The 144179-nt window shown below is 44.7% G+C and overlaps 2 protein-coding genes across 3 annotated transcripts in view; both read right to left on the bottom strand.

The window, feature by feature from the left end:
• Window positions 1–19954, bottom strand: part of LOC142254324 (cathepsin W-like) — a 43501-nt gene extending 23547 nt beyond the window's left edge. Inside the window, exons 1-7 of the mRNA XM_075325369.1 lie at window positions 19883–19954; window positions 19705–19759; window positions 17652–17765; window positions 11682–11824; window positions 9844–9937; window positions 5550–5630; window positions 96–212 (exon numbers count right to left, since the gene is read on the bottom strand). Of these exons, the coding sequence (XP_075181484.1) occupies window positions 96–212; window positions 5550–5630; window positions 9844–9937; window positions 11682–11824; window positions 17652–17765; window positions 19705–19759; window positions 19883–19954 (676 nt within the window). The remainder of the gene's footprint in view (window positions 1–95; window positions 213–5549; window positions 5631–9843; window positions 9938–11681; window positions 11825–17651; window positions 17766–19704; window positions 19760–19882) is intronic.
• Window positions 19955–49713: 29759 nt separating this feature from the next.
• LOC142254494 (cathepsin W-like) lies at window positions 49714–119730 on the bottom strand. 2 transcript variants are annotated; one of them, XM_075325578.1, is made up of 11 exons: window positions 119603–119729; window positions 119385–119439; window positions 111636–111749; window positions 101470–101612; window positions 94808–94901; window positions 91675–91755; window positions 90166–90282; window positions 88792–88856; window positions 85770–85854; window positions 63652–63710; window positions 49716–50241 (listed from the first exon to the last, which is right to left on the bottom strand). In XM_075325578.1, exons 1-11 carry the CDS (start codon window positions 119672–119674, stop codon window positions 50134–50136), a joined length of 993 nt encoding a protein of 330 aa, XP_075181693.1. In that variant the 5' UTR covers window positions 119675–119729; the 3' UTR covers window positions 49716–50133. The 2 variants fall into 2 exon arrangements, with proteins under 2 accessions (XP_075181694.1, XP_075181693.1); XM_075325579.1 differs by lacking the exons at window positions 85770–85854; window positions 88792–88856 and having other exon boundaries at window positions 49714–50241; window positions 119603–119730.
• Window positions 119731–144179: the final 24449 nt, after the last annotated feature.

The following is a 144179-nucleotide window of genomic DNA, read 5'->3' as shown; positions in this document are numbered from 1 at the left end:
TATAGAACTTTTTTTGCGGAAATATCAGTAGCATTTCTGTTCAATAAAAGCTTTCACTACACAAAAAATAAATGTCTAAGTATTAGAATTCTTACCTTGTTCATTTTTAGGGAGCATTACGAAGTCACTTATGGAAGTTTTTAGAGAGCTAGTGTTCCTACATCTCCGCGTTACCCCTACGTATTCATATTGTCTTTCATTTACCAATCCCTCTGTAGAGGAAATAAGAGAAAAGTAATTTTGATTCTTATTAATGTCATTTATATCTATAATATAATGCTGAGTGCGTCCTTCTATCTGAAGCCGGGATCAAACCGTTTAATTGGCTACGGGGCCCAATTTTTTTTTTTTTTTAAAAAAGGTTAGCCACTGCAGAAGTAACTGGGGCCTCATTTATGAGAATTGCCTCACAGTAAGATCGTTCTGGTTGCCTATAGCCAATGCAGAAGTAACTGGGGCCTCATTTGTGAGAATTGCCTCACATTAAGATCATTCTGGTTGCCTATAGCCACTGCAGAAGTAACTGGGGCCTCATTTATGAGAATTGCCTCACAGTAAGATCGTTCTGGTTGCCTGTAGCCAGTGCAGAAGTAACTGGGGCCTCATTTATGAGAATTGCTTCACAGTAAGATCGTTCTGGTTGCCTATAGCCACTGCAGAAGTAACTGGGTCCTCATTTATGAGAATGGCCTCACAGTAACATCATTCTGGTTACCTATAGCCACTGCAGAAGTAACTGGGGCCTCATTTATGAGAATTGCCTCACAGTAACATCATTCTGGTTACCTATAGCCACTGCAGAAGTAACTGGGGCCTCATTTATGAGAATTGCCTCACAGTAAGATCGCTCTGGTTGCCTATAGCCACTGCAGAAGTAACTGGGGCCTCATTTATGAGAATTGCCTCACAGTAACATCATTCTGGTTGCCTATAGCCACTGCAGAAGTAACTGGGGCCTCATTTATGAGAATTGCCTCACAGTAAAATCATTCTGGTTGCCTATAGCCACTGCAGAAGTAACTGGGGCCTCATTTATGAGAATTGCCTCACAGTAAGATCATTCTGGTTGCCTATAGCCACTGCAGAAGTAACTGGGGCCTCATTTATGAGAATTGCCTCACAGTAAGATCATTCTGGTTTCCTATAGTCACTGCAGAAGTAACTGGGGCCTCATTTATGAGAATTGCCTCACAGTAAGATCATTCTGGTTGCCTATAGCCACTGCAGAAGTAACTGGGGCCTCATTTATGAGAATTGCCTCACAGTAACATCATTCTGGTTGCCTATAGCCACTGCAGAAGTAACTGGGGCCTCATTTATGAGAATTGCCTCACAGTAAAATCATTCTGGTTGCCTATAGCCACTGCAGAAGTAACTGGGGCCTCATTTATGAGAATTGCCTCACAGTAAGATCATTCTGGTTGCCTATAGCCACTGCAGAAGTAACTGGGGCCTCATTTATGAGAATTGCCTCACAGTAAGATCATTCTGGTTTCCTATAGTCACTGCAGAAGTAACTGGGGCCTCATTTATGAGAATTGCCTCACAGTAAGATCATTCTGGTTGCCTATAGCCACTGCAGAAGTAACTGGGGCCTCATTTATGAGAATTGCCTCACAGTAAGATCATTCTGGTTACCTATAGCCACTGCAGAAGTAACTGGGGCCTCATTTGTGAGAATTGCCTCACAGTAAGATCATTCTGGTTGCCTATAGCCACTGCAGAAGTAACTGGGGCCTCATTTGTGAGAATTGCCTCACAGTAAGATCATTCTGGTTGCCTATAGCCACTGCAGAAGTAACTGGGGCCTCGTTTGTGAGAATTGCCTCACAGTAAGATCATTCTGGTTGCCTATAGCCACTGCAGAAGTAACTGGGGCCTCATTTATGAGAATTGCCTCACAGTAAGATCATTCTGGTTGCCTATAGCCACTGCAGAAGTAACTGGGGCCTCATTTATGAGAATTGCCTCACAGTAAGATCATTCTGGTTACCTATAGCCACTGCAGAAGTAACTGGGGCCTCATTTGTGAGAATTGCCTCACAGTAAGATCATTCTGGTTATCTATAGCCACTGCAGAAGTAACTGGGGCCTCATTTGTGAGAATTGCCTCACAGTAAGATCATTCTGGTTGCCTATAGCCACTGCAGAAGTAACTGGGGCCTCATTTATGAGAATTGCCTCACAGTAAGATCATTCTGGTTGCCTATAGCCACTGCAGAAGTAACTGGGGCCTCATTTATGAGAATTGCCTCACAGTAAGATCATTCTGGTTGCCTATAGCCACTGCAGAAGTAACTGGGGCCTCATTTGTGAGAATTGCCTCACAGTAAGATCATTCTGGCTGCCTATAGCCACTGCAGAAGTAACTGGGGCCTCATTTATGAGAATTGCCTCACAGTAAGATCATTCTGGTTGCCTATAGCCACTGCAGAAGTAACTGGGGCCTCATTTATGAGAATTGCCTCGCAGTAAGATCATTCTGGTTGCCTATAGCCACTGCAGAAGTAACTGGGGCCTCATTTATGAGAATTGCCTCACAGTAAGATCATTCTGGTTGCCTATAGCCACTGCAGAAGTAACTGGGGCCTCATTTATGAGAATTGCCTCACAGTAAGATCATTCTGGTTGCCTATAGCCACTGCAGAAGTAACTGGGGCCTCATTTGTGAGAATTGCCTCACAGTAAGATCGCTCTGGTTGCCTATAGCTACTGCAGAAGTAACTGGGGCCTCATTTATGAGACTTGCCTCACAGTAAGATCGTTCTAGTTGCCTATAGCCACTGCAGAAGAAACTGGGGCCTTGTCTCTGAGACTTGCCTCACAGTAAGATCATTCTGGTTGCCTATAGCCACTGTAGATGTAACTGGGGCCTCATGTATGAGAATTGCCTCATAGTAAGGCCCTGTGCGCACTAGAAAAAGATTTTTTCTCAAGAAAGTTCTTAAGTGAAAGATTAGCGCACCTGCGTTCAAAAAACGCACCAATAACGCATGCGTTTTTTTACACATTTTTGGTGCGTTTTTTCCGCAGGTTGGTCCCTGCGTTATTTTACCATTATCTATGGCAAAAAACAGCTGCCTGCAGAAAAGAAGTGACATGCGCATTCTTTTTCTCAAGAAATTCTGCAGAATGAATTTTCTTGAAGAAAAAAAAAAAACGCAGTGTGCTCACAGCTATTTTTTTTTCCATAGGTTTTGCTGGGGAATGTCTGCAGAAAAATGTCTCAAGAAATTTCTGCAGCAAAAACGTGGGTAAAAACACAGTGTGCGCACAGGGCCTAAGATCGTTCTGGTTGCTTATAACCACTGCAGAAGGAACTGGGGCCTCATTTATGAGAAATGCCTCACAGTAAGATCGTTCTGGTTGCCTATAGCCAGTGCAGAAGTAACTGGGGCCTCATTTATGAGAATGGCCTCACAGTAAGATCGTTCTGGTTGCCTATAGCCACTGCAGAAGTAACTGGGGCCTCATTTATGAGAATTGCCTCATAGTAAGATCGTTCTGGTTGCCTATAGCCACTGCAGAAGTAACTGGGGCCTCATTTATGAGAATGGCCTCACAGTAAGATCGTTCTGGTTGCCTATAGCCAGTGCAGAAGTAACTGGGGCCTCATTTATGAGAATGGCCTCACAGTAAGATCGTTCTGGTTGCCTATAGCCAGTGCAGAAGTAACTGGGGCCTCATTTATGAGAATGGCCTCACAGTAAGATCGTTCTGGTTGCCTATAGCCAGTGCAGAAGTAACTGGGGCCTCATTTATGAGAATTGCCTCATAGTAAGATCGTTCTGGTTACCTATAGCCAGTGCAGTAGTAACTGGGGCCTCATTTATGAGAATGGCCTCACAGTAAGATCGTTCTGGTTGCCTGTAGCCACTGCAGAAGTAACTGGGGCCTCATTTATGAGAATGGCCTCACAGTAAGATCGTTCTGGTTGTCTGTAGCCACTGCAGAAGTAACTGGGGCCTCATTTATGAGAATGGCCTCACAGTAAGATCGTTCTGGTTGCCTATAGCCACTGCAAAAGTAACTGGGGCCTCATTTATGAGAATGGCCTCACAGTAAGATCGTTCTGGTTGCCTATAGCCAGTGCAGAAGTAACTGGGGCCTCATTTATGAGAATGGCCTCACAGTAAGATCGTTCTGGTTGCCTATAGCCAGTGCAGAAGTAACTGGGGCCTCATTTATGAGAATGGCCTCACAGTAAGATCGGTCTGGTTGCGAATAACTTTTAGTATTGAAGCTTCTGAGGTAAAGTGAAAGCTGGGCTCTGATTGGTTGCTATGGACAACTAGACCCTTACCAAGCGTAACCAATAATCTGTCTATATTAATATAATGCTGAATGCGTCCTTCTGTCCAAAGCCTTGATGGCCGGCTCGTGCGCAGTGCTATGTTCACGTTATAGTTGAATCATTGAATAAAATGAGGCCTGAGTCAGCGCGTTCGCATACCGCGAACTCCGGCGCCATTTTATTGAGGAAACTATCTGTGTGAATATCAGCAGTCTCCAGTTTGTTTCAGATGATATTCGCAGAGACAGTGTCTTCTAGAAAATGGTTCTGTAGATCGCGGCATGTGAACACGCACTAACTCCAGCCTCATTTTATTGAATGATTCAACTATGATGTGAACATAACACTGGCCATAGATGAAGTTGTGTGAGGGCTTGTTTTTTTTTTTGCACACCGAACGCGTTTATTACAACTGTTAACATGATCTACTCACTGCTTAACATAGTCCCTCCACTGTATAAGCCTGGAGTCCAACACCTTTACCATAATGTAAAAATTTATTAACCAAGGTAACATGAATAATTCATTAGAAAAGTAAAATCTGTGGTAAAATTGATCCTTAAGGGTGCTTTACACGCTGCAACATCGCTAACGATATATCATCGGGATCACGTTGTTAGTGACGCACATCCGGCGCCGTTAGCGACATTGCAGTGTGTGACGTCAAGGAGCGACGATCAACGATCGCAAAAGCGTAAAAAAAATCGTTGAACGTTGACACGTCACTCCTTTTCATAATATCTTTGGTGGTGCATGCCGCTGGTTGTTAGTCGCTCCTGAGGCACCACACATCGCTATGTGTGACACCGCAGGAACGACAAACATGTCCTTACCTGCGTCCACCGGCAATGAGGAAGGAAGGAAGGTGGGCGGCATGTTCCGGCCGCTCATCTCCTCCCCTCCTCTTCTATTGGCCGGCCGTTTTGTGACGCCGCTGTGACGTCACTATGACGCCGAACGCACCTCCCCATTGAAGGAGGGATTGTTCGGCGGTCACAGCGACGTCGCTGAAAAGGTATGTGCATGTGACGGTGCCGTAGTGATAATGTTCGCTACGGCAGCGATCACCAAATGTCGCACGAACGACGGGGGCGGGTGCTATCGCACACGACATCGCAAGCTATCGCTAGCGATGTCGCAGCGTGTAAAGCACCCTTTAGACCAAGCCATGTAAACTGTTACTGGCAGTTGAGATGATATATTATCCTATGTGATACATTTTGCATTTCTGTACAATAAATATATTCTATCTTACTTTGCATCATGACAGTTATATAAGCGTCCCAAGGATATCCTCCTCTACAGCCGGCCTCACAAGGACCACAATCCAGAACCTCTGGAAGAAAAAAATTAGGTGATACAATATAAAATTACAGGTACGGTACATTTAGGATTAGAATATGTTATGAAGAAGAGTCTTACTTAAGACAATTAAAAACTTTTTTTTCTCATTTACAATTAAGAATGGGCTCTTTTATGGCACGGCATGCATATAAAGTGTAACTCCAATTGTTTTGATTGGGAACTGATTACTAAAAGGAGCAGAATGGAGTCTATTTCGGTTCAGCCCTTCTGCTTCATTTGGTCAATCAATGGGGGTTTTGGCGCTCCCTGAGGAAGTTTATACATGAAACGTACGTTGGGACGGTAGGATCGGACGGACCTTCCATTATTGTATGTTTACATCTCTATAGTGCTCCTTGCTGCACTACCCTTGTTCAATCCATGTCAGGTGTCTTACTGAACTACAATCGCCTTTTTCTTTGCACCTTATGCCAGGATTATTGCATTAATTATGCCTAGACTCATTAAAGCACTCTGTACTTTTTATACTCTGTGCTGGGTTTATTGCATCAGATATACCTTGATTCATTAAATATATATAACTTATAGCACTTTGCACTTTTTTTTACTTTATGCTGGGCTTGTTGCAGTAGTCACATTTTTTATTAACGGTATATAATAAATAACACTTTGCACTTTCTGCCGGGCTTGTTGCATTAGTCACGACTTGGTTAATTAATTATATATGGTAAACGGCACTTTGCATTGTCCATTGTGATCGTTGTGGCAGCCTTGTCTAATCCTCAGTTATACCTGCTGGCCCTCTGTAATTGAGTTTTGTATGATTCTCCTGCAACGTTTTTGTCTAATTGACCTGCACTGTGAGGGACTTGTGCAATATATAGCAACTATCACCCATATCAGTGCAATAGAATATAATTTTGATATATAATACCCTTTAAACATCTGCTTTTTTGATTCTTGGGGATATTTGGGTGTTATTATTCAACTTATAATAATAATAATGTATATAACTTAAAATAATATTCCAATCTAGAATATACATATTTTTGCACTTGGCACTTTCTGTATTTTGGGATAATTTTTAGATTGGTTTGGTGCATTATATTATATTTTGTCATTGTGCATTGATCTGTCCGATCCTCTATACCTCTTTTACCACATTTTAATTGTTCTATTACATTTTAAAATTTTATGGATATATGTATCATATCATATATTCTCATCTGTAATTTTGTATAATATAGACCATATACTTTTTGTCGGTGTTGTTGTATATCTCTTTTATAGACGTTTTGAGCAGTTTTATAAATGTGCAGTTCTACTAATATATATCTAGATAATGAAAAAATTTGGCCACACTTCACGAGATCAAATAAGTTGATTTATTTCTCCTACAGAAATCATGCAATGCTTCAGTTCTACATTTACAGGTACTTTGCACGTTGCGACATCGCTACTGCAATGTTGTCGGGGTCAAATCGAAAGTGACGTACATCCAGCGCCGGTAACGACGTCGCAACATGTAAAGCCTAGGGGAGAAGATGAACGAGCGTGAAACAGTCAAAAATCGGTGATCTGTGTCATGTCGTTCATTTTCATAATGTCGGTGCGTCCGCAGGTACGATGTTGTTTGTCGCTCCTGCGGCTAAACATCTCTTTACCTGCGTCCCGCCGGCAATGCGGAAGGGAGAAGGTGGGCAGGATGTTATGTCCCGCTCATCTTCGCCCCTCCGCTTCTATTAGCTGGACGATTAGTGACGTCGCGGTGACGTCGCTGTGACGCCGAACGCACCTCCCCCTTGAAGGAGGGATTCTTCGGCAGTCACAGCGACGTCGCCGAGCAGGTATGTGCGTGTGAAGCTGCTGTAGCGATAATGTCCGCTACGGCAGCCATCACAATATATCGCATGTGCGACGGGGCGGGTACTATCGCGCTCGGCATCGCTAGCATCAGCTAGCAATATCGCAGCGTGCAAAGTACCCCTTAATCTTTTCTTGAAAAAGGTTCCATGTGGAACTATGGTGAAATGTTGCATAACTTCTTTGGGAGAACAAGTCGCCTATTTGATTTCTTGAAGTACTACCAATTTTTTACACATATAATGGAAAGGCAATGCCCCCATTATGTTTTAGTAATAGAAGCATGTTTATTGAAAGAAAAAAATATTTTGGGAATGTTGTGGGTTTTTATGTGACCATTGGGGGGTACTTGTGATTTATTGCTGGAATTTTATTGACTTTTTTTTTTTTATGGCAGCAATGGGTAAGCATTAGAGATGAGCGAACCCGAGGTTCTGTGTTCGTACTCTACACAGATTTGGTGGCATGGTGGCTCAGTGGTTAGCACTGCACGGTGGCTCAGTGGTTAGCACTGCAGTCTTGCAGCGCTGGGGTCCTGGGTTCAATTCCCTCCAAGGAGTTTGTATGTTCTCCCCGTGTTTGTGTGGGTTTCCTCCAGATTCTCCGGTTTCCTCCCATACTCCAAAAACATACTGATAGGGAATTTAGATTGTGAGCCCCAATGGGGACAGCATTGCCAATGTATGTAAAGCGCTGTGGAATTAACAGCGCTATATAAATGAATAAATATAAATAATAAGAGTTCAGGTACTTTACCGTCACGCTGCTCTACTGGAAAAAACTGACACAAGGTGCAGTAAGCAGAGTATCCACTAGAGGGCACAAACACAATAAAGAATTCAGCTAGCCGAGTCAAGCCAGGAAGTCAATAGGAAACCAGAGGGAGAAGCAAAAGCATTGTCAGATACAAGCCAAAGGTCATAACCAGGAGTAACACAGAAGTCAGGTACAAATAAAGCAAGGTCAGACACTGGGAAATCAAACACAAAGAAACGGGGCAGGGAGGTCAGGAGAGGCTAGGTAAAAAAGCGGTCCAGGAGAAACAAGACAGGAGAGACGGGACAGGACTGGGAAGTCAGAGGCAGACAGGCAGAATGGGAAGGGGCACAGGTCAGGACAGTAGCTGCAATATGGGATCGATCAGGGAACACTCACAGAAGCCAGGCTCACGTGCTGCAGAGCAGAACTATTACTGGCAAGGCAGGTGCAGTGCCAGGATATAGCAGCCTGACCTACAGAATGAGGCAAAAAGCAATTTGCATGACTTGAAATCCAGAGATGGGATACCAGCCACGGCTCAGCCTGGCATGGATCATGACATTTACATATGCAAACCACTCTGGTAAATACAATGTTTTGATCACCTCTTATTGTATTTTATTGCAATTTTGTGGTTGCCCCAAAATGTCATTCTGGCGGTTTTAATTTTGTTTTTTTTGCTACATTATTTACCGTTTGGATTAATCCATTTTTATATTTATTTTTATACTTTTATTGATTGGAAATTAGTGAAAACAGCGGTACCAAATATGTGTATTTTTTGGTTTTCAGTGGGGAAAAAGGGGTGTTATTTGTACTTTTAATTTTTTATTTTTTTTATATTGTTAATTTTTTTTTTAAAACTTTTTACTGCATTTACTAGTCCCCTTAGGCACTTAAGCGGGCTTTACACAATGCGATATCGGTCCCAATATTGCTAGTGTGGGTACCCGCCCCCATCTGTTGCGCGACATGGGCAAATCGCTGCCCGTGGTGCACAACATCGCCCAGACTCGTCACACATACCTGCCCGGCGACGTCGCTGTGACCGGCGAACCGCCTCCTTTCTAAGGGGGTGGTCAGTGCGGCGTCACAGCGCGGCCGCCCAATAGCAGAGGAGGGGCGGAGCTGAGCGGGACGTAACATCCCGCCCACCTCCTTCCTTCCGCATAGCGGCTGGGAGGCAGGTAAGGAGAGCTTCCTCGTTCCTGCGGTGTCACACGGAGCGATGTGTGCTGCCGCAGGAACGAGGAACAACCTCGTTTCTGCTGCAGTAACGATTTTTGAGAATGGACCCCCATGTCACCGATGAGCGATTTTGCAAGTTTTTGCAACGATGCAAAATCGCTCATCGGTGTCACACGCAGCAACATCGCTAATGCGGCCGGATGTGCGTCACCAATTCCGTGACCCCAACGAGTTCGCATTAGCAATGTCGTAGCGTGTAAAGCCCCCTTGAGACTTGAACAGTGGACCCAGAACTAACTGAACGCTGACTTTTTGTAGCAAAAGGCCAAGGAAATTAATAGTAAGGATAAATATGAGAGAACTGACCCCAAAATTGATAGGGTTTATTTAACACAAATTCAGAAACATTGTGACAAGAAAGGACAGAAACTTACGCTGAACTGATAAATTTACTGGTTTTCCAAGGATTCCCCACTGTGCCTCAATATTTCCAAAAGCTGCAAAAGCCCAACAGGAGCCACATATGCTCTAGAGAATGAATTTTAAAAATATAAGTTATATGTAACATGCTTTAATAACATATAATCATAATAATATAATATATTACCAAATGTTAACGATGTCCCACCTAAAACCCTTTCAATGATGTATAGGTGGATTGGGGAAATACATCTTTGTACTGTGTTAGCCAGAAGATAGAAAAATAGTAAAATTTGAGAGTCCTCACTGATTTTTAATGGCTAACTGAAAAGATGATAAATAGCAAGCTTTCAAGACTACTCAGGTTTAGTGATGGGCGGACGTAGGCTGCAATAGTCCAGATCTGCGCCGGTTCAAAAGAACCCAAGCACCGACCACAATCCCAGAGTTTTCAGAGAACTCCGGATAACTAATTTTGTACAGCCACCTGGGTAATAAAATCAAGTAAAAAAATCAAATAAAAAAAAAAGAAAATAAGAATAAAGCAAGCACCTTATACTTAGCAGTGTATTTACCTCAGGAGAAGTTACTCAGTTCATTGAGGTTACCTGAGGTCAGGTGACCTGCGATCATAGGTGGAGGACCGTGGAACCTCCAGCTGTAACTGTAAATAAACGGAGTGTCCTGTGGCTCATGCTTTGCCTGAAGCTCACAACGGGTGGTCATATTCTATGCCCGCACGCTGTCACTTCAGATGTAGCAGAGTTGGAATCGTCTTGGGACCTTGTGTTCATTATGTCAGACCTCTGTGTTTTTAGGGTTAATAAAGGGGTGAAAGACGGTGTGTTTTTTTGTATTTTATTTCAAATAAAGGATTTTTTCGGTGTTTGTGTTTATTTCTTTCTACTTACAGATTAGTAATGGGGGTCTCATAGACGCCTCCCATTACTAATCTACGGCTTAGTGGCAGCTGTGAGCTGACATTAATTCCTTATTACCCCGATTGCCACTGCACAAGGGCAATTGGAATGAGCCAGGTAAAGTTCTGGGATTGTTGCATCTAATGCGCGCGACAATCTTGGGCTGCCGCAGGCTGCTATTTTTAGGCTGGGGAGGCCAATAAACATTGGTCTCCCAAGCCTGAGAATACCAGCTCCCAGCTGTTGGCTTTATCATGGCTGGGTATAGAAAAAAAATGCATGGGGTTCCTCTTATTTTGATACACAGTCACGATAAGCACACAGTTGAGTCATAATATGGGGGGACCCTACATCAATTTTTGTTATTTATTTTTACATCATGATGGGAACACACACATTGCCTCTGATTTGAAAGCAGTCAGCTACACTGACACACAGGGTGGGGGCGCGTCTGACTGCAACTAATTAGAGACATGGGAACTGCCGCTGGGCAGGGGAAGCAGTGCATATGCATGGGGGGTAATGAGCAACCCTGGAAGTAGCATTAGAGCCACATGGGAGACTCAGTAAGTATAACGCGCTTGTCCCAATCCCTCTATCCCTTCTACCACCATTTTAAAGAGCTGGATTCTGGTCCCAATAGACTTATATGGGGACCGGCATCTGGCCAGATCAATTCCAAGCCCAAACCAAGGGAGGGGGTTTGTAAAAGCTTATACCCCAATATAGTATGGAAACAAATGCCCAGAACACAAGACACAAGTGGATGTAAACCGCACTAGGAAGACAGAATCTGAATTTCCCGTGGACAACTATCCTTTTAATCAAATTTTTTACTAATATTAAATTAGTGTTGATAAGTATTAATAGATTAGGAATTATGGAATTGCGTTATCATTATTAATAGCATATTGATAGTGTTTGTCTCTTACCTGATTTTTGGCTTTTGAAATGACTCCTGCTTTGCGCCAGTCACAAGATTCATGGACCGGTTTAGCGTCTACCTTTAGTTGCTTCACATTATTTGAAGGAAGGGCATCAACATAAGGCAAAGTATTTCTTGTGAATTCTTCATCTAAACACACAAGGATAATTTAAGTAAAAAGAGGGGTGTCTCAAGTCTTGAAAAAGTCTGGGCGAAATTTCAATGATGCTACAGGGTCATGTAAGATGACTAGCAGTTGTTTCCTAATGGGAATCTATCACTAGGTTTCTATCGCCTCATCTGTGAGCAGCATGATGTAGAGACCCTGATTCGAGCGATGTGTCACTTACTGGGCTGGTTATTGCAGTTTTAATAAAATTACAGTTTTATCAGCAGGAGATTATCATTACAGGACTAGTAAACCTGCTGCCATATTTGTGAGCTCAGTATAACCATGTAGTCCACCAATGATTGGAAGCTTTCTGCCTATGCACAATGTATACAGAGATTATAACTACAGGACTTAGTTTCTTGTGTCAGATAGTCCTCCTATGTATAACCCTAGCACTGATTGACTGCTTTCTGCCTATGCACAGTGTACATAAAGCTGCCAATCAGTGGTGTGGGCGGGGTTATACAGAGAACTGGTAGATCTGCAGAAGAGAAAGCAGTGGAATCAGGGTTTCTGCCACTCATGCTAAACCCAGATGAACCTGGTGACAAATTTACTAAAAGGAGAAAGACAAACGTGATTGTGACTCGCCCACCCCAGGGCTATGGGACACCCGGTGCCGGGCCGGACTAGTCCGGGGGTCGTGAGTGGTGGCGGGGCCCGACTCCGTGACCCTGGCGGGAGTCAATTAATATGGCTTCAGTGGGGGTGATTGTTAAAGTTTATATTCGTGACGCCACCTGTGGTTTGCGGCTATTAAGCCGCCGCTGCTGTATGGGGCCTCCGGGGCTGATGTAATGGCAGCTTGGATGGTCCTGCTCCCCACAGGTGGAGCGGTGCCCTGGGGCAACTGTTGGTGCTTGTAAGTGTCGATGTAGTGATAGAAGTCTATGCAGTGATAGAAGTCTATGCAGTGAAATAACGGAGACAACACCAGGGGGTGCAGTTTCAAGATGTTTACTCACGATGGTTGTTTAACACGGCAGCTGTCCGGTTGCCCACTGGTGTGCTGGAATCCCCTGTCAGGGACCTCCGCTGATCCCGGGTAGTTCTGGGAATAAAAGCCGGTGCACCCTTCTATTGTGTTCCTTTCTTCAGCTGACTTCTAAGCCTTGCCTTTGCTGGATGAACCTGGCTTGGCCTCCACTACAGCCTCCGGGCCGGGGGCTTGCCTAGTGGGTATTCTACCCCCTTTCCAGAGGTTCTGCTGTGGGCTGTGGCCCGGGGCGCTTGCAACTACCCTGGGCCTCGGTTTTTACCTTTGTAATTGACTTCTCTTCCTCCAGTTTCTAGGGACCGTCCCCTGTATGCAGCTTGATCCCTCCACCTGATATTTCTGTGGAACAGGCCACTATCCTGAAAGCTGTCTGTGGCCCTGGAATCCCCTCTGTTCTGCTTGGTGTCACCTGGGCCTAGCCGGGCCCCAGAGTCTTCACCAGGAAGCATCACTTTCTCCTTCTTGCTCCCAACTGACTAGAGCACTTCTCCTTTCAGCTCTCTCTTTCTCCTCACTTCTCTGCCTCCCACAGACTGACTCCTTCTCTTCAACTCCAAACTCTCTCTTCTCACTTCTCTGCCTCCCGCAGACTGACTCCTTCTGCACTTCACTCTCTCTGCAGACTGACTACACTTGACCTTCCTGTAACTACTCTACACTCTGCTGGCTCCTCCCACCTCCCCAGTTGCTAAGCTCTACCCTTTGGAAGCAGGGATGGGTCTTACGGCCCCTCCCAGCATGCAGCATGGGAGGGTAGCTACCACTGTCCCTGGTCCCTGTGTGTGCCTAACAATGGGTGTAGTGTAGATTTGCCTGTGGACCGGCGTTTACTCCTTTCCTTACCCAGGATGGGACATCACACCTCTGGCTGGGGTGCAATGTTTCTGTGGCGACGGAAGCCTCAGGGGCGCCACAATTGCATGTTACTGGGCTGTACGGAAGTGGTCAAATTACTGCATTTTTCGATTTATAAGACACATTGGATTACAAGATGCACCCCAACTTCAGAGCACAAAAAGGTGGAAAGAAAATGGGGTCCGGTGTATAATCCGGTAGTGTCTTACCGGAGGGGGCAGCAGCAGTGGTGGAGCAGAGTCACAGGAGGCAGGGGTGATGGGTGTCTCAGAAACTGACGGCTGTGCTGGGGCTGCGGCGGCAGCTGGGGCAGCGGTGCTTGGGCAGCTGTGCTGGGGCTTGGGCAGCTGTGCTGGAGTTAAGGCAGCAGCAGCTGTGCTGGAGTTAAGGCAGCAGCAGCTGGAGCAGCTGTGCTGGGGCTTGGACGGTGGCAGGTGGTGAGGGCTTCAAAGAAATGGCCCCTGGAGTCAGCGCAGATTGTGCTCTCGGCTCAAACGGCATGCCGAGATCTCATCTGCCCAAGCGCCACACTGGGCGCTATTTTCCTGAAGTCTGCTGATGGGAGATCAGTGGGCTGGAGGCGGCGCGTGTGCAGATGAGATCTTGAGCCGAGAGCTCCATCTGCACACGTGCTGACTCCAGGCCGCATAATTTGAAGTCCTCACCACCAGCCGAAACAGACCCAGCACCCGCCGCAGCAGCACCAGCCGCCAAGGATCCCGCACAGCTGCCGCAGCACGAGCCCAGCCACCGCGACCCCTGCATGGCCGCCGCAGCACTCCCCCGGCCTCCTGCGACCCCACTACCGGTAAGCTATATTCAGATAATAAGACGAACCCCTCACTTTCCTCCCAAATTTTTGGGAGGAAAAGTGCATCTTATAATCCAAAAAATAAGGTAAGTCTTTTCCTCAGACATCGCTTCCTGCTCTGCAACTTTTAATTCTAAGACGTACTGTATTTGGAACAAAAACTAATTACAATTTCCTGGAAAGGAGTAAAGAATTGTAAGTATTATTAGTATTCTGTGCAGATTACCTACAGAGAGCGGTCAGAGCAGGAAGTCTACACAGTGCAGCGTAACCAAATAGCGATATCAAGAAAAGGTTTTTGAAAAGTACTAAAAGGTTCATACAAGTTTGATTCTGTGGCGCCCCTGAAACCATCAGGGAGCTGCAAGGTACTGCATCCCCACCAGGATGCAGGGCCTACCCCCAGGGACTCAGAAGACCAGTGCAGGTAACAACAAAAACATTCCAGTTAATCCCTGTTTTTCCTCAAATTCCCCATGGACTGGTACCAGGCTAGGGTTGAACCTAATGGATGGCCACTTAGAGGTGGAGCCGATCCAGTCCATTATATGACCAGGTGGGAGGGGCAGACAGTAAACAGTCAGAGAGGGAGAGAGTGAGTTGGTGATGGAGGGAATGAGTGGAAGCATTGACAGGAGTGTGACAGTGACCTGAGGGCCCAGGAGGTTGGTTGCTGGTGGAGTAGAGTGGAGTACTCCCGGAACCACAGCACCAACGGGGTACAGAATCCTACGTCAGGCAAATGCTCTAGGCAGCCCTGATAAAATCTGCACAGTAAGGGGACCATCAAGAACCTCACTGATTTGAAGTTCGGGACATAGTAGCAACGGGAGAACCGGGGACCAGGACCAGAGACTCCAACCCCACAGGGTTCATACTACCGTCCTACAAACTACCGTTGAGAGACTACCAGGAGGGGACCCCCAGCTGCTCCAAGCCACGGGGACCCACCAACCAAAGACACGTGCAGGGGAAAGAAGCCACCAGGTCACTAAACCGGCACTGGGACTAAGGGGACCAGCGGTCAAGACCAGCCTTCCTCGTTGACCAGTTTCCATCTGACTGTGAGTAAAGGAACCAGTTACACTGCAACCCCTTGTATCCTCTGGGGCCTAGCCCTGCTTGCGGAGGGCCCAACATCCAGGCTGCCACCAACACCAGCCCCAGTAGCGAGAACTGCAGCGGTGGCTCCATCCACATAGCTGCAAACCACAAGTGCCATTCCGTTATAAACTTTAATTTAAATTCCCCTGTAAATATTCCCATTTTTAAAAAGCGTCCCCAGGGCAGGGAACCGGGCAACGGCCACCAAGTTACATCTCCCCAGCAATACACTGCCCGGGACCATTCCCAATACAAAAATAGTCAAAGTAAAAATACAACACCTTTAAACATATTTGGTGCCGCTGTAATCATACCAACTGGAAAAAAATAAGTTGCCGTTAGTGATGGGCGAATAGTAACTATTCATGTTTGGACAATGCTTACCAAATACCAAGTACTATTCTAGTATTCGCCACAGCAAGAAAAATGCTCTTTTTTTTCTCAGTAACTTGCATTAGGTTTGTTATTCGTGACGAATACCGGATAGTATATAGTACTTTGGGATTCGTTACGAATAATCCGAACACGAATAGTTACTATTCGCCCGTCAGTAGCTGCCATGTCAGATTTACTGCACAATGAATGGCATAAAACCAAAAAATCAATTGTGGAATTGTATTTCTTTTCTCACAATCTACACCCTATAGGGAACTTTTTTCCTCATTTGTTAGTACATAATGTTGTAAAATGGCTGGTATTCTAAAGTATAACCCATCCTTCAATAAAGCAAGCCTTAGTTCTGTGTCGATGGAAAAGTTATAACTTTTGAAAGCGGAAGAGATAAAAACGAAAATTCTCCTGGTCGGAAAGGAGTTAAAGGTCCAATATACACCCAGATCCACGTGCAGTTCTGGGTGCATATTGCTAATCCCTGCCTAACTGTCCCTGTATACACTAGCATAGATAAAGAGATCTTTACAAATGTATTTCTAAAAATCCTTTATGATATGCTAATGAGCGCAGGGACTAGTCGCAAGGGCGTGACTTTCCCTGACTAGTCCACCCTCTTAGCATGTTAGTACACCCCTGTGGGTGTGCTAACATGCTATGCAATGCCCATTGCCCAGCATCATCGGCGGTGATATGCGTACCTGAGTCCGTTATCACAGCATCAGACGCCAAGTTTAGGCTTAGTGCGCATGGTCAGAAGTCCCGGCACTTTCAGTCATACGCACTATGTATGGATCCTCTCTGAATCCAGAAAATGTACACCTGGCTTCATAGTGTGCATGACCGGAAGTGTCGGACTTCTGATCATGTCTACTGAGTCAACCCGAGGTCTGATGCGGTGACAACGGACACAGGTATGCACATCACCACGGATGACAATGGGCATTGAATATCATGTTAGCACGCCCCTGTGGGCGTGCTAACATGCTAAGAGGGCGGACTAGTTGGGTGATATAACACTCTTACGACTAATCCCTGCACTCATTAGCATATCATAAAGGATCTTTAGAAATACTTTTTCTATAGATCCCTTTATCTATGCTAGTGTATACAGGGACAGTTAGGCAGGGATTAGTAATATGCACTCAGAACTGCTCGTGGTTCTGGGTGCATATAAGGCTATGTGCGCACGTTGCGTAAATACATGCAGTTACGCTGCGCTTTGTAGCGCAGCGTAACTGCATGCGTCCTGCGTCCCCTGCACAGTCTATGGAGATTGTGCAGGGGCCGTGCGCACGTGGCGTTTTAGAGCGCAGCGCTTCGGCTACTGCATAAAAAGAAGTGACATGTCACTTCTTCCGTGCGCTTTGCCGGCAGCTCCTGCTCTGTCTATGGGAGGAGCTGCAGGCAGAGCGCATGGAATCGGCTTCACTACGGACATTTCTGCAGCGATTTAAAGCGCACATGTGCTCTTCAGATCGCTGCAGAAATTTCTGCAGTGAACTGTACGCAACGTGCGCACATAGCCTTACACCTGACAGGTTCCCTTTAAAAAGGTGTTTCAGGGAAAGAAATTTTTAATATATAAATCCTAAATGTCCTTCCCTTAAATACACTGATAAAGTTTAATTTAAAAAATGTGACTCACCTGTAAGGTCACTGAACTTGGTGACCCCATATTTTGCTGTTCCTCGTTCCTCTCTCTGTAGGCGACGGGCAGTGTTTAAATTTGAGGTGAAAACAGACAATCGATATTGATATTCTGCGGAGATAAAACATAACATACAGGTAGGCTAAGTTCACATTTACAGTATGCTCATTAATCAGCAGAGAGAGAGAGATGGTGACAATGGACAGATCCGTCGCTGTCCGTTTTTTTCTACGCAAACAAAAAATGTTAATGTGGACGTCATCTCCGTCCGACGGACAAACATTTTTCGACGGATCCGTCGAACGACGGATGAAACGTGAGGCCATCCATCCCTAATACAAGTCAATGGGAAAAAAAACGGATCCAGCGCTGGATCCATTTTTTTTCAAAATGCGATGGATTGTGACTGATGGCAAAAAACAGATGTGTGAAAGGAGCCTAAGCCTTACATGATTTTATACTGACAAAGGTTCACTACAACTTTTTTTGCCCTTGCAGATTTGGTGCAGAAATATATATGCAGCATGTCCAATTCACTGAAAACACGTAAAAAGCAATTTTTTTTCTACCAGGAGATGCAGATTTGGTGCAGAAATTTTTGCAACCAAATACTCAGCATGTGCACATAGCCTTAGGGCGGCTTTGCACGTTGCGACATCGCACGTGCGATGTCGGCGGGGACAAATCGAAAGTGACGCACATCCGGCGTCACTTTCGACATCGTACTGTGTAAATGCTAGATGATACGATGAACGAGCGCAAAAACGTCGTTATCGTATCATCGTTGCATTCACCGACATTTCCATAATGCCGGTGCCGCAACAGGTACGATGTTGTTCCTCGTTCCTGCAGCAGCACACATCGCTGTGTATGAAGCCGCAGGAGCGAGGAACATCTCCTTACCTGCCGCCGGCGGCTATGCAGAAGGAAGGAGGTGGGCGGGATGTTTACATCCTGCTCATCTCCGCCCCTCCGCCGCTATTGGCCGCCTGCCGTGTGACGTCGCTATGACGCCACACGACCCGCCCCCTTAGGAAAGAGGCGGGTCGCCGGCCAGAGCGACAGTCGCAGGGCAGGTGAGTGCATGTGAAGCTGGCGTAGCGATAATTTTCGCTACGCCAGCTATCACACGATATCGTACCTGCGACGGGGGCGGAGACTATCGCGTGCGACATCGCAGCATCGGCTTGCGATGTCGCAACGTGCAAAGCCTGCCTTAGGCTATGTGCCCACGGGAGTTTGTACCTGAGGATATATCCGCAGGTACGGCCGCAGGTTTCCCGCAGTTGCTCCTCGGAATCCGCAGCTATTTTTAGCTGCGGTAGTACAGCAAAATAGCTGCGGAAAACCTGTGGACATTCATGCGGATTACCTGCGGAAGTCCCGGCCCTATCTCCATAGTGGAGAGCCGGAATTTCCGCGTGCGGCTGCGGGACATCCGCAGCATATTCCACAGTCGCATGTATCCGCAGCATGGACACAGCACTCCACATGTCCCATAGGATAACATTGGCAGTGTCTGTACATGCTGAAACCTGCGGATTTTCCGCAGATAAATCTGCAGGTTTAATCTCACGTGGGCACATAGCCTTACATCTTTCTTGCAATCTTTTGCTACCAGTGTCTAAAGCCGGTTTTAAACCTAATTTTTCGCAGTGCAAGTACTACCCACAATGCATGGATTTGCTGGGTCAGTTTGGGTCAGGACACCATGGCGGGTCTGTATATTGCAGTCCATTCTTTGGATATATGAAACTGACCTAACCAATACTATGCAGCTTATAGGACCAACATGATGCTGTTTTCAATAAATGATGATATACCATTATCAGACATTCTTGGCCATTTAGCATAACATTACCATTGGTGTAAACATTTGTTAATGAGCATAAAAAGCGACATGAACCTTCACATTTTTGCATTGTGGTAACTATGAAAACGGAAAGACCTATCTCTATTTTCTATCTAGCCCAAAAACACTTAAAAACTCACATAAGTGAAAAACAAAGCATAAAACACAACAAATTTTGGTAACATGATGCATTCTTACCTTCCGGACTCTTGTAAACCTTGTTATATCTTTTGATAAACGTCTCAAACTCTTCCTGGTAAAAAAAAAAAAGATTTAGAAGAAATGTATTCGATGTATAGATTCTAGATAATAAAGATGGAAAAGCTGCTATTTAATAGGAGAAAGTCTGAAGAAATATTTGTAAAGAAGCAATCACCAGTTCAGCATTCCCTAAGACGGCGGGTATGAAAACACACAAAGGTGCGAGAAGTGAGAATGTAAGATACATCACAAAGAATTGGATGTCAACTGTAATGATTGCTGAAATGTAGCAAGTAAAAGAGAAACCTGCATAAAACAGAATTTATATGTGGGAAGGAAACCACAACTATGAAAAAATGACTTGTTAAAGGGTCATTATTAGGTGGAAACTAAAAAAGTTTGAAATTAGAAATACAAAAATAGCAAATAATTCTTAGAAATTAGATGATTTGCTGATTCACGGCAGGTGGAGATGGGTGGGCACCATCCTTGATGGGCTTCTTCCTGAACGTCTCTGCTTGTTTAAACTAAGAGAAGTTACTTTGCCCTGACTGAAAATGCTTTCGACCACACCTTGCTTATAGAAATGAGCGAACCCGAGGTTCTGTGTTCGTACCAAACACAGGCAAATTTGCACAAACACCCATTGTTAGGCACATACCGGGACCGGAGATAGTCTCAGTTACCCCCGTGCTGTAGTCAGGGGGCCGTAAGACCCATCTCTTCTCCCATAGGGTGGGGCCTAGCAATAGGGAAGGTGGGAGGAGCCGACTGAGGGTAGAGCAGATATAGGAAGGTCAAGTCAGGGAGTTTCAGTTTACCTCAGAGAAGGAAGGCATGTGAAGAAGTCTGCGCGAGGCAGAGGAGGTTGATACCTCAGGAAAGTAAAGCTTCCTGGTGGAGACCCTGGGGCCCAGCTAGGCCCAGGTGACACCAAAAGGACAGAAAGGATTCCAGGGCCACAGACGGCTTTCAAGCTTGTGGCCTGTTCCACTGAGTCCATCGGGTGGAGGGATCAGGCTGCATACAGGGAACGGTCCCTAGAAACTGGAGGAAGAGAAGTTATTTCCAAAAGTGAACACCGAGGCCCAGGGTGGTTGCAAGCGCCCAGGGCCACATCCCACTGTAGAACCCCTGGGAAGAGGGCAGAGTTCCATCCAGGCAAGCCCTCTTGTCCAGAACCTAAGGTGGAGGCCAAGACAGGTTTAACCAGAAAAGTCAAGGCTTTGAAGACGGCCGAGGGAGGAGACACAATAGAAGGGTGCACCGGCATTTACCCCCAGATCTACCCGGGATCGGCGGAGGTCCCTGACAGAGGATTCCGGCACACCAGTGGGCGACCAGTTCGCGACAGCAGGAACCAGTGAGTTAAACCTTGAAACTGCACTCCCTGGTGTTGCCTCCATTATTTCGCCTGCACTGCACCATCTACAACATCACCATAGACTTTAATAAGCACCAACGGTTGCTCTGGGGTACCGATCCACCTGTGGGGAGCAGGACCATCCAAGCTGCCATTCCACCAGCCCCGGAGGCCCCATACAGCAGCGGCGGCTTAATAGCCGCAAACCACAGGTGGCGTCACGAATATAAACTTAGTTGACTCCCGCCAGGGTCACGGAGTCGGGCCCCACCACCACTGACTACCCCCTGGACTAGTCCAGCCCGGCATCAGGTGTCCCAGAGCCCTGGGGTGGGCGAGTCAGAATCATATTATCAATTTATCCAGTTACCACCTTTCCAATATTGAAATGCGAGTTTTGGGCTATGGGCTCTCCTTTTTTCCAACAACTAGATTTGACCCTTTCACCTGGGTAAAAGACATTGAATTGTTTCTAAGAAAATTAAAATGTAAAAAATTCTTTGCACATAACGATGAGGCTGAATGTGCCCGTTTGGGCATTCCATCTGATATGTTGGAAGATGTCCGATTACTATCCAGCCTGGTTGATGTCAGGGGGGAAACCTGGGAATAGGGCCTTTCACTAATCTTAAACCCAAAAATAAGAAAATGCCACCCAATCTGGACTTTAGTGGTCTTGACATTTTTTCCAAGTTGGTGGCTAATGATCTCCGGGCCATTCAACCCAAACTGAGATCAGTTAAATCTAATCTAACCCTGAAAGAATGGGAGGCACTCACCAATCTCAAAAAGAATACACAGATCACTATTAAACCATCTGACAAAGGTGGTAATATAGTGATCATGGACACCAGGGACTAGCCGGTTATGTGTAAAAGAATTTTAGCAGACAGGGCGACCTATGAGATACTCCCCGGGGACCCCACTTCGAAATATCTAGGAGAGCTGCAGGTTCTCTTAAACAAGGCATTAGAATCCAGAGTAATTTCAAACAAAGAGTTTGACTTCTTATATCAGAGCTTTCCTGTCTCTGCAACCTTCTACGCTATCCTAAAGATCCACAAGGGACTGCACCCACTTAGGGGCCATCCCATTGTTTCGGGGATTGATGCTATTGCTCAGAATTCCAGTATTTACCTAGACACGGTTCTACGTCCCTTCGTTACTAGCTTACCCTCCTACCTTAGAGACACGAGTGTCTTATTTCCAAATTGGATGGCATTACCTTGGATCCTGGCACAATTCTTGCATCAATAGACGTGGAACAACTATATAGCAGTATCCCCCACGATAGGGGCTTGGAGGCAGTCCATTTCTATCTTTCTAGACGAAGAAATCAATGTCCTGCACATAGCAAATGTTGTGGGTAACCTGCTGCGTTTCATATTGAAGCATAATTATTTCCTTTTTGACGGTAAAGTCTACCACCAGCTCAGGGGCACGGCAATGGGGAGCCCTTGTGCCCCCACATACGCCAATATGTTCCTGGGCTGGTGGGAGGATACCCATGTCTTTGTGGACGAGGATGTCATCTTTTCCCCACATATACAATTTTGGGGGCGCTATATTGATGACATCCTCATCCTCTGGACAGGAGGTGAATCCCTTTTTGTACGATTCCTGGAGAGATTAAATTCTAACAACATCAGTCTTAAATTTACCTTCGAGGTAGGCAGGGACAGCCTGTCCTTTCTTGATTTGAAAATTTCCAAGGAACACACTTTTAGGGGTTCACTCCTGTGACCTAGAACCATTATTTTCTTTCAGGCAAGTGTGGGATTCATCATAATACACTCTTCCCAGATTGAAACGACCTGAAAAGGCAGTATTTTTTCTCTACAGGTATATATTTATCGTCCAGGGAACTGTTGTTTTTTCCACAGGTGGTTGATAGCTCCTGTTTTTCCTCTTTGCAGGGCCGCCCCTGAAGTATAGTGCTTATTATAACACCTCACCTATTAAGGTGAAAGGAGAATCTCTTTGAAAGCTTTTTCTTTGCAGGTATATACTTCCTACCTAGGACATTTAGTCTTTATGTATATAAAAAATGGCATATGAGTAGACTTCTCCTTACCTTCCATGCAGGATTTTCTGCGGTGGGAATTTGTCCCAGAATAGGATGTGAGCTCCTGTGGTCCTCCCGCTATTAAGGGTAGTTATTCTAATTTTTTTGAAGAGGGTTTTGTCCTCCATGGTTATGCTGAAAGATATCCTTTACCCTACAGGCTCCACTTCATTTGTTTGGAAATACCATCTAATCAAGGCATATGACTGAGTTCTGCCCTTCTTATCTAAGTAAGGCTCAGGCTTCCTCTTCTCTCTTATTATGATTATTCGTATATTGATAGTATCTAAAAAAAATCCCCTTTTTTTTCTTGTGTATCTTTGTCTTCACTTAGAGACTTGTATCTATATCTTGAATATTGCGAAATTAGAGGAATTAAACAGCATATCCTGCTTTCTGTACCAAAACAGCCCTTACATCCGTCGGATTACCGGTTGTACTGATATTAATCATTTCTAAGTAAGTCAGTGCTCCCTCATAGGAGAGGCCAAGGTGGGCTATGATATTCGAATTTTCTGTATTGAGCAACACGTTTGTCTTCCTTACAGGTGTCTTCTGCAAAATACCCCTGATGATCCCCCTTTCATTGCGTTAGGAGGGGGGGGAAACGCGTCGGGAGAGCCTTGGGTGCCGGCCTGTGTATGGTGGGCCCATTGGCTCCATCCTAACAACCAATCTTTTGCTCTCTGACTGGAGATTGTGGTCCAGTTAGGAACCAATATTTAATGCTACTATCGTCTTGTATATGTGGTTCGTCTAACACTACTGCACCTGGGTCTTGGTGGTGGACATATGTTAGTGAATAATAGGGGCAGTGAGAGCCAGCCACCTGGAGCGGGGGGTGTCCAAAAAAGTATGACACCCTCCGTTGTTAGGAAGGGCAACTTGAGGATTTAACTCAGCATCTATAACCTTCCTCCAACAATAAGTCTACCGCTCAATTCCCTCACGGTTTCCTATTTTTCATCTTAACATTCACCAACACTGTCGTAATTGTCCTAATTGTTGTTCTGGAAGACACATGGTGTCTGTATTTTTTAAATTGAATTGTTAAAGTATTATTATTTTTTAGAGGTATTGTTTTGGTGGTATTTTCTTTGTATCATACCTCAATCTCTTATTGGTCGTGGTTTTTCAAAATTATGTTCTTGTGATGAGAATCTCTGCCTCTTTTCATGCATCCAATTATTTTACTTGCCTCAGCAGCAGTTGCTTGAAACTGGTCACTAAAGTTGAGTTTGCCATCCACCCATAGGTCCAAGCCTTTTTTACTGCCAGTTTTACCCAATGTTTTCCCTTTTAGTCAATAACTGTACATTTTGTTTTCTTGGCCCAAGTGCATGAGCTTACATTTATCTACATTAAACTTCAATTGCTTCCTGTGATGAGTGAGCACACTTGCCACTGATCAATATTTGATCAAGCATCGGAGTGCTCGAGAAGTTCAATGAACGAGTATCGCTGGTGCTTGAGTCCCCGTCCCGCAAGTTTGCAGCTGTTAGACCGCTAATAAACATTGAAGCTTTGAGGATCCGAAGTCCACCAATTCTAACTTAGTCCACAAATGGTAACCTGAAATACATAAAAGGAGAGAAATAAAAACAAGAGACAGTTCCTCATTCACAAATTTATTATTAAAAAAAAATTCGCAGCTATGACGTCCATCGATTCTGTAGTGCAGTAGTGAAGCCTCGTTCTGAGAATGATGCTTCATAGGTCAGTCCCGCTCAGGCTGCAGTCTGTGATACACGATGACTGTGACGAGCGGTGATGACATCACTAACGTTACCTCCCATCACCATTCCAGTCGGGTCACACAGAGTGCAGCACAAGACCCGTGTTTTCCGACAATTGATCACGTTGGTAACTAAGTGATATCACTACTCAAACATTTAGGGTCTTGCCCTGCCCTAGGGTGACCTGGCAAGAGCAGTGATGAGCAGTAACTTTACTGATGTCATCACCGCTCATCACAGTCCCCGAGTATTACAGAACTCAGCCTGACCGGGAGTGACCTATGAAGCGGCATTCTGAGAACAAAGCTCCATAGGTTGTACTACAGAATCGGAGAACGTCATGGGAACACCATGGACTACGTTGGAGCTGCAGGAATCTTTTTTTAATAATAAATTTGGTGAATGAGACACTTGTTTTTTATTTTTTTATCTCTCTCTTTTTATGTCTTTCAGGTTCCCATTTGTAGACTACGTTGGATTCAGTGGACTTCCTTGAGCTGTATGGCTTTTTTTTTTTATACATTGGTGATCCAGAGCAAGAATCGAGTAGTGTTTTTTTTTTTTTTTTTTTAAAAACAAAATAATTTTATGTGTGTTCTATTATCTTTATACTTACTGGGTTAGTAATGGGGGTGTCTAATACATGCCTCTCCAGTACTAACACCAGGGCTTGATACCGGCTGACATTACACAGCTGACATAAACCCCATAAACCACTACTCGATTGCCCCTGCTCCAAGGCAGTCGGGAAAAGCCAGGTAAATCGCTAGAACTGGTGCAACTTATGTGATGCACCACTTCTGGGATGGCTGTGGGCTAGTATTTTTTGGCTGGAAAGGGGCCAATAATTATGGACCTTCTCAGCCTAATAATATCCACTCACAGTTCTCTGCTTTACCTTGGCTGGTTGACAAAAATAAGGGGGGGCACCATATCATTTTTTTTAGATTATTTATTTCGTTAAACAAGGTTAAAACAACCTTTAGTATCCTGTATGTGCACTAAAGGGTATTTTTAACCTTGTTTACTCTAATAAATGATTTGCAAAAACAGTGTTGGGTCTCCCATACTTTTGATAACCAGCAAAAGTAAAGTAGACAGCTATGGGCTGATATTAGGCTGGGAAGGTCCGTGGATATTAGCCCCTTCCCAGCCTAAAAATACCAGCCCGCAGCCATCCCAGAATTGGTGCATCCATTAGATGTGCCTGTTCTGGCACTTTGCCTGGCTATTCCTGATTGCCCTAGTGGGGAGGCAATTGGGGTAATAATTTTTGGGGTTGATGTCAGCTGTGTTTATGAGAGCTGGCATGAAGCACAGGGGTTAGTATTAGAGAGGTGTCTATCAGACACCCCTATTACTAACCCAGTAAGTGAAAAGAGAAAAAAAAAGACACACACAAGTTTATTTGAATAAAGACTCCCCCACACTATCCCTTGTTCACCAATGTATTATCAAAAATGTTCCCACTATGCTAAGTCATAGTCCACGCTCCTGGAATGCAGCTTAGGTGACTGTGAGCAGCAGTACAGTACAGCTATTTACAGAAGCCGGGTGACAACAGCTTTCATCAGAGCCTCCAAGTCTCGCTGAGCACAGCATTGAGCCAGTGGCTCTGATGAGAGTTGTCATCACTACCCAGCACCTGTGAATAGCTGTACTTTACTGCTATTCACAGTTGCCGGAACTACAATCTAGGATTTTGGACGAACACTCAGAAGCTTTGTGAGCACATTTTTGATAATGAGTTTGTGAACGAGTTATAGTGTGTAGGAGTTTTTATTCAAATCCACTATTTTTGTATGTGTGATTTTTTTTTTCTTTTCACTTACTGAATTAGTAAAGGGGGTGTCTGATATACACCTCTTTAATGCTGGTTGTAGTTATGCTACATTGGCCTGGTGGCTGACCATTAGAGTTGAGCGCGGTTCGAGGTTCGCCAATTTCATGTTCGAGTGATTTTGGGGGGTGTTCTAGATCAAACTAGAACTCGAGCTTTTTGCTAAAAGTTCGGCAGCTCGAGTTACGTTCGAGAATGGTTCGGTCAGCAAGAAGGTTAGCTAGTTACTAGCTGGCTTTTCACTGTAATAGTGTGAGTCACTCTGTGATTCACACTATTATCAAATTTCAGCGTATAGTGTGCGGGGGGACGGGGTTTAGATCTGTGGTGCTGAGAGAATGCTGATCGCCATTTTTTTTTTTCCTAAGCGCGCGTGCAGTGGGGCGGGCCAGCATGTCAGCCAATCCCAGACACACACACGGCTAAGTGGACTTTTTGCCAGACAAGCAAGGGCATGTGTCATAGGCTGTGAATGTCACATGTCCTTGCATTATAAATACGGCCATTTTCCCTCACGGCGCCATATCTGCCTTCTGCGTCTGGGTGACAGTCACCGCTGACGCAGCTCCTGTCGCCGCTCCTGCTGTGTACGCAGCGCTGTACAGCTTAGGGACAGAAGTTCATTTCAGCCCTTTTCAGGGCTAATTTTCTGGGGCTCAGAGCCATAGCTGTCAGGCAGGTCCGTGGAAACGCTGTATACAGCTTTAGATAGCGTCTGTAAACCTAAGCTCAGGGAATTCCTTGCTGCATTTCATCCTTACGAGGGATAGAAAGTGAGGCTTCCTTTCCTCTACACTGACCCACAACCCGGCCACTTTACCCTCCTGCCCTTTTTTGCAAAGCCATTTTAATAGCAAACAGTGCTGTTAGTTAGTGCCATCCAAAAAGTGGCTGCTGTACTCCATTAGTGTCCCACTTGTGCCAAGCAAGTCCCACCACCTCTGCATTCTACCCTCCTGCCCTTTTTTGCAAAGCCATTTTAATAGCAAACAGTGCTGCCAGTTAGTGCCATCCAAAAAGTGGCTGCTGTACTCCATTAGTGTCCCACTTGTGCCAAACAAGTGTCACCACCTCTGCATTCTACCCTCCTGCACATTTTTACTACGCTATTTTAATAGCAAAGAGTGCTGTCAGTTGTAGGGCCATAGTTGCATTGTCAGGGATAGTCAGCGTTGTTTCTTCAGCTATCAATAAAGCTAGACCACCTCTGCAATCTACACAACCTCTCAATTTTTGCTACCACATTTTAAGTGGCCAATCTTGTCGCTAACAAAATGAGTGTCAAAAGGACAGATGCTGGTGGAAAGGGGAACAGGCGTGTTGGAAAAGGAAAAAAGTTTTGTGTCCGTGGGGAAGGTGGGAAAGCTACATTAACATCTGCTGAAGATAGGCCATCTTCCAGCAAAAGTAAGATGTGTTGTGAATGTCAGTTATGCTTTGGCTGCTGGGAGGCTCCCTCTTGTGGCCAGAAATGGTTTGGACATAGACCAGACGTGTTGAGCAATGGGCGTTTCCATTGCTAACTCTCTGCTTATTTAAATCCTGGTCTGATAGCAGGCTATGCCGGATGTCAGTTGTTCCTTGTTCACCAGCCTGCTTCATCCTGCTCCATACCACATCTACCCCAGATAAGTGCTTTGCTCTTTATTTGTTGTTTGGTTCTTTTACTCTTATCTGAGTTTGTCATTTGCTGTGGTTGTTTTCAGTTTATTTGCATGCAGGGATCTTCCCTCTCGGTTGCTTAGCTGGGAAACTCCCTGCAGTTATGTTTGGAGTATTGCTCCTATAAGTCCATGTGTTTATGGCTTTTTGAATTTGTAATAATTCCTGTTTTCTGCTCATTGGTATGACAAGAGCGCCTGGTATAGGACGGAGTGCAGATCGTGCGATCTGAGGGCCTTTTTGTACTATCAGGAATTTGGAATTTTGTAGGGTTTTTCTCTGGCCACCATCAGCCGCTTTCCTGTCCTTTCCTATTTTAGTCAGTGGGGGCCTCACCTTTGCTAATCCTATCATCTATCTGTGTATTGTGTTTTCCTATTATATCACCGCAGTCTTTGAATGTGGGGGGGCTTGCTATTCTTTATCTATTTTCTGAGGCAGAAAGTTATTCATCTTTCCTTCCTTTTAGGATAGCTAGTTCTCCGGCTGGGTTCGCGGTGCATAGGATGTTAGTTCACCCCTCGGCTACTTCTAGTTGTGATGGTTAGTAAGGGGATGGTGGCCAGATTAGTTGCCAATGCTCTTGTCACCTTTTACCAATGATTTATGGTGGTCTTCCATGGTTCCGGATCATAACAGTACATCCGGCCCACAAATTTAAAGGGTACTCTTAAGAAGGAAAAAAAACAAACAAAAAAAAAAGGTCTGCTGAAATTTTTTTTTTTTGGTGTTTTTCCTCTTCTTCTTTGGGTTCCGTGGAAGATTTCTTTTTTCTAGCATGGATGAATTGGGTGAGCGTGTTGCTTATCTTGATGCTAAGATTCGTTATATTGAGTCTTATCTTGCACAGACTCCCCTTGCAGAGCCTAAGATTCCCGTTCCTGAATTTTTTTCGGGAGATAGGTCGAGATTTTTGAGCTTCAAAAATAATTGTAAATTATTTTTTGACCTGCGCCCTAAGTCCTCAGGGAATCCCGTACAGAAGGTTAAGATTGTCATCTCCCTTCTGCGTGGTAACCCTCAGGACTGGGCCTTCTCTTTAGTGTCTGATGATCCGATTCTCCATGATGTGGACTCCTTTTTTCAGACCTTGGAATTATTATATGACGAACCCAATATTGTGGACCAAGCAGAAAAGGTCTTGTTGTCCTTAACTCAAGGTTTGGATTCTGCAGAAACGTTTTGTCAGAAATTTCGAAAGTGGGTGGTCCTTACAAAATGGAATGATGATGCGCTTGCGGCTCTTTTTCGGAAGTGTATTGCTGATACTGTGAAGGATGTAATGGTAGGATTTCCCGTCCCTTCTGGTCTTGATACCTCTATGACCTTGGCCATTCAGATTGATAGGCGGTTACGTGAGCGCAGGAAGATACCTGCTGGTTTTGTGCCTGTGGAACAGCCTTTGGAGCCTATGGGGTGTGATAGGGTCCTTTCTAATGCTAGTCGGCAGGGGTTCAGACGGAAGAATAGACTGTGCTTCTATTGTGGAGACGCTTCTTATAATATCTCTGTCTGCCTTAAACGTGAAAGGAGATTGGCTACTTCTGTTACTGTGGATTTGGTGGTAAACAGAATGTAGCAGATTTGGGGGTGTTGAGGAGGACCTTTACATCAAATACTTAATTAACCTCTTGACAAGTATGTCGATTTGCCTTACATAATTCAGGTTTCAGATCATATACATGACACAGATATAAAGATGACCACCATTTCCTGTTATCCACACCTTGCTTGGAATGCAAGGAATGTCCAGATGAAAGAAGACCCCTGGTCAAGCTAGAAGACATCACAGACCAAACCATCAGCATGGATGCACCAGATGACGTCCCTCCCATCATCATGGTTTCATCCACTGGAGTCAGACCTGCCCATCAACAGCAACACGGATCTCCCCATTCGCTAGCCCATGAACTGTCCCACTAAATGGGCATATCTGAACTTGTGTACGCCCCTAGCCTATATCAAGAGGATGCATGGGTCTCCTCAGTCTGTTTGGTGCCATTTCTACTGTGACCAAGAAAAGATTACATATCCGACTGTCTCGTGTGGATTCTTTTATGCATGCACTTGGCCCATATCAATTCGGCCAGGCAGTAGGCAACTAGTGATCTCTGGTTAAGAGTTCACCTTAACATTATTGGTGCCCAACGTGGGGCCATCAGACGTCGACACCCGAAAACCCTTGGAATCGGCAATTGGAACGGCAGGACGAGCCCCACACCTTGAGAAAGGAGATTGATCGCCTCCTAACATTATTTTGCACGGTAAGTCTGCTGATTTTTATAATCTGTAGTCTTCCCTGTGTATTCTCGGGGTGTGTGGCACTGATTGCCTGACTGTGTCCGGTTTTCAGGGTCTCTGTACACGGCAGACGGGTCTCACGGCTGCTGGCCATATTAATTGCGGAAGAACCATCACGTGTTCAGTTGCCTGCTGCCTGTTTGTCTCAAGGGGAGATTGACTGGTAGTTAAAAGAGCAAGTGGGTTTGTGAGCAGTCTCTGGAAACAAAAAGGATATTGTCTGTCACATGGTTTATGGTTGCATGTGATATGGTTTGTGTTTTTTGTAGTGCCAAGCTAGACTGAGTGCAGAGCTAGATGTAAGAGCCAAGCTCAGATTAAGTGCAGAGCCAGATGTAAGTGCCAAGATCAGCTAGACTTAAGTGCAGAGCCATATGTAAGGGCCCAGCTTTGGCTAGACTGAGTGCAGAGTCTTACGTTATACATAAATCTAACCTTTTTAAAAAGTGTTTTCCTGGAGTGAATTGGCTGGTATATACACCTTGTAGCCAGGGGTGACACCATTGGTGTCTTTGTGAATTGCAGAATGCAGAAATCAGGCAGGGACCACGTGACAGAGTAAGGAAGGATTTGGAAGTGTGTGCTGCAAACCCTAGGCTTTCTTTAGTGTTTTAGTTGTGAGTCATCTCCCCATCTCTTTGTCTGTTATTCTTATCTTGGTCTGCATAGAGAAAGATGGTTTGGTGTTGTTTATCTTGGGAGAGGATGGAAAAATTGATGAAGTTTTGTCGTATTGGCAGTAAGCCAAATTCAGATGGCAAATTAGACCCATGCACATTAGTTGCAGATCGTGAAGGGAAGAGTCATGTAAAAATGTAGAAAACTCATGAAATTGTGTGGGATGCCAGCAGGAGGAAGATTGCAGCCTTTAGAGTGGAAGCTTGTGTTAACAGAGAGAAAAGGTGTTTTGGAAGACAATGGATTGCTATCTGTGGCCTGTGCATGGGGAAGAGTTTCTGAAAGATTATATAGAGAGAACTGGGTAGAAGAAGTGAGGAAAAAGAAAGGCAGAGTTTTAAATTATGTGTATTACAAGAATATACCTTGTGAGCGACCACCTCCATATAATGCTGATGCTGTGGTATGGACCTGTTCTGGTTGTAGTTGTAGAAATTCGGATGGGAATAAATTTTGTTGTGGATGTGGTGACTCTAGGCCGCAAAATGGTGGACAAAAGCCATGTGCTGAATCTGGTGTCAGCCATCTTGGAGGAGGAACATGTGCTACTTCCAATGTCGGCCATCTTGGAGGAGGAACATGTGCTACTTCCAATGTCGGCCATCTTGGAGGAGGAACATGTGCTACTTCCAATGTCGGCCATCTTGGAGGAGGAACATGTGCTACTTCCAATGTCGGCCATCTTGGAGGAGGAACATGTGCTACTTCCAATGTCGGCCATCTTGGAGGAGGAACATGTGCTACTTCCAGTGTCGGCCATCTTGGAGGAGGAACATGTGCTACTTCCAGTGTCGGCCATCTTGGAGGAGGAGCAGGTGCCACTTCCAGTGTCAGCCATTTTGTTGAAGACAAATGTGCTCGACCCGGTGGTAGCCATTTTGTTGAAGACAAATGTGCTCGACCCGGTGGTAGGCATTTTGTTGAAGACAAATGTGCTCGACCCGGTGGTAGCCATTTTGTTGAAGACAAATGTGCTCGACCCGGTGGTAGCCATTTTGTTGAAGACAAATGTGCTCTCCCTGGTGGTAGCCATTTTGTTGGAGACAAATGTGCTGTCCCCAGTGGCACCCACCCAGATTCCCTCTACCCCGTAATGACCATTAATGGTCAGTACTACATCCCTCTGGGAAGTGAACAGACATTACCCACATTTCCTGTCACAACGATTTCCAGTGAAGCATCAACCCTTTCCCCCACCACTTACGCTGTGAATCCAGCTATCCTCCCACCTGGATCATCCCCAGCACCAACACTTTCCACTGTCACTTCCGCTGCTAATTTAGCTGCACAACCACAGGAATCACTCTCAGCACCAACCCTTTCCACTGTCACCTTTGAGGTCAATCCAGACACACACTCACGTGAGCCACTCCAAGCAGCAACCTTTCCTCCCAACACTTCTGATGCAACAGCACTCTCACGCTCACGCAGTCTCTCTAATACTACTCCCGGCGCCTCGAGGGTCCTTTCACAACCAAGTGCACATCTATATGGGACGGTAGCCACTGTATCAGAGGAAGGCACAATTTGGGAAGGGAACACTAATACCACAGGGAGCATAGGGGGAAGGGAATACTGGCAACCAGTTCTTGAAAAAGAAATTCCAGAGGGACCTTTATTGGTGGTGGGTAAAGGTGACATAACAACAATGGAGACAGACGCTATTGTCAATGCTGCAAATTCTCATTTAAAACACAATGGAGGTATAGCTAGAGCTATAGTGGAGGCAGGAGGGGCGACTATTCAAGCTGACAGTCGAGTCATTGTTGAGTCACGTGGGCAGATAGCTATTGGGGACATAGCAGTGACTAAACCTGGCAGTCTTCCCTGTAGATTGATTATACACGCTGTGATATCTAATTTTGACCCCATGCATCCAGACGTTAGTACACAACAACTTCGCACAGCAATAACTCGCATTCTAGAATATGCGAATACTAGTCAGCAGATTGAGACCCTGACAATCCCCGCTATTGGTTCTGGCATTTTTGGATATCCCATTCATGCATGCGCAAGAGAGATAGTAGGCGTTATAATGAACAAATGCAGCCCCCCAAACATTTGCTGTCTCTCTGAAATCAGGTTGATTAGTAATGAACACCGGATAGTAAAAGCTCTCCAGACTGCCTGCCTCACCTGGACTCCACCTCATGATATAGGAACTGTTCAGTCGTAAACTCTCCTTCCAGGCTTACCACCTCCTCCTGCTCCTCTCATACAAGTGTCAATGCCCACATCCCCGCTGCCACCTCCAATCCCACCGCTGGTGCCATTACCAATAACAGGAAATCTCACGTCTGGGGAGCCCACCCTCTATGTCAAGTTTACACCACAGCAAGCTGCTACTTTATTGACCCAGCTTCCAGATCCAGAAAAGCAGCCGATGCCTTTCTACAGAAGTATGCTTCAAATCCAGAGGAATTACTCTGCAACGTGGCAAGATCTTATTTCCCTGGCAAATCTGAAAGCGGGCGATGTATATTGGCCTGTTATGGAAACTGCATTCAATGATGCCACACTTGTCAGTGACACCACGTGGGACTCCGGTGTTGAGTTCTGCCAACAACTTAAAACATGGGCCTCAGATAAGATGGCTGATCAATCAACATCTTTCAAGGATGTTACACAAGACTCAGGAGAATCCGTGGAAAGATATCATGCTCGTTTAACTCAAATGTTTAGTGACCTCGGTTTCAGTAACCAAATCAAGGTTCAACGGACACTGCTCGTCTCCTCATTTGTTGAAGGCCTTCGAGAAGTCCTGAAGAAGCAATTTCAACTAATCAGACCTGAGTATGCTACATTGGATCCTAAGGATGTCTTAACAATAGCTAAAGGATTCAAGAAGGCACTTCCTGAAAAATCTACAACAGCCTCAAGCAAGAAGACCCATATCCTATGGACTAACGTACGAGATCAAGACCAGTTATCTCCAGCACCACATAACAAAGATGCCTGCTTCAATTGTGGCAATACCGGACATTATAGACGAAACTGTAAGGCACCTCCTCAAGGACGCAGATTCAGGAACCACAATGAAGATAATCGAAGATTCAACTATTTTCATCGCAATGATCAATATTATGACCGTCCATCACAAGCTCAGACTCATGCTAACCATACCGCTGCTCTGATGCATCTAAGTAACCGATAGGACAGGGGCAAGCCCGTGTCCACTACTTTGGCTTCTGCGTCTGGTCCAATAGCCAAAGTAACCATCAACGTTCAAGGCAAACCCTTACCGTTCCTTGTGGATACAGGTGCAGCCAGAAGTGTTATCAGACTACAGGACCTGCCTTTTCCCGACCTGATATCCTCTGAAGCTGTGACATGCGTGGGAGTAGATGGCAAGCCTACTTCTAACAAGCTCACCCGAGAAGTACAGGTTGGACCATACGAAGATGTATTTATGCGCCTAGTGGTGTCCCCCACTTGTCCCACTAACCTTCTGGGAGCAGACCTTCTCCAAAGATTGAGAGCGACTATCAACTATTCATCTAATGGTCTTACCATCACCATTACTGATCCGCTCGATCCGAGTGAAGAGTGTCAACTTCAGGCAGCATCGTTGCTTATGATGATGGACGAAGTCGTTAATGCTGCCTCGGGTATTCCACCAGAAGTGATGTCGCAAGTCCCATCTACTCTATGGTCCACTGGTCCTGAAGATATTGGACGTCTTGCTGTACCTCCGGTACGGGCCATTCTTAAACCTGGAGCTCAACTCCCCAGGGTGCCTCAGTACCCACTCAAATCTGCCCAGGAAGAGTCTTTAGGCACTCAAATTAAGACTCTCCTGGATAACGGGGCATTAGTCAAGTGTACTTCTCTCTGTAATACGCCTTTGTTCCCAGTCAAGAAGAGGACATTGAAGGGAGAAGCCCCAAAGTACCGTATGGTTCAAGATCTCCGGGCTGTTAACGCAGCAACTGTATTGGAAAGTCCCATTGTGCCCAATCCACATACATTGCTGTCTCAGATACCATCGGATGCTACACGTTTCACTGTCATCGATCTAGCCAATGCTTTCTTCAGCGTACCATTGCATCCAGAAGATTGGTACCTGTTTGCCTTCACTTACCAAGGATCACAATACACCTGGACGGTCTTGCCACAAGGAGCACAGAATTCACCAAGTCATTTTTCTCAAGCCCTTGCCTCTTGTCTGCAGCCTTGGAGAGAGATGAACCATCAGGTTGTTCTCCTTCAGTATGTGGATGATCTTCTATTGTGTTGTCCTGATCAAGCAGCAGCTGAAAAATCAAGTCTCAGTCTTCTACTTCACCTCGCACAGCAGAACTGCAAAGTGTCCCTCAACAAAGTTCAATGGTGTCAACCCAGAGTCGTGTTTCTAGGACACTGTCTCTCTCCAGGGTTAAAACATCTTACAAGTGAAAGAAAGGACGCAATTGAGACAGTTCCTCTACCAAAAGGAACTAAGCAGCTACAAGCTTTCTTGGGACTTATCACCTACTGCCGGCAGTGGATTCCAGACGCCTCCAAGTTGATGCAACCATTGTATGATGACCTCAAGATGTCTGCTTTCCCACTAAAACCAGAGTCTGTGGAAGCTTTCTATGCTCTTAAACAAGCCATACAATCTGCACCAGCCCTTGGAATCCCGAATTATCAGCTGCCTTTCTACCTGTTTATCAGTGAAGTAGCAGGACATGCCTCCGGAGTCCTAGCCCAGAAACATGGGGGAAAAACAAGACCCATCGGTTATTACTCTGCCCGTCTGGACTCTGTGTCTCAAGCTTCACCAACTTGCCTTAGAGCCGTACATGCTGCACATATGCTCCTGGACAAAACTTCAGACATCATCTTAGGACATCCAGTGCTCTTGATGGCTCCACACGATCTCAAAGCTATACTTGACCAGACTCAACCTAAACATCTGTCACTACAGCGTCATATGAGACTCCAATGTTCCCTTCTAATTCCGGATAATGTCACTCTTGTCCGCTGTACCGTCCTTAACCCGTCCACACTGCTTCCTCTTTCCAGGGGGGATGTAGATGATGACAGTCATGCTCCAGGAGAAGAGGCCTATACGTACTCAGATGATCATGACTGTCTACAACAGATGCAGCAAGAAGCAGCCTCAAAGAAAATTGTGTCCGAAGACCCACTCCCGCACGCTGACCTGACGTTTTTTACCGATGGTTCCAGATTTGCAGATGAAACAGGAAGGTTCCATACAGGATATGCCGTGGTTACATATGACCAGGTTATCTCAGCAGGATCCCTACCACCACACATGTCTGCACAAGAAGCGGAACTTAAGGCTTTGACGCTGGCCTGTCAAGAAGCGGCAGAGAAGGTGGCCAATATCTACACGGATTCAAGATATGCTTTCGGAGTGGCTCATGACTTTGGCAGTATCTGTGCAGCCAGAGGATACCTAACGTCCAGTGGAAATCCTGTAAAACATGCTGCTGCCATAAAAGAACTTGTGGCTGCTGTGGACCTACCTTCAGAGGTTGCAGTGATCAAGATTAAAGCTCACGGGAAATTAAATTCTCCAGAGGCGAGGGGAAACTTCTTTGCTGACAAAATAGCGAAAACGTATGCTGTGCACCCACCTGGGAAAGAAAAAGCAGTGGTGTACGTGTCTCAAGATCCTGAAGAGGGACTCCAGAGCTCTCCTATGAAGTTTATTCATCTACACCAAGACAAGGCACCTTATGATGAGAAAAAGCATTGGCAAGAAACAGGAGCAAAAAAGGATGAAGATGGAGTTTGGAGGAAGAACAAAAAGATCTGTCTACCCCGCAACCTATACCCCTCGGTGACAGAATGGGCACACGGTGTCACCCATAGAGGCAAGAACCAGATGAATGACTTGATTTGGAAGACGTATCTGGCACCGGGGATCTCTACTGTCACCCAAAACTATTGCAAGTCCTGCCTTGTGTGTGCAAAATGCAATCCAGCACCACCCCAGAAAGTTACTCAAAAACATTTGGCCAAACCACTCTATCCTTTCCAAATAATTCAAATTGATCATATTCAAATGCCAAAAGTAGGGAAGTATGAGTATGTACTGGTAGTGACTGACATGTTCTCAGGATGGCCCGAAGCCTATCCGGTAACCAATATGACTGCCAGGGTGACTGTTAAGAGACTGATAACTGAGTTAGTATGCAGATATGGGGTCCCAGAGGTAATTGAGAGTGACCAAGGACCTGCATTCACGGCAGTATTGACGAAGGAGCTATGGACGTTTGTAGGAGCGGATTTGGGTCTACATACCCCATATCACCCTCAGAGCAGTGGAAAAGTAGAAAGACTTAATGGTACCTTGAAAAACAAAATCCTGAAAGCTAGTCAGGAGGTCAAACTTCCCTGGACAGACATTTTGCCTATTGCCTTATATTCAGTCAGAAACACTCCAAGGGGTCCCACTAAACTCACACCATACGAGATTCTTTTTGGGGGGCCTCCAAGGCTGGGTCAATACTTCCCACAACAGCTAGCTTTAGGAAGTGATACTCTTGTGAATTATGTTGTTGCCCTTGCTAAAGAATTGTCAATAACACATGCACGAGTTTTATAATCCATTCCAGATCCAGATTCTAGTGAAGGTGTCCATAGTTTCCAACCTGGTGACTACGTGCTGGTAAAGAAGTTCACCAGAAAGACATCCCTGGAACCGAGATTTGAAGGTCCCTACCAAGTGCTCCTGACTACTCCCACTTCTGTCAAACTTGAAGGAAGGCCAACGTGGATACACGCCTCCCACTGCAAGACGTTCACGCCTCCATCAGAGCCTTCTGCATAATGCCGCATATCTTTTACCTTATGTGTTACACAGTTCTACACTCCTTTGTAGGAGCACAACAGGCCGCGATCACCCAAGCAGGGGGGGTGATTACGTTCTGGTATAACACCACTACACATGTTGCTTCTTTTAAATTCGATTATTGTGATGTAGTACAGTGTGACACTCAATGGGCTTCCTCACCTTCCTCAATGAGTCAACCAGCACAATTAAGATCAGGACAACAATATATATGTGTTACAAGTGATGGTTGGGGACAAACATGTGGTTCATGGAGGGCAGTCGGGTGGAACACTGGTGAAGATTGGGGGTATAGACCGAAGACAGCCCTAAATAAACTAGACTCCCATGGCAAACCTCTACTCAACAGGATGACACTCTCCCGTACAAAAGTCATCAAGCCCTGTGATACCATTGGCCAATGTAATCCACTAGTCCTTAACCTGGAGAACCCTCAACCTGGCTATAATGGCACCTATCTACTGGGCACATATGTATATGGTGGGTGTGCTAGTTGTGCCCATCTAGGGGTGTTCAGATTAGCGGACATAAGAGAAATGTCGACAATAGATAGAAACACACACTCAAACTCCCTAATGTTCCGTATTCAAAAACTTAATAAAATGATGGCCATTGCAAACCCCACATTTGAAGATATCCTTGCCGTTGAAACAGGGTACACTGAGACCAACTTATGGTTGAAGGGGATGAAATATACCGCCAATCAATATAATAAGTCTAATTGCTTTGTCTGTGCAGGGGCGAGACCCCACCTAGGATCTGTCCCTCTAGATCTCCCCCCAGATGTGGAAAAATGTTTCCTGAGTCTGTTCACTAACAAATCCCTTAGTGAATTAAATTGTGAAAACTGGAAAAAGAAGTACCCCATAGTCACATACACACCTAACCCAGGTCAAGGCATCACCATATATCCAGGAAAATACATCTGTTATACTAGAACTGAGGGGAACACATTTGTGGGTAATTTCACAGAGGGATATTGCAGCAGATATAGTAATGCCACCAGAGAGGACCTGGTCAACCAGACCCAGTCCATTTCTGATGTGTTCTGGATATGTGGGGACATGAAGATCAGAACTCATTTAGAAGGTGAATGGATGGGGGAATGCACACTAGCCAAAGCCATAATGGCCTTCTACATAGCAGCAGAAGGAGAGGAAGCCCTAACCTCAGAAGAGCTACACAGAACAAAAAGAGAGACAAATCCCGAACCCAAAGGCAGTTTTGACCCCCATGTTTATATTGATGCTATAGGAGTCCCAAGGGGGGTACCAGAAGAATTTAAAGCCAGGGATCAAGTCAAAGCAGGTTTTGAGTCATTCATACTACCTCTAGTGACCATAAATAAAAACGTAGACTGGATCAATTACATCTATTATAACCAACAAAGATTTGTCAATTTCACTAGAGAAGCTCTTCAAGGTTTGGCAGATCAGCTAGGCCCCACATCAATAATGGCCTTTCAAAACAGGATGGCCCTTGACATGATACTGGCAGAGAAAGGAGGTGTTTGTAAAATGGTGAAGTCCGCGTGTTGTACCTACATTCCAGATAATACAGGTCCCACCGGGAAGGTTACGGTAGCCATAAAAAAGCTAGCTTCTCTACAAAAAGAATTAAAAAGGAATTCAGGTGTAGAGGATCCCTGGGACCAATACTTTTCATGGATGAAGGGATGGCAGAGATGGCTGGCTCAGATAGGCATAGTGATCCTTGTTGTCTTAATTGTTGTAGCTATTGTTGTTTGTTGTGTTTTTCCCTGTATAAGGAAGATGATCGAGAAAGGAGTAGAAGCGTAAGCCCCCACTTTCCTAGCTCAGGAGGTCGGCTATTCTGCAGATATAGAGCAGCTAGGCCCCCTTCAGTCTTTCACAGTCCCCAGCTAGGCAGTCAGAGTAGGGCGAGTACATCAGGCTCCAATCGAAGTCTGTACCAATGGGGGCAAAGGCTTAGCATTGCTCGTATAGCGGGCAGCAAAAAGAAAAGAGTTGCAGCCAGGTATTGGAGACTGATGGGTTAGCAGTAGGGTCAGAAGGTTAATAAAGTATTTAGGGGGGACTGTTGAGGAGGACCTTTACATCAAATACTTAATTAACCTCTTGACAAGTATGTTGATTTGCCTTACATAATTCAGGTTTCAGATCATATACATGACACAGATATAAAGATGACCACCATTTCCTTTTATCCACACCTTGCTTGGAATGCAAGGAATGTCCAGATGAAAGAAGACCCCTGGTCAAGCTAGAAGACATCACAGACCAAACCATCAGCATGGATCCACCAGATGACGTCCCTCCCATCGTCATGGTTTCATCCACTGGAGTCAGACCTGCCCATCAACAGCAACACGGATCTCCCCATTCGCTAGCCCATGAACTGTCCCACTAAATGGGCATATCTGAACCTGTGTACGCCCCTAGCCTATATCAAGAGGATGCATGGGTCTCCTCAGTCTGTTTGGTGCCATTTCTACTGTGACCAAGAAAAGATTACATATCCGACTGTGTCTGGTGTGGATTCTTTTATGCATGCACTTGGCCCATATCAATTCGGCCAGGCAGTAGGCAACTAGTGATCTCTGGTTAAGAGTTCACCTTAACAGGGGCAAGTAGTGGATAAATTGTTTCAGTCCCAAGAAACTGCCCAAAAGTTTGCCAACCGGCGTCGGACTGTTGGTCCCCGGTTTAAAGTGGGGGACATGGTGTGGTTGTCCTCTAAAAATATTCCTATGAGAGTTCCATCTCCTAAATTTAAGCCCAGATTTATTGGACCTTATAAGATTTCAGAGATTATCAACCCTGTATCTTTCCGTTTGACTCTACCTATGTCATTTAAGATTCACAATGTCTTCCATAAGTCCTTGTTGAAGAAACATGTGGAGCCGACGGTTCCTACAGCAGCGCCTCCTGACCCTGTTTTGGTACAAGCGGATCTGGAGTATGAGGTTGAAAAAATTCTGGATTCCCGTTGCAGTAGGCGTCAGCTTCAGTACCTTGTGAAATGGAAGGGTTATGGGCAGGAGGATAACTCTTGGGTTGTGGCTTCTGACATTCATGCGGACAGGTTGGTTCGCGCCTTCCATCATGCTCATCCCGAGCGATCCGGTGGCGTTGGTGAGGGTTCGGTGACCCCTCCTCAAGGGGGGGTACTGTTGTGAATGTCAGTTATGCTTTGGCTGCTGGGAGGCTCCCTCTTGTGGCCAGGAATGGTTTGGACATAGACCAGGTGTGTTGAGCAATGGGCGTTTCCATTGCTAACTCTCTGCTTATTTAAATCCTGGTCTGATAGCAGGCTATGCCGGATGTCAGTTGTTCCTTGTTCACCAGCCTGCTTCATCCTGCTCCATACCACATCTACCCCAGATAAGTGCTTTGCTCTTTATTTGTTGTTTGGTTCTTTTACTCTTATCTGAGTTTGTCATTTGCTGTGGTTGTTTTCAGTTTATTTGCATGCAGGGATCTTCCCTCTCGGTTGCTTAGCTGGGAAACTCCCTGCAGTTATGTTTGGAGTATTGCTCCTATAAGTCCATGTGTTTGTGGCTTTTTGAATTTGTAATAATTCCTGTTTTCTGCTCATTGGTATGACAAGAGCGCCTGGTATAGGACGGAGTGCAGATCGTGCAATCTGAGGGCCTTTTTGTACTATCAGGAATTTGGAATTTTGTAGGGTTTTTCTCTGGCCACCATCAGCCGCTTTCCTGTCCTTTCCTATTTTAGTCAGTGGGGGCCTCACCTTTGCTAATCCTATCATCTATCTGTGTATTGTGTTTTCCTATTATATCACCGCAGTCTTTGAATGTGGGGGGGCTTGCTATTCTTTATCTATTTTCTGAGGCAGAAAGTTATTCATCTTTCCTTCCTTTTAGGATAGCTAGTTCTCCGGCTGGGTTCGGGGTGCATAGGATGTTAGTTCGCCCCTCGGCTACTTCTAGTTGTGATGGTTAGTAAGGGGATGGCGACCAGATTAGTTGCCAGTGCTCTTGTCACCTTTTACCAATGATTTATGGTGGTCTTCCATGGTTCCGGATCATAACAAAGATGTCTACTACTTTCCGTGGACAATCTGATGTGCTCCCTTTTTTACGGAACAAAACAACTGGAACAAAGGTAGATGATGCACAAAAAAAGCACATGCTTGAATGGATCTCAAGTGCTACAAGAAGTGGCCTCTCCTCCACCCCAACTTCTAAATCCAAAAAACAACAGTCCTCTGAGTTGTCATCCCAATCGCACTTGCTTTCTCCCAGCTCTCAAGTCTCCACCCGCCCTGCAGAGTATGATGTAACAGAGATGGCTGAGTCTGCAGAGCTGTTCAGTCACACTATAGCCTGGGAATCAGAGGTCTGCTCCCAAGCTACAGTGAGTACAGACCAGGAAATGGTCTGCAGTGATGCCCAGAAGCTTTGTGACTCAGATTCAGGCCCTGATGACTAAGTTTATGAGCATAATGTAGACCCTTATTCACAAACTGTAACACCTGTTGGTGGAGACAATGAGGAGCATACTGATGACGATGAGACGCAGATACCAGATTGTGATGACAACTTAAATATTCGGTCAGGGCAGGAAGAGGCTAGGTCTGAGGGCGAGGGGAGTGCAAACACAATGCTTGATGATGAAGTTCTAGATCCCACCTACTGTCAACCAACAGTCAGGCACTCGAGGTCAGCAGAGGCAGTGGAAGAGGATGCAACTGACGACGAAGTTACCTTGCGCCTTCCTGGACAGAGGAGGAGTAATGGTAGCACGTCTACAACTGCATCTTCAGCCACCACTCTGCCTCTGAGCACCAGTCGGGGTGGCTCAGCAGGTCGCATGTCCTCTAAGCCTTGCCTAGCCTGGTCCTTTTATGACCTTGCAAAGGATCGCCCAAATCATGTGATCTGTAAAATTTGTCGGGAATCTGTAAGTAGAGGCAAAAACCTCAGCAGTTTGACAACTTCTTCTATGAATCGTCACATGAATAGCTATCATAAGTCCCAGTGGGAAGCTCACTGTGCTGCAATGCGGCCTAGCGTAGCGGGCCAACCACCGCCTGCCCCTTCCAGTGCATCCGCGCGCTCTTCATCTTCTATGACTGTGGGGACAGCTGCCACATCTGTTCTTCCACGCAGACCTTCCACCTCTTTAACCACAACAGGCAGTTTGCTTGTCAGGTCGTCAGTTAGTTTGGAAAGGGAAACAAGGACGGGTGTACAGCTCTCTCAGACATCGATAGCACCAACTTTGGATGAAGGCAACATCATGTCTCCGCCTGCACTTTCTTCACAAACCTGCATTTTTCCAGGGACACACTACTCGCCACCGTCTCCACACAGCAGCCAGATCTCTGTCCCTCAGATGTGGACAAATAAAAGGCCATTTCCTGTGACCCATGACAAAGCTAAGAGGTTGACTTTATCCCTCTGTAAGCTCTTGGCTACCGAAATGCTGCCTTTCCGCCTGGTGGACACACAGAATTTTCGAGACCTTATGTCCGTTGCTGTGCCCCAGTACCAGATGCCCAGTCGCCACTACTTCTCTAAGAAAGGTGTGCCTGCGCTACACCAGCATTTCGCACACAACATCACCGCTTCCTTGAGAAACTCTGTGTGTGAACGGGTGCATTTCACCACCGATACTTGGACCAGTAAGCATGGACAGGGACGTTACATGTCGCTTACTGGGCACTGGGTAACTATGGTGATAGATGGAGACGGGTCTGCTGAACAAGTCTTGCCGTCCCCACGACTTGTGCGTCAATCCTCTGTTGAAGTTCCTCCACTGCTTCTGCCTCCTCAACCTCGTTTGGGTCCTCCACCTCCGCCCCAAGCCTGCCTGGTCAGGCCACCAGCATTGTAACTGCGCACAAGGAATCACGCACACCTCATTACTATTTTGGCAGCAGAGCGCAACGGCATCAGGCGGTCTTTAGCTTTAAATTTCTTGGAAATAAGAGTTACACAGCGGCTGAGTTGTGGGCAGGTCTGGAGACCGAGTTTGGTAAATGGTTTTCTCCACTCAACCGGCAGCCAGGTAAGGCTGTGTGCGACAATGCTGCAAACCTGGGTGCGGCCCTTCGCCTGGGCAAGGGGACACACGTGCCTTGTATGGCTCACGTGTTGAACCTTGTTGTCCAGCAATTTTTAACACACTATCCCGGCCTAGATGGCCTTCTGCACAGGGCACGAAAACTGTCTGCTCACTTCCGCTGTTCAAACGCCGCAGCTGACCGACTTGCATCTTTCCAGAAGTCTTTCGGCCTGCCAGTTCATCGCCTGAAATGCGATGTGCCGACACGCTGGAATTAGACTCTCCACATGTTACAGCGACTGTGGCAGCACCGCCGAGCACTGGTGCAATACGTCATGACGTATAGCCTGGGCCAACGAGATGCAGAGGTGGGGCAGATCACCCTGATGGAGTGGTCTCAGATCCAGGACCTATGCACCCTTCTGCACAGGTTAACATGGTGACGAATATGTTTAGCGCTGACAATGCCATTATCAGCATGACAATTCCAGTCATTTACATGCTGGAGCACACTCTAAACACTATTCGGAGTCAGGGGGTGGGACAACAGGAAGGGGAGGAAGTACAGGAGGATTCATATGCGCAAGGGATACCAACATCTACAAGGTCCAGATGTTCATCATCACCAAGGCGGCAGGCATGGGACGGTGAGTGAGAGGGATCAACAAGGGTGCATGGTAGCAGGCAAAATGTGGAGGAAGGTGCAGGAGAACATGAAGAAATGGAGGACAAACTGTCCATGGACATGGAACACTCAGCAGATGCCCGGTACAAGTCCAAATTTTGTGAAATAATTCCAGCCATAGAAAGGGACGCACGTATGCAGTGGTATCAGCAGAAGCTGTTACTTGATCTTAGCTCGGCTTTTCCACCAAACCCCAGTGGTGCACAGAGTGAATCTCCCAGTTGTAACTTGACAAACATGGGACTGTCTCGTCATCAACAGTCTAACCGTACCAACAGCACCGTATCTGGTGCTGGTAACAGCAATTTTATTGAATCGTTTCATAATTTTTTTAGACCCTCCTTTGCAAGGCCACAAGAGACAAGACGTCTGACACATAGTCAACGGCTGGAGAGGATGATACAGAAGTATCTCCAAATGAACATCGATGCCATGACTTTGCAACTGGAGCCTTGCTCATTTTGGGCTTCAAATCTTGAAAAATGGCCTGAGCTCTCCACTTACGCCTTGGAGATCTTGTCGTGTCCAGCTGCCAGCGTTGTCTCAGAACGTGTCTTCAGTGCTGCTGGGTGTGTGCTGACAGATAAGCGCACGTGTCTGTCCAGTGACAATGTGGACAGACTGACATTCATCAAAATGAACAAGTCATGGATCCGCAAGGACTTTACTACCCCTGTGTCTTCCTGGGGAGAGTAAAGGCTTGTGGATTTGGAATGTGCTTGATAAAAAACTACCTGTCAAGTTTACAACTGGGGCACAAGTGCTGCCACTGAAGGGGTGGGTGTCTGTGTGGCCCAATTTTTGGAAAAAAGGGAGACTCCGCTTGGAGTAACCCTTGCTGTGTTTTTAAAAATGATCCAAGATGAACAGGTCTGGGATCAGCAAAAACTTTGCTACCTACCCCGGTGCCATCCTGAGGACAGTTAAGGATGGCGTATTTTTGAATGTGCTTGATGGAAATCTACCTGTGAAGTGTACAACTGGGGCACAAGTGCTGCCACTGAAGGGGTGTCTGTGTGGCCCAATTTTTGGATAAAAGGGAGACTCCGCTTTGAGTCCCCTTGCGGTGTTTTACATGATTTTAGAAGGGCATGCCATGCCTATATCTGTGTCTCGTCCTCTTTTTCCTCGTCAAGCTGTTTTGTTTTCGCATGAGAATTTGTTCTTGTCACTTTCCCATGTGTTTGTGTTGTCTTGTGAGTTGTTTGTCACCTTTTGGACACCTTTGAGAGTGTTTTCCAGGTGTTTTTATGTGTTTGTGATTGCCTCCCATTGTTTCCTATGGGGTTCGAGTGGTTCGTCGAACGGTTCACCGAACCGAACTCGAACATGGCCTCCGTTCGGCGAACCGACTCGAGCCGAACCGCGACCGGTTCGCTCATCTCTACTGACCACCGCCATGCCATGCACAAGTGGCTGTTCACATTCAGCTGCCTCACCCTTTTTTTTTACAGGCATTGCTAATTAAGCACCATACTTGGGTCTGGTCTGCTTATATTAGCAGCTTTTACACCAATCATATCCTGAGGTAGATGAGTTTGCTGTGGCTCCCTTATTTAGCTTCAAAAGACCTCCTAATTTAAAAAGTATCCTTGTTCGGGCTGACATAGGGTCTTTGATTCGTAAACCTAGACAGACTTTTTTGGCTACACCAAAGCAAGGGAATTTCCCCTTCCTTAGGTGTCCCCAGTGCTCCAATATGGTGAGGGGTAATACCTTTACACATCCTCATACTGGAAAAATCTTCCACATTAATCATTTTTTTACATGTGATACATCTTTTGTTGTGTATTTGCTTAAGTGTCCGTTCGGTCTCGGGTATGTTGGGGAGACTACCCAGCATATCCGAGACCGCATCGGTAAGCATAAATCCACCATTCGGTGTAGATTAATGATGTTACCGATCCCCCACCATTTTTTGACGCTGGGGCACTCCATTTCACAATCACAATTAATTCTTTTTGAGTTTCTTTTTGAGTTTCTCATTGATTAGGGAGCTATCTAAGATTGTCTACTATATATCATACCTATATGTGTATACGTGTGCGTATATGCGTGAATTATGTATATATGTGCATGTATAGCGTGTACGTGTGTGTGTGTATATATATATATATATATCTATATATATGTACATCATTTACATGTTTGAGAGATTTGGCGTTTTGCCATGAACATTGTGTAATATTGGTCTCTATATATGATATGCGTATTGCCTTCATTATATACCTCATAATTCTTTTTCCCTTTTTCCTTATAATTTACTACATATTTAATAGCTACTTTTTTACTATCGGTTAATATTAATATATGGTTAATATCTTTTTCAGACGCGTTAAATCACAGGAACGGTTCCTTGGAGCCGTTTCCCGTCCTCCTTCTCTTGCAAAAGCTAATGCGCATATGCGCGTCACCGGGTTCCACTACGCACGCACAGCTTGCGTTCCACTTTGATCACTGCTTGCACTCCATCACATGGAAATGTTTGTTTACACCCACCCCTTTTCACTATAAAAGGCTGCACACTTGTACTCCCTCACTCATTTTTTTTCCTGGACACTGATGAACACAGGTAATGAATTGAAACTAGCACCGTGTATCTTTGTATGGGGTTATTTATTCTCTTGTTTTTTCTTTTAGTTCATGATGACCTAATTGTCATTTATTACCTATGATGGTTTGACAATTGTTTACCCGTATTTATACCTTGTGATTATTTGGTGCTAGACCCTATATTTTTTTTTTCTTGGACTTTGTAATACCTGAATCTTCCTTGTTGTACATTATTGTGCCTCCACATTGTTATTAAGTGTTTAGTCACTAACATATGGCACCTGTTTCTATAGTTATAGGGGTTGAGATGGAACTCTGGGTTTCATTCGCTGCTTTTTCTGTCCTTGCAAAAAAAATTTTTATTACTGTTCCTTTTGTTGTACAATGCTCTTGCCATACGATTTCGATGGTATTATGCATTGTTGCATATTAATATGTTGTTTCTCTATATAGATGCATACACTATAAGCGTTCTACTATGATAACAGAATATGTTCTAGTATGAATCCATAATTATTCTCCTAGGTAAAGGAAAATTAATATTCAGTTTTCTGTAATGATTGTATCAATATGATGATTTTTGTAATATGTTTTTTCTATTATATAGTCATATAAAAAAACTATAAAAAACTGAAGAAGGCAAATAGCCGAAACGTTTTTGTTGATTCTTCATGTGAAAAAATATCTTTTCATCAATAAAAGAGTTATCATTTCATTTTTTGAGTGCCGTAGTTTACTTTTCTAATATACTATACAATTTACTCCTGAGCACCTAAATATACAGTGAGCATAGCTATACAATTGCTTATACTGATTGGGTGTCTGTGTGGCCCAGTTTTTGGAAAAAAGGGAGACTTCGCTTTGAGTCCCCTTGCGGTGTTTTACATGATTTTAGAAGGGCATGCCATGCTGATCTGTGTCTCGTCCTCTTTTTCCTCGTCAAGCTGTTTTGTTTTCGCATGAGAATTTGTTCTTGTCACTTTCCTATGTGTTTGTGTTGTCTTGTGAGTTGTTTGTCACCTTTTGGACTCCTTTGAGAGTGTTTTTATGTGTTTGTGATTGCCTCCCATTGTTTCCTATGGGGTTCGAGTGGTTCGTCGAACGGTTCACCGAACTCGAACGTGGCCTCCGTTCGGCGAACCGACTTGAGCCGAACCGCGACCGGTTCGCTCATCTCTACTGACCACCGCCATGCCATGCACGCCTGACCTTGGTTTGCAATATATTCCTTCTGTTGGTGGCTGTTCACATTCAGCTGCCTCACCCTTTTTTTACAGGCATTGCTAATTAAGCACCATACTTGGGTCTGGTCTGCCTTTATTTATGGTTGCTGGTCTGGAACTGTGAAGGTCAGTTCTGACATTGTCCTGGTGTGTGTGGCATCTCATGCACATGCTGGGACCTGGGCTGCCTGTTATTCACAGCTGCCTCTTTTTGCAACAGGGAAGCGGTTGTATATAAGTTACAGGTATGTTTGCTCCAATATAGTTCTGCTTTTAATTTATCTAGGAGGCCGCATTGGCACATGAAATACATAATATAGAGTAGGACCCCCCTATTGAGACGTGACGTGGCAGGGGTGGCTCAATAAATTGATCAATTATTAGCTAAAAATCTCATTTTGTATTATAGTACAGTTGGAATAAATCTGTGAATTTGCACTTTTTATATGATGCATGCCACATTCAGATCATGCTTGCTCCCCTACCTCTTTAATGCTAACTCCTGGACTTGATGCAGCTGACAACAAGCCCCCCAAAATTTTACCCCGATTGCCTATTGTGATGCGCCACTTCTGGGGTGGCTGCAGGCTGGTATTTTTAGGATGAGACGGGCCAAATAACTATCAACCTTCCCAGCCTGATAATATCAGCCCTCAGTTCTCTGCTTTCCCTTGGCTGGTTATCAAAATTTGGGGACCCCATGTAATTTATTTTTTTTTAATTTATTTATTTTAGTTCAAAGCAGCGACCTCCCCCATGCTGTTTCCTTCCATTTTAGCGATTTTAGGTGGGTTAGCGAATTCCAGCACCTTTCCCAAAAAATGATATAGAAAGATATCAAAACTAGTTATGTACCCCAATAACAACAGAGATCTATTCCATGAACAGGGATGTCCAAACGTTTGATCAATGCGGTACAAATATTCCTACTGTGTTTATAGAATGTGTATGGTAAATCAGTCGGATTTTGTAATTTGTCACCCATATATTGAAAGAAAGGCCGTGAGAGATATGGCAGTGGCAATATTGCCTGTAACTTACATTTTCAGAAACATTCATAAAAGTATACAACTAATGCTTTTAATATTTTATTTTAAAATAATGCACTTTAATATTTTTTACATTGATTTTGCAGAGGAAGCGGAAGCCAGTGTAATACAATGCAAGTTAGCGAGAACATTAATCCAGTTTGGATACATTTTTCCTGATTTGGCATTAAAGGACTGTCTGGGATCAACAAAAATTAGCCAATGCATCTCTAGTGCACCCACTCTGCTGGTTATTGGTCATCATGCTGCAGCCAATCATTGGCCTCAGCGGTCACACCCATGTGACAGTGATTGGCTGCAGCAGTCATATGTTGAGATGATGCAGTACAGTTACCAGGTGATTAATGATTTCATTTTTATCTCATGGCTTCCCCCCTCTTAGTCTATTTTTGTTGATTCTAGATAACGCCTTTAAACCTATCACAGATATTAAAATTCAAGGACACATTTTTTTAGGCAGGACAATGAAATTTCTTCTTTTTTGTCTTGGACGCAATGGCACTTACAGGTTTCTCTGCAACGCCACAGATATTTTTACCAAAATAGAACCGAAAAAATCCCTGGAGAAGAGAAACTGTCTATTAGTATTCATGTTATTGTCATCATTTTAGCATACCAACAATTAAAGGGAATCTGTCAGCAGGTTTTTGATATGTAGTGAAGTCAAGAGATTTCAGCATTCGTTTGTACAGGTAATTGCAGTCTTTATTCAACTAGCATCTGGACGTTTCATCCTTTCTCAGGCTTTCCACAGGTGTGCAAATCCTGGGAAAGGCTGAAATGTCCAGACGTGAGTTGAATAAAGATTGCAATTATGCAATTAGCTGTACAAATGAGTGCTGAGATCTCTTGACTTCACTACAGACTGATATATCCACGTGCACTGTTGCCTGGTGGGAGTGCTGATCTTTTCTCTTTTTGTTTTTTGATAAATAATCTGAGAACAGCATGATATTTGGGTTGAGACCCTGATGCCAGTGATGTGTCACTTACTGTGTTTTTGGTTAAAAAAAACCCCAGTGTTTTATCAGCAGGAGATTCTCACTACAGGACTAGATGTCTGGTGCCTCCTGGTCCAACCCCACCCCCAGCAGTGATTAGCTTCTTTGTGTCCATAATCAGTGTGCACAGGAAGCTGCCAATCAGTGCTGTGGGCGGGGTTATACAGGGCTCAGCATTCCAAGATCTGCAGCACAGAAAACTGATCTTATCACAACTGCTGCACCCAGTAAGCTAAGTCATATATTGCTGCAATCAGGGCCCCTGTCCCTACATCACGCTGCTGTCAGATTATATAGAACATACCTGAAGGCAGATTCCTTTTAAGCCACCATCAAAGAGCCTGTTACATTTCTGAAAATGTGAATATGCTATAATTTCAAGCTATATGAAGCCCCCCAAAATAATTGCCTGTTATTAATAAAAAATTGCTTAAACCAAGCCCCTTTAATGCTCTGGTTTGTCAGTGTGTTTTGTGAAAATTGGGCTTCTTGATATGAAAAGTATAATGCAACGATAGATATAGGACTTTGATACATATAGAACAAAGATGAGATAAATATATCACACGCTGAATTTATTAAAATAGCTGTTTCTGCAGAAAGTAACTCATTTTAGCAATAAAAGTTTACATTTGCTTTAAAAACTAAACCAGGATATAAAGACTTTTAAATCCTCCTTCAATTGACAATCAGATGATCGCAACGGGTCTTGTTAATGTTATTAATACTCTCTCAAACTCTCTACATTGTCTTTGCATCCCCTGAACATTGCAGTCAACAAGCATGCATTATATTCACTCCTAGTCCCATGACTTCAGTAGCAACTGTGTAAAAAGAATTGTTGAAAGTGAGCAAAAATATAATTTATTATATAGCAATCAAAAAGGAGAGATGACAACGTGTCCTAAGTAGAGATGAGCGAACCGGCCGTGGTTCGGCTCGAGTTCGGTTCGTCGAACAGAGGTCTCGTTCGAGTTCAGTTCGGCGAACGTTCGACGAACCGAACTTGAACCAATAGGAAATAATGGGAGGCAATCACAAACACATAAAAACGCATTATAAATGTACACATACAGTTAATAAACATTGCCATAACACTTACCGGTCCCCGTGATCCCTCCTGCACTCTGTCTCCTGCCGCTATTCCATCCGATGATCGCTGAATCCTCCCGGTGACCAGCACTGCCAGCAGTGATGCAGGACCTATCGTGACGTCAAAATAGCCATGTGACCAGTCACGTGCCTGTTATCTCATTGGCTACAGACTGGTCACATGACTATGACGCGTCATGTAGGACCTGTCATTGCACTCTCCGGTACACGGTGCACATTTGTGTATCGCCGTGTACCGGCGACATGCTCTAGCACACGGTCGACTCCCCGTTCCGTTAGGGACCGGCTGACACAGCCGGTCATTAACGGAGATCACCGTTGCCATAGCAACGCAGTTAGCGGTGACGTCACCGCTAACCGCGGCTCCGGGAATTACATAATCGGAGCACCGTTGCTATGGTAACGCGTCTGTCAGCGTTACCGCTGTTACCGCTAACAGCCAGCGCACTGATCACTCACGGAGTGAAGGCTGCACGCTGCTTCCCCGTGCAGCCTTCACGGAGTGATTTCTGCACGGGAAGCAGCGTCTTCCCCCATGCAGCAGTGATGGAGCAGAGCTGCATTTGTTGAACGAGAAAGACAGAAGACCATGGATCGTGGAGGGCTGACAGGGGGTAATAAAGATGGAGTCTCTAATGTGTCTGTGTATTTATTTCTATTAAAGTATTTTTTCTCTGTGTGGTGTCTTTTTTTTAACCCTTTATTTGAAATTCTTAATGGCCGGGTCAAACGTGCCTGACATTAAGAATCTCTGGCTTAATACTAGCTAGTAAAACAAAGCTAGTATTAACTCATTATTACCCAACAAGCCACCCGGCTTCAGGGCTGTTGAAAGAGTTGGATACAGCGCCAAATGATAGCGCTTCTATGAAAGCGCCATTTTATGGGGCAGCTGCGGACTGCAATTCGCAGCAGAGGCGCCCAGAAACCTCGGGCTAACCTGTGCTGCGGATTCCAATCCCCAGCTGCCGAGTTGTACCTGGCTGGACACAAAAATGGGGCGAAGCCCACGTCATTTGTTTTTTAATTATTTCATGAAATAAATGAAATAATTAAAAAAAACGGGCTTCCCTATATTTTTGGTTCCTAGCCGGGTACAAATAGGCAACTGGGGGTTGGAGGCAGCCCGTGGCTGCCTGCTGTACCTGGCTAGCATACAAAAATATGGCGAAGCCCACGTCATTGTTTTGGTGGGCAAAAAACTTCTGCATACAGTCCTGGATGGAGTATGCTGAGCCTTGTAGTTCTGCAGCTGGTGTCTGCTCTTCTCCATACAGACAGACAGCAGCTGCAGAACTACAAGGCTCAGCATACTCCATCCAGGACTGTATGCAGAAGTTTTTTGCCCCCTGAAAAAATTATGTGGGCTTCGCCATATTTTTGTATGCTAGCCAGGTACAGCAGGCAGGTACGGCTGCCCCCAACCCCCAGTTGCCTATTTGTACCCGGCTGGGAACCAAAAATAAAGGGAAGCCCTTTTTTTATTTCATGAATTTCATGAAATAATTAGAAAACAAATGACGTAGGCTTCGCCCCATTTTTGTGTCCAGCCAGGTACAACTAGGCAGCTGGGGATTGGAATCCGCAGCACAGGTTGGCCTGAGCTTTCTGGGCCCCACTGCTGCGAATTGCAGTCTGCAGCCGCCTCAGAAAATGGCACTTTCATAGAAGTGCCATCTTCTGGCGCTGTATCCAACTCTTCCAGCACCTGCCTGCTATACCTGGCTAGCATACAAAAATATGGCGAAGCTCACGTCCTTTTTTTGTAGTTTTTTGGCAAAAAAAATAAAAAATGCTTCCCTGGATTTTCCATTGCCAGTGAAGGTAACACCAAGCTGTGGGAGTTAGCAGCCAGTAGCTGCTTGGATTACCCTTCGCTAGCAATACAAAAAATGCAGCGGGAGCCCATATATATTTTTTTTAATTATTTATTTAAATAACTAAAAACAAAATGGGCTTCCCTGTATTTTGATTGCTGGACATCACAGTGCTGTAAAAATAAATCTTTAAAAAAAATGATGTAGCGCTCCGCGGTATTTTTGATTTTCAGCGCAGATAAAGCAGACAGCTATGGGTTGCCACCGCCATCTACCTGCCGTTACCTTGGTTGGCAATCAAAATACAGGTAAGCCCATTAATTTTTTCTATTTAAAAAATAGTTAAAAAAAAAATGACGTTGGGTCCCCCCATTTTTGATAGCCAGCTAGGGTAAAGCAGACGGCTGTAGCCTGAAAACCACAGCTGGCAGCTTTACCGTGGTTGGGGATCCAATGTGGAGGTCCCCCCAGGCTCTTTTTTTTTTATAATTATTTTATAAATATATAATTACACAAAAAAGGTAGGGTCCCCCGCAAATTGGATCACCAGCCAAGGTAAAGCGGACAGCTGTGGTCTGGTATTCTCAGGGTGGGAAGGTCCATAGTTATTGGGCCTTCACAGCCTAAAAATAGCAGGCCGCAGGCACCCCAGACGTGGCGCATCCACTAGATGCGCCAATCCTGGCGCTTCACCCCAGCTCATCCCGTGCCCTGGTGCAGTGGCAAACGGGGTAATAAATCGGGTTGATACTAGCTGTAAAGTCACCTGAGATCAAGCCCAGCAGTTTGTGATGTCATGGCGTCTATTAGATACCCAACATCATGAACTGTCAGTACTAACAAAAAAAAAAATCGACAAAAGAAATTTATTTGAAAAACAGTCCCCAAAACATTTCCTCTTTCACCAATTTATTGTAAGAAAAAAAATAAAGGGGTCCCACGACGACTCTGGACCGTCTAGAATATGGGGGGGAGACACTCAGGGAACGTATCCCCCATTTTCTAGGAGTGCAGACCCTTCATGTGAGGAGTGTGGGTGCAATGAATCTGCACTCACTCTCCCCGGGTCCACAGCAGCAGAGTCCATGTCGTAATGGTTGCTACCAAAGCTGCAATGCCCTGCTCATGAGGTAAGGGCATGCCTAATCAGGAGAACTATTCTACATTTCCAAATATTGGTATTTGCTGATATTATTATTATTCCACCTACTATATATTGGGGATAGGATCTTGGAGATGGAATACCCCTTTAAGTCCAGTTATCCAGCTGAATGAATACTTAACAACAGAGCTCGCTATTTAGATGTGTTTTCTTGTGGTGTATAACGGACTCTCATGTTTGGTAGTCGTTCAGCAAGGAAACTATAAAAGCAAATCCCTCCATTTGGAAATGTAGTATATAGCTCTCCTGATCAATTATGTTCCTTACCTCATGAGCAGGGCATTGCAGTAATAATAATAATTTATTCATTTATATAGCGTTATTAATTCCATAGCGCTGTATGTCTTTGGAGTGTGGGAGGAAACCAGAGTACCCGGAGGAAACCCACGCAAACACGGGGAGAACATACAAACTCCTTGCAGATGGTGTCCTTGGTGAGAATTGAACCCAGGACCTCAGCGCTGCAAGACTGCAGTGCTAACCACTGAGCCACCGTGCCGCCCATTTAGCTTACAGATGCATAACCACCACTCACTGTGTCTTAACACAGGAAGCTGAGCTGACAGCCGCTCTGTGCATGCGGCAGCGTCTATTGTGAAGGAGAGGGCAGTGGGGGGATCAACGCTGCACAGGTACCGTGGGACACCGGGGAACACCGGTGGGGTTATAGGGGGTGACCTGGCAGGGCCTGGGGAGGAGTTTTCTGTCGCATGTGTCATGGCACATGCGACAGAAATCAGAGGAGTAGGGTGAATGCGGCCGGCGCGCTGCTGTGCGCGCGGCCATCTTGGATTTCTGGGAGGGCATCAGGGGGGGCACTTTGGCGACACCGGGGGACCGGAGGGGACCGGGGAGGAGATTTATCATGTTTGTTCATGCCAGATGGGAGATAAATAATTTTTTACTGGCGCTGTCATTTACTGTAACGTGATCATCGGTGTACGGTGTATACCTGTGATCACGTGAGCGGTGACCGGAAAAAACGTCCTGAATCATGATCTCCAGGGTCTCAGCTAGCCCTGAAACCCCGGAGAATTTCTGACGCTGGGGGGCGCTTTTCACTTATTTCTGCCTGCTGTTTATAAACGGCAGATCAGAATAAGGCTACATTAACACTACCGATCCATTTTTGCGGTCTGCAAAAAACAGTCCTTTTTTTCACGGGTGCATCCGTGTGGCATCCGTTTCCGTTCCGTAGACGGTCCGTATGTCATCTGTTTGTCATCCGTGTGCCTTCCGTTTTTTTGTGTACTGCAAAAAAACTGGAGGGAAAATGCATAAATTTACCCAGGATCCATAGCTTCATCCTACATGAGGCAGTCACATGTTCACTCCAGTGCCATTTTCTACTGCTTTTCACAGCGTAGAGCGCTCTGGTGATTTTCTTGTGCTTGTGCACTTCATATCAGTCTTTTCTGTCATTATAATGGCAGAAAGACACATAATGTCCCATTCTCCGGCATTTTGTAATTTTGCACCCTTTGGTGCCTTTCATGTGGCACTAAGGGGTGCTTAGCCTTGTATTTAGCCAAAAAAAAAATACATTTAAAAAAAAAAATGACGTAAGGTTCCCCCTATTTTTGTAGCCAGCTAGGGTAAAGCAGGCGGCTGTAGCCTGCAGACCACAGCTGGCAGCCTCACCTTGGCTGGTAATCCAAAACTGAGGGCACCCCACGCTGTTATTTTAAATTAAATAAATAATTAAAAAAAAAAAACACGTAGGGGTCCCCCCAAAATTGGATCACCAACCAAGGTAAAGCAGACAGCTGGGGTCTGATATTCTCAGACTAGGGAGGTCCATGGTTATTGGACTCTCCCCAGCCTAAAAATAGCAGGCCGCAGCCGCCCCAGAAGTGGCGCATCCATTAGATGTGCCAATCCTGGTGCTTCGCCCCAGCTCATCCCGTGCCCTGGTGCGGTGGCAAACGGGGTAATATATGGGGTTAATACCAGATGTGTAATGTCACTTGGCATCAAGCCCTGGGGTTGGTGAGGTCATGCGTCTATCAGATCCCCGACATCACCAACCCAGTCAGTAATAAAAAAAAATAGACGACAAACACATTTTTATTTGAAAAAACACTCCCCAATACATTCCCTCTTTAACCAATTTATTAGAAAGAAAAACAAATCCAGGTCTCGTGTAATCCAAGGGGTTGCCATGACGATCCACACTGTCCCAGTCAATGAAGGCAGGATGTTCCCCATTGGCTGGGAGAGCAGTGCAGTGACCTGACCTAACATCAATGGGTCAGCCCAGGTCACTGCAGGGGATGACAAGTGCTGCTGTCAGTGAGGTACATTACCTGCGCTGATCTCCTGCACTGCTGACAGCACCTGTCACTGAGTTCAATGGCCGCCGCCTTCACAGCCAAGTATCGCGAGCGGCCCGTGACGTCACCGCTAGTCAGTCTCGGGTCGGAAGTGAGAGAAGGTGATGTGACAAGCGGCGGCCATGGAGGACAGTGACAGCGCTGAGGTCGGGACTTCATCACCGCAGGTAAGCCGAGCGGGACCATGTGTGCAGAGTGCAGGTGGGCGGAGCCATGTGTGCTGGCGGCGGAGTGCGAAGTGGGTGGCGCTGAGGACGTCAGTGTCGTGGACTGCTTGGCTGGGGACAGGTGAGTGTGAGTGTGTGTGTGTGTGTGTGTGTGTGTGTACATGCCGCGTGCAGGAGGGGGCGTAGTGAGCTGAGCGGGGAAGTGTGGGCTTCCTGCACGTAACTAGGATAAACATCGGGTTACTAACCAAAGCGCTTTGCTTGGATACCCGATGTTTATCTTGGTTACCAGCTTCTGGCAGGCTGCCAGCGATGGGTCCTGCACACTGTAGCTGTAAAAAGCCCTGCTTTTTGCTGCTAGAACCGTTCTTGAACGTGTCTAGAACTATCGAGCTTTAGCAAAAAGCTCGAGTTCTAGTTCGATCTAGAACAGCCCCCAAAATCACTCGAGCCGCGAACTGGAGAACCTCGAACCGTGAACCGCGCTCAACTCTAGTTATAAGTGTGGGGTGCCCTTTACGAATCCGTGGCATGGGATGTGGGAGTGCACCGAAGTAACATATTGGAAGCGAGTAAAGGCCACTTTACACGCTACGATTTCGCTACAGCGATCTCGTTGGGGTCACGGAATTTGTGACGCACATCCGGCCGCTGTAGCGATCTCGTTGTGTGTGACTCCTAGGAGTGATTTTGAATCGTCGCAAAAACGTTCAAAATTGCTCATCGGTGACATGCCCCCCTCCTCCCAATTATCGCTGCTGATATTTGGGCGATGTAGTTCGTCGTTCCTGCAGCAGCACACATCGCTACGTGTGACCCCGCAGGAACGAGGAACCACTCCTTACCAGCGTCCCGCCCGCAATGAGGAGGGAAGTAGGTGGGCGGGATGTTCGTCCCGCTCATCTCCGCCCCTCCGCTTTGATTGGGCGGCCGCTTAGTGACGTCGCTGTGACGCCGAACGGACTGCCCCCTTAGAAAGGAGGCGGTACGCCGGTCACAGCGACGTCACTATGCAGGTAAGTATGTGTGACGGGGGTGCACGATTTTGTGCGCGATGGGCAGCGATTTGCCAGTGTCGCACAGACGATGGGGGTGGGTCGCACGCTAGAGATATCGAGATCGATATCGCAGCGTGTAAAGCCCGCTTAATGGACCAGATTCAAGCATGTTGGGGAACGAAACTTCCACAAACACCACAGGCTCTGCTCTTCCACCAATTACGCCCCCCCCCCTCCCGAATCTGAATCTCAGAGTATGGTAGACAAAGTAAAGATTCCTAGAAATATCCATACATTTTTAGTGGTGGCTCTTCGGGCTTTGTTTAGTGAGTGGCTTAAACCAAACACTCCATCAATGGGAGCAATAATATCTCAAATGATAGAAGCAGAAAGGAGTAAAGAAAAGTCAGCAGGAAACGTTTTTCCGCTGTGGAAAAAATCTATTGGTTTTCATTATAGTCCTCAGGAAATCCTGAAAATAATTAGCCCTTTCCGCCATACAGAATGGTATTGTCTGGAAGACCTGGGAGGGACGTTGGGGGTTTTGGGACCATCATTATACACTTAGCATGTACCATATGGAGATGGTAGTCGACACCATAGCAAGAACATAATTGTAGAAGGGTTCACACTCTTAAGGGGGCTTTACACGCTACGATATCGTTAATGTTTGGTCGCCGGGGTCAAGTTGTTAGTGACGCACATCCGGCGTCATTAACGATATTGCAGCGTGTAATACTTACCAGCGACCTTAGGCGACCTCAAAAATGGTGAAAATCGTTCACCATGGAGAGGTCGTCCCAAAGTAAAAAATCGGTAAGGGTTGTTTAGCGTTGTGGTTCATCGCTCATGCGGCAGCACACATCGCTATGTGTGACACCGCATGAGCGAGGAACGTCTCCTTACCTGCCGCCGGCCCCAATGAGGAAGGAAGGAGGTGGGCGGGATGTTACGTCCTGCTCATCTCCGCCCCTCCGCTTTGATTGGCCGGCCGCTAAGTGACGTTGCGGTGACGTCGCTGTGATGCCGAACGTCCCTCCCCCATGAAGGAGGGATTGTTCGGCAGTCACAGCGACGCCGCCGACCAGGTAAGTATGTGTGACGCTGCCGTAGCGATAATGTTCGCTACGGCAGCGATCACAAACAATCGCATGCGCGACGGGGGCGGGTACTTACACGGACGCTATCGCTAGAAATTGCTAGCGATATCGCTACCGTGTAAAGCCCCCTTTATTCTTTGTTTTTGATGCTACCTTTTATTTTTTCTTCCCTTGCAAGGTTTACAGTTGCATTGTCGAACAAATAAATCTCGTGTATGCTGATTTTAACTATTTGACCATGGAACTGACGGTATAATTTTTTTGTTATGTTTAAAATTTTGAATAAAAAAGATGTTTTTTAAAAAAAAAAAAAAAAGGAGAGATGAAAAATTTGGTTACATCAACTCTCAGTAGAATTAATTGCCCTTCCATTGCTAATTTATATTTTCTCTGTTTTAAAAACTAATAAATGATATAGATATGACATAACTATACGGTAATGTAATATTTTATGGCTAGCACCATGTTGGGCTAAGAGGGGGATTCATGGCTGGGGAAAATCTAACGCTGTAGGATAAAGAAATAGAGATCAAAGACCTAGTAAAATATCACCGGCATTATATATATATATATATATATATCAGTGGAACCTTGGTTAACAAGAACAATCCGTTCTGGGAGTGTGCTCGTTAACCAAGTTACTCGCCTGGCAAAGCAAAATTTTCCCAAAGGAAGTCATTGCAATGCAGACAATTCGTTCCACAACCTGTTAAATGTCCCATCCTGGTCCCCTATTGTGCCATTCCACACACGTACAAACACGTACAAACATGTATAAACAAACAAACACACACGCACACACATATTATTTTCACCTTACCTTCCGTTCCATCGCTGGCCGCCTGGATCTTGCAGTTCGCCGATACATGATGCGCATTGGGTTACCATCGCGACCTATGCCGGAGCTTCTGCTGCCAGAGCGCTGACGTCAAAGGCATGAGCCGCTTTCCTCTGATCAGTGTGCTGCCTTTGAGTAGCGGCTGACAGCGGAAGTTCCTCCCTTGTCACAATGGTTACCCGATACACATCCTGTAGCGGCGAATTACAAGAACCGTGAGGCCGACGATGGAACAAAAGGTAAGGTGAGCATAATATGTTTGTGTGCGAGCGTGTTTGTGTGTGTTTGTGCAGACTGTAAGAGTGGGTCAGAGCGCGGTGGAAGTACGGAATCGGAAGTGTGTGTGGTGAGTATTTTGCTCGTACGGCAAAGCTTGCTCATAAAGTGAGTTACAAATTTACAGCAAGCTTTACTCGTTAAGCGGAATACTCACTAACTGGGTTACTCGTGACTGAGGTTCCAATGTGTGTGTGTGTGTGTGTGTGTGTGCGCGCGCGTATATATATATACATATATATATATATATATATATATACATATATATATATATACATATGTATGTGTGTGTGTGTGTGTATATGTATATATATATATATATATATATATATATATATATATATATACATACACATATATATATATATATATATATATATATATATATATATATATATATATATATATATATATATATATATATATGTGTGTGTATGTATATATATGTGTGAATTCATCTGAGAAAATGACTTTACCCCAGTCCTCAGCAGTCCACTCCCTGTACCTTTTGCAGAATATCAGTCGGTCCCTGATGTTTTTTCTGGAGAGAAGTGGCTTCTTTGCTGCCCTCCTTGAAATCAGGCCTTGCTCAAAGAGTCTCTGCCTCACAGTGCGTGAGTGCACTCACACCAGCCTGCTGCCATTGCTGAGCTAGCTCGGCACTGCTGGTAGTCCGATCCCGCAGCTGAAACAGTTTTAAGGTACGGTCCTGGCGTTTGCTGGTCCTTCTTGGGCGCCCTGGAGCCTTTTTGCAACAATGAAAGCTCTCTCTGCTTGAAGTTCTTGATGATGGGATAGATTGTTGACTGAGGTGCAATCTTTGTAGCTGCGATACTCTTCCCTGTTAGGCCATTTTTGTGCAGAGCAATGATGGCTGCACGTGTTTCTTTAGAGATAACCATGGTTAACTGAAGAGAAACAATGATACCAAGCACCAGCCTACTTTTAAAGTGTCCAGTGGTGTCATTCTTACTTAATCATGACTGATTGATCGCCAGCCCTGTCCTCATCAACACCCACACCTGTGTTAATGGAACAATCACTAAAACAATGTTAGCTGCTCCTTTTAAGGCAGGAATGCAATGATGTTGAAATGTGTTTTGGGGGTTAAAGTTCATTTTCTTAGCCAATATTGACTTTGCAAGTAATTGCTGTTAAGCTGATCACTCTTTATGACATTCTAGAGTATATGCAAATTGCCATTAGAAAAACTTAAGCAGTAGACTTTGTAAAAATTAATATTTGTAGCATTCTCAAAACTTTTGGCCATGACTGTACATTTCCATTTGTTTGGGCACACTCCCTGCCTGGATCCCTGCAGAATATAAGGTAAACACCGACCACTGCATCAAGAGGAACTCCTTTATGGTGAGCTGGCTATATGTTCTCTATATATATATATACCCTAAATGATCTTGTGAGCGAATACAATCTATTTTGTTCTTATAGAAACCATCTTGTCTTATAACTGGTGTCATAGGGCTCAGCTAACACTGATAGGCGGGGAAGTTTCACATTTCTACACACACCCATGCAGCTTTTATTAGTGCATAGTTCTGAGTAATTATTTCTTTGTTTGGGATACTATATAAACTGGTCATGTGATGTAATAAAGCAGAAACTTTCAGTCCACCACAAAGCGTGTGTGCTGCAATGATTTCCCAAGCGCTCGTAAAATAAATCTTACTAATCTGGAGTTCCAATAGCATATAAGGAGTGGAATTCGTGAAGCTTTGCTTCCAAGTATGCCCTCCTAGGCTCTAAGTCCACCTTTGGAAAAGTTTGCCTGATTCCATTTAGATCTAATTCTTTTCTTGGCTCAAAAAATATGGTTTCTACACAGCTGAGTATTAAAAGGGTTATCCCTGACTTTGCTTATATTCCCCTATGTGGCTAAAACCTTAAAGGCAAGTAGTTGCTAACTACACACCTGTTGTGCCAAGTGCTGATCTCTGTCGGCTCACAGGAGTTATGGACTACTCCTGATGGCAATTCTGCTGCTTCACTTGACTTAATGTGAACTAAGCAGCTCATTCTCTTCTTGGCTTCTCTGTCAACGAGGCGTCACTGCTGATGTTATGCTGATTGATGGCTGGTTCCCTGCAGTTAGGTAATGGGGAGCTGGCTGTCAATCAACATGACATTGGTGGTAGAGATGCCCCATCGACAGAGCAGAAAAGACGACATTGCTCCGTCAACGTGACGTTGCCGAAAACTCCTGATGGTGATTCTGCTGCTTCACTTGACCTAACGTCAACAGAGTAGTTCTTCCTCTTCTGGACTGCTCTGACGACGGTGTCATGCTCATTGATGGCCGGTTCCCTGCAGTTAGGTAGTGAGGAGCCAGATGTCAATCAGCATGAGATTGCTAGTGATGCCCTGTTGGCAGAGCAGAAGAGAAGACACTGCTCCCTCAAAGTGACGTCAACCGGAGCCACAGAATTGCAGACAGGCGTGGACCAATACTGTTCTGAACGGGCAGAGATTGACACTGTGCAGAATAGACAGATAATTAGCAGCTTTCTTAGCCCATAGGGAAACGAGCAAAGTCTTGAATAAAGGCCCTGTTACACGCTACGATATATTCTAACGATATGTCGTCAAGGTCACGTCAATAGTGAAGCACATCCGGCATTGTTTGACATATCGTAGCGTGTGACAGCTACGAGCGACTGTGATCGAGTAAAAATACTCACCTTATCGTTGCTCGTTGACACGTCGTTCATTTTCAAAATATTGATGAATTTCCTGGAAGCAGGTTGTTCGTCGCTCCCGAGGCTGCACACATCGCTCCGTGTGACACCCCGAGAGCGACTAACACAGCTTACCTGCGTCCCGCCGGCAATGCGGAAGGAAGTAGGTGGGCGGGATGTTACGTCCCGCTCATCTCCGCCCCTCCACTTCTATTGGGCAGCAGCTGTGTGATGTCGTGGTAACGCCGAACGTCCCTCCCCCTTCAAGAAGTGGATGTTCGCCACCCACAGCGAGGTCGTTTGGAAGGTAAGTTCGTGTAACGGGGTTTACCGACTTTGTGCGACACGGGCAACAAATTGCCCGTGTCGCACAAACGACTGATGCGATGATCGCACGAAATATCGCCGCGTGTAAAGCGGCCTTAAGCCCTTTAACACCCTCTGAAAGTAGCCTATTATTAATAATACTTACGCTTTCTCCCCAAGTACTGCCCCAGCTGTTTTTTATGATCCAATAAGGGTCTTTAACATCTGTATAAAACAAAAGGAAAAACAAAAGTTTTTTTTAGCTTCTATAATCTTTGTATTACTGGATATAGCTGGAACCATTTAACTTCTACAGCCACTTACAGCACATATCCGCCTTAATGAGTTTACACTGCACCTGTCATACGGCTCATTCTGGCCTCAGGTTTTGTAACCTTTTATCTTTTTCTGAACTATTTTATACTTCAAATTCATAAATCAGCTTAGAAAACTTTCAGTAAAAAGCTGTGATATCCGAGCAAACCCACTAATGAATTCAGTGTTCCCTCATCCTGCAGCCTCCTATATTCTGTAATACAGAGTGGCTGTAGAAACGAAACAATTAAACATTTTTGAGGAACAGCCTTGAAGAAAATATCGTTTTAGCAAAAAATATATATAAGTAGAAAAAACAAACAAACAACCAAAAGGTGTCCATACAGTATTTTGTGAACTACAGTGACGTTAAAGTGAACCTGTCAGGTCCTGTATGCACCCACAACCAAGAGCACTTCTGGGTTCATATTTCTAATCCCTGCCTAAAGGGGGCTTTACACGCTGCAACATCGCTAATGCAAAGTCGTTGGGGTCACGGAATTTGTGACGCACATCCGGTCGCATTAGCGATGCCGTTGCATGTGACACCTATGAGCGATTTTGCATTGTCGCAAAAACGCTCATCGGTGACATGGGGGTACATTCTCAATTATCGTTGGAGCTGCAGGTACGAAGTAGTTCATCGCTCCTGCGGCAGCACACATCGCTATGTGTGACGCCGCAGGAACGAGGAACCTCTCCTTACCTGCCGCCGAGCCACAATGCCGGCCACAATTACGTCCTGCTCATCTCCGCCCCTCCGCTTCTATTGGGCGGCCGCTTAGTGACGTCGCTGTGACGCCGCACGGACCGCCCCCTTAGAAAGGAGGTGGTTCGCCGGTCACAGCGACGTCGCTAGGCAGGTAAGTACGTGTGACGGGTCCGGGCGATGTTGTGCGACACGGGCAGCGATTTTCCCGTTTCGCACAACAGATGGGGGCGGGAATGCACGCTAGTGATATCGGTACCGATATCTCAGCGTGTAAAGCGGTCTTAACTGTCCCTGTATCTAGTAGTATAGATGGAGATGTTTTAGAAAAAGTATTTCTAAAGATCCTTTATGATATGCTAATGAGGCCAGGGACTAGTCGCAAGGGTATTCATTCCCTTGGCTAGTCGGCCCCCTTAGCATGTAAGCACACCCACAGGGGCGTACTTATATGCTAAGGGGGCCGACTAGCCAAGGGAAGTAACGCCCTTGCGACTAGTCCGTGGCCTCATTAGCATATCATAAAGGATCTTTAGAAATACTTTTTCTAAAACCGCTCCATCTATACTACTAGATACAGGGACAGTTAGGCAGGGATTAGAAATATGAACCCAGAACTGCTCTTGGTTGTGGGTGCATACAGGACCTGACAGATTCCCTTTAAGAAGAAAATTCTGTTTGTCTATAAAATAGACATTTCCCCAGTCCCACTAGTTACTTTATGGGCACATTTCCTCTACACATTAGCTATAAAATGAGATATTTTGTGAGTGACTCTAAGGGGTACTTTACACGTTGCGACATCGTTACTGTTATATTGTCGGGGTCATGTCGTTAGTGACGCACATCTGGCGCCGGTAACGACATCGCACCGTGTAAATCCTAGTTGCGACGATGAACGAGCGCATCAGCATAAAAAAAACGCTGATCTGTGTAACGTCGTTCATTTTCATAATGTTGATACGATGTTGTTCCTCGTTCCTGTGTCAGCACACATTGCTGTGTGTGAAGCCGCAGGAATGACAAACATCTCCTTACCTGCGTTCAGCGGCAATGCGGAAGGAAGGAGGTGGGCGGGATGTTATGTTCCGCTCATCTCCGCCCCTCCGCTTCTATTGGCCGGCCGCTTAGTGACGTTGCGGTGACGCTGAATGCACCTCCCCCTTGAGGGAGGGATTGTTCGGCAGTCACCGCAACGTCGCCGACAAGGTATGTGCGTGTGAAGCTGCCGTAGCGATAATGTTCGCTACGGCAGCTATCACACAATATCGCATGTGCGATGGGGCGAGTGCTCGTCAAACGGACTTACCTTCCCTGCGACGTTGCTGTGACCGGCGAACCGCCTCCTTTCTAAGAGGGCAGTTCGTTCAGCATCACAGCGACGTCACAGCAGCGTCACTGAACCGCCGCCCAATCAAAGCAGAGGAGCGGAGATGAGCGGGACTAACATCCCGCCCACCTCCTTCCTTCCGCATTGTGGCTGGGAGGCAGGTAAGGAGAGCTTCCTCGTTCCTGCGGTGTCACACGGAGCGATGTGTGCTGCCGCAGGATCGAGGAACAACTTCGTTACTGCTGCAGTAACGATATTTGAGAATAGACCCCCATGTCACTGATGAGCGATTTTGCAAGTTTTTGCGACGATGCAAAATCGCTCATAGGTGTCACACCCAACGGCATCGCTAATACGACCGGATGTGCGTCACAAATTCCGTGACCCCAACGACTTCGCATTAGCGATGTCGCAGCATGTAAAGCCCCCTTAAGGCTGTGTGCCCATGGTGAGTTTTTTTTTTAGTTCAGTATTTGATGATGTGCATTTTCATTTTCAATAATGTTTTATTACATGAAGAAAGCATATTTAACAATATTCATGAATTATAAATTGGCTTCAAACTTTCAATACATATATCTCATATAGTATAAATGCTTATAATTTATTTTATATGAGGGAAAAGGAAAAGATGGGAGGGATGAGAGGGGTAAGAATATTTTACTAGGGGAGAAACCAGGGGAAGAATAAGGTAAGTGGGTAATAGGGAAGGAGGTTGGGGAAACATTCCTGCTTATTTAGTTCATGTAAAATATTGTTATGATCGCTTATTAATATTAAACAATTGTTTAAAATACATAATATAACTCTTAACTCTATATGGCCTATTAAAGAAAAGAAGAGAAAACAGAAAAGGGAGAAAAGGAAAGAAAGGGAAATCAGCAAGGGGAAGGGGGAGAATTCAAATTCAAATCTGAGATTAAAATATCCTTGGAGAAAGGTTGCCTTTAAATCAGGAAATGCCGATTGTGTCACTGAGCCATGGACTCCAGCGTTTGTGGTAGGAGGAAAATGTATTGTTTATAATTGCATGTTTTTCTTCATACTTATGATGGTTGGATAGTATGTTAATGATTTCATTAATATATGGGCATTCTTTTGTTTTCCATTTTACTGCTATTAGATTTTAAGTAATTAAAAAGAGGTGGATGGCGATGGGAACATGGGATGGATCGATATTTTCAGTTCCTAGAGACAACAGGGACATATGTGGAGAAATAGAGATATTCGATTTTGTAATTTGGTTCAGCAATTTCAAAACTTCAGACCATAAAGTTTTAACCATTGGGCATTTCCAGAAAATATGGAGTATATCGCCTATTTGGTTACACCCCCTCCAACAGAGAGGAGACACGTTTTTGTTGAATTTGCTTATTCTTGAGGGGGAGTAGTACCAATGGCTCAGGATTTTATAGTAGGATTCGTGCAGTGTAGGACACATGTTTGAGTTATAAGTCGCTTTTAGGGCTTTTTCCCATTCCCTTTCAGAAAATTGTTGCTTTAAACTATGTTCCCATTTAATCATGTAGTCCATTTTTTTAAAACTAATATCTTCGTTGAAGGTGTTGTAAATGCTAGTGCTCCATATTTGCTGATTATCCAAGTTACTGTGTTGAGGATAAAGAATTGAGTATCCAAAAATACTTAATTCAGCCATTTCATAGACTCAGGTATATAGTTTAGTAAGATGTAAACTAACACACATATCTATGCATGTCTTTGTTCTCTTTTATTCTTTTACTAATACGTTTATATAAGTATATTGCATATTCAGTGTATTTTCCTTAGACTCAGTATATACTAGGATATATATATATATATATATATATATATATATATATATATATATATAGCTTGAAGATGGCTGCTATTTCCTGTCCTGCACCCAAGACAGATGGACAAAAGAAATTCCTGGAGCCTGGACTGACCAATCCAAGGAGGATATGCAGATCTCTCTACGTCATGAAGCCCTGACCTACGATACTTGATTGGACTAAAACTTTTGTTTACACCCCTTTTACTTCGTGGTCTAATTGTCTAAGAATAAAGATTTCAGTCTTGCCTCAGTCTTGGTCGTGAGAGGAAGAGTTATAATTGATTCCAATTAATTATTATTCTTTTTCGCCGTGCACAAACGACATTTTAATTCGGAACAACGGTGAGATCGAGGGATCACTTGTATCCCATCTTCAACAAATTGGAGGCATTGCTGAGATACCGTAAGAAAGATTGGCCGAACTTCTATCTCGGATCCGAGGGATCGTTTCCTAGTACCCACAGGCCGCCGAAACAGGAGCTGATCACTCAAAATCGCAGGTAAGTGTCATATATAATGTATATGAGTACTGCCTGCGATTTCGGCGATTTGTGGCGAGAAGTCTGATCCCTGAACTGAGGAAGTGGTTGACGCTATTGACCCTTAGCGGGCTTGAATCTTTCGCCGGTAGTTTAAGAACAAAGAGACGGACCCAGACCCCATAGCGTCATAGGGTCCGTGGGTCATACGATCTGATCGTTTGTTTTTTTATTGCTAATTGTGAACGGTGACTTTTAGCTTCATAGATAGCGTGTAGATTCTACGCTCTGATTTAGTTTTCAAAGAGTTAATTGCCTGTAGTTTTTTTTCTTCTTCGCTGTGAACAAAGGAAGAAGGGGGGTCAGTCCCTCACTGGCTGCTTACACGGGACAGAGAGCGGGAGTTGTATTACGCGCTGTGCCTGCAGTCTTTTAGACAAAGAAAGCAGGGGGGGAAGTTAATCACCCACTGCCTGCATTTCTCCACTAAGAGGAAAGTTTGTGTGTGTTAGAAAGAAGGGGGGTTGATAGAGCCCACACAGACGCAGCTGCTGTCTTTGTTCTGTGGAGGAGAAGGGGGGTCAGTGTGTGTGTTGGCCATTGCCCACCGGCTGCTTGAGAAAGAGCAGAGATCGAATTACATAGCTACGTCCCTGCTGTCTTTTAGCTGAGAAGCAAGGGGGGTGGAGGAGTGAAGAGGCAGACACCGGGGGTTAAAACAGCGCAGCTCTTTGGAGTGAGGAGAGAGGAGGGGTCAGTGGAGGTGGCTGCAGCCTTTGTATAGTAAAGCAAGTTGTAACGATTTGAAAAAAAGACAAGTGTTATTTTGGTTTAAATTGGAACAGAACCTGACGGGTTTATGCATTTTTTGGTGTTTTCAGTTGAGTTGTTTTCTTTTTGAACAGAAGTATGAGAACTAGCGATTCCCCTGTGTTGCGGATGACACAGCCACTGTTTGTTGGATATTAAATATTGAATATTGAATATTAAATATTAAATGTTGAATATTGAATATTGGATAGATAATAAACGAGGCGGGAAGGGTTCTGTTAACTTAAAGTGGAATTAGCGTATTCCCTTGCGGTTCAGGCGCATGTCACTGTCTGCGTGGCAGACGAGGCGGGAAAGAATTTCACTTTAGTTAAGGTAAGGGTGCTGGAGTTAGCGGATTCTCCTGCGTATTAGACGCGAGTCACTGTCAGCGCATTACAAACGCGGACGAGGCGAGAAAGGACTCCGTTGGAACGGCTGGTCCAATTAAGCACTATGTATACTCTGTTCAGAAGGAAAACGGTTCTTCCGGAGGATGCCGAGAGCGCTAGTATTCTAGTTGGAAAACGAGAAGGGAAAAAATATACGAAAAATTGTAAGAAATTGTGTAAAATTGTTGGATTACCACCAGGTGGCAGGCTGCAGCCCAGTGTATGGAAGTCTATATTGACCGCCAATAAGGGGATACTTGAAGATAATAATCTGTTAGATACAGCAAGGGCTTGGTTTCGGACAGCTGCGGTGTTACAGAAAGAGGGCTGGCAGGAGATTGAAGTGGACCAAGGAGATGTTAAACTGTATGGTTAAGTTTTAAGTGAAAAATCAAAGGTTCAAGTGATAGATTTACAAACCTCATTGCCGCCATCTTACAATAGTTCCGCGGCCGATTCAGGCGTTGGTCCAGGTGGATGGATATGCCCTGTTTGTGATTGCCAAAATCCTGATTATTGTGGTGTTTGTTATAATTGTGGAGGACAAAGACCTCATTCACTGCCTGCTATAGCTTACAGTCCCCCCCCTTTACCCCCCTTTGCCTGTTGCTGTTTCTGACGTCACTAAATGTCTTCCTTCAACTGTGACCCATTGTTCTCCTTCTCTAGGAGCTGCTGTATCCGGTATTAACCAAACCCCTCCTTTGCATGCTGTAATGCAAACTAGTTTAGAGCCCTTAAAAGTAACGTCCCTGGCACCGCCCGTAGCTTCTGCCCCTCCCAGTACACCCATAGTGTCCCAATATGGCAATACTCCCGGAAGTCAGATGCCTGGAATTTCCTGTGGTGGCCATCTTGCTACACCTCATAAACCACAATTACTTTGTCCAGTCATCACCCCAGCCGGCACCTATTATAGCCCGGTGCCTGAACCCGGTTTGCTTTGTCCCAATCTTTCAGCATCCTCAGTGGCACCTCCAGTTTTGCAACCTCATAGGCCCCTACCACATACTACCCGTTCTGCACTGTCACATGAGCTTATTGATCTGGATCCACCCGGACAGGAGGGTGTTACTTATGCACAGGACGGTGTGGCTTATGATAACCCCCATACAGATGGAGGATCACAGGATTCATTTTCTACCATATCCGAGGAGTGGGACCCTGTCTTTCAGCGTTATTATGCCTGTGCCAATGGCACACTCCTCCTCTAAGTTGGAAAAGGAGACATCACTACCATGTCTGTAGGAGCCGTGGTTAATCCTGCCAATGGCCACCTGCACCACAGTGGTGGCCTAGGTGCTCGCATAGTCAAGGCTGGAGGCGAATCTATTCAACGTGATTCAGAAGCCCTAGTACGTACACAAGGCCCTGTCCAACCAGGACGTATTGCTATTACAGGCCCAGGCAACCTGCCCTGCAATCTAGTCATTCATGCAGTTGGCCCACTTTATGATTCCAATCAACATGACACCAGTTGCCGGATCCTCCGAGAGGCAGTCGAAGCAGCCATTCTACATGCTTCCCAGGCCTCTCAGGCCCAGATGCCTTTACGGTCAATAGCCTTGCCCGCCATTTCGGATGGAATTTTCGGATTCCCTATCCGAGCTTGTGCAAACGAGATTGTTAAAACCATAATGCCCCTAATCCATGGCCAGATGTTGAATTTGCAAGAAATTCGTCTAGTCGGAAGTTTGGAAGCGACTGTTAAAGCACTCCAGGATGCCCTCCAAGGATATGTTCGCCCATCCAAACCCACTATCATCTCCAGGAAACTACTTATTATGGTTGAAGATGCAAGTGATGATCAAGTACCAGTCCGGACACAGAAAGCCATACTTGATAAGGATGACTCAGAACCCTTGATGTACATAAAGTTTACTCCTGGACAGGCAGCTACCTTAGTCTCCACACTGCCAGACCCAGAGGCCCAACCTATGCCATTTTACCGCCGTATCGTACAGATCCAGAAGATGTACGCAGCTACATGGCAAGATTTAATGTCATTGGCCCAAATTAAAGCAAGAGACTCTTATTGGCCAGTCATGGAAGGGGCCCTGAATGATTCTCGCCTGTCTTCTGAAGAAACCTGGCAATCCGGTGTCACTTTTTGTGAACAGTTGAAATCCTGGGCACAAGATCGTTTATCTGATCAAGCTACCAGCCTTAAGGATGTGACTCAAGATCAAGCAGAGTCAGTTGAAAAATACGCTTCCAGACTCACCCAGATGTTCGCAGACCTCGGATTCTCACAACAGATTAAACCACAGGCTCAGCTTTTGTCACAAGCCTTTGTCGCTGGCCTGAGGGAGGAGCTTAGGAATAATATAATGAAGACTCGCCCGGAAATTGAAAATGCTACCATGACAGATGCTATTATTATTGCAAAAAGCTTCCAGAAGAATATGAAACCCTCCAAGAAGGCGATGGTTGTCCTGGCGGAAGAGGACTCTGAGAACCCTCAATACGTTATGTCTAATGTATCACCATTTCCTACGCAAGTGTACCCTCCCGCTATCTATCAGACTACGGCCGAACATTCAACACAATTTCAAAACTACCCTGATCGGAGAGGATTCCGAGGCCCTTGTATCCGATGCGGAAGGGATGGACATATCCAACGTGATTGTCGAACACCGTCCAATAGGTGCTATCCTCGGAATGTCGATAATCGGCAACCAAGAAGACAATACCCACCACTTGAACAAGGTGATCGAGCTCAGGCCCAACAACAGCCACAATGATGGTCAGGCACGCCTGAACCTACCATGGCTTCTACCACAAGTGCCTTTTCTCCTTGCTCCGCAGTCACCCTACTGGTAGATGAGAACCCAATCAAATTCATGGTGGACACAGGTGCGGCCAAAACTGTTATTAGACAACAAGACTTACCATTGTCAGTTCCTCTTACTTCAGACACTTTTACTTGTGTTAGTGTAGATGGCACACCAACTAAAAACCAACTTACAGTGCCGGTCCCAATCGGTCCTTTCCCTGAAGTTTTGACCAGACTCCTGGTGTCGCCTACCTGTCCCATTAATCTTCTGGGTGCCGACCTCTTACACCGTTTCCGAGCCAACATCAATTTCGACTCCGATGGCATGACGGTAACTTTCTACAATCCCAATACACCGGAGGGAATTGAAGACGTGTGTATTGTCTCAGCATTGCCTATGATGCTCTTGTATCGAGACGATCCCTTGTATGGAATACCTGACAGTGTTATAGCTCTTATACCACAGTCTCTATGGTCAACGGGTCCCGAAGATGTTGGCCGTCTGCAAGTACCTCCCGTTATGGTGCGTCTTAAACCTGGGGCCCAGCTACCTCGAGTGCCGCAATATCCTCTGAAATCCATCCAGGAAGAATCACTCAAACTGCAAATATCAGCTCTCCTTGAAAACGGGGCTCTCATTCGCTGTGTTTCGCCATGCAATACGCCGTTGTTTCCTGTCAAAAAGAAAACGTCTAAAGGAGAAGCTCCTAAGTTTCGGTTAGTGCAAGATTTGAGGGCCGTCAATGCTGCTACTCTGTTGGAAACCCCAGTGGTACCTAATCCACATACTCTTCTTGGACAGATCCCACCTTCAGCGACCGTTTTCACTGTTATTGATCTCGCCAACGCTTTCTTCAGTGTACCTCTACATCCAGACTGTCAATATCTGTTCGCTTTTACCTTTCAAGTAGGCCAGTATACATGGACAGTCATGCCACAAGGAGCACAAAACAGTCCCAATCAGTTCACTCAAGCAATGTCTATCATTCTCTCACCATGGCAGCAAGAGCATCCAGAAGTGGCTCTTTTACAGTATGTGGATGATCTACTCCTCTGTGCTGGGAGTGAACAAGACTGCTACGACTTCTCCGTATCTTTGCTCCAGTTCCTTGCAGCCCAAAATTGTAAGGTCTCTAAAGCAAAGGTTCAGTGGTGCCAACCCAAAGTCGTATTCCTTGGTCATTGTATTTCACCAGGCTGTAAGCATCTTACGGAGGACAGGAAAGCGGCCATTGATGCTTTATCTTTTCCCAGAAATATCAAACAACTGCAAGCCTTCTTAGGCCTCATCACTTATTGCAGACAATGGATACCAGACGCTTCCAGGATCATGCAACCGTTGTACGATGCTGTCAAGACCAATCATATCACATACAACGACTCTCCTGAGGATTATGACAAACGAAATTGGGCTTTCGAGAAACTCAAAGACGCCATCTTAACAGCCCCAGCATTAGGCCTTCCGAACTATGCTTTGCCATTTACTCTTTTTCTTCATGAGATCGATGGCCATGCCTCTGGAGTGTTAACACAAGACCATGGCTCCAGAAAACGCCCAGTTGGATACTACTCTTGCAGACTTGACCCTGTGGCAAGGGCCTCGCCCACCTGTCTTCGTGCGGTCCATGCTGCACATCTTCTTCTTGACAAAACGGCCGACATTACCCTTGGCCACCCCACGGTGGTTCAAGCACCCCATGATTTGAAGGCGATTCTTGACCAGACTCAACCAAGACACCTGTCCGCCCAACGTCACCTTCGTCTTCAGTGCTCCCTACTACTTCCTGACAACGTTACTCTACAGCGATGTACCACCTTGAATCCTGCCACTCTTCTTCCGCTTTCTAGGGGGGACTACCCCATATGTCAGCATGAAGCCCATGAACGCTGCAGCTCCTGCGACATGGTTGACGTCCCTGTTTGCAGCCATGATTGCTTAAAGGAGATGGAAAAGGAAACTACTACACCTTGTCAAGTATCTGAAACACCTTTGCCAGATGCAGACCTTACTTTGTGGACAGATGGTTCTCGGTACGGGGATGGCGGCAAGTTCTACACGGGATTTGCTGTGACCACTCTGGATCAGCCAATTACATCGGGAGCCATACCATCCCACATGTCAGCACAAGAAGCAGAATTGGTAGCTCTCATCAAGGCATGTAAAGCGGCAGAAGGGAAAAGAGTCAACATCTATACTGACAGCAGGTATGCCTTTGGGGTTGTACACGATTTTGGACTGCTATGGTTGCACAGAGGACTCATTAACTCAACTGGAACTCCAGTGAAGAATGCGGTACTTGTCCAGAGACTGTTGCAGGCAGTTGAGATGCCCAGAGAAATAGCTGTCATGAAGGTCAGAGCGCATGGACGGCTGGACAGCCCAGAAGCACTTGGCAATCATTATGCTGATGAACTAGCGAAGACGGCAACACGAGAGAAACCGGAAGAATTGGCGGATATTCTACTTATGGTAATAACCAGGACGGGGAAGACTACACAGCCAGAAGACTCAGGCAATAAAGTGGGGAGGACTCCATATGATAAACTCATATCGGAACAGATCCATGCTCCATATGATGAAAGACAAGAATGGAAGAAGATGGGAGCCAAAGTGGATTGGAAACTTTGGAAGCTCGAGGGTCGAGTCTGTTTACCAAGAAGAATGTTCCCTGCAGTAGTAGCATGGGCCCATGGTTGTACGCACAGAGGGAAGAATCAAATGTTGGCACTCATCCAGAAGTTCTACTACGCACCAGGAATTTCCTCAGCAATATCCGCGTACACCAGAAGCTGCCAGACTTGCATAACATGTAATCCTGCACGAACAGAGAAGACACCACAAAAACATTTGGCGAAGCCTCTTTATCCATTCCAAAGGATACAAGTGGACCACATCCAACTACCCAAAGTGGGGAAGTACGAGTATGTTTTGGTAGTTGTCGACATCTTTTCCAGTTGGCCCGAGGCCTACCCGGTAGTCAACATGACTGCAAGAGTCACAGCTAAACGACTCATCACGGAAACCGTGTGCAGGTTTGGAATGCCAGAAGTCATCGAAAGTGATCAAGGACCAGCCTTCACAGCTAACATTTACCAAGAACTGTGGAATATGCTTGGAGCAAGTCTCGGACTGCATACTCCGTATCATCCACAGAGCAGTGGTAAAGTGGAAAGGATGAACTCAACTCTGAAAACCAAACTGCTCAAGGCCTCACAAGACAGTGCACTGCCCTGGACAGAACTTCTCCCTATAGTCCTGTACCATGTCAGAAACACCCCTGTTGCAAAACATGGCCTAACCCCCTTTGAGATACTTTTTGGTTCCGTCCCCAGATTAGGGTCCTATTTCCCTCAAAATTTGTCTGACCACCATGACTCAGTTGTGCAGTTTGTTATTGAACTAAGTCGAGAGTTAACTAAAACACATGCAGCAGTTTTCTCTTCTCTTCCAGATCCTGATACAGATCTAGCCACCCACACATTGAAACCAGGAGAGTGGGTGGTGGTTAAAAAACACGTCAGGAAGAATTGTCTGGAGCTCAGATACGAAGGCCCGTTCCAGATAATCCTGGTAACTCCTACCTCCGTGAAACTTGAAGGCAGGACAACATGGATCCACGCCTCGCATTGCAGAAGGGTCGATCCACCAGAGCTGCACTGAGTGTCCTGCTTATACTTATCCTTTGCACAAAATCTGTGTGGTCTCAGGCCACTGTTACTAAAACAAATGATGTGGTTACGTTTTGGTACAATAGTTCGACACAAGTTGTCACTTTTACATTTGATTACTGTGATATCGTGAAATGTCAACTAGGACGGGCCCCCCAAATGGGATGTCAGGCACACTTGAGACAGGGACAACAGTACATATGTGTTACAGGAGGTGGATATGGAGACACATGTAGCTCATGGAAGGCTGTTGGGTGGAATACTGGTGAAAATTGGGGATACAAACCAAGTGTAGCGTTAAATAAACGGGATGAGAAGGGCAGATCTTTACTTACCAGGATGACACTCTCCCGTGCACCAGCCACTAGAACATGTACTACAAATAACCAGTGTAACCCTTTAGTTCTCAACATAGAACACCCCCAACCACAGGATGAAGGTATATACCTTCTGGGTACACATATAAAGGGTGGACACAATGGTTGTACACAGTTGGGAAAATTTAGGTTATCACAGATGACAAAAGTTCTACCAGTATTTCGAATGCTTACACATATTCAGACCTTTCACAGTATGGTAGCCATAGCTAATCCCACCATGGAAGATGTATATGCAGTTGAACAGGGTTATACAGACACCAACCTGTGGTTAGAATGGATGAAATATACAGTACACCAAGCCAACAGGTCAGACTGTTATGTATGTGCAGGAGCTAGACCTCATTTAGGAACTGTCCCACTGAATTTGGATTACGAAGCTGAATTATGTCTTGTTAGTCTGTTTACAAATATGACTGAGGGAAATGCATGTGAAGAATGGAAAAAGAGATACCCGATAATAGCTAAGGCCTTCTCCCCTGGGAAAGGCATCACTATATACCCTGGCAACTATACGTGTTATAATGTGAGTGGTCAAGGGAGAGATATGGGTAGATTTCGAGATGGGTTCTGTGGATCCTATAGCAATCTCACCCGTGATCACTTAATTAACCAGGTACAGTCCGTGGCAGATGTGTTTTGGATTTGTAGGGATATGAAAATTCGATCACGAGTAGAAGGAAATTGGACGGGAGAATGCACTTTAGCTAAGGCACTTATGCCTATACACATAGCCCCCGCTGACCACACTGTCAAAGAAAATGACTTTATAGCACACATCAAAATCAACTTACGGACTCGACGGAGTGCAGATGATGACCGTACCAGTAGAAATACACCTAAAGGCTCTTTTGACCCACATGTTTACATTGATGCTATTGGAGTGCCTAGGGGGGTCCCTGACGAATATAAAGCTAGAGACCAAGTCAGGGCAGGGTTCGAATCCATTATCCCCATAATTACTGTAAATAAAAATGTAGACTGGATTAATTATATCTACTATAATCAGCAACGTTTTGTTAATTATACACGTGACGCCTTACAGGGACTGGCAGAACAACTAGATCCGACTTCCATCATGGCTTATCAAAACAGAATGGCTTTGGATATGATCCTCGCAGAGAAAGGTGGAGTCTGTAAAATGGTGGGGGATGTTTGTTGCACATATATACCAGATAACACTGGAGTGGATGGGAAGGTCACCTTAGCTATAAAGAAACTTACTACACTGTCTGAAGAATTAAAGAAAAATTCAGGAGTGACCGACCCTTGGGGAGATTATTTTGGATGGACGCGTTCTTTTAAAGGCTGGTTGATCCAGATAGGGACCGCCTTAAGTATAGTATTAGTTATATTATTAGCCATTCTGGTTTGTGTAATTCCGTGTTTGAAGAAAATATTTTCCAAAACAGCTGAAGTCACATTAGGAGGGACCTTTCCTTTATTCGAAACAGAAGACCTAGATATGACAGACGACATGCCCATAAAGACCAACACGACCCTCTCCCCCAGTTACAAAACGATTCTGCTAGAATAAACTGTTAGAAGAGAGGACTTAGAGAACCTTGGGACATGGGAAAGTCCAACTACAAAGGGTGAGGACTCGCCTAGGAGTCCTTGGTCTCAAACCGGTGAAAAAAAACACTTCCCCTTTCCGCCCATGCCTCAATGTTCAGTTAGGCAGGTTTTCCGATAAGTCTTTCTACCTCTCTTCCTAAGGGAACATAGTACCCTTAGAATTCAGAAATGGCAGAAGTAAGTCTTTAGGGGGGACTGTTGAGGATAAAGAATTGAGTATCCAAAAATACTTAATTCAGCCATTTCATAGACTCAGGTATATAGTTTAGTAAGATGTAAACTAACACACATATCTATGCATGTTAAGCAAAGGAAGAAAAAAGGAACGGCACTCACCGGTAATTGCTGTGAAGTGTTCAGATTTATTTCATGGTCAGAGGATACATGCTTCGGCGTTACAGGGAGGGAATGAGGATTGTTAGCACAAAAAGACTACGGCCGTTTCGCCCCTGTAGGTGGGGCTTCAACAGGTCTTATCTATGCATGTCTTTGTTCTCTTTTATTCTTTTACTAATACGTTTATATAAGTATATTGCATATTCAGTGTATTTTCCTTAGACTCAGTATATACTAGGATATATATATATATGTATAGCTTGAAGATGGCTGCTATTTCCTGTCCTGCACCCAAGACAGATGGACAAAAGAAATTCCTGGAGCCTGGACTGACCAATCCAAGGAGGATATTCAGATCTCTCTACGTCATGAAGCCCTGACCTACGATACTTGATTGGACTAAAACTTTTGTTTACACCCCTTTTACTTCGTGGTCTAATTGTCTGAGAATAAAGATTTCAGTCTTGCCTCAGCCTTGGTCGTGAGAGGAAGAGTTATAATTGATTCCAATTAATTATTATTCTTTTTCGCCGTGCACAAACGACATTTTAATTCGGAACAACGGTCAGATCGAGGGATCACTTGTATCCCATCTTCAACAACTGTATAACATACTAACAATTTCTGGAATTGGATGTTTGAAGGCTAGTAGGTTTTTTATGGTGGATCGTAAAGCAATAATTATCCTGAAGTCATTGTCTGAGATATTATATTTTATCTTGATATCCAAGAAGGTGATAAAGTCTATTCCATTATATAAATCTTTTACCTTTTTTGGACCCTGTTTTCTCCAGTTTGTGGGAATATTTTCTCTGGCTATATAGGCCAAAAATGTAAGAGGGAACTCTTTTATCTGTTCAAATTTAGTAGTGTCCAGTTTATTTTTATTTCCCTTAAGGTTTTTCCAGATCGCGATTGTAGAGGCCAGGGTGGGGTGTACAGGGAGAGGAAGGTTAGTATTTTGCAAATGGCGTAAAATAAGATGGCCTAGCGATGCATAGTTATTATAATCTAGTTCCAGATCCATCCATGCATGAGATTGATTGTTCTGAATCCAGTATATGCTTTGTCTAATTATGTTTGTTTTGTAATAATTTAATATATTTGGTAAACTGTAACCTCCTCTTTTTTGGGTTTCAATAAAACATGCCTAGCAATCCGCGGCCTCTTGTAGTTCCAGACATAGCATTTCAGGATGGTTTGTAATTTACTCAAGTAATAGGTGGGGATTAAGAGGGGAATGCATGTAAAATAATATAATATCTTTGGTAAAATCATCATTTTGAATGCATTAACTCTCCCCAATCAAGTGATTTCATATTTTTGTAAATTAGTTGCTTCTTTTTGGACTTTAGCAATTAAATCTTTCATGTTTATGTCTATTAGAGATTGGAAATTATTTGTAATTTTAATTCCCAAGTAGTTCAAGGACCCCTCTACCCATTTAAAAGATGATTGATTTTTTATGTTGCTAATGACCCGATTGTTTAAAAAAAAAGGGAAGGATTTCAGATTTTTCAGCATTTAGTTTATAGTATGAAATTTTGGTGAATAATTCCAATGTGTTTTGTAGTTCCATTAAGGAGTTTATCGGGTCAGAAAGAGTGAGAATTATGTCATCAGCGAATAACCCTAATTTGTGATGTCGAGCTCTGGTTTGAATTCCTTTTATTGCTGGGTTAGATCTGATATATTCTGCCAGGGGTTCAATAGCTAGTATAAATAGTAAAGGGGATAAGGGACATCCCTGACGGGTTCCATTTGATATTTTGAAGGGACTGGAAAGATGATTATTAGAGTAAATTTTTGCGGTGGGGTTGGAGTATAGGGCCAGGATGGTATAAATAATTTGTTGGTTGAAGCCGAATTTAAGAAGGGTTAATTTTAGATACATCCAATTGATTCTGTCGAAGGCTTTTTCTGCATCAAGAGATATAATCAGGGATGGTATCTTTTTTTCATTTATACAAGAAATCAAATTTAAGATTTTTCTTGTACCATCTGGAGCTTGCCTTCCTTCTATAAATCCCACCTGGTCGTTGTTTACTATTCCCGGCAAAATAGTTTTTAATCTTTCGGCAATCAATTTCGTGTATATTTTAACGTCCGAATGTTATAAGCGAGATTGGTCTGTAATTATTTACAGAGTCCAAATCTCCTTTGGGCTTTGGCAAGACAGAAATCGTTGCTTCAAGCATTTTATCGGGAAATTTGCCCATTTTTGCTACTTTGTTGAAAACCTCGGTCAAGTGGGTTGACAGAATATGGGAATATAATTTGTAATATTCATTAGTGAACCCATCTGGCCCCGGAGATTTTTTGTTTTTAAGACCGCTTATTATTTTGTTAATTTCTTCTACAGTGAATGGGGCATTGAGGTTATCAAGATGAGTTTGGGAGAGTTGGGGAAGTTTAATTTTATCAAGGAAATTTTTAATCAAAGGTTCACTTGGCTGGGGAGTAAGAGAGTCTTTATTTAGATTATATAATTTAGCGTAAAATTTGGCAAATTGTTACGAAATTTCTTTGGGATGGGTTATTATTGGACCGTCTGATTTTTTTTATCTGAATTCTTCTTTTTACTCTAAGTTGTACTAGTTTTTGGGCCATAAGTTTGGAGGGTTTATTTACAGATAAGTAGTAGTTTGAATTCATGGTAAAATTAAAACGTTCGTACTCTTTAAATAATACTTTTTTCAGTTCTATCCTAAGATCTAAAATTTCTTTATGAATGGTAGGGGAATTAATATGGGATCCTTGTAACTTACTTTCTTTTTTACTAATTTCTGTCTGTAGAGTATATATATTTTCTTTGTTTTCTTTTTTGGATAGCCCCCATTTGGATTAAATTACCCCTCATTACTGCCTTATGAGCATTCCAGATTGTTGTTGGGCAGATTTCATCGGTTACATTTTCTTTAAAATATAGTTTTATTAGTTTTTCAATATGGGGTTTATAAGTTGGCGAGTTAATCAAAAAGGGGTTACATTTCCATAGAAAATTATTTTGAGGAGAGGGTCCCAGGATCACTTCACACAGGACAGAGGAATGGTCCGAAAATGTTCTAGGATTTATTTCTATTTTCCTGAATTTGGTAATAGAGAGGGTATTACTTAATATGAGATCTATACGTGAAAAAGAATGATGGGATTCTGAGTAAAAAGTATATTCCCTGGAGGGTGTGTTAAGGCACCTAAATACGTCGAGCATTTCCTGAAAAATCATCCATTGCTTAAGAGATTGTTTTTTGAGTCGATTAGGTGCCGTTGAATCTATGTTATTATCTGGAACCACATTGAAATCACCCACAATTATGAGGTCCCCCACTCTAACCTCTTGTGTTTTATCTATCACCCGATCTAGAAATCCAATTTGTGAGCTATTTGAAGAGTGGAGGTTAACTAAAATACGCAGATTGTTGTTTATCAGGCATGTTAAGATATGATATCTGCCTTTGTCATCCTTAACTTCTGAAAGGAATTTAAAGTTTAGGGAATTTTTTATTATAGTGATGACTCCTGCTTTTTTTTTGTCCTTCAAGGCTGAGTAGATATTTGAATAGTTCTTGTGGGAGAAATTTGGGTGATTCATCCTGGCAAGTTTTGATTCTTGAATGCAGATAATATCTGCATTAGAGGATTTAATCTCTTTCCAAGTCAGGTAACGTTTTGCTGGGGAGTTTAAACCTTTCACATTGTATGACAAGATCTTTGTTGTCATGACGTTATCAAAACACTCAAGTAATAAAGTAGTAAGAGAAGATGGGGAAGAGAATTTGGAAGGATGAAAGATGAATGAGGTATGAGAGAAGGGTAGAGGGGGGTAGAGAGTCAGTACTAAACAAAGGCGGAGTAAGAGAGAAAAGAGAGAGAAAGAAAAGATAACAAGAAACTATAATTAGAACAGAAGATATAAGATCTATTAAAAGCAAAAAAATTTAAGAAAAAAACCTTATTTAAAATTACATTTTTTTAGCAACTAGTAATTACCTTCACTGTAAATAGATATGCCAATACAAACAGGTTAATAAAGTATTTTACCTATAAGTTTACAACAATAAGTATCAAACACCTATAGAAGGTATAATAAAGGAAAGAAAAAGCAAAAAAAAAAAATCCTTTAGGGTTCTTTCCAAAAAAAAGGTGGAAAGGGACCTCAAGTAGGCAATAGTTTGTGGAAAGAAAGGAGGATAAAAATAAAAATAGGTTTTCCCGACAATGACTTATTTATAAAAAAAAAAAAATAATTAATGACGCTCCAGTATAAGCTCATTCGGAAATACTCTCCTATTAAGTTGACTATGGTGAAGTAGATGATTATATTCCAATAATAGTTTCCTTTGGATACGTTGGAGAGTCCTCTGGAAGATGAGCATCCTAAAAGGAATAATGGAAGGCCTACTGTGTGTTCATCCGACAATCCTCTTATAGTCGGTTGGCTGTAGAAAAGTGGGTAATTGTATTCCAACAATAGGACCATGGTAGTCAATCAGGATAAGTTCTTATAGATGAGTAGTCCTTGTAAAATAAGACAATGTATGAAAAATGTATATTACAAAATTCTTTTGTGAATTGTGCGGATTTATAATCCATGGTGTAGTATAATTTTAACATTTCCAGGTTCATTTGAAAAACATCTCAGTGAGAATCAGGTTTTGTGCTGTGGATCCTCACTTAGAGTCGCAATGAGCCATAAACCTTCCTCAGGAGTATAAATTGGAGTTATTTTGTTCTTAATCCAGACCAGGAGTTTTGTGGGGAAACCCCATTTATACAGAATTCCCCATTCCTGTAAACGTTTGGTAGTATCTGTAAAAGCTCTCCGGGAGGCAATTGTCTCTTTAGATAAGTCAATGAACACCTTTATTTGATTATATGGTTCTGGAAGAAATCTGTTGTTTCTCAAGTATCTCAAAAGAATCTCCTTGGTACTAAAGTAGTGAAATCTTAATATAACGTCTCTAGGTAGATCAGATGGTACAGTTCTGGGTTTTGGAAGTCTGTGTATTCTATCGATTGTTAATTCGGGCTCTGACAATCCAGGAATAGCTTTACGGATTAGATTTTTAACATAGTCTACTAGGTTATTATTCAATATGTTTTCTGCTATGCCCCTCAGTTTTATGTTGTTTGTCCTAGATCTATCCTCGAGATCTGCCACTTTATGTTTTAGGGTTGTTAATTGACTCTGGATGTCACTTTGATTTTTAGAGAGTTCTTCAGTCTTGTTTTTGACCTCTACAATTCTGTTTTCATTGTCCGATAGCCTACTGTTGACCGCCTGAAGGCTATCTTGTAAAATTTTTGTCTGTTTGCTGATTGCCAAATCAATATTCTCATTAATGGCGTTGAGTAGGCTCCCAAAGAAAACCTTGATATCGTTGTTTCCGAATCCAATAATACTATCCAGTTTGGCCAATGTCAGAGGATCCCTGACAGGAGACATAGAAGCAATAGAGTCTATTCTTAGCTTTTATTTATCCGGGCTTGTCACTTCTGAATCATCACTAGAATCTGAGATTGAGCTATAGGTAGCAACATGTTTTGTGGAAGGGTTTTCTTCATTGTCTCCTCCTTTTCTTTTGAGTGAAACTGACGAATCCATATCCATATGGGAAGAGGTCGATGTGTCCAGATTGTCATATATAGAAGGAATCAGCTTAGTGGGTTTAATGTATTGTTGTTTATTACTATCATTTGACATCCCCCCATCTTGATATGACATGTTGATTTTACCTATTATCTCGTTTTGTTTTAAACAGTCTTGATGGTGCGAGGATATATGGTTGTTTTGTGTTTTCTTATGAGATATTTCTCCTTCCAAACTTGTACCTTTAAAAGAGTCACTGTTTGTTTGGGTTACCATGTTTGAATTAATCACGAAATCTCTTGGGACTGCCTTTAAGGTGTTAATCCTAGGATCAGGATTATTTTTTTGGAGTTTTTTACTCGTATTTAGATTGAAGGTTTTCTTTGGAATATATACTGGTTTCACTTTCTGTTTAGTGTCTTTATCCATCTTAATATGTTTTGGTGTACTGCCCCTTTAAATATTGGCTTAAATATATGGATTATTTCGTAACCTTATGGTATGAGGCGGGGTTCCTTCAATATTTTTATTAAGTCCTCTTACTAGTGTAGGAGCTGGATCAGCCTAGCTACGTTGAGTTGAGCTGTCAGATCCAATGTAAAGTGCTTTCCTGAATATCTGCCGCTATCAGCTATATCAGATCCTCTGGCTGCCACATATCATTGGATACTACCAAGTCTGCAGCATATTGGATAGGAGGCAAAGGTTTATGCAATTTATTAATGACTTTTACTGACTGTCACACTTGTTCTTATGCTCTTTTCCAAATAATGATGAGTGGTAATATATTCTTTATTGATAATAAGAGGCTGCCATCTTTCCGATGTAGCTATGAGTTTTACTTTCACTTTACCTCAAACCGTTGTTATGGCAACAACACTTGCTGTAGCTCGAGCTCAGTCCTTTAATGGGCCTTTTTAAAGTTAATAAAATCATTAAATTATGTATGTATGTGAGACAAAAGTTTTTTCAGCTGGTCTTAGAGAAAACTAGGTGTTTCAGTGAGACCAGAGCAGAGCTTTATTAGGGGACTGTGAAGCGGTAGGAAGACTATTAGGCTATGTGTCCACGGTAGAATGTACCTGCGGATTTTTCTGCATGAAAATCCGCGACTTTCGCGGCAATTCCGCACCTTATTTTTGCCGCGGATTACCGCGAATTTGCCGCGGATTTTGATGCAGATTTTTTTTTTTCCCCATTCTATACCCAAAATCCGCACCAAAATCCGCAACAATAATTGACATGCTGCAGATTTTTCCGGATCAAAATCCGCGGCAAATCCGCCGCGGAAAAATCCGCAGCATGGACACAGCATTTCCAAAATGCCATTGAAATGGCTTGGAAGTGCCGCTGCTGCAGATTTTCGGAAAATCCGCGGTAAATCCGCGGTAAATCCGCAGCGTGGGCACATAGCCTTACAGTGTACTACAATTACACTTACATCACCTCACCAACTTCTGCCTTTAATATCTCAGCTATCCCAGCTTTGATTTTGACGAGGTAAATTTCTACAGTATCCTGGGGATCTCCAAAGTCCAAGGAGTCACTAATGTAGAAGGATCACAGTCTTGACATTTTTAATATCGTTGCTTTTGAGGAAATCCAAGGGAGCTCACTTTCATTGGCTCCGCCCACAAGCCTCTTTCTATGATGTGTATTTTCTCTGCTTAAAAAATGCAGCATCTTATAGTTCCAGCAAAGTGGATGGGATTTATAGAAATCTATAATTTTTTTTTTATCATAACCTGATCTGCGGTGCGTGTTTCAAATTTGTAACATGTCCATTCCACTTGTGGTTATGCTCCATTTTATGTAGAAATTTTTTCATAAACTTGATTTAGATGCAAAAAATCTACCCGTAAAAAAAGTACATGAACTTTCATTGCTTTTTAGTTGCAGAAACACATCAAAAACACAATAAAAAAATCCACAATAACCGAATTTATATAATAGGTGCAGAAATGCTGCAACGTCAAAAACGCCATCCTTTATGTTTTCTGCTGTTTGTGAATCCACTTCTGTCCTTGGCTCAAATTAGGGGACCTGATAAAAGTATCTTATGAGCACCTCATTATAGGAACAAATTAAACAATTAATTAATATTTACCTTTTGAATATCCCACTATTACAACTGCGTGGTTTAATTTTTTTGGATCGCAGGATGTAGGATGAATTACTCCTCTTTTGTAATGCTGTATTAGCACAAAAAGAAAGTCAGTATTTAGTAGTAAGAATCTGGACAAACTGCATACATATAATTATTGCATCTGTGCTGTTTTATTTTAGGCAAATGAGCTGTCAGTCATGCAGGGGGAGGCGGTGCTGGGCGGGGAATAGAGCTGGAGTGACGGAGGCTTCAGATCTACAAATAGCTCGTCAGCCTCATGCAAATGCTGACTTCTCAGTAAAGTAAGAGCGGATCGCCCATGTAAAGGTATTGCTGGAATTGTCTTTAAAAGAGCTACTTGTGCCTAGAAATATGTTGAGGTGTGAAATCCTGCTGACAGATTTCCTATACTTGGTCACAATTGGTGTTAACACCGTTGCGGCAGGATGTGAAGTATACATTACAGCTGACAGCCCACTGCTTATGGTGCCGTCTCTGCTCTTTAGCGAGCACATCTCCATGATGTTCTGTTACAACTTAGTGCTGGAATACTCTGCTGGCCATGACGCAAAAGAATGTTATAGTACAGGAAGGGGTTAATCATTGTACAACTAAGACAAAGAAATCCGGCAATCAACACAACAATTAGACCAAAAACACAGTGCTATAGGTGCAATATTTGGTTTCACATTCACATCCGCCCTTGCTAGAGATGTCACTGGTCTCCATCATGTCGGATATTCTGACACCGCGCTGTTGCCGGCTGATAATTACTGATCTGAGACAACAGAGCAGATGCTGTAACTGCAGGTCACACTGTGCACACCGAGCAGAGATGAACAGAACTGACCCTGAAATGAGTGACGCAGGGGAGGGACTGTGACAGTGATTGCAGCCTCTGCTCCCTGCTCTGATGACGCTTTGTTTGATTATCCCAGCATGCATTGGGATTCTCAAGCAAAGCGTCATCACAAAGGAAATAGGAAAAAAAAAGAGAATAGCAGTTAGGAAATGGTAGGGCATTTTATATTTCAAGTATATTAGAAAATAGCTTAGATTAAGGCACTAAACTGATAGGGATTTAGAATGTAATTCAGTTTGACTTCAGGTCGATCCTTTAGGGTCAAGATTGGCTCTGTCACCAAGGAATAAATATATATATATATATATATATAATGTCGCGGGCGGGGGAGGGGACGCTGCGCTCTCCCACTGCTCGGGTCCGGCTACTGCTGCTCGGTGGTGGCTCGAGCGGTGGGTCGGATCCCGGGGACTCGAGCGGCGTTCCTCGCCCGTGAGTGAAAGGGGGTTGGGGGTTTATTGTCCGTGACGCCACCCACGGTTGTGGGTTGTGGTGAGGTTGGGACACCACCGCTGCTCTGGACGGGGATCCCGGGAGCGATGACAGGGAGCAGCTTGGATGTTGTTTTCTCCCCTCCGTGGGTAGGGGGTTGGTTGTCCCGGGGCCCGGTGAGGGGTAGGGATGGATGGCAGGCGGGTTACGGGGCCTGGTGAGGTGCAGTGTCGCAGGGGCAGCGCTGTGCCGCACGGCACGGTGGTACTCACTCAGCCAATGATGTACGCAAAGTCTCCGGTAAAACAAACGGCTGGATGGACGGGTCCCACAGACGGCTGCGGTGTTTTGCCTCCTGGCAGGTTGATGGTGACTGCCTTTCCCTGCACCTGTGTAGTGTAAACGGTTCCAATGGGTTCCCACCGGTAACCCACTCCCCAGCTTTGAAGGCTGCCGAAGGAGCCCCTTTTGCCCGCAGGCTCTGGCCCTGGGAACTGTAGCCTTGGCGGTGACTGTGTTTCCCTCTCTCGGTTGGACTGTTGCCTTCTGTCGGGACCTGGTTGCTGGGAAACCCAGGAGGTTCCCTTCGCTAACAGATTTGACAATTTCAACGGCGACTCCTAGCCTTGTCGGTGTCCGTAAGCCCTGCCGGCTGGTGCTGGCTTCTCTTTGCGTACCGGTCCGGTACCTCCGGGCCACCGCCCGTCCATGGTCCTTACGGCTTGCTCCAATAGGCCTCTCCTGCAGACAGTCACCACCGTCCGCCAACCTTGCTGTACCGTCCGGGCCACATACCCAGACCAACTTCAGACTGCTCTTTTACCACTTTACTCTTCACCTCCCTAACTGATCTGAACTGTTTTCCTGCCTCCAGGACTGTGAACTCCTTGGTTGGTGGGACCAACTGCCTGGCCCACCCCCTGGTGTGAACATCAGCCCCTGGAGGGAGGCAACAAGGGTTTTTGTTTGACTTAGGTGTGCCTGACCGGGGGTGTTGGGTGTGTTGGTGTAGTTCTGTGACGACCTGGCTTGTCCAGGGCGCCACATATACAGTGTGTGTATGTATATATATATATATATATATATATATATATATATATATATATATATATATACATATATATATATATATAATATTGTGAGGCAGTGACAGGGGTAATATTTGAAGACTGCTATGTGTCCCCCAGAATGTGTCTGGAAACCCTCTGAGTTTGCTATAGCTATTACAGGGAGTATAGCACAAAGGGTAACAGGGAGACAGATCCCTCCTCCCAGTCCAGGTTTTGTAGCAATCCTCATGTCCAGCATTTTAGTTTAAATCTGGCAGAGCACATCAGGGTGTGTCTCAGTTGAGAGCCAGGCTTGATGAAGCTACACATGCTGTGTGAGCGGAGCTGGCTCTGTGTGGAGTGAACACAGGCCAAGAGTGTGAGCCTAGGAGAACCTTAACAAGACCCCTGCGGTTAACGGGGTCCTAAGGTAACAAGACTTTTTATACCAAGGACTTGTCTATATGCACCGGCTGTCATCTGAAAGAGACTTTGATTGTGGGAAATTGGATCTATTTATGCTGCAACAATAAATAGACTGTTGGTGTGAACACGCTGCTGCCTCATGTTTTTGCCCAAGCAACGCCGCTACCTCACAATATATATATATATATATATATATATATGCGTACACTTTTGAGACTATTTTTTTTAAACAAAGAGTCAATCATCTGCTTACCTTCAGACCTGTACTGTTTATACGCACAACAACTGTTCCATTGACCTTTACAAAATGGGCCATGACTTAGAATAAAACAAAATCAATATAGAATTATATATGCATTTATGAATATAGTAATTTAATTGTTTGCTCTTATTGCTTTAACTGTGCTACACTGTATTTCCCTTCATGCCAACCATAATATTTTAGTTCCCTATCTATAATGATAAATTTGTCCCGTCCTCTGCTCTGTCCGGTCTCTTCTTTCCACCACCATGCATCATGCTCTTTGGGCATCTTCACTGTTTTGATGCCCTGTAGACTTCTGACGTCTGCCTGCGGCTTTGTCTGAGTCTCTGTCTTTGGTTATGCACATTGTGATGTTGTGATTAAGCATCCAAGGTGTTGCCCAAAAGTAGGCTTTGGGTGTCAAACGCAAAGGCCTACTTGATACTGGTGGACAGTAAAGATGTCCAAAGACAAAGAAGATATTCCGGAAAAATGCTCGTTTCCCATTGAGTTCCATTATGCTCGGTACTTGTCCAACCTGCTCGTTTCGAGTATCCAAGCACCCGAGCATGGTAGTGCCGCAAAGCATTCAACTGCAGTAAAGTGCTGACCGCAGTAGTGGCTCTGTGCACCGGACGTGATCATCAAGAGGTGCTTCTTGCGGACCGCAGACAAATAGATCCGCCCATGATCACGTCCAATGCACGGAGCCGCCGCTGCTGTCAGCGCTTTACTCCTGTTGAATGCTTTGTGCAGCCGCTATTAAGCATTCAACTGCAGTAAAGCCTTGAGAGCAGACAGCAGCACCGTGCATCGGACACTATCTTGGAGGTGTCTATGTTCCTGTGGTGTGCAAGAAGCAGCTGAGGACACCATGGGAACGGAGGACAGGTGAGAATATATTTTCTTAAGAACCTCACCCAAGTATAAGCTGAGGGGGGCGTTTTCTGCATACAAAATGGGCTGAAAAACTCTGCTTATACTCGAGTATATATGGTACTCTGCCTCTCAGATCTAACTCCTGAGGACTGCAGTGAAGCGGCGCAGGCACGCATGTGCGAGATCTGAGAGGCAGAGTACCATATATACTCGAGCATAAACAGAGTTTTTGTGCCCATTTTTTTTATATGCCCTATAAGACGACAACCGGCAGATAAAGTGGGTTGTCACTCAAAACTATAGGCTGCTTTACACGCAGCGACATCGCTAACGATGTCGCTGGTGAAAGCACCCGCCCCCGTCGGTTGAGCGTCACAGGGAAATATTCAAGCTTTGCTAAGAGTACAACAGTATACAATGTACAGCAACATTCGCTGAAATTCTTTGCAGTAAAATCATCCACGTAAACAAAACGTATATTTACACAAATATTATGTTTTTTACCTTCTTCATTTTTGGGGAGCGATATATAGTCTTTAATGGTAGTTTTAACAGAATTGATCTTTTTACATTTTTGTACTTCTGCTTTGTATGGGTAAACTTTTTCAGACACCAAACCATCTGTAGAGAAAAAATGTAGAATATATTAATAATTTTTATAAGTTTTTTTTTTGTTTTTTTTTAAATAAATGAATAAATTATTATTTTTGTAACACAACAGAGCCAATATATTTCAGACATTACTAAGAATCCATCTGCATGGCGTTTCGATTAAAGAGTGTTACCGGCTGGGACATTTGTGGCTTTTCCATTTGTGATGTGATTTTCAGAGCTCCCTTAGAAAGAATGAAGAGCGCTGCGCCTGCTTTGCCCCATTTCTGTTATTGAGGCCGGAGTCACACTTGCGAGTGATTCGCATTGCATCACCCGGCACGACCACACACTCTCCTAACAGCAACCAGTCAGCTGTATAGAAATACATGCAGCTGAACCACTCTTGTCAGGAGGGTGTGCGGATGTGCCGGGTGATGTGATGTGAGTCACTCGCAAGTGTGACTCCGGCCTGAGAGTGTGTAAAGAGGCCACAAAAAGGTTTGAGATAACTGTGGGTCACGTCTATTAGCATTTGTGTGTTATCCTGTCACTATGCCATAAATGTTTCATAGGAGACAGCTCCTTTAGAAAACAAAAACACACAAAGCTGGGAAGATCACCAAAATATGTTTAGTTTATGTTTCATTTTAGCGTTCCATTCAGTGACCTTATCTGTGATATACAATGGGATGGACACTAATTAGCTCTGTTCCATGAAAATCACATTTTTTTACTGTTACTGTCCTGGCACCAGCACCGGTATCTGCTCCTTTTCTATCATTGCTGCCGGGTTTTCCAAGTAAACTAGAAAACTCATTCTACATCATTGTTTAAAGCTTTCAATTTCGACTATTTCCTTTCCGAGTATTGAGTGAGCTTTGCATTCAGTGGCCATATGTATTTCTAGAATTTGCCTCTCCGTCAATTGCTCACATCTGGTGAATCATCTCTTCAGCAGATTCCTGCTTGCTTATCATACATCTGCATTTGCTTTCTGGCTCAGATCTGTGGTTAACCATTTGTTTGCTGCAAGAATAATGAACTCTGAAGCTGTTCACACTACAACCCTGCTCCAACAGTGTGTAAGTAACCAGTTTCCTTGTATATCCATTTCTCTTGCTCTGTGTCTTCTGGTTTATCCTTCTCCGCTTGTCTACCTGCCATCCTGCTCACCCTACTTTACTGAACCACGTGCTATCTGGCAAGTCCTGTCATCGCCTCGGTCCTATGTTGCTCCCCCAAATTTATCTACTTACTCACCAACTAGAACTCTTTAGTAACAGTCTGTTGAACAGACATCACCTGCCTCCATCCAAAATAATAGGCCCAGTATACACCGTTCTAAACCCAGTAATGACTGAACCATCCCACCTCTGGACACATTTTGCATTTCTTTACAGGAAACAAAAGGTAACTTACTTTGTTTTATGAGCCACTTAAACGCCTCCTCAACTTTCCCTCCTTTACAGCCATTTTTAGAAGGACCACAATCCACAAGCTCTGTAAGAAAAAAATAAGTAAGAAAATGTGAATGCAGAAGTAACGTTACGACGAGGAAAATTACAAAGAAGACATTCAGCATGACGGCAGAAATATAAAGGTTTAAAGGGAACCTGTCACCAGTTTTTTGCACTATAAGCTGCAGCCACCACCACCGGGCTTTTATATACAGTATTCTAACATGCTGTATATAAGAGCCCAGGCTGTGCTGTATAACATAAAAAACACTTTATAATACTCACCTAGAAGGTCGCTCCGGTGCACAACAGTCGGATGGGTGGCGCCGTTCTCCGGGACCGGCGCCTCCCCTTTCGGCCATCTTGGTCTTCCTTATTCTGAAGCCGGTCCTGCAGAGGCGCACTTTGATCTGCCTTGAGCAAAGTGCGCCTGCACAGGACCTCAATGCCGGCGTGTGTGCATGACATAGACGCGTTTTTGTTATACCCAGCGGCCTGGGCTCTTATATACAGCATGTTAGAATGCTGTATATAAGAGCCCAGTGGTGGTGGCCACAGCTTATAGTGCAAAAAAACTGGTGAAAGTGATTTTTTTTTTTACATCAACACATTAGAAGAGCTATAAAGGGTGCTTTACACGCTGCGACATTGCTAACGATATATCGTCGGGGTCACGGCGTTCGTGATGCATATCCGGCGTAGTTAGCGACATCGCAGCGTGTGACAGGTAGGAGCGACAATCAACGATCGCAAAAACGGAAAAAATCGTTGATCGTTGACACGTTGCTCCTTTACCAAATATCGGTGATGGTGCATGCCACAGGTTGTTCGTCGTTCCTGCGGCACCACACATCGCTATGTGTGACACCGCAGGAGCGACGAACATCTCCTTACTTGCTTCCACCGGCAATGCGGAAGGAAGGATGTGGGCGGGATGTTCCGGCCACTCATCTCCTCCCCTCCTCTTCTATTGGACGGCCGTTTTGTGATGTCGCTGTGACGCCAAACGCACCTCCCCCTTGAAGGAGGGATTGTTCGGCAGCAACAGCGACATCGCAGAACAGGTATGTGCGTGTGACACTGCTGTAGCGATAATGTTCGCTACGGCAGCGATCACCACATATCACACCACCGATGGGGGCGGGTTCTATCGCTCGCAACATTGCTAGCAATCGCTAGCGATGTCGCAGCGTGTAAAGCACCCTTAACTTTATCTGTCATCAAATCAGCTGTAAATAAGGTTTTATGTAGAACAATGTGGGTTATATTAAGTGTTAATCGGGACTTTGATATTTTTTTTATCCAATGAAGGTAAGAACTTACCTGCGGGTAGTTGCTCACTACCTGCCTGTTCCGCACTGCGTTGATCTCTCCTGGCTCAGGTGGAGATTCTCCTGCCAAATTTACTTGAATACCAAATTTATATACGGTAGTTTAAGTAATGCAACCATGTGTTATAGAAGAAAACTAAGAGAACTATACGGTAAGTTTCACCATTTTTCTTTTGATGTAACCATAAGGGTGCTTGTTTGTTTACTTTTTTGTAACATTTTGGGTATATATAAATTATTGTACATTTTTAAAAAAAATTTGGGGGGTAAAAATTGCCTTTTTTGTTTTTATACCATTTTTATTTTCAATCATGCTGCAGCCAGTTCCTGATTTTGTTTCCTTTTTACACCCTTTTTCCATTTATTAAAATAGTCATTTGAAGGCTATTGTTTTTGTTGGAGGAATTGTTAAACATGTATTTTGTTTTTAATAAAATGTACGGTATTTAAAAATCGGATAAAAATTCCAAATGCCCTGAAATGCTGAAAAACACTCAATTCCATGAAGGTATTTGGTTTTCACAACATTTCAGGTGCGGTAAAAATGACCTGGCATTGTCATTCTCCAGGTCAAAATGATTAAACTAATATTGTTTTTTTATTATCACTTTTTTAGTTGTTAAAAGAATTCAGAACTTTGTAAAGCATTGATATGGTTTGTGATATTTCCTGAGATCTTTTTCTTTTCCCATCATTGGACCTGTATGAAGATTTGTGTTTTTTTGCGTGTCGAGTTGTTGTTTTCATTGGTATCATTTTCAGATACATGCAATGTTTTGATTGCTTTTTTTGTGTGGAAGATGCTGCAACCAAACAAACATCAATTCTGGCACTTTGATTTTTATTTTTTGCCTTCTACATTTTTATTTTGATATATCTGACTTTTTGTGAAATGCAGCAATATTAAATAGGCTTATTTTTAATTTCTTCATCTTTCTATTGGGACAAGGGACTAATTCAAATTTTCTTTTTAAGAATCTCTTTACCTTGGGACTGAGAATTTCATATGTATAGTTGCCATCCCTTTTCCTTTTTGTCAAATAGTGTTTTGCTCTAAACTCACTGAGTGCCATGGCGGCATTAGACACTATTCAGACCTCACATTCTGACACCAGTTTCTCTCGGGCATTGACCAGCTGTGTGCTCATTAGTGATCGAACTAGCAGGAGTTAGTTTCTGCTAGCCTGCTGGTTACTTTTTTGATCACATGCTGAAGGAGACCTATCACAGGAACTCCATTTTATAAATTGAAGTGAATTTGTCTTCCTATGCCGACTATAGCTTTCTGTGTGTTGCTTGGTGTGCAGTGGAATTCCTCATGTCATCTGGTTATTTCCTCCCTGCTTTAGTTTTCTGCCTTATCACTTGTTGTCTGATTACTCCGTGTGAGCGTGCTGTGTGATGGAGTTTTGGTTTACAATGTTTGGCTGTCACTGGTGGTGTTTACACGCTCCTGTACCGGCTCCTCCTTCCCCCCGCGGTAGTAGTAGGTAAGGGCTGGTCAGGAGCATGGGTAGGAAGGCGGCACAGACATCATCACCATCAGACATATCTCTGGGTCCATTGACACCTAAGGCCCCCCTTGCCTGAGGGCCAGTCTAGGAGCCCTGGTCTCCTGTTATCCCCTTCTCATCAGATCATTCAATTCCGCTGCTTCCAATATGTTTGCAACAGTGATAAATCTAAACCTTGACTTCACAGTCTTTTATGTGTAGCGGTATAGGAAAGACAGGAGCGTTGTCGCAAGGAAGGGAAGTTACTTACGCTGAACTGATAAGTTTACTGAATGTCCAAGGATTGCCCACTGTGCCTCAATATTTCCAACAGCAGCAAAAGCCCAACAGGAACCACATTTGCCCTGGAGAATAAATGTAAAGCACAGTGTTATTTGCACAATGTGCTCTATTATATGTGCTATATTACACGTTATCTGGGTTGCCAACCATCCAGAAATTCCAGGAAGTCTGTAGAAATAGGCCGGTTGTATTTCTAAGATGTTAGTGGCCATCAGGAATCCATATTGGCAGTCTGTCTTTAAGGAACGCTTTAAGATATTAGACAGTAACAGTTTAGTTTATATCAGCTTGTTTTTCTGTAATTTTCCCAAACACCTGGAGTCCTAGCTCTTATATCAATGTTTAGTGAGAAAGTACATGTTTATAGTATCACCCAGTACCACATGGCTTTTTTTATCAATGTTTAGTGAGAATGTACATGTTTATTGTATGGTAAAACATTTGGTACCAGGAGCCTATGGCATGTCTCATTCGGTGACGTATTTGTCCGGTGTAGATTGACATCTAAAGAGTTGGCCACTCAGAAGAGGGATACTATATTGGAAAAATAGAACCTGTTAGACTTTATGTAACACTTGGTTACGCGAACATTTGTTTTTGAGTGAGATATAAACTGGTGAAGATTTCAGCGAAGTCAGTAGCCTGTTAACCTGTGAACTAAAAGGGGACACCCGTGATGCCACAGTGTGGATCCCAGGAGTTTCTCTGTCTTTGCAGTTTTTACTTCTCACAGCTGATGTTCCCGGACAGATGATGTGTGTTACTCCGGTTGAAGTTTTTCTATGTAGTGTGCAATGTAAGTACTTTACCTTTGTGATTTATATTATGCAAAAGTGTACGCAATATCACACTATTGCCTATTTTCTATAATCATTGAATCATTATAATAACATTAAATGCCTTCTTTAAAGCCATATCCGACGCCTTTAAATACTTGGCAAAACACTGGCCCATACATTTTTTTTCAAGGTGTCCGTGAATTTTTTGACCCTGAATAAACTTATACACATTATTTTGACTATAATTATTGTTATTTTACAGTTTACAATAAATGCAGCTCATGTCTTCATATCAGCATTATAGACTGTACACATAAATCCATTATAATCAATGATTTTATTATGGTTTTACAGTGTGGTGATAAGAACTATTGTCTGTCTGTTATTTTTTGATAATCTGTCCAGAAGAAATAAAAAGTGCAGGGTTGCCAACTTGACATTATGTGAGTACTATTGTTCAATCGTAATAGTTGAGATTTCCCTCATCATCTGCCTGTACATAAAATAACACAAAAATGTAAAGTATAAAGGGTGCTTTACACGCTGCAACATCGCTAGCAATTTCTAGCAATGTTGCGAGCGATAGCACCCGCCCCCGTCAATCGTGCGACATTTGGTGATCGCTGCCGTAACGAACATTATCGCTACAGCAGCATCACACGCACATACCTTTTCAGCGACGTCGCTGTGACCGCCGAACAATCCCTCCTTCAAGGGGGAGGTGCGTTCGGCGTCATAGCGACGTCACTGCGGCGTCACTAAGCGGCCGCCCAATAGCAGAGGAGGGGCGGAAATGAGCGTCCAGAACATTCTGCCCATCTCCTTTCTTCTGCATTGCCGGTGGACGCAGGTAAGGAGATGTTTGTCGTTCCTGCGGTGTCACACATAGTGATGTGTGGTGCCGCAGGAACGACGAACAACCTCACTACTGACCAGAGAACGATTTTTGGTAAATGAACGACGTGTCACAGACCAACGATTTTTAACTCTTTTGCGATTGTTTAAGGTCGCTCCTAGCTGTCACACGCTGTGATGTCGCTAACGACGCCGGATGTGCGTCACAAACACCGTGACCCCGACGATATATCGTTAGCGATGTCGCAGCGTGCAAAGCACCCTTAAGTCTCTAGTAGAACCGACCAGAAACAAATTAACATAAAAAACCCACCAGAATTAATACATTTAAAGTAAAAACAAAGCTCAACATCTAATTATTGATCTAACCCCTAAAATAAATCCTTAATATTTTAAATAGTCTGTACTTTATAAACTTTTGATCTTATTTGATAGATAAAGTATTAAATGGACAACTTGCAAATCACTTTGATCAAATATTGTGTTGCCTTTCCTCTAAAATAAATAATTTTCTGTTGTCAAGTTCTTGAAGAGGACATGTCACCCGGTCATACAATGGCCAGTTCTTTCTTTCATGTTATTTACGCTGCTCCAGTGAATACTCTGGGTTTTCTGTTTTGTTTTTTTATATTCTCCCATCTGGTTCCATAAACATGGTTCTTTTTATTTAAGAATAATGGAGTGGAGCCTAAAGACACACCCCTGAGGATCCTGTAGGCAGCACCTCTTTGATAAAACCATCGAAAATTCACACTAAATAAAGACTCCATACTTCTGGAACCACATGGTAGATTTAAAAAACAAACAAACAAACAATCAAAAAACAAACTGGTTACTCAAGGGTCAGTTAGAATAAAATTAGAACAAAAAATGGTCATTTTTGACCTCTTCTGTAAGTGTAATCCATCCCTAGCAGCAGAGATCCTGATACGGATTACAGAAGACAGGTGATGGACGTTCAGAAGGAGCTCCGTCAAATTACCCTACATACTGCACGTAAGGGTAATTTTCCGTGCTTACACTGCACGCAATGCTCCAACATGACCAAGGGCAGTTCTTTCTCTCATCCACGCACGGGTAAGATTTTCCATTTGCAAGATTTTTTTACCTGTGACTCGTCCTATGTGGTTTACCTCATAAAGTGCCCTTGTGGTCTCGGATATGTTGGGGAGATAACCCAACATATCCGAGACCAGATAAGCAAGCACAAATCTACTAACCGATGCAAATACAATCTCTTGCCTGTCCCAGCACATTTTATGAAGGCAGGTCATTCAGTTTCACAATTACGTTATCAAGTGATTGAACATGTCCCATTAAATAGGAGGGGCGGCAATAGGATTCAAAGACTAAAAGAAAGGGATGCCTTTTGGATATACACCTTACAGACTCTCGAGCCCAATGGTCTGAATCGAGAATACGAGGTATCCTATTAATATAATACCTGTTACTGATTATTGCATTGTATTTGTCCTCAGGGGACCTATAGGTATTCATCTATGAAAAGCTATGCATGTTCTATAAAGAGCTATATAGTAATATCATGGTTAATCTATACTGGGTCTAATTTTCTGTCTTCTTATCTCTTCAAGGCACAATAACGTCTTCACGGAACTGCACCATCACGTTACCAGCATTCACAGATTCCTCCTATCTCAAATGCCCAGGGTGTGTGCGCATGCGCGCGCGGCCGCGGGGATTGTAATGGCCCCGTGCCCGCGCTCGCGTCTGCCATGCACTGAGTCACCCCTCTCACCTACTAGTGCCGTCTGTGGGGCGCGGACGCGTGTGCGTGCGGGGTTTCCCTCACGGGGCCTTCCTGTGCGTGCGCGCGCTTGCGCTCCACGGGTGGCAATGCGTTCCACTCACCTGCGCCATCTGTGGTTCGGTGGCGCGCATGTGCAGGGGGTGCCTCCTTTGGGGGGCCCTCCTGCGCATGCGCGCGACTGCGTTCCACAGGCGGTGGTGCGTTCCACCTGCAAGACGTCCGGTCCCTCCACTCACTTACGCCGCCTGTGGTTCGCCGGTACGCATGCGCGGGGGTTTCCTCCTGCGGGGGGCTCCCCTGCGCATGCGCGCGACTGCGTTCCACGGGCGGCGGTGCGTTCCACCTGCAAGACGTCCGGTCCCTCCACTCACGCCACCTGTGGTTGTCCGGCTAGCATGCGCTGGGGGTTCCTCCTGCGGGGGGCCCCCCTGCGCATGCGCGCGGATCCGTTCCACGGGCGGCGGTGCGTTTCACCAGCAGGACCTCCTGCTCACGTGCCCGCCTAGGTTTAAATGGCGACTGCCATACACAAGTCAGCACCTCTGGACCCCACAGGCTTCTGCACGGCACAGATTCTCCTCTCCCCCATGGGAATCACCACTGCATACTGCATATCCAGGTAATCGTTAGGGGCTTTGCTTCCTTGTATCACATGCTTCTTGCATTATATGCACTTAGCCCTATAAGCGGTTATTTTCATATTTTTCACAGACCCCAGCAGAGGGTTGGGTACTTGGGGTCTTTACACCCTATATGAACTCTAATTGTGAAATAAGGTTGGTGTTATATCCCCTAATTTATCAGAAAAAAATCACCGCTAGAACATAGATTATATGTCTGTGTATTCTTTTATATGCCACAGTTCCAAGGGCTTGGAGTCTTACCCTTTCATTGTAAAAAAAATTGATCTTCTCTGACCAACACATAATGTGGTGAGTCACAAGAGCTATGTAATTTCGTTAGGGTTGTCCACCTGTCGATGTTCCAGTGTGATACGTTTTGTTTTCTTCTATTCAGTGGACCACTTGTAACAGCATTCAAATTAACATTGTGTCCATGAGAGATTTACCCTGTAAATAACGAAGGTAATTTCACTTGAATACCTATATCCCCTTTATATCCCCGTCTTTATATATAACACCTCTCGGTCTCTGTTTCTCCTCATGCATATGAAATGAATGTATATTTTTCTCATACGATTTTGTTCTTTACCTTAGGTAGATTACTAATGTTCAATGCCAACGCATGTGAACGTTTTTTCACCATTCTACCACCGCATATATTCTTTCTGGCATGTATGATTGATACAATATTGTATTTTACAAACTTTGTACTTTGGCCTACACATGAGCAATGAGTTCTCATCCTCTATATGATTGATGAGTATCTACTTATACTTAGGTCTATCTTGATACTTCCCAAAAGCGAGTACTTGCCCCTTCTCAATTTCTGTTTCATGCACTGTAAAGAGTCGATTTACATGTGTGTAATAACATTGTATGTTTTATTTGTACTTACTGGTGTTATATTTTTTGTTTTCTCAGGGATCATATATTTGATAAAGGCCTGACTGTATGGCCGAAACGTCATTATTATGTTCTACGTACCTTTGCATGAATAAAAACTGAAATCAAAAGCATCAACATCTTTGTTCATATTTTTTGAGTGCCCGAGCTGATTTTCTATATATTTACCCCTTTTTCTCGGAGGCACCTAATATAAGTGTGAGCCAGATTCTATTATATATATATATATATATATATATATATATATATATATATATATAGATGATGGACGTTGTCTCGCTCTCCAGTTTGCCAAACTGTATACAGGTGTACTGTCAGCTGGTTGTTGAAATGTGTTCCTAGTCCTAAAACGTTTTCTGAAACCTTCAAAAGAAAGTTTGTAGGTGCCTATGCTAGGAGGGATTCAGCGTTCACTGCAGGGGCGGACATATCATTAGTGCAACCTGTGCAGCTGCACAGGGGCCCAAGGGGTTGGGGGCCCATTTCTACTTCCAAAGGAAGTGGAGTTGGGAATTTTGATGAGTGATTGGACTGAAAAGGGCCCATTTACTGTTCTTGCACAGGGGCCCTTTTCTGTCTGTGTTCGCCAGTGGTTCACTGTCCAAATGGTATGGGGCAAGGAACTGCAAAAAAACACTGTTTAGCTATAAACAGAAGTTTTCATTAAAACTATGTCAGATAGTAAAAATAGTCCAAAGTAATGGTAACAGGTTTTCACGGAGAGGAATATCTCTGTACATTCTCTATTGGAAAAGAATGGCCTCCAGTAACCAGTGCAATGACATGGACCTCTGTATGGTTCATGCAGAATTCTGTGGTTCACGGACACTTTCAATCTCTGGATACCATTCTCAGACATATTTATCTTCTTGGCCACACAATCAGTATTAGGAAGAGAGACTTTTCAAACATGGTGTGGACACCTATCATGGTGAGGGTTTCAAGAGAATTTGTCAGTGTGATCTACCCTCCTAAGTCATCTATACGGGCCTGTAGGTCATAGAAAGTTAACTAAAATTATACCTTCATATCTGCAATCCAATGACTTTTTAATAGAGAAATCCACATTTTTCTTAATATGTAAATGAGCTGTTAAGATCTATAGGGAGGACACAAGTGTCCCTGACAATGTGCCTACGGAGCTTAATTTGAATAAAAGTGGGTGTCACCAGAGTGAGACATGTAATGACCGACAGTCTGCTCTCCTGATCTCACTGCAGAGTTGTGAGTGGCTACAGCTCACACAGTACAGCCGAGCTACACTGTGCCTCATTACAAACACATTTGCAGTTGTCTTCTCACAGTTCTGACCTCAGACTGGCCGCCTGTGAGATGGAAGGTGAGCACTATGAGAGGACAACTGCAGCTGCAAATGTGTTTGTAATGAGACAAAGTTTAGCTCTGCAATAAACTCCCTGATAAGGAGAAGTGACTGCACACCAGACTTACACACATACAGACGCAAATGATACTACATCCTATCTTTTCAGTACTAGGGGTTAGAGTCTGTCAAAACAAAAAAAGTTAAAACTTGGTGAATCCTCGTTGTGGCTGAGACGTTCAGTTCTTCCCACCTATTTGTTTTCAATCTATCTCTGCCCTGCTCTTGTTACAGGAGACAGATGGAAAGCAGTAAATAGGAAAGTGCACTGAACTGTTCGACTTTTTGTGCTGCAATGTTAGGATTGTATTTATATCTTACCTGACTTTTGGCCTGCGAAATGACTCCTGCCTTGCGCCAGTCACAAGATCCTTTAACTGGAGCAGCCTCCACCTTCAGTGGTTTCACATTATTTGGAGGAACATCATCAACATCAGTCAAGAAATTTCTTGTGAACTCTTCATCTATACACACAAAGACAATTTTAGTAAAAACAGGAAAGTCTTAAAGCAGATCTGTCATCAGAATTCATAATACAATCTGTATACATTACAAGATATAACCCTAAAGGGGGCTTTACACGCAGCGATATCGCTAACGATATGTCATTGGGGTCACTGAATTCGTGACGCACATCCGGCATCGTTAGCGACGTCGTTGCATGTGACACCTACGAACGACCGCTAACGAGCAAAAATACTCACCTAATCGTTGATCGTTGACACGTTGTTCATTTCCCAAATGTCGTTGCTGGTGCAGGACTCAGGTTGTTCATCGTTCCTGAGGCAGCACACATTGCTACGTGTGACACCCCGGGAACGGCGAACAACAGCGTTCCTGCGTCCTCCGGCAATGAGGTGGGCGTGTCGTTAATGCGGCTGCTCTCCGCCCCTCTGCTTCTATTCGTGGCCCGCTGTGTGACGCCGCTGTGACGCCGCACGAACCTCCCCCTTCAAAAAGAGGTTGTTCGCCGCCCACAGCGACGTTGCTAGGAAGGTAAGTATGTGTGACACTTTCAAGCGATATTGTGCGCCACGGGCAGCGATTTGCCCATGACGCACAAATGACGGAGGCGGGTGCGATCGCTAGCGACATCGCGGGCGAAGCCGGGTAGTACAGCTAGTTTAACATAAAAATCCAATTTAAACAATAGGTCGTTTTAGGATGACACATTCCATTTAAGAAACGCTATGGACATGTACTGTAACAGTGGTTAATTATAATTATTAAAGAAGACCTTTTGCCATTTTAAGAATGATCACACAGGTGCATGACTAAAAAGCGGTTTGATTATTTTCATCTAATTTCCATGTATTTTGATGTGCTTAAAACAAAAAAAAATTTGAAAAAAATCCTGGCCGTCAGGATTTGCCCCAAAATGCAAAATTCTCTTCAAATTTAGTAAATTTTTCTCAATTTTTGGAATTTTTTTTTTATCTTAGGGTTTTAACCAAATTCAATGTCAAAATTGGCATTAATTATTTCACATCAGTGCATTCAAGATATACAATGTCAAAAAAATATAACTTTCAAAGAAAAGAAGTTTCAGAGTGAGCTAATGAAACCAGCATCAACATGTTGCAAGCTGAACATATGGGCTCAGACATGCCCGGGCTTGTTTTTAGAGTTGAGCGCGGTTAGTGGTTCTCCAGTTCGCGGTTCGAGTGATTTTGGGGGCTGTTCTAGATCGAACTAGAACTCGAGCTTTTTGCTAAAGCTCGATAGTTCTAGTTACGTTCGAGAATGGTTCTAGCAGCAAAAAGCCAAGGTAATTACTAGCTGGCTTTTCGCTGTAATAGTGTAAGTCACTCTGTGACTCACACTGTTATGAAAATTTCAGCGTATAGTGTGCGTGGACTGCGCATTCAGATCACTGCTGCTGGGATAATGGTGATCGCCATTTTTTTTTTTCTGTTCTTCCTTCCCTAAGCGTGCGCGTATAGTGGGGCGGGCCAGCATGTCAGCCAATCCCAGACACACACAGCTAAGTGGACTTTTAGCTAGAGAAGCAACGGCATGTGTGATAGGATGTCCATGTCACATGTCCCTGCATTATAAAAACGGGTATCTGCCCGTCAGGACGCCATTATCTGCCTTCTGCGTCTGGGTGTCAGTCACCGCTGGCGTAGCTCCTGTCTCCGATACTGCTGTGTACGCTCTACACACAGCGCTATACAGAATAGGGATAGAAGTTACTTTTAGCCCTTGTAAGGGCTAATAACATCAGGCTCAGAGCCATAGGTGACAGTCAGGTCCGTGGAAACAGATTTTAACAGCTACAGATAAGAGCGTCTGTGTAGCTAAGGCCAGGGACTTCCTCGCTGCATTTCCCCTTTAGGAGGGATATAAAGTGAGGCTTCCTTTCCTCTACACAGACCCACAACCCTGCCACTGTACCCTCCTGCCCTTTGCACACTCAAGCTCATTTTTACTAAGCCATTATACTAGCAAACACTGAGGAAACTTAGTGGCATCCTAAAAGTGGCTGTTGGACTTCATTATTATCCCACTGGTGCAAAGCTATTTGCAGCACCTCTGCATTGCACACTCAAACTCATTTTTACTAAGCTATTATACTAGCAAACACTGAGGAAACTTAGTGGCATCCTAAAAGTGGCTGTTGGACTTCATTATTGTCCCACTGGTGCAAAGATATTTGCAGCACCACTGCATTGCACACTGAAACTCATTGTTACTAAGCCATTCTAATAGCAAACTGTGCTGCCAGTTTAAGGGCCGTAGTTGCATTGTCAGAGATAGTTATTGTTGTTTATTCTGCTGTCAATAAAGCTAGACCACCATTGCAATCTACACAACCTCTCAATTTTTACTACCACATTTTAAGTGCACAATCTTGTTGCAATCAAAATGAGTGGCAAAATGACAGATGCTGGTGGAAAGGGGAAGAGGCGTGTTGGAAAAGGAAAAAAAGAGTTTGTCCGTGGGGAAGGTGGCAAAGCTCCATTAAAATCTGCTGAAGATAGACCATCTTCCAGCAAAAGTAAGATGTCTACTACTTACCGTGGACAATCCGATGTGCTCCCTTTTTTACGGACACGAACAACTGGAACAAAGGTAGATGATGGCCAAAAAAGGAAAATGCTTGAATGGATCTCAAGTGGTCCAACAAGTGCCCTCTCCGCCACCTCAACTACCGCATCCAAAAAACACCAGTTCTCTGAGTTGTCATCCCAATCACACTTGCTTTCTCCCAGCTCTGAAGTCTCCATCCGCCCTGCACAGTATGGTGGAACTGAGATGGCTGAGTCTGCAGAGCTGTTCAGTCACACTATAGCCTGGGAATCAGAGGTCTGCTCCCAAGCTACAGTGAGTACAGACCAGGAAATGGTCTGCAGTGATACCCAGAACCTTTGTGACTCTGATTCAGGCCGTGAGGAACAAGTTTCTGAGCATAATGTTGACCCTTATTCACAAACTATAACACCTGTTGTTATAGACAATGAGAAACATACTGATGACGATGAGACGCAGATACCAGATTGGGATGACAACTTAAATATTCGTTCACGTCAGGAAGAGGCTCAGTCTGAGGGGAGTGCAAACACAACGCTTGATGAGGAAGTTCTAGATCCCACCTACTGTCAACCCACAGTCAGGCACTCGAGGAGGTCAACAGAGGCGGTGGAGGAGGATGCTACTGACGACGAAGTTACCTTGCGCCTTCCTGGACAGAGGAGTAGTACTGGTAGCACGTCTACAACTGCATCCTCAGCCACCACTCTGCCTCTGAGCACTAGTCGGGGGGGCTCAGCAGGTCGCATGCCCTCTAAGCCTTGCCTAGCCTGGACCTTTTTTGACATAGCAAAAGATCGCCCAAATCATGTGATATGTAAAATTTGTCGTGATTCTGTTAGTAGAGGGCAAAACCTTAGCAGTTTGACAACTTCTTCCATGAATCGTCACATGAATAAATATCATATGTCCCAGTGGGAAGCTCACCGTGCTGCAATGCGGCCTAGCGGAGCGGACCATCCACCGCCTGCCCCTTCCAGTGCATCCGCGCGCTCTTCATCTTCTAGGACTGTGGGGACAGCTGTCACACCTGGTTTTCCACGCACAACTTCCACCACTGTAACCGCAACAGGCAGTTTGCTTGGTAGGTTGTCAGTTGGTTTGGAAGGGGAAACAAGTGCGTGTGTACAGCTCTCTCAGACATCGATAGCACCAACGTTGGATGAAGGCAACATCATGTCTACGCCTGCACTTTCCTCACAAACCTGCATTTTTCCAGGGACACCCTACTCAACACCGTCCACACACAGCAGCCAGATCTCTGTCCGTCAGATGTGGACAAATAAAAGGCCATTTCCTGCGACCCATGACAAAGCTAAGAGGTTGACTTTATCCCTCTGTAAGCTCTTGGCTACCGAAATGCTGCCTTTCCGCCTGGTGGACACACAGGATTTTAGAGACCTTATGTCTGTCGCTGTGCCCCAGTACCAGATGCCCAGTCGCCACTACTTCTCTAAGGAAGGTGTGCCTGCGCTACACCAGTATGTCGCACACAACATCACCGCTTACTTGAGAAACTCTGTGTGTGAACGGGTGCATTTCACCACCGATACTTGGACGAGTAAGCATGGACAGGGACGTTACATGTCGTTGACTGGGCACTGGGTAACTATGGTGATAGATGGTGAAGGGTCTGCTGCACAAGTCTTGCCGTCCCCACGACTTGTGTGTCAATCCTCTGTCTGTCCAAGTTCCACCACTGCTTTTGCCTCCTCCACCTCGTCTGGGTCCTCCACCTCCGCCCCAAGCCTGCCGGGTCAGGCCGCCAGCGTTCTAACTGCGCAGAAGGAATCACGCACCCCTCATTAATATGCTGGCAGCAGAGCGCAACGGCATCAGGTGGTCTTTAGCTTGAAATGTCTTGGAAATAAGAGTCACACAGTGGCTGAGTTGTGGGCAGCTCTGGAGACTGAGTTTGGTAAATGGTTGTCTCCACGTGTTGAACCTTGTTGTCCATCAATTTTTAACACACTATCCCGGCCTAGATGGCCTTCTGAACAGGGCACGAAAACTGTCTGCTCACTTCCGCCGTTGAACCACCGCAGCTGAGCGACTTGCATCGCTCCAGAAGTCTTTCGGCCTGCCGGTTCATTGCCTCAAATGCGATGTGCCGACACGCTGGAATTCGACTCTCCACATGTTACAGCGACTGTGGCAGCACCGTCGAGCCCTGGTGCAATACGTCATGACGTATAGCCTGGGCCAACGAAATGCAGAGGTGGGGCAGATCACCCTGATGGAGTGGTCTCAGATCAAGGACCTATGCACCCTTCTGCACAGTTTCGACATGGCGACGAATATGTTTAGCGCTGACAATGCCATTATCAGCATGACAATTCCAGTCATTTACATGCTGGAGCACAGGCTAAACACTATTCGGAGTCAGGGGGTGGGACAACAGGAAGGGGAGGAACTACAGGAGGATTCCTATGCGCAAGAGACAACAACATCACCAAGGTCCAGACGTTCATCATCACCAATGCGGCAGGCATGAGACCATGGGGGACAGGGATCAAAAAAGGGCGCATGGTAGCAGACGAAATGTTGAGGAAGGTGCAGGAGAACATGAAGAAATGGAGGACGAACTGTCTATGGACATGGAAGACTCAGCGGATGAGGGAGACCTTGGTCAAATTTCAGTTGAAAGAGGTTGGGGGGAGATGTCAGAGGAAGAAAGCACGGTTAGCACCTCTATGCCACAAACACAGCGTGAACTTGGTCCGCATGGCTGCGCAAGACACATGAGCGCCTTCTTGCTGCACTACCTCCAACATGACCCTCGTATTGTCAAAATTAGAAGTGATGATGACTACTGGCTTGCCACACTATTAGATCCCCGGTACAAGTCCAAATTTTGTGACATAATTCCAGCCATAGAAAAGGACGCACGTATGCAGGAGTATCAGCAAAAGCTGTTACTTGATCTTAGCTCGGCTTTTCCACAAAACAACCCTGGTGCAGGGAGTGAATCTCCCAGTTGAAACTTGACAAACATGGGACGGTCTCGTCATCTTCAACAGTCTACCCGTACCAGTAGCACCGTATGTGGCGCTGGTAACAGCAATTTTATTGAATCTTTTCATAATTTTTTTAGACCATCCTTTGCAAGGCCACTAGAAACAACAAGTCTGACACATAGTCAACGGCTGGAGAGGATGATACAGGAGTATCTCCAAATGAACATCGATGCCATGACTTTGCAAATGGAGCCTTGCTCATTTTGGGCTTCAAATCTTGCAAAATGGCCAGAGCTCTCCACTTACGCCTTGGAGATCTTGTCGTGTCCAGCTGCTAGCGTTGTCTCTGAACGTGTCTTCAGTGCTGCTGGGTGTGTGCTGACAGATAAGCGCACGCGTCTGTCCAGTGACAATGTGGACAGACTAACGTTCATCAAAATGAACAAGTCATGGATCCACAAGGAATTTACTAACCCTGTGTCATCCTGGGGAGAGTAAATGCTTGTGGAATGTGCTTGATGCAAATCAAAACATCCTGTTTGCAACAGGGGCACAAGTGCTGCCACTGAAGGGGTGAGTGTATGTGTGGCCCAATTTTTGGAAAAAAGGGAGACTCCGCTTGGAGTAACCCTTGCTTGCTGTGTTTTTTAAAAGGAGCCAAGATGAAGAATTCATGGTTCAGCAAAGACTTAGCTACCTACCCCGGTGTCATCCTGGGGACGGTTAAGTATGGCGTATTTTAGAATGTGCTTGATGCAAATCTACCTGTGAAGTGTACAATTGGGGCACAAGTGCTGCCACTGAAGGGGTGGGTGTCTGTGTGGCCCAATTTTTGGAAAAAAGGGAGACTCCGCTTGGAGTAACCCTTGCGTGCTGTGTTTTTAAAAAGTAGCCAAGATGAACAAGTAATGTTTTAGCAAAGACTTTGCTACCTACCCCGGGGTCATTTTTTTGGAAAAAAGGGAGACTCCGCTTGGAGTCACCTTGCGGTGTTTTACATGATTTTAGAAAGGCATGCCATGCCTATATCTATGTCTTGTCCTCTTTTTCCTTGTTACGCTGTTTTGTTTTCGCATGAGAATTTGTTCTTGTCACTTTCCCATGTGTTTGTGTTGTGTTGTGAGTTGTTTGTCACCTTTTGGACACCTTTGAGGGTGTTTTCTAGGTGTTTTTATGTGTTTGTGATTGCCTCCCATTGTTTCCTATGCGGTTCGAGCGGTTCGCCGAAAGGGTTCGCCGAACCGAACTCGAACGAGAGTTCCGTTCGGTGAACCGAACTCGAGCCGAACCACGGCCGGTTCGCTCATCTCTACTTATTTTATCATGATTCTCGCCTGTTCACACTTTTTCATCTCAGTTCATGTTAGCTCGTCATTATTCAACCTTGTATGGCTCAGCGGAAGTATGTTATGTCGCCTGACACTTTCTGTAACATTTGTGGTGAATATATAGTGTTGAAGCAACAGCTGAGTATTACAGACTTTGTGAAAACAGTATACTTTGCATACTTCGAACTAAAGCTTGGAGATCAAAATAAAGCTTGGGCACCTCATAAAGTGTGCAAACAGTGTGTTGAGGACCTCCGAAATTGGTTCAAGGGTAAGAAAAAAGCTTTCCGTTATGGTATTCCTTTGATATGGTGAGAGCAAAAGAACCATAGTGACAATTGTTACTTTTGTTCATGCGACGTGAAAGGGTATAATTCAAAATGGAAGCATTCAATTTCATACCTCAATCTTCACTCACTAATTCGTCCCATCCCCATGGCACAGATATACCCAAGGCCACCGCTACCTTGGAAGAGATAATTATGTCCGATGAAGGTGGAGTCATACCTGAACCAGATGAATCAAGTTCTGACTTTGAAGATGATACAAGACCAAATTTTTTTTCCCAGGAGGAGATGAATGAAATTTGGTAAGAGACTTGAATCTACCCAAATATGCCGCTGAGTTACTTGGATCAAGGCTCAAAAGCAGGAATTTATAGTTGCCAGGAGGGTCTTTTTCATGGTTCAGACTTAATGAAAAGGATGCCCAGGAAGACAAGTTAGGTTATTACATCGATGTCGAAGGTTTGATGGGTTAATTCAAAATCCATTATCATTCGACGCAACGGCGTGTTTTTATAGATTCTTCAAAGTAAATCTCAAAGCAGTTTTACTCCACAACGGCTGTTTTTATGCTTTTAAGATTACGTGGATAATCAAAACAGCTCTTGAAAATTTTTTTTTGGCAGACCTGTGTAATTGACCCTATAATTGATGTCATGCGCTGTCCGGTTCCACACACGCGCATTGCTACTACGGTACAGCGTCGAACTCTGTTCACATTGCTGAGTCCAACAGGCAGCCTGGTCTCGGTTTGTGCTCAGCTCGGCTGGGCATTGGCTGAGTTGTTTCATTGCTTCCAGCCTTTCAGGGGTTAAAATCCTTTTTGGAACAGTGTTTAAGGCCCGTTTCACATATCCGGCATTTCGCCGGATCCGGCACACATGCTGTACAGTACAGTACATTCATTTACAGTGGAAGCGCGACACCATGCGGACAAATGTGGTTGTACATAAAGCACACAACTGCATGGTGTCGTGCTTCCACCATAAATGAATGTACTGTACTGCATGTGTGCCGGATCTGGCATCCGGCAAAATGCCAGATGTGTGAAACGGACCTTACTCTTCTCTGACTCAGGCTGCTAATTATCAACTCCAGCAGATCTCTCCCTTTTTAAGGCTGGGGAGTTTAGTAAGAAGCTGCCGAAAAAATCATTAGCTATCCTGGTCTCTGTGGAGCTCTGGTTATGGTGAACAGCATTAGCTTTTTTCCGTGGTGTGAATGCTCTCTTGTTGTAAGTTTTTCTCAGCTCTTTCCTTTATTCCCCAAGCACTCATATTTTCTCCTCTTTGTATGTGAGTGCAGTGTGTATGAGATTTCGTTGTCCCTTGTCCGTGTCTTTTCTGTGGGGTTGTGTTTCTGGGTTTCTGGCCCACTCCCAGGGTTGGGGGGGAGTAAGATCAGGGCCGGACAGGAGACCGTGCCAAGTCGGGGACCCAGGCCCCCGTACCATCAATGGTACCCCCGGGGTGAGAGTGAGCATAGAGGCCCCAGTCTTAGGGCCAGCTCAGGAACCCCCCGGTCTGTCAGTACCTCCCCCGTGACAATTAAACAGTGGCTGCAGAGTGGAATAAAATGTCTTTTTTTTTCTTTTTAATTCTTCATCTCAGTTGCAGAGTTATGGGCTTGAATTAGGATAAATCCACCAGGGCTTTACCAGATATTTATTTATGTGGGCATCTTCTTTTCCCCTGTATGAAACTGTCCAATCATTAACAGGAGACGTTATGTAAGGGAAAAAATGGACACGCCCCCAGAAAATTAGTAGAATAAGCCTTGTCCTGTGAGATGTGATGATACACAGTCCTGATCTCTGCGCCTACTGTGTAATATACAGCAGAGCTGAGTGTTGTCACACTTTCAGCTTTCATCATAAGGCAGTTATGTGGAGGGTAGGAGGAATACAGCAGAGCTGAGTGTGAGTACAAACACTTCCAACTTTCATCTCATGGCAGTTAGTGTGGGGGTAAGGGTAGTAGAGCAGAGCTTATTACTATTCTGTGCAGAATACATGCAGGGGGCTGGCAGGGTAAGACGTCTACGTGGTGCAGCTTCACCCAATAGTTGATGAGTGAGTAGCATGTTTTTCAGTACCGCAGCAGAAGTTATTGCCCATGGTATAAAACTGATAGTTCATATGATTACAGTAAGTGCCTTTTACTTAGTATGAAACTTTTGTTATTGAATCACTTATTGAAGGGTTATCCTAGGGGTAAGGGGTACTTTACACGCTGCGACATCGCTAGCAATTGCTAGCGATGTCAAGCGCGTTAGCACCCACCACCATCGTACGGCCAATATGTGGTGATCGCTGCCATAGTGAACATTATTGCTACGCAGCATCACACGCACATACCTGTTCAGCGACGTCGCTGTGACTGCCGAACAATCCCTCCCTCAAGGGGGAGGTGCGTTCGGCGTCACCACTACGTCACTAAGCGACCGTCCAATAGAAGCGGAGGGGCGGAGATGAGCGGGACGTAACATCCCGCCCACCTCCTTCCTTCCGCATTGCCGGTGGACGGAGGTAAGGAGATGTTCGTCGCTCCTGCGGTGTCACACACAGCGATGTGTGCTGCCACAGGAACGAGGAACAACATCGCTACTTACCTGACAACGATTTATTATTAAACGACCTCTCCAAAACAAACGATTTTTGTCTTTTTTGCCATCATTTTAGGTCGCTCCAGCCTGTTACACGCTGCGACGCCGCTAACGGCGCCTGATGTGCGTCACAAACACCGTGACCCCAACGACATTGCTTGAGCGATGTCGCAGCGTGTAAAGTACCCCTTACAGTTATGGCTGATTGGTTGGGATCTGACCTATATATGTCGTTTCCAAGAATGCCTCTTTATAGATTAATTTAACTAAAAATTACTCACCTGTAAGGTCGCTGAACTTGGTGACCCCATATTTTGCTGTTCCTAGTTCTTCTTCCTGTAGGCGACGGGCAGTGTTTAAATTTGCTCTAAAAACCGACAATCGATATTGATATTCTGTAGAGATATAAGAACGAGATGTACAGTTACAGAAAAGGGCTATAATGTTCAAGAAGCCTAGATATTGTACTGTTCACATCTTATCAATATATATATTTTGGAAAAATGTCCTGGCATATCATGTGATGTGTCTCCATGCATGGCCGGCTTTAGGCATGTGTGACTTGTGCGGTCGCACAGGGCGCCGACGGCCATGCTTCAGGGGGGCGCCGCAGAGAGGTAAAAAGTCATAAATTTCCTGTCTCCTCCGGTCCCAGCACTGCGTTTTTACTGAAACCGCTGCCGCACGGGCAGCAGGCTTTGATGGGAGGAGCCGCAGGGAGACCCTATGTTTGAAACAAAACGTACTGTCTCCAGCGGCGCCTCTCTATCCCTTTCTTGAAGCTTGGCAACCGGGCTGGAGGCCGACCATGGGGGCTCCTGCTGTGTGGGGGCTCCTGCTGTGTGGGGGCTCCTGCTGTGTGTAGCAGGCTGTGTGGGGGCTCCTGCTGTGTGTAGGATGCGGTGTGGATGCTCCTGCTGTGCATAGGAGGCTGTGTGGGGGCTCCTGCTGTGCATAGGAGGCTGTGTGGGGGCTCTTGCTGTTCATAGGAGGCTGGGTGGGGGCTCCTGCAGGTGTTTGCATATAGTTGCAGTGTGGCCTCTAGACATAACTCCTGTGGACCCCAGACACCTCAGTCTGACCCTGCATCCATCTATCTTTTATATAGTATCTACTGTATGTGTGTGTCATGTATATGGAATAATTTATGCAGTAGCAAAATGACCGGGCCTGTGGGTGATGGGGGCCATTGCTATTTCCTCGGATGCATGGTTGAACACCATTGAGGAGCAGTGGGCCACTGGCTCCCTGTTTCGCCCTTGCTCTGCACCTGTAGGTGTAATGACATCAGGGGGAGCCTGTGATGTGATGCCAGTGGGCCCTGCAGCTTCGGTCAGAGTGGGTGCAGAGCATATGTAGGGGACAATACATAAATATATATATATATATATATATATATATATATATATATATATATATATATATATATATATATATATATATATATATTACACCCTACATATGCCCTGTACCTGTCACGTGTAATGTAATGTAATTCTGAATATTGACCTTCCATATCCTAAAGGTGTGTAATATGTGTTCTGTTAGGATTTCACTTGCTGATTCGAGTGGTAGTTATCTGATCACTCACATGTGATTTGCAATGTGTGGTCATCTGCCGAATGATGTCTCCTCCTGTTTCTCTCAAATTAAAAATTATAACAATGAGAGAAGCAGGAGGAGACGTCATTCAGCAGATGACCCCCAGTCCGCAAATCACTGGTGAGCGATCACATGACCACTCAGATTGGCAAGTGAAATCCTAGCCATATATTACACATTTTGGAGATTCGGCTAATGTGCAGAATGTCACACAGGGGAGACACTGGTCAGTCCAGGGCAGTAGAGCAGGGAGAAGCCGCTGGGGACCGGCCTCCCGGGCACCTCATCTTGGTTGCATCGTCCCCGGCCAGATATTAAATGTGTGTTTTATCTGAGACGTGGCAGCATCAGAGTAAAATATACACAACTGCAATAATGGAGCCAGTGTCTGATTCCTTCCACCCGGGGATCATGCATGAGGAATCAGGTGTCAGAGAACTTATCTTGTAGCAAAATAACATTGGAGTCTCATTATTGACATGGCGTCAAGGCCGTCTGCACATCACATGTAATGGTTTAGTGTAGGTATGAAGGTCTATCAATGTAATGCATCACTAGCAGCTGAGGTGTATTATGCGGTTCTGCAGCATAGAAGGTGTGTATGATGAGGTTCTGCAACAACTGAGATGTGTGTGATGAGGTTCTGCAACAACTGAGATGTGTATGATGAGGTTCTGCAACAACTGAGATGTGTGTGATGAGGTTCTGCAGCAGCTAAGGTGTGTATTATGAAATTCTGCAGAATATCACATGATTCGGCATGGATTTATCTTGCAAATTTTCCAAAAAAATTATTTGCAGCGTTGACAGCAGGTGTGAGCCCAAACTGGTTAATAAAGGGATTACAGTATATATGCCATAGTTCTTCCATACACAGGGCCCCTCCCTCATGGTGTGTATGTGGTTCTGCAGCTTAGTCTGTTCAGGTCAGTGGAGCTGAGAGGCAGTGACACATACACAGTGTCCCCCGTCCTCATGGCCTCATGGTGTGTATGTGGTACTGCACCTCAGTCTGTTTAGGTCTTTGTAGCTGAGAGGCAGTGAAACATACAGTGCAGACCAAAAGTTTGAACATACCTTTTCCTTCAAAGAGTTTTCTTTATTTTCATGACTCTGAAAATTGTAGATTCACCTTGAAAGCATCAATACTATGAATTAACACATGTGGAATGAAATACTTAACAAAAAAGCGTGAAACAACTGAAAATATGTCTTATATTCTAGGTTCTTCAAAGTAGCCACCTTTTGCTTTGATTACTGCTTTGTACACTCTTGGCATTCTCTTGATGAGCATCAAGAGGTGGTCACCGGAAATGGTCTTCCAACAGTCTTGAAGGAGTTCCCAGAGATGATTAGAACTTTTTGGCCCTTTTGCCTTCACTCTGCGGTTCAGCTCACCCCAAACCATCTCGATTGGGTTCAGGTCTGGTGACTGTGGAGGCCAGGTCATCTGGCGTAGCACCCCATCACTATCCTTCTTAGTCAAATAGCCCTTACACAGCCTGGAGGTGTGTTTGGGGTCATTGTCCTGTTGAAAAATAAATGATGGTCCAACTAAATGCAAATCAGATGGAATAGCATGCCGCTGCAAAATGCTGTGGTAGCCATGCTGGTTCTGTATGCCTTCAATTTTGAATAAATCCCCAACAGTGTCACCAGCAAAGCACCTCCACACCATCACACCTCCTCCTCCATGCTTCACGGTGGGAACCAGGCATGTAGAGTCCATCCGTTCACCTTTTCTGCGTCACACAAAGACACGGTGGTTGGATCCAAAGATCTCAAATTTGTACTCATCAGACCAAAGCACAGATTTCCACTGGTCTAATGTCCATTCCTTGTGTTCTTTAGCCCACACAAGTCTCTTCTGCTTGTTGCCTGTCCTTCGCAGCGGTTTCCTAGCAGCTATATTACCATGAAGGCCTGCTGCACAAAGTCTCCTCTTAACAGTTGTTCTAGAGCTGTGTCTGGTGCTAGAACTCTGTGTGGCATTGACCTGGTCTCTAATCTTAGCTGCTGTTAACCTGCTATTTCTGAGGCTGGTGACTCGGATAAACTTATCCTCTGCAGCAGAGGTGACTCTTGGTCTTCCTTTCCTGGGGCAGTCCTCATGTAAGCCAGTTTCTTTGTAGCGTTTGATAGTTTTTGCCACTGCACTTGGGGACACTTTCAAAGTTTTCCCAGTTTTTCGGACTGACTGACCTTCATTTCTTAAAGTAATGATGGCCACTCGTTTTTATTAACTTAGCTGTTTTTTTCTTGCCATAATACAAATTCTAACAGTCTATTCAGTAGGACTATTAGCTCTGTATCCACCAGACTTCTACACAACACAACTTATGGTCCCAACCCCATTTATAAGGCAAGAAATCCTACTTATTAATCCTGACAGGGCACAGCTGTGAAGTGAGAACCATTTCTGGTGACTACCTCTTGAAGCTCATCAAGAGAATGCCAAGAGTGTGCAAAGCAGTAATCAAAGCAAAAGGTAACTACTTTGCAGCACCTAGAATATAAGACATATTTTCAGTTGTTTCACACTTTTTTGTTAAGTATTTAATTCCACATGTGTTAATTCATAGTTTTGATGCCTTCAATGTGAATCTACAATTTTCATAGTCATAAAAATAAAGACAACTCTTTGAATGAGAAGGTGTGTCCAAACGTTTGGTCTGTACTGTATAACCTGAGTACTCTTTATTACATAGAAAGCAGATATGTTTTTCTAAATTTGTACATTCCCCTTTAACATTTGTATTTTGGACTTTTTGGTCCAGAGTACACGCAGCATCGGCCGCCGGCTCCATCGTGCATTGTCTGGCATCATCCTGCACTTTTATCCTCAGGATTTGTATAGTAAATGCTAATCCCACCAATGGGGCCACGACCTGCACCGCTCTAAGTGTATAGGAATTTATATAATCTCTGTACGAAGAGCGGCAGCGCCTCATTCTCCAGATACATGTGCACCCCATAGGTGAGATCCGCATGTACCATCCATGATGTAATAGCTAGGGATACAGCATAAATGATTGAAATCGAAAGACCTCTAAAAGAACAAGATCAAATGTTGTGGATTTGAGGTGCAGATTCTCCAGTACAAATTTGGAGTTTATTGTACATTTGAAGAGATCAATTTTATTAGGATATAAAAAAAATGGCCTCCTGTCCTTGTTTGTTTCCTAGGAAACTGGGTAAAAAATCAGTAGGGGGCACCAAAGGACAGTTTTGCACAGGGTACCATTCAGGCTAAGGCCGGCCCTGTCTCCATGTAAACACCATATACTGGGAAGGTATACGGTATATCTGTAGGATATATGGTCTTTACAATGAGAGTCAATGAACGACTGCAGTGATATGTTACAGAAGTACATTGGGGAACGCTCCCGGCCAACACCCCCTTCGTGTCTATAAAAAGAGATGTCGATAGAGCCGTATCCAGAAGAGCGAAAAGGACTAATAAGTGGTAGGCTATTTTGCTGTTAAAGTTAAAGAGAAGCCATTAGTAATACATTTTTTTGTTGAAGCAAAATGTAAAAGTAATAACTTTTTATTGAAAATTATATATCTGTATATATCCCAAAAAATGTTTAAAAATTCATTTTTAAAGTCAATGACTTTTTAGTTGCTGCTAGACATCACCCCGTTGCGTTGCCATCTTGCGGCCCCATTGTCTGTCATCTCATGGTGTATTATAGCATCATTTCTGAAGCTACGGTCACATGCATATTATTTCTACATATTTTTGGCTTGTATAAAAACACATTGTATGAAGCTGAAGTTCTCCAGCTGTGTCCACTGTAGTGGCCGTTCTAGGCAGCTGAGCTGCAGTACTCCCTCCCGAAAAATGGCTAGAAAAAGGAAAAAAAAGAATTACCATATGCACTGCAATGTCAGAAGGACTTGCTGTTCGTATGTTTATTCTTTTCAACTTTCTTCTCACTGCTTAAGGTCTCTTTCACACGTCCGTGAAAATCACACACGTTTTTCACGGACGTGTCAAAGGTGCGTTTTACCCTCGGTGAGCCGTGTGTATGGCACACGTGTGTTCTCCGTGTGTTATCCGTGATCATACACAGAGAACGGGAACTTTCTACTCACCTGTCCCTGGCGTCGCTGTCCGTGGTGCTGATCTGCGGTCTCCGGTCCTGCCGACTCCCCGCTGCTGCTGCTTCCGGCTGCAGTGAAGTCAATATTCAAAGAGCATAATGAGCAGCGGTCGGCAGCAAGTGACAGCAGCGGCAGAGACTGCAGGGCAGGAGAAGGTGAGTAAAGGTTTTTTTTTTTTTCTCACAGACACATGTCTTTTCTCCGGTGCATGTCACACGGAACCCATCCGTGTGGTCCGTTTGCATTACGTGTGACACGTTTGTGTTCCGTGTGACACCCGTGATGCCGGAGAGAAAACGGACATGTTGCCGTGAGAAACACACGTATTGTGTCCAAAACTATAGGAATACCTAGGTCTACGTGTGTACGTGTCTCCAGTACGTGAGAAAAGTGCCAAACACGTACCAGAGGCATGTACGTGTGAAAGAGGCCTAAGGCTGCTTTCACACATCATTTTTTTGCCATCAGTTACAATCCAGCAAAAACATGAAAAAACGGATCCGGCGTCTGTTGCCGCCAGATCTGTTTTTTCCCCCATAGACTTTCATTAGCACCGGATTGTGCCTGATGACCTTGCGTTTCATCAGTTTTTTACTGGATCTGGCAAAATTTACCTGTCCGGCGGCCGGATGAAACGTTGAAGTGAGCGTTTTTGTGTCCGGCAAAAAAAACGGATTGCGCCGGATCCGGCGCCGTACGGCGGGTTTTATAATGGAAGCCTATGGATCCGGAGTAATGCTGCAAAAAAACGGATCCGGCCACCAGATCTGTTTTTTTTAACTGAGCATGCTCAGTATCACACCAGATCTGTCAAAAAACTGAAGGAACTGATGGAAAAAACTGATGCAACTGATCCGTTTTTTTCACCGGATCTGTCACATTAGTTTTTTCGCCGGATCGTGTCTGATGCCAAAAAACTGATGTGTGAAATCAGCCTTAGGCTAAAAGAAGTGACCTGACCATTTTTCAGGCTCTTGGAAGCTGCCACTATTTTTTATGTATAATTAAAAAAATAATTATATAATGTCAGCAGCAAAGCCTCTGCAAAAAAGAAAAAATTATAAATGACAAAGGAGACTCGTCAGGAAAAATACCATCGGTGTTTTCTTGAAGTGTCTTCTGCTTCAATAGCGATGATGTTACACGGTTGTCTTAAAGAAGTTTTGTAGACATGCCCTTAGTGAAAAAACTGACTATAATTGTTGCATATCCATAATGTAAGCAGTGACGCGTTTTAACTCCTATTAATTGAGCAGCCATTAAAATAAGTCGTTTTTTTTCAATAAGATGTTTTTGGAGGGTTCTCTTCTTCTCTGGACTCTATCTATCCATCCCTCTATCTATCTGTCTATCTGTCTATCTGTCTATCTATCTTTCTATCCCTCTATCTATCTCTATCCCTCTATCTATCTATCCATCTATCCCTCTATCTATCTATCTATCTATCTATCTATCTCTCTATCTATCTATCCCTCTATCTATATATCTATCCCTCTATCGCTCTATCTATCTATCCCTCTATCTATCTATCTATCCCTCTATCTATCTATCTCTATCCCTCTATCTATCTATCTATCCCTCTATCCATCTATCTATCCCTCTATCTATCTATCTCTATCCCTTTATCTATCTATCTATCTATCTATCTATCTATCTATCTATCTATCCCTCTATCTCTCTATCTATCTATCCCTCTATCTCTCTATCTATCTATCTATCTATCTATCCCTCTATCTATCTATCTATCTATCTATCTATCTATCTCTATCCCTCTATCTATCTATCTATCTATCCCTCTATCTATCTATCTATCTATCTATCTATCTATCTATCTATCTATCCCTCTATCTCTCTATCTATCTATCTATCTATCTATCTATCTATCCCTCTATCTCTCTATCTATCTATCCCTCTATCCCTCTATCTCTCTATCTATCTATCCCTCTATCTATCTATCTATCTATCTATCTATCTATCTATCTCTATCCCTCTATCTATCTATCCCTCTATCCATCTATCTATCCCTCTATCTATCTATCTCTATCCCTCTATCTATCTATCTATCTATCTATCCCTCTCTCTCTCTCTCTATCTATCTATCTATCTATCCCTCTATCTATCTATATATCTATCTATCTATCCCTCTATCTATCTATATATCTATCTATCTATCCCTCTATCTATCTATATATCTATCTATCTATCTATCTATATATCTATCTATCTATCTATATTTCTTAATTCACTGAAAAACAAGAATAAGGACAAAAAACATAATAACTGGCGTACGTTACATGTGAAATGGATGATGTACTTACCTTCTTCATTCTTATAAACCTTATTGAATTGTTTGATAAATGTTTCAAACTGTTCCTAGATAACAAAAAAACCAACAAACATATACATTAGAAATATGTTAGAAATTAAATGACATCTAGATAGGAAAGAAGGAAAAGCAATTTGGTAATTCAGATTGACAGAAAAGAAAAAAGTGTACAGTGATATTTTTAAAAAAAACAACAAAACAGATAATCACCAGTTCGGTATTTCCTAAGACCATAGGTATGAAGATGCACAATGCAGAGAGAAGTGGAAATGCAAGATACATGGTGAAGGATCACGTATGATCTGCAATGTCTGCTCAAATGTAGCAAGTAAAGAAAAGCTAGAACAACCTGCGAATGTAAATGATCTAAGAAGGAAACCACAGCTGTTAAAAAAGATCTGAGTGGTTAAGGCTGGGTCAAAGATAAAACAAAATTTGGGCTGTGACTGAAAAAAGTAAAGATAAAAATGCAGATCTCTGATTATATGATTAATCAGCCCCTTCAGAAATGGGTCTATGTTGGGCTTTAATATAAAACATTTTTTTGGTTGCGCATTACTGCATTCACAGACCAGAACAATTTAATTTTTCAGTACTTGTAGCCAAATAGTGTTTATTTTTTATTGTAGGACACATTTTATGTTGTAAAAGCCATCATTTATTCATTAACGTTGACATTTTACGAAATAGAATTGAAAGAGCAGGTTTAACATTTTTTTTCTGTGCGTTAGGCCCCCTTCATACATCCGTGTCTCACTTATCGGAGACACGGACACATCTAGACCCATTAAACTTAATGGGTTTAATCACACATCTGTGTTTTGACATGGATCATGTGTCCATGTGGAGCACTCAGATGTCCGTGTGCTCCATATGGCGACATGTCTATTTTCTACCTGCAGCACGAGTGTCACACAGACGGTACATAGAGTTGAGCGAGTACCTAACTATTCGTACTCACTATACTCATGACGAGTACTGTCTAATGCTCGCGTATTCGTTCCAAATAGCGTGTGCAATACAAGTCATTGGCAAAAAACTCGCAATGTAACGAGTAACCTGATTTCTGCATTATTCGCTACTCGCATGAATAGTACAGCATTCAGGTTACTCATTACATCGCGAGTTTTTCCCTATTGACTTGCATTGCACATGCTATTGGGAACAAATACATGAGTATTAGACAGTATTCATTATGAGTATAGAGAGTATGAATAGTTAGGTACTAGCTCAACTCTAACCGCACACTGATGTGATCCGTGTGACATCAGTGTGACCCGTTTCAAAGAAAACACATGTCACTTAACCCTCTGGTGGGAACAATATCTTTAATAACGAGTTTGGGAATAATGTGCCTGTCAGGCGCAGGCTAGAAAAATACCTATAATATCTAATTTTTGCAATTTCAGTGATCTAAAAGTGATCAGAGACCTTCATATGGATGCAATAAGAGACTACACATTATCAGGTGCAAAACAAACCCATTTACTCAACATAATATAATAATAATATTTATTCATTTATATAGCGCTGTTAATTCCACAGCGCTTTACATACAATTGCAACATAAAAGTAATAACTATGAAATACACACATTTCAAAACTCCCACCAAATAGCCCCCAGTTATAACACATAACGGTTATTAAAAAGAGAAACATTTGGCAAAAAAACATAATTTCAATGCACCTAAAATAATATTACACACATAATTATTCAGAACTAGATCCTGAAGTTTCTCCAGAAAAAAACACATTTGCAGAGCAAAGAGCAAGAATTGCACATCAAGTGTGATGTGTTCGGGAACAATGAGCCTGAGAAACCAGCACAGGTATATCTGCCCTCTTGAAGCTCTGCAGACCAACTGTGGTATCAGGTTTCACACAGCAGCTAGAGCCAGGAGACTACCTGGAGAGGGGGGATTTCCTGAAAATCTGGTGAGGAGGGATAAATGAAAGTAAAAGAAAAGCGCCAGTCAGGCACATTATTCCGAGGGTTAAAAAAAAAATCTTATACTTGTCTCTGGAGCTGTTCTTGCTTCTGGATCCTGCTCATTATGCCTCATGAATATTCACTGTCCTGACTGCAGACCTGGAAGGACAAGCAGTGCCGCAGACAAGTCCATGCTGTTCGTGTGCTATCTGGATGTCACATTGGTAGCAGCACACATAGAACACACACACGGACAGACGGATGGCCTTACATACCTTCCCCACGGACCGGCACACATATGCGTTTAATGCACAGATGGGTAAAAGAGGGTTGTTCTCAAGATCACTTATTCCCCAGATTTCTGCTTTCCGGTGGGCTGTGCTCCCCTGAGGATTGACAAGTCGATTCAGCGTAATAGTTGAAACACTGGCCAGTCTCACAGTTGCACTTGCAAACAGCAGGTATGCCCTGATTTACTTGCCTAGGAGACTGGCTACGTCTGATACACTGCAGAGATGACCAATAACCCAGACAACAAGAAGTAAACTATAGAATTAATAATCCTTCAGTTCTTGAAAAATTCAAGGATTTTTAGTAAACAGTAAATTGGGTAAATAGACGTTCCAGTTTTATGAAGTGTCAATAATATTAATTAAAGTGATAATTATTTGGGACTATATTAGTTTTTTATTATGAACCTAAGAACTTACAGGCAGATCGTTGATAACGATCTGCCTGTTGTGCTCAGCACTGATTTCTACCAGCACAGAGTGATCACAGACCGCTCCTGCCGGCAAATCTGCAGCTTCTGCTGACGTCCTCCCTGATTCCCGTCCTCTTTACTGTGTCTGTCCTCCCTGACTCCCGTCCTCTTTACTGCATTTGTCCTCCCTGACTCCCGTCCTCCTTACTGCGTTTGTCCTCCCTGACTCCCGTCCTTCCTCTCTGGTCTCCTCTCTATTTTTCCGTCTCTGTGTTCCCTGATTACTACCTGCTCTCCCGGCTCTTGACCTCGGCTTGTTACCAACTCCAGTTGAGCTCTCCTCCGGTCCCTGACGATACCTCACGGCTTCTGACCTGGCTCTACCTTGACTCTGACTCCGCTTCCTCCCTGGTACTGCAGGATCTCCTGGCTCTGACTTCGGCTCGCACGAATAGCCTATGGATCCATAGGTGGAGCTAATGACACCTAGTTCATTCATCACCACCCTGCGTATACCAGGAGTTTCGGCTCCCCGTGCTGGTATATTTCATTAAGGGCTTTGGCTCCTCTTGGTGGGACATTACAAACACATTGACAGTTAAGCATGATCTGATTCCATAGTACAGCATGCAATCAATCACTCATTGCGTCATTGTGAAATTACCTAAAGGAGGAGGTCTGGCGCCATAGTTCCTGTATTTCTTTGTATTGGTACAACCTTGTGGCGGTTTGCACTACTCATGTATGGACAACATGGTGGTGTATGGGACTCCTCTATTACAAGAAGAATAAAAAAGGTTACAAGACTCTGTAAATGACGACAATCCAAATTTATTTAATTTTTTAATTCTTTTTTACAAATTTTCCCCCAATTTTTTCATTTTGTAAATTCAAAAAAATACTACACATATTTGGTATTAGCAAAATTGTAAAATTGTACTGACCTTAAGAATCATATTGTTGGTCATTTATTCCACATAATGAATGCCATATAAATGAAAGGCAATTGAGGAATTGTTTTTTTTTTTGTTTTTTTTTGTATTCTCACCACTCTGGGATTTTTCCCCCACCCAATTTTCAAGCACATTATATGGTAACATGGATATTGTCACTCCAAACCACACCTTATCCTGTAAAAAACATACGAGTGTATTGACAGATAAATAAAAAATGTTATGGCTCTTGGAAGGAGGGGAGAAAAAATGATAACGTAAAAAAAATGGAAAGTAGCCTGCTCGGGAAGGGGTTAACTAAGAAAAATCGAAGCGGTTTTTCAGAATGAATAATAAATTCAAGAGAAAGAGGGGAGGAGAGGAAGTGGCCGATAAGTTTGGAAAGAAGCGTGTTTTTTTCTGATAAGATATATTGCAAAGTTCCTTATATTTGTGCTAACTGCTGAATTAGGCTGAAATTATAGTGACTATTTAAAGTATTAAATTGCACCTCAAGCTCATATGTACGGATTGGCTTACACACTATAACATTGGCTTCCTTATCTCTAATTATTTAATCCAAACAAGAGAGACCCCATATACAATTGAAAAAAATATTTTCTTTATTGAACAACATAGACAAGACAATAATGAAAAAATGTACGGAGAGCAGCATACTAGTACAAAATACCCAGGCAGATGGTAAAGTTACCTATAGACTGTTATGAAATATAAAACAATGACAAAAAATATACAAGGCAATCCATGAGATAAATAATAAATGTACAACATCAATTTGAAAATAGTTGTTATTATGGATGAGCGAATATATTCGCCACTATTCAGTATCCAATGGATGAAAGGCTATTCGCGTCATTCGGTATCCGACGAATAAAACAACATTCGCTCCGATACTTGCATTTTCATTTCTGACTTCCTGAGAGAGAGACGAGGCATGATTCTGGATGATTTCCAACCTTCTACAGGCTGTGCCCATACTGTTTCTTCATACGTTAGGTCCACTGTGAAATTATCCGGGTTTCCCATAGACTTACATTGCACGTCGGATATTCACGAAGTCGGATATTTTGGTATTCGATCATCCTTAGTTGTTATGCATAACAAGGGGAAAATCTCTTAATGTTGGTCTCCTGATGTTAAATTCATATATATCTGTATCCAATATATAAAGCTGAGCGTATGTATGTATGTGTGTATGTCCGCTAAAGGAATTTTTCACAGACGCCTCATGTGACTCAGGAAATGTAATAGACTATGTTTTGATGGGAAAATTTCACCCCACGCTTTACAGTTACTGTGACGGTGATGTAACAATGATTTAGTCAGGTTTTATAGATTGGGTCAGTTTACCCATAAATCAATTCTGACCAATGAAGAATTTTCAGCTTCTCGACACCTTTTTAGTTCTAAAACCAGCTGATAAAGTGGCTGCCATTGTTATGGATAAATCATAGTATGTCCATAAAATTGAATTCTACTGATTGCAGTAAAACATAGGCTTATTTCTTCCAGACCTATTGTGCCAATTTTTGCTGAAGTTCAGGAAATATTGGAACAACATCTACTATTGGGTACAATAGATAAAAAAAAAGATTTGCTATATAAAAAAGATCCCATTACCTCGGTGTTTTACACGTTGCCAAAAATTCCTGGATGCCCAATTTTAGCTTCTACGAACTCTGTCTTCCCTGTTAGCCATTTACCTGGATAACGTTTTGAACCCATTGGTTAAATTGAGTAAATCTTATGTTCGTGGCTCGAGCCTATTACAGTCATTGACCAACATATCTACTGAGAGTCTGCTTGATGTAAATAGTCTGTATACATTGATCCAAAATAAGGCATTATAACTGTTTCCAACTCTTACGACACACCTCCATGCCTTTTCCACTGATTGCCTTCTTATGGAATTACTTTAATTAATATTACACAAAAAATATTTTTTATTTGGGGACAACTATTATTTTCAGATTAAAGGTACAGCAAAAGGGGTCCAACATGACACCTCCATATGGTAATTCTTTCATGGCCCATTTTGAGGAAGAATATGTTTACTCACATCCACGGTTTACACATGCCACGATGTGGCTACAGTTCATCAATGGCATTTTTTGTAGTTTGAATCCTTTTTTCAATTCAACAGTAATGCAGATCTTGATATTGACTTTACCCGACACCACTATATGTCTGAAATCATTTTTCTTGACATTTTGGTTGTAAAATCACCTAATGGCATCCTGTCTATTGACCTTTTTAGGAAACCATAAGACTACAATAGTTTATTACTCTTTGGGAGTAACCATCCAAGGGCAACAGAAACCTCAGTACCTAAATCGAAATTCTGTTGTATTGAACAGATTGTTAGCAATAATTCTCTTCAGGCAATACGCCTATAAGAAATGGTTACTTGCTTTCAAAAGCGTGAATACCCTTCTTCTATCTTACATTTTTCTTTTGAGCCAGTTGATATTCATAAGAAGAATACCCTGAATGGTCAGATTCCTTTTGTCAATACATCTCATCCACTCATGGCTAGAATACATAACATTCTGTTTAAACATTGGTCTATATTAACACTGTCATACCCAAAAGTTCAAGAATTTAAATCTCCTCCTCTATCATGTTACAAGCACTACTTCGCCCCCTCTCTTCCCCTTTTAAGTATTTTTGGTGGTTTGTATAATTTTTTTTTTTTTTCCAAAACTTTTTTATTGATTTTCCAAATTTTATAAAAACCATAACAAAATGAGTATGAGTAAAGGGAAGGACAATCAATTGACAGAGTATGGTATAGAAGAAGAAAAAAAAGGGGTACAACCCCCTCTTGCTAGTCCAGATTGTTCTTCCATGAAAAGTGACATATAATGAAACCGAACTAGAAAGTCAAAATAAACCACATGTAATATAGTCTCTCAAACCCCTGTGTCATTCTTTAGTGGTTCCAAAATCAATGATGTGTCTTAATACTTCCTTGACGTCTCGCCTCCTCCTTCCTCTTGAGCCCCCACTAAATGAGCCTTAGGTTGCCCAAGCTACCCTGGATTTCATTCAGGAGATACCACTCCGTGTGTATGAAAGGTGTCACCAAGTTATTGATTTCTCCCCGTGTGAAGTGGTGTTCAATAAAATTTTTCCATCTCCCAAAGAACGTGCCTGTCTTTTGATCCTTATCCCTTTCCGCTTCCAATTTTTCCAGCTTCAGAAGAGCATGCAATTCCCCAATAACCTCCTTTGTAGATGGATCCTTTCTCTATATCCAGTGTCTTAAGACACACCTTTTAGCTATCATGGCCAAGTCATGTATGATTGCAAATGTCCTTTTATCCCGAGTATTTGATCCCCCTTTGACTCCACCCTCAAAGAAATGGAAAATCCACACCATTAATTCTGGTCTGCAATATATCCCCCATGTTGTTTGGGCCAGCATTCTTACTCGATTCCAGAACCTCTGCACCTCCTTACATTCCCAGAGTCCATGTAGCATATCTGTTTTCTCTGTTTGACATTTTGGACAACGTGCATCTCTACCCGGAATATTGAAACCTACAATAGCCCTATGTAAAATCCTAAACTGGGTGTCTCTCCAACCCTTGTTGGTGATGTGTTTCCGCATTTAGACCCACCCTTTCAATATATTTCCCAACACTTCTTGACCTTTCAGTTGTTTCTCCCATGCTAATAAGGTACGACTATCCTCCCGAGATATTAATACCTCCCTAAGTGTTCGGTAAATTTGGGATACATTTACATTTGTAACCTCACATTCCAGGAGCTCATCAATTGGACTTTTGATCAGTTCCCTTCCAATCTCGCCAAGATCTCTGATTACTCCAAACTTCAATTGCTCATACTGGATAATGTGAATGCTATTGAGGTCATATTTATCGAGCACTTCCCTTCCTGTCATCCACCGTCTCTCCTCCACATTCATAACATCTTGCATTCTCTTGATGCCCTTCTCTTTCCATCCCAGAAATAACTTGTTGTCTCGTCCCTGAGGGAAATTTGGGGATGCCCAGGGATTTAAATACTTAGACACCTTCCAGGAAAGTCCCAGTTTCTTTCTAACTAGTCTCCAAGTTAACATGGTGTCTCGGAATATGATAGAGTTTCTTATGTGACCCTCAGTCCTAGACAATGGGGCGTGGATAATGGACTTCAGGTCCCATGGTGTTGCGTATTTGTTCTCCATGTTATGATCTGAGTGTCTATTTGTTCCTCTCAACCAGTCGATCACGTGTCTCATAATACACACCAGGTTATACCCCCTAACGTCCGAGAAATTGATTCCTCCCTCCTCCACTGACTTCATCAATGTGCGTAATTTTATTCTGGGTTTCCTTCCCCTCCACACAAAATCCGCATATGCTGCGTTGAGTCTGTTAACATCTTTTAGTTTTAATAGTTGTGGAATTGTCTGAAAGGGATACAGCAGCCTAGGAAAGCTCATCATTTTTATCAAGTGGCATCTTGCCAGCAATGGTAAGGGTAAGCCTTTCCATCCACTTAGTTGTGTTATGATTTTCCTGATCAGCAGGCCATAATTCATTTTATAAATGGTTTCCACTGTTCTCCCTATCTGCAATCCCAGATATTTAATTGATGTCTGTGCTATAGGGATCCCACATATACAACCATCTCTCAGATTTCTCCCAACAATACCGTCACCTCCCCTCAAGAACAAGATCTCACACTTCTTTTTGTTTAACTTAAAGCCTGAGAATGATCCAAATTTTTCAATCATGTCAAGGGTTTGGGGTAAGTCCACGCCTGGGTTTCCCACATACAGTATCACATCATCAGCAAAAAGCGCTATCTTCATTTCTGCCCCCCTTATTTTGATCCCTTTGAATCTGTTAGGACCCTGGAGAACTCTAGATAATGGCTCAATTGCCAGGTTAAATAGTAGGGGAGATAGCGGGCAGCCCTGCCTCGTCCCCTTCATCAGGGGGAACACTTCCGACAGGAAGCCCGGGGTATGTATCCTTGCTCCCGAGTTGGCATATAAACTTCTGATGTAAAGTCTCATTTTACCGGTAATTCCTATGGCCTCCATCACCTTATTATTATTATTATTATTATTATTATTATTATTATTATTATTATTTATTTATAGAGCACCATTAATTCCATGGTGCTGTACATGAGAAGGGGGTTACATACAAAATACGTATACAAGTTACAGTAGACAGACTAGTACAGAGGGAAGAGGGCCCTACCCTTGCGGGCTTACATTCTATAGGATTATGGGGAGGAGACAAAAGGTGGGGTGTAGGTCAGGCGGCGGCTCCGCACGGTGGTCGGGCGGCAGCTCCGCACGGTGGTCGGGCGGCAGCTCCGCACGGTGGTCGGGCGGCAGCGAGTTCATTGTAGATTGTAGGCATTTCTGAACAGATGAGTTTTCAGGTTCCGTTTGAAGTTTGCAAGGGTAGGGGATAGTCTGACGTGTTGAGGCAGCGAGTTCCAGGAGACTGGGGATGCTCGGGAGAAGTCTTGGAGTCGGTTGCGTGAGGAGCGAATGAGAGAGGAGGAGAGGAGGAGATCTTGGGAGGACCGGAGGTGACGTGTTGGAGTGTAGTGGGAGAGTAGTTCGGAGATGTACGGAGGGGAAAGATTATGCACAGCTTTGTAGGTCAGTGTTAGAAGTTTGAATTGGATACGGTGGAAGATTGGAAGCCAGTGGAGGGACATGCAGAGGGGAGAAGCGGGGTGGTATTGAGGAGAGAGGTGGATAAGTCGGGCAGCAGAGTTAAGGATGGACTGGAGAGGGGCGAGCGTGTTGGCAGGGAGGCCACAGAGGAGGATGTTACAGTAGTCGAGGCGGGAGATTATGAGGGCATGCACTAGCATTTTAGTAGATTGCAAATTGAGGAAAGGGCGGATTCTGGAAATATTTTTGAGTTGAAGACGGCAGGAGGTGGTGAGGGACTGGATGTGTGGTATGAAGGATAAGGCAGAGTCAAAGGTCACTCCGAGGCAGCGAACTTTGGGTACTGGCGAGAGCGTGGTGTTATTTATTGTAATAGATAGATCAGGTGGAGAGTGTAGGTGAGACGGAGGAAAGATGATTAGTTCAGTTTTGGCCACATTGAGCTTTAGGAAGCGAGAGGAGAAGAAGGAGGATATAGCAGATAGACATTTCGGGATTTTGGACAGCAGAGATGTGGCATCTGGGCCAGAGAGGTAGATCTGGGTGTCGTCGGCATATAGGTGGTATTGGAAGCCATGGGACTTTATGAGTTGTCCTAGGCCAAATGTGTAGATAGAGAAAAGTAGGGGTCCTAGGACAGAGCCTTGAGGGACGCCAACAGAGAGATGGTGGGATGAAGAGGTTGTGTGAGAGTGGGAGACACTGAAAGTGCGATTTGAGAGGTATGAAGAGATCCAAGAGAGGGCAAGATCTCTGACACCAAGGGAAGAGAGGGTCTGTAATAGGAGGGAGTGGTCAACGGTATCGAAGGCTGAGGACAGGTCTAGGAGTAGGAGTATAGAGAAGTGTTTGTTCGCTTTGGCAGTAAGCAAGTCATTTGTGATTTTAGTCAGGGCAGTTTCGGTAGAGTGATGTGGACGGAAGCCGGACTGTAGGTTGTCAAAGAGAGCGTTAGAGGAGAGGTGGGAGGAAAGTTCAGCATGGACATGTTCCAATTAACATTATCGAACGCTTTCTCAGTGTCGAGTGTAACTAAGGCAGGTTTTGCCCCTCCCTCGGTGTGCCCCAATCTAACCGCATCTACCACTAAGATCATCTTCCTGATGTTGGTAACCGCATTTCTCCCTTTGATAAACCGTACCTGATGTTCGGAGATTATCCTAGGCAAAATCAGTGCTAGTCTATCGGCCATGATTTTGGACATTATTTTTAAATCCTGATTAATGAGCGATATGGGTCTGTAACTAGAGGGATCATCTAGGTCTTTGTTACCCTTCGGGAGTAATTTAATGTATGCTGTGTTGGCATTTCTAGGGATTTCTGTTCCTCCCAGGATTGCATTAAAAACTGATGTTAAGTCCGATGCAATTAGATCCCTAAGTGCTTTATAAAATTCTCTATTAAAACCGTCAGGTCCTGGCACTTTATTGGTGTTAAGCTCCCCGATTGTTCTTGTTACCTCCGCCACTGAAATGTCTGCATTTAGGGCTCCCAGCTCTTCCTCCGTTAAGCTAGGCATTTGAGCTTGTCTTAACCAATCGTCCTCGTCAGTGAAATCATTGTTTCCTGACTCATATAGCTTTCTATAGTATTCCCCCAGCACCTTGTTGATATCTTTGGGATCTGTGGTTACCCCCCCTCCCTTTGTTTTCATTTTGGAGACTACCGTTGTTTTTCTGCTACCCCTTGCCAAATTTGCCAACATTCTCCTTGCCTTATTGCCGAATCTATGAAGATCAGCTTCCTTGTGAGACCAAAAGAGTTGTTCCTTTTTTTTGGCCCACTCATCAAAGCCCCTCTTTGCCTCCAACCATCTGTCAGTTGCCGAACTAGACCTATCTACCAGATAATTTGTATATGCTAGCTGCACTGCTTCACTATGGGAGTTATATTTCTCGTTCGTCCTCCGTTTGATCATGGCCGCATATCCCACCAAACGTCCCCTCAGAACCACTTTTGCCGTTTCCAAGAACAATGCTGGAGTTTCCCTGTGTTCCTTGTTGTCCTCTGTGAACTTTTCCCACCACTCTCGCAGTATCTTGTGAAAATTATTCTGTCTGAGGAGGAACGATGGGAATCTCCATATAATGTCAGAACCTCTCCTGAAATTCTCTCTGATGTCCACTCTCACCGGACTGTGATCAGAGATCACCATATTCTCAATCACGCAGTTTTTTGCTCCATTCACAAGATCCCGAGACATCCAAATCTGATCTATGCGCGACCAGCTGTCATGTGGGTAGGAGAAGTGTGAATATTCCCTATCATGTGGGTGAGTTAGCCTCCATATATCTTTTAGCCCTATATCTTCTAATGATACATCCCTGTTTACCATTCTCTTGTCCCCGGAACCCTTCTCCCCTACCCCCTCCCCTCTCCTTCTGTCTTCAGCCGAGTTCGGTACTGTGTTGAAGTCTCCCGCTACTATGATGTTGGGTGCCTCATCTGATAGTATGATAGCTTTCATATTATCATGAAACGTCGTCTGATGCAAGTTTGGACCATACACATTGTAAATACTGAGTGTGCCCGCTGGACTAGTAATTGTTAGATGTTGCCACCTTCCCTGATCATCCTCCTCATGAGCCACTACTTCATGGCTGAGCTGTTTGTTTATCAAAATCAATGTGCCCGCCTTCCTACCTTGCGCCGGTGCCCCATAAACTGAACCTACCCAGAATTTCTTCATGCGAAAAAAATCCTCCCTCCCCAAATGGGTTTCTTGTAGTAGAGCAATATCTGTTTTTAATCTTTTCAGGTGCCTTAGGGCGGCTTTGCACACTACGACATCGCAGGTGCGATGTCGGTGGGGTCAAATCGAAAGTGACGCACATCCGGCGTCACTTGCGATGTCGTAGTGTGTAAATCCTAGATGATACGATGAACGACCGCAAAAGCGTCGTTATCGTATCATCGCTGCAGCCTCCGACATTTCCATAATGCCGGGGGAGCGACAGGTACGATGTAGTTCCTCGTTCCTGCGGCCGCACACATCGCTGTGTGTGAAGCCGCAGGAGCGAGGAACTTCACCTTACCTGCCTCCCGGCTGCAATGAGAAGGACGGAGGTGGGCGGGATGTTTACATCCTGCTCATCTCCGCCCCTCCACTTCAATTGGCCGCCTGCCGTGTGACGTCACTGTGACGCCGCACGACCCGCCCCCTAAGGAAGGAGGCGGGTCGCCGGCCAGAGGGACGTCGCACGGCAGGTATGTGCGTGTAAAGCTGCCGTAGCGATAATAATCGCTACGGCAGCTTTCACTATATATCGAACGTGCGACGGGGGTGGGACTATCGCTGCAGCATCGGTAACACATTGTTACCGATGTCGCAGTGTGCAAAGCCCGCCTTAGAATCATTGCTCGCTTGTTGGGTGATCTTAGGCCCTTAACGTTCCACGTTGTTAATTGTACCATTTTTGCCTAAGTAGACTACTCTTACCATTTCCATCCCTCAAGACCCCAGCATCAGTGAAGACGAGACGGCTAACTCTAAATTCACAGATGACTCCTCCAGAATGACACTTCCTTTCCCCAACTTGTAAATATAACCCAGAACAACAAAGAAAAAACAAATAACGGACAATTATGCAACATGTCCCTTTTGAGGGCGTGTCGGCGCTTTTCCCCATGTTAGTGACTTCCCCTTTTCCTAGCCAACATATGAAGCTCCCTAGTCACCCCCCTAACAAACATATCCTGTATTTTATCCCCCGCATAACATGCATTGACCGCAAGTACTATGTCAGTATTAATGCAATATGGTAAATATGGAAAAACCTTCGTGAGATATTAACAATCGGGTCAGTCTTGAAATTGGGGCACTGTCCAGCCGAATGGATCCAATCTGCTATGCATGGATCTAGTAAGCAATCTAGAGAGAAAAAAAGAGAAAAAAAAAAAGAGAGGGGGGTCGGAGCAAAGAGAAAAAAAGTTTAGTGGGACCTCCTTCCCTCCACCTCGTGGCATCTCTCCCCTCTCATCTTAATGCAATAACATCAGCGTCTTTCCTTGGTTGAGGAAAACAAAAAAGAGAAACAAAAACTGGGTGAACCCACTCCCAAATCATGTGTCCGGATTCTTCTCCGGTCACTGGTCCCTGAGACCCGACCTAGGACTGTGCTGCTGGATTGGACTTAGTCCCCTCTCTCCTCCGACCTCACTTTGTACTTGCCCTCTGTATTGTTCCTTCTCTCTTCCCAAGCTTGTGGGGTATCCTCTTCCATTGGTGCCTCCTCCGCTGGATCCTCTGTCCTGTCCTCCCGTCCGATTCTTGTCGTGCTCTGACATGAGGGTGTTTTCCGCTTCCTTGTGATCTTTATAGTATGAGAACGAGCCATTAGGGTTTCTGACTTTTAGTATAGCCGGGTAGAGCAGCTGGCATTTTACTCTTTTGTTGTAAAAGAATGTGCATATTTTACTGAATTCTTTCCTTCTCTTAGAAACATCAGCAGAGTAGTCTCCGAAGATTAGCAGTCTATTGCCTTGGTATTGTAATGGGCGTTTTCGGTCTCTGAAAGCCCTCAGTATTTCCTCTTTGTGTTTGTAGTTGAGATATTTGACTATCACCTGTCTGGCTCTTGGTGCGGGTTTATTACTTGAATTTTGTCCATCCCCTATGTTCACCTCCTGTTGCCTCAGTGGTGCCACTCTGTGGGCCCTCTCCACTCTAAACTTTGCTTTTATGCCTAGGGCCTGTGGTAGCTCCTGCTCACATATGATGTCTAGCTGTCCCACAGATACCGATTCTGGCAGCCCCACAATACGCAGGTTGTTGCGTCTTGATCTGTTTTCTAGATCTTCTGCCTTGTCTTTTAAATATTCGTTGGATTTCACTAGATTTGCAATTTGCTCCTGCATGCTCTGGATTACATCCTCAGAATCAGAAATTCTCTGTTCTGTGTCTGTTAGTCTATTAGCGTGGTCGTTTAACTGCTTTTGTATATTGGCAAGTGAATTTTGTATAGCTGCCTCAATGGCCAATTTTGTTTCTTTAGACAGGTGAGAGGCCACTTCTATTGCCAGTTTTTTATAATCCACAGTAAACTCTTGCGGTTGCTCTTTATGACCTGCAGGTGGTGCTGTTCCCTTAGATTTTCTTGTCTGTGCTGATCTATCTCCTTCTCCCAGTAATTTTACAGATTGTAATAGCTTTGTGCTTGCACGTTTTTTGTTTACTTTAAAAGGGGTATTAATAATTTTATTTAACTTTTGGGAAGATTGGCCAGATCTGTTCCCCCTACACTGCTGGCCTGCATTTTCCTACTGCCCTCCTAATCCTCTATGCACCCCTTCAGCGCTGCCTTCTTCTTCCGCTCTCTCTGCTCCTTCTATGTCTCCTGCATCTTCCCATTGCGATCCTCCCTCCTCTGACCCCTGCATCCACTTCTCTGCAGCATCAGTGATCTCTGCCTCCTCATTTACATCCTCCATTTCTCTCCCTCTCAGGCCCAGCGTTGCTGTTTCTCTTGCCTTGTTTTCTGGCTCCTCCCCCAACAGACTTGCCGGCACCATGCTTATCTCCTCCATGCCCTGCAGACATTCAGCGTTGCTGCTCCTCAAGGATCCCTCTCCACTGTTGGCACTCCATAGCAGGTACCACTCCAAGCCTGCAAACCTCCTGGTCCCTGCTGTGTTACTTGCGATGCAGCCACGTGAACGGGGGAGCTTTATTCTGACTGATTCCACGGGGGGTGGCAGGAGCTTCTTCTTTATGCCTCCACCTCAGCAAGGACCGGATCCGGAAGTCCGTTTGTATAATTTTATACTATGATGCATCTTCTATCTTTTACATATGTTTTGAGCTTATAGGTTAGATCTTGTTTGCTCTCTACTTGTTTGTTTTCCTCACTACGTTTCTTCTTCTGTTATATTCTCTCTAGTACCTTTTGTTGTGTTTCTCATTCTTGTTTTAAGTTTACATCTTTGCTCATTCTACTTCCGGAGCCTCTCATTATCTTCATACATATTCACTGTTTTCCCCGCCCACCGGCATTCCTCTCGTCTGAGATTGGTTGCAGTCAGATGTGCCGCCAGCCTGTGTTACAGCGTGTCTAACTGCGTGCAATCATAAACCCCGTCTGTGGGTCAGTCATGGTGTAAAAATAAATAAATAAAAGAATTGGAGTAGAGTCCCCCCAATATTTTGATACCCAGCACAGATAAAGCATACGGCTACAGGCTGCAACCCCCAGCCGTGCGCTTACCTTGGTGTGTGTAAAAATAAGAGAGACCGCATGTGGCTTTTTTTATTATTTAATTAACTAATTTACCCCCTTCACAACCGAGGATGTACACTTCCTAAATCATGAAGGGGTATTCACGGTCGGCTGCTGCGCTGAGCCTGCAGCAATCCTCGAACATGTCTGTTGATTTGTACAGCAGACGTGTGCATAGCGATCCACCCGCCCCTGTTAACCCTTTAAATCACGCTATCAAAATGTGACAGACCGATTTAAATACCCGGAGTGGGTAACGCGCAATTAGCCCCTGCCATCGGAAGCCCTGTCACGTGATTACGGGGAGCCGATGGTTGCCATAGTAGCACAGGGTCATGTGATGACACTTATGCTATTATGACTCACTTCCTGTTACAGCCAGCAAAGCGCTGGCTGTTACAAGAGATGAGCATTTCTCCTGTTCTGAGCTGAGCACCTCTGATCAGGAGAAATGAATGAGCAATCAGACTGCTGATCTTTATAGTACTCCTAAGGGACTAGTAAAATAAAAAACAAAAATTTTAAAAAAACCCTAAAGTTCAAATTACCCCCATTCTTCCCATTAAAAATGAAGGAGTTATAAAAAAATAAAAAATATACACACATTTGGAATCGCCGCGTTCAGAAACGTTTGATGTCAGAATATAAAATCAACCAGATCAGTAAATAGTGTAGGGGCCAAATAATTCCAAACACCAATTAAGGCTATGTGCACACGTTGCGTTCTCTGCAATGTGGAAAAGAACGCACCCTCTGGCAGACTGGACACTGCGTTTATAAAATAAAATGCATCCACAATGCATGCATTTTGGATGCTTTTTCCATGCGTTTTGCATGCGTTTTGGATGCATTTTTGACAGTGCGTTCCCCCAGCAATTCATCTCTGCTACATGCCGGCTGACAGCTGACACAGACAGAGTCGCGCGATGAGAATAAACTCGGGTGAACTGCACCCAACTTCATTGTCATACCGCAGCTCTGTGTGTGGCGTCCCGATTATCATCTTCACTGCACACATCCTGACATTACCGCCGACATCCCCGCACACATCTCGATATTACCGCCGACATCCCCGCACACATCCCGACATCCCCGCACACATCCCGACATCCCCGCACACATCCCGACATTACCGCACACATCCCGACATTACAGCCGACATCCCCGCACACATCCCGACATTACCGCCGACATCCCCGCACACATCCCGACATTACCACCGACATTCCCGCACACATCTCGACATTACCGCCGACATCCCCGCACACATCCTGACATTACCGCACACATCCCGACATTACTGCCGACATCCCCGCACACATCCCGACATTATCGCCGACATCCCCGCACACATCCCGACATCCCCGCACACATCCCGACATTACTGCCGACATCCCCGCACACATCCCGACATTACCGCCGACATCCCTGCACACATCCCGACATCCCCGCACACATCCCGACATTACTGCCGACATCCCCGCACACATCCCGACATCCCCGCACACATCCCGACATTACCGCACACATCCCGACATTACTGCCGACATCCCCGCACACATCCCGACATTACCGCCGACATCCCCGCACACATCCCGACATTATCGCCGACATCCCCGCACACATCCCGACATCCCCGCACACATCCCGACATTACTGCCGACATCCCCGCACACATCCCGACATTACCGCCGACATCCCTGCACACATCCCGACATCCCCGCACACATCCCGACATTACTGCCGACATCCCCGCACACATCCCGACATCCCCGCACACATCCCGACATTACCGCACACATCCCGACATCACTGCACACATCCCGACATCCCCGCCGACATCCCCTCACACATCCCGACATTACCGCCGACATCCCCTCACACATCCCGACATTACCGCCGACATCCCCTCACACATCCCGACATTACCGCCGACATCCCCGCACACATCCTGACATTACCGCCGACATCCCCGCACACATCCCGACATCCCCGCACACATCCCGACCTTACCGCCGACATCCCCGCACACATCCCGACATCCCCGCACACTTCCCGACATTACCGCCGACATCCCCACACACATCCCGACATTACCGCCGACTTCCCTGCACACATCCCGACATTACCGCCGACATCCCCGCACACATCCCGACATCCCTGCACAGATCCCGACATTACCGCCGACATCCCTGCACAGATCTCGACATTACTGCACACATCCCGACATTACCGCCGACATCCCCGCACACATCCCTACATTACTGCACACATCCCGACATTACCGCCGACATCCCCGCACACATCCCGACATCCCCGCACACATCCCAACATTACCGCTGACATCCCCGCACACATCCCGACATCCCCGCACACATCCCGACATTACCGCCGACATCCCCGCACACATCCCAACATCCCCGCACACATCCCGACATTACCGCCGACATCCCCGCACACATCCCGACATTACCGCATACATGTGCGCATGTTGCGTTCTCTGCAGTGCGGAAAAGAACGCACCCTCTGGCAGACTGGACACTGCGTTTATAAAATAAAATGCATCCACAACGCATGCATTTTGGATGCTTTTTCCATGTGTTTTGCATGCATTTTGATATCATTTTTGGCAGTGCGTTCCCCCGGCAATTCAGCTCTGCTACATGCCGGCTGACGGCCGACACAGACAGAGTCGCGCGATGAGAATGAACTCGGGTGAACTGCACCCGACTTCATTGTCATACAGCAGCTCAGTCTGTGTTGTGTGGCGTCCCGATTATCATCTTCACTGCACAAATCCTGATATTACCGCCGACATCCCCGCACACATCCCGACATCCCCGCACACATCCCGACATTACCGCACACATCCCAACATCCCCGCACACATCCCGACATCCCCGCACACATATCAACATCCCCGCACACATCCCGACATCCCCGCACACACCCCGACATCCCCACACACATCCCGACATTACCACACACATCCCGTCATTACCACCGACATCCCCGCACACATCCCGACATTACTGCCAACATCCCCGCACACATCCCGACATTACTGCCAACATCCCCGCACACATCCCGACATTACTGCCAACATCCCCGCACACATCCCGACATTACTGCCAACATCCCCGCACACATCCCGACATTACCGCCGACATCCCCGCACACATCCCGACATCCCCGCACACATCCCGACATTACCGCCGATATCCTCGCATACATCCCGACATCCCCGCACACATCCCGACATTACCGACATCCCCGCACACATCCCGACATTACCGCCGACATCCCCGCACACATCCCGACATTACCGCACACATCCCGACATTACCGCACACATCCCGACATCCCCGCACACATCCCGACATTACCGTCGACATCCCCGCACACATCCCGACATTACCGCCGACATCCCCACACACATCCCGACACTACAGCCCTCACCATCACTGCACACACACACCAGCATTACCTCAGTGACATCCCCGCTGACAGCGCGATTCCCTTCAGTTGCTGCGTGGAGCTCACAGGGACGGCGGTGTTCTACGGCCGCTCCTGTCAGCTTCATGTATCTGAGCTGAATGCGTTGCGGGACCTCTGGATTACGCCGGACCTGGAGGGGTATTTGGAATTTTAATAAAGTGGTGAAAGAGGGTGGGTTTTTTTGTCTTTTATTCCAAATAAAGGATTTTTTCGGGTGTATGTGTTTATTTACTTTCACTTACAGGTTAATTATGGAAGGTATCTCGGAGAGACGCCTGTCATGATTAACCTAGGACTTAGTGGCAACTATGGGCTGCTGCCATTAACCCCTTATTACCCAGATTGCCACCGCACCAGGGCCATTCGGGATGAGCCGGGTAAAGTCCCAGGACTGTCGCATGTAATGGATGCGGCAATTCCGGGTGGCTCCTGGCTGATATTGTTAGGCTGGGGGGCTCCCCATAACGTGGCGCTCTCCATCCTGAGAATACCAGCCTTCAGCCGTGTGGCTTTATCATGGCTAGTATCAAAATTGGGGGGGGACCGCGCGTCGTTTTTTTAAAAATGTATTTATTTATTTTACTGCACGATATAGACCCGCCCACCTGCGGCTGTGATTGGTTGCAGTGAGACAGTTGTCACTCAGCGTGGGGGCGTGTCTGACTGCAACCAATCATAGGCGCTGGTGGGCGGGAAAGCAGGGAATACAAGATTGAATAATGAGCGTCCGGCATTTTCAAAAGAGGAAAAGCCGCCGGAGCAGTGTGAACGCCGTGCAGCGCAGCGCCGGTGATCGGGGATCAGTGAGTATGAGACAGGGGGAAAAACTGACCGACGGACAGAGATACCGACTGACAGAGAGAGAGAGACAGACAGACAGAGCGACCAACTGACAGAGAAAGAGACCGACCGACAGACAGAGGGAGATTCACCGACAGACAGAAATTGACCGACATCACAGAGACTGAAAAGACCTGCGTTTTGCTTGTCAAAAAAAGCTGCGGAACGCAACCAAAATGCAATCCAAGTGCATTTTGGTTGCATTCTGACCCACATCATTGATTTCAATGGGTGGAGAACGCAGCTACAACACATCCAAAATGCTGCATTTACAAACGCAGCGTGTGCATTGATTTTTCGGCTTTCTCATAGACTTTGCTGGGGAAGCTGAACGCATGCAGTTACGCTGCAGTTCAAAACGCAGCGTTTCCGTGGAAAAAAATGCAACGTGCGCACATAGCCTAATCGTATCATTGGTGTAGCGTCGGTCATTTCCAGAATTTGGAAATGACCGATGTTACGATATTGTTCCTCGTTCCAGCGGCATCACACATCGCTGTGTGTGAAGCCGCAGGAGCGAGGAACATCTCCTACCTGCGTCCTGCGGCTCACGCCAGCTATGCGGAAGGAAGGAGGTGGGTGGGATGTTTACGTCCCGCTCATCTCCGCCCCTCCGCTTCTATTGGCCGCCTGCCGTGTGACATCGCTATGATGCCGCACGACCCGCCCCCTTAATAAGGGGGCGGGTCGCCGGCCAGAGCGACGTCGCAGGGCAGGTGAGTGCATGTGAAGCTGGCGTAGCGATAATGTTCGCTACGCCAGCTATCACCATGATATCGCAGCTGCGACGGGGGCGGGACTATCGCGCTCGGCATCGCAAGCATCGGCTTGCGATGTCGTAGTGTGCAAAGTGCCCCTTAGTGCTGATCTTCATTCTTATAGGGTTTAGCAGTTTTTCAAGTGTATTAAAGAATACATCGGCCTTACACAGATGTCGTGTGCACAAAATCATAGTTTTACATTATCAGTAAGAGGCGCGACCACTTAAAGTGCCTAGGGCAGCATGAAGGCCAAATACAGCCCTGCCTAGGGGCTTACTGAGTTAATTCTAAAAATCCATTTTCTTCCCCGCCTTAGTTAACATCGATTCTGGATTTCCTCCCCTTATTTCTATTTTGGTTTGACACATGGCCCAGCCTTTTAATTACATCCAATTTAGATTGTATTTTACATTGAAATGTCTTGCAATGAGAGTGGGCAAAAGGTTTATATGGCTGCCTGTAGGTAAGTCCCTCCTTGTCAAAATTGACAATATATCCAATATGTTCCTTTATACTCGTTCTTAAGTCTTCAGTGATTTTACCCATAAATCCCATCTCCCATAGATGAGCATCTCATGTGTTCTTTGTAGCGCCAGCTTCCCTAGTGCCCCCCCCCCCCGCTCTACAGCATCCTAGCGCCATGTCCCTGCTCCCTTCTCTTTCCAGCATGGCCATCCTCGTGCTGCGTGGTCCTCTGCTTACCAGCATGGCCATCCATGTGTCGCGTGGTCCTGTGCCCTTACACATGGCCGTCCTCATGTTGCGTGGTGCCACGTGGAACATGGCCCTCTGCATCCCTCCATTACCATCCAGGTGTTGTGTGGTTCCCGGGGGGCCCGTGTGCATGTTCCCTGTCCCTTTAAGAGGAAGCGTTTGTAACGGGGGCGCCTCAGGGGCTGTAGTCGCGGTCTCCCGCCCAGGGGGCGGCAGGCTGACCCCGGCCCGACCGTCACTGTTGAAACAGGTGTGTTGCTTGTGGGGCAGAGTGTAGGTGGCAGGGACACTTCCATGTGGGCAATTTGCTTCTCGGTGACACCTTTTTCTCTCAGCTCACAGGCCTCTTCACCACTCCCAATAAAGAGCCACAGACTGGCAGTTGATGAACTAAGAAACATTTTATTGAACACAACTTCCACTCTTCTTTACACCTTTCAGCATCAAGTCACTTCGGTTTACAGGTTACACTTCTTGCTGACGGTTTCCTCTTTCCCCGGTAACTTTCCCTCGCCTGCAGGGGACATGCGTTAGCCCCCTAGTAGCTGCACACTGAACCTGGATTTACTATAGGGCAGATCTAGCACAGACTACCGGCTCCGGATAAGTTCTCACCTCTCCACTTCTTTGCCGGGGAACTACTTCTCTTCCTTTCTACGGGCGTTCCCGTGTACCTCCACTTCTTTGTCTGGGCACTCACTCTGGCTGCCTGCCACGTTTCACTCCCACACTCTGCCCCGTCACCTCAGACTTCTCTCTCCAGTCACATCTGACTGCACACACTGCCCTGCATTCAGAGACCTCCCTTCCCCACCTAGGCTGCCCTGCCCCTCCTTCCCTGCCACTGTTACCAGGGGAACCACTGCTCTACACTGGCACCTAGTGGGGAAACCATTTATTAGCTAAAACGACAGGTAACATTTTACCAGTACCATTTGCCACCACACCGTGTGGCGTCTTCAGGGGGGGAAAACGTTCCTTCACTACCAGGGGTCCGACTACCCCTTACACATGCAACTTGCTAAGGTGTCCCCAGGTTATCACTGGGAGGCACCAGGTACTTAAGGCTCCCTCCCCTCTAATGCTCTAATGTGAGGAGCCAGAGCAATGCATTATGATTTAGGTCCTAACTAGAGATGAGCGAACCGGCCGTGGTTCGGCTCGAGTTCGGTTCGCCGAACGGAGGTCCCGTTCGAGTTCGGTTCGTCGAACGTTCGACGAACTGAACTCGAACTGCATAGGAAACTATGGCAGGCAATCACAAACACATAAAAACACCTAGAAAACACCCTCAAAGGTGTCCAAAAGGTGACAAACAACTCACAACACAACACAAACACATGGGAAAGTGACAAGGACATATACTCATGCAAAAACAAAAGAGCTGGACAAGGAAAAATAGGAGGAGACACAGATATAGGCATGGCACGCCCTTCTAAAATCATGTAAAACACCGCAAGGTGACTCCAAGCGGAGTCTCCCTTTTTTCCAAAAATTGGGCCCCACACACACCCACCCCTTCAGTGGCAGCAGTTGTGCCCCAGTTGTACACTTCACAGCTAGATTTGCATCAAGCACATTCAAAAATACGCCATACTTCACCGTCCCCAGGATGACACCGGGGTAGGTAGCAAAGTCTTTGCTGAACCATGACTTGTTCATCTTGGCTCCTTTTAAAAAACACAGCAAGCAAGGATTACTCCAAGCGGAGTCTCCCTTTTTTTCCAAAAATTGGGCCCCACACACACCCACCCCTTCAGTGGCAGCACTTGTGCCCTAGTTGTACACTTCACAGCTAGATTTGCATCAAGCACATTCAAAAATACGCTCTTCTTAACCGTCCCCAGGATGACACCAGGGTAGGTAGCTAAGTCTTTCCTGATCCCAGCGCTGTGCATCTTGGATCATTTTTAAAAACAATGTAAGCAAGGGTTACTCCAAGCGGAGTCTCCCTTTTTTCAAAAAATTGGGCCACACAGACACCCACCCCATCAGTGGCAGCACTTGTGCCCTAGTTGCAAACAGGATGTTTTGATTTGCATCAAGCACATTCCAAATCCACAAGCATTTACTCTCCCCAGGATGACACAGGGGTAGTAAATTCCTTGTGGATCCATGACTTGTTCATTTTGATGAACGTTAGTCTGTCCACATTGTCACTGGACAGACGCGTGCGCTTATCTGTCAGCACACACCGAGCAGCACTGAAGACACGTTCAGAGACAACGCTGGCAGCTGGACACGACAAAATCTCCAAGGCGTAAGTGGAGAGCTCTGGCCATTTTTCAAGATTTGAAGCCCAAAATGAGCAAGGCTCCATTTGCAAAGTCCTGGCATCGATGTTCATTTGGAGATTCTCCTGTATCATCCTCTCCAGCCGTTGACTATGTGTCAGACTTGTTGTCTCTGTTGGCCTTGCAAAGGAGGGTCTAATTTAAAATTATGAAAAGATTCCATAAAATTGCTGTTACCAGCACCAGATATGGTGCTACTGGTACGGGTAGACTGTTGAAGATGACGAGACCGTCCCATGTTTGTCAAGTTACAACTGGGAGATTCACTCCCTGCACCTGCACGGTTGTTTGGTGGAAAAGCCGAGCTAAGATCGAGTAACAGCTTCTGCTGATACTCCTGCATACGTGCGTCCCTTTCTATGGCTGGAATTATGTCACAAAATTTGGACTTGTACCGGGGATCTAATAGTGTGGCAACCCAGTAGTCATCATCACTTCTAATTTTGACAATACGAGGGTCATGTTGGAGGTAGTGCAGCAAGAAAGCACTCATGTGTCTTGCGCAGCCATGCGGACCAAGTCCACGCTGTGTTTGTGGCATAGAGGTGCTAACCGTTCTTTCTTCCTCTGACATCTCCCCCCAACCTCTTTCAACTGAAATTTGACCAAGGTCTCCCTCATCTGCTGAGTGTTCCATGTCCATGGACAGTTCGTCCTCCATTTCTTCATGTTCTCCTGCACCTTCCTCAACATTTCGCCTGCTACCATGCGCCCTTGTTGATCCCTGTCCCCCATGGTCCCATGCCTGCCGCGTTGGTGATGATGAACGTCTGGACCTTGGTGATGTTGTTGTCCCTTGCGCATATGAATCCTCCTGTAGTTCCTCCCCTTCCTGTTGTCCCACCCCCTGACTCCGAATAGTGTTTAGCGTGTGCTCCAGCATGTAAATGACTGGAATTGTCATGCTGATAATGGCATTGTCAGCGCTAAACATATTCGTCGCCATGTCGAAACTGTGCAGAAGGGTGCATAGGTCCTTGATCTGAGACCACTCCATCAGGGTGATCTGCCCCACCTCTGCATCTCGTTGGCCCAGGCTATACGTCATGACGTATTGCACCAGGGCTCGGCGGTGGTGCCACAGTCGCTGTAACATGTGGAGAGTCGAATTCCAGCGTGTCGCCACATCGCATTTCAGGCGATGAACCGGCAGGCCGAAAGACTTCTGGAGCGATGCAAGTCGCTCAGCTGCGGCGGTTGAACGGCGGAAGTGAGCAGACAGTTTTCGT

This window comes from Anomaloglossus baeobatrachus, chromosome 10 (genome assembly GCF_048569485.1).
Source record: "Anomaloglossus baeobatrachus isolate aAnoBae1 chromosome 10, aAnoBae1.hap1, whole genome shotgun sequence".
Taxonomy (NCBI): Eukaryota; Metazoa; Chordata; class Amphibia; order Anura; family Aromobatidae; genus Anomaloglossus; species Anomaloglossus baeobatrachus.
This window is presented reverse-complemented; position numbering and strand designations above follow the sequence as displayed.

What these genes read in the sequence shown, in the direction of transcription:
- LOC142254494 (XM_075325578.1), bottom strand. Translation starts at nt 119,674, where the DNA reads ATGTATCTTGCATTTCCACTTCTCTCTGCATTGTGCATCTTCATACCT. An exon ending in GGTTTATAAGAATGAAGAAG is followed by an intron (nt 111,750 to 119,384) that starts GTAAGTACATCA and finishes ATATCTCTACAG; the next exon opens with AATATCAATATCGATTGTCG. An exon ending in AGTAAACTTATCAGTTCAGC is followed by an intron (nt 91,756 to 94,807) that starts GTAAGTAACTTC and finishes TTTTTCTTACAG; the next exon opens with AGCTTGTGGATTGTGGTCCT.